At 48.6% G+C, this 108,666-nt stretch overlaps 6 protein-coding genes and 1 pseudogene across 18 annotated transcripts; 3 read left to right on the forward strand and 4 right to left on the reverse strand.

The window, feature by feature from the left end:
* Positions 1–3,732: 3,732 nt before the first annotated feature.
* On the reverse strand, positions 3,733–14,653 carry Sumo2 (small ubiquitin like modifier 2). Its single transcript, NM_001244144.1, has 4 exons — positions 14,600–14,653; positions 13,013–13,144; positions 8,043–8,114; positions 3,733–4,389 (listed from the first exon to the last, which is right to left on the reverse strand). The coding sequence occupies exons 1-4, from the start codon at positions 14,618–14,620 to the stop codon at positions 4,327–4,329; spliced, it is 288 nt and encodes a 95-aa protein (NP_001231073.1). The 5' UTR covers positions 14,621–14,653; the 3' UTR covers positions 3,733–4,326.
* Positions 14,654–26,534: 11,881 nt separating this feature from the next.
* Positions 26,535–48,604, forward strand: Nup85 (nucleoporin 85). Of its 2 annotated transcripts, XM_027425686.2 has the most exons (19): positions 26,535–26,679; positions 28,469–28,562; positions 30,249–30,414; positions 30,994–31,064; positions 31,297–31,340; positions 33,514–33,583; positions 37,895–38,016; positions 39,836–39,970; positions 40,075–40,197; positions 40,405–40,536; positions 40,710–40,816; positions 44,507–44,590; positions 44,739–44,804; positions 44,970–45,121; positions 46,003–46,120; positions 46,208–46,308; positions 47,573–47,724; positions 48,015–48,116; positions 48,411–48,604. In XM_027425686.2, the coding sequence occupies exons 1-19, from the start codon at positions 26,647–26,649 to the stop codon at positions 48,510–48,512; spliced, it is 1,974 nt and encodes a 657-aa protein (XP_027281487.1). In that variant the 5' UTR covers positions 26,535–26,646; the 3' UTR covers positions 48,513–48,604. The 2 variants fall into 2 exon arrangements, with proteins under 2 accessions (XP_027281487.1, XP_027281488.1); XM_027425687.2 differs by lacking the exons at positions 47,573–47,724; positions 48,015–48,116; positions 48,411–48,604 and adding an exon at positions 47,383–47,553.
* Positions 48,605–48,979: 375 nt separating this feature from the next.
* Gga3 (golgi associated, gamma adaptin ear containing, ARF binding protein 3) lies at positions 48,980–67,420 on the reverse strand. 3 transcript variants are annotated; one of them, XM_035447384.1, is made up of 18 exons: positions 67,228–67,381; positions 59,815–59,899; positions 59,647–59,722; positions 57,163–57,261; positions 56,045–56,168; positions 55,681–55,784; positions 55,291–55,371; positions 54,775–54,912; positions 54,205–54,286; positions 53,980–54,096; positions 53,415–53,660; positions 53,016–53,083; positions 52,639–52,741; positions 52,419–52,530; positions 51,979–52,199; positions 51,002–51,171; positions 50,775–50,885; positions 48,980–50,622 (listed from the first exon to the last, which is right to left on the reverse strand). In XM_035447384.1, the coding sequence occupies exons 1-18, from the start codon at positions 67,265–67,267 to the stop codon at positions 50,512–50,514; spliced, it is 2,088 nt and encodes a 695-aa protein (XP_035303275.1). In that variant the 5' UTR covers positions 67,268–67,381; the 3' UTR covers positions 48,980–50,511. The 3 variants fall into 3 exon arrangements, with proteins under 3 accessions (XP_035303275.1, XP_027281485.1, XP_027281486.1); XM_027425684.2 differs by having other exon boundaries at positions 52,419–52,741; positions 67,228–67,420; XM_027425685.2 differs by lacking the exons at positions 59,647–59,722; positions 59,815–59,899; positions 67,228–67,381 and having other exon boundaries at positions 52,419–52,741; positions 56,045–56,109.
* Positions 67,421–67,538: 118 nt separating this feature from the next.
* Mrps7 (mitochondrial ribosomal protein S7) lies at positions 67,539–70,260 on the forward strand. The gene is made up of 5 exons (XM_027425694.2): positions 67,539–67,675; positions 68,055–68,246; positions 68,339–68,402; positions 68,947–69,114; positions 69,769–70,260. The coding sequence occupies exons 1-5, from the start codon at positions 67,593–67,595 to the stop codon at positions 69,988–69,990; spliced, it is 729 nt and encodes a 242-aa protein (XP_027281495.1). The 5' UTR covers positions 67,539–67,592; the 3' UTR covers positions 69,991–70,260.
* A 325-nt stretch (positions 70,261–70,585) lies between these two features.
* Positions 70,586–76,120, reverse strand: Mif4gd (MIF4G domain containing). 7 transcript variants are annotated; one of them, XM_027425701.2, is made up of 6 exons: positions 75,934–76,120; positions 75,024–75,155; positions 72,158–72,267; positions 71,850–72,005; positions 71,639–71,674; positions 70,586–71,180 (listed from the first exon to the last, which is right to left on the reverse strand). In XM_027425701.2, the coding sequence occupies exons 2-6, from the start codon at positions 75,103–75,105 to the stop codon at positions 70,953–70,955; spliced, it is 612 nt and encodes a 203-aa protein (XP_027281502.1). In that variant the 5' UTR covers positions 75,106–75,155; positions 75,934–76,120; the 3' UTR covers positions 70,586–70,952. The 7 variants fall into 7 exon arrangements, with proteins under 7 accessions (XP_027281502.1, XP_027281498.1, XP_027281496.1 ...); XM_027425697.2 differs by having other exon boundaries at positions 71,639–71,731; positions 75,925–76,120; XM_027425695.2 differs by having other exon boundaries at positions 71,639–71,731; positions 75,934–76,119.
* A 2,226-nt stretch (positions 76,121–78,346) lies between these two features.
* Positions 78,347–93,659, reverse strand: Slc25a19 (solute carrier family 25 member 19). Of its 4 annotated transcripts, none has more exons than XM_027425690.2 (8): positions 93,512–93,632; positions 93,106–93,325; positions 89,434–89,603; positions 89,102–89,257; positions 86,913–87,083; positions 82,464–82,647; positions 80,768–80,898; positions 78,347–78,971 (listed from the first exon to the last, which is right to left on the reverse strand). In XM_027425690.2, the coding sequence occupies exons 3-8, from the start codon at positions 89,563–89,565 to the stop codon at positions 78,789–78,791; spliced, it is 957 nt and encodes a 318-aa protein (XP_027281491.1). In that variant the 5' UTR covers positions 89,566–89,603; positions 93,106–93,325; positions 93,512–93,632; the 3' UTR covers positions 78,347–78,788. The 4 variants fall into 4 exon arrangements, with proteins under 4 accessions (XP_027281491.1, XP_027281490.1, XP_027281489.1 ...); XM_027425689.2 differs by having other exon boundaries at positions 89,434–89,607; XM_027425688.2 differs by lacking the exon at positions 93,106–93,325 and having other exon boundaries at positions 89,434–89,607; positions 93,512–93,659.
* On the forward strand, positions 79,690–80,772 carry LOC103163965 (annotated as a pseudogene).
* Positions 93,660–108,666: the final 15,007 nt, after the last annotated feature.

A 108,666-nucleotide genomic window follows, 5' to 3' on the forward strand; every position in this document is an offset into this window, starting at 1 on the left:
TTTCTTTTGTCAACTTATTTTTTTCATTTTATGTGCATTACTGTTTTCCTCATGTTCAGTTCCCCTGGAACTGAAATCACAGACAGTTGTGAGCTGCCATGTGGGTGCTGGGAATTGAACCAGGGTCCTTTGGAAGACAGTCAGTGATCTTAACCACTGAGCCATCTCTCCAGCCCTGTTTGTTTTTCAAGACAGGGTTTCTTTGAGGACCAGGTTGGCTTTTACCTCACAGAGATCCACCTGTCTCTGCCTCCAGAGCACTGGGATTAAAGGCGTGCACCACCGCCTCCCTGCAAACCTTCGACTCTTGAGCCTCCTATTTTCACCCCTTGTCCAAAAGCTAGGACATACATATTTATGTATTTATATTTGATGTGTGAGTGTTTTTGTATACATGTATGTCTACGTAATGCATGCATGCCTGGTACCCAAGGAGATCAGAAGAAGGTATCGATACCCTGAAACAAGAACAGTAATGAGAACCACATGGTAGTTCACAATCTGTAACTACAATTCCAGCGGATCCAGCCAATGTCTCTTCTGACTTCCACAGGTGTGGCTCCCGCACCTCAACTAAGTCCGAGTATTGGGTGAAATCCTGGAGATTTACTTAAAGCAGAGCCGTCCGGCCGCTTGTGCTATGTGTGTCCATCTTGTTGCAGGGAGGGAGCAGCCTTTTATACAGACTTACAGCACACTGCAAAAACCCCAGGTATAAGAGCTGGTGTTTTTGATGCCAGTGAGGCGAGGCTGGGGCGGTAAGCCAGGACTAGAAAACAGGGTGCACCTGTGGTTATTGGCTGACAAGCAAATCACGGAGACCCAGTGGGGGCTGGGGCCCAACATCTCTCCCAACACACAGGCTCCTGAACCCATATGGTGCACATACCCGCACTCAGGCACACTCATACACACAAAATATAATAAATAAAAAAAATATAGCCAGGTATGGTTGTGCAAGCCTTTGATTCCAGCACTTGGGAAGCAGAGGCAGGAAGATCTCTGTGAATTTGAGGCCAGCCTGGTTTACAGAGTCAGTTCAACGCCAGCTAGGGCTATATGGTGAGAACCTATCTAAAGAACATAGATTTAAGGAACACACACACACACACACACACACACACACACAAATAAATCAAACAAAAATATAGAAAGGTTAGTGGATGCTGTGTGACAGTTTTTCCCCCGGGAGACACCACAACCATCTACTCCATCCAGAGAGAGAACCCCCAACAGACCAAAGTATGGAAGCCACCAAAGTCCAACTTGGTGAACCAGTCAATGAGTTTTATTGGAGTAAGTTATGGGAATATGGGTGAAGGATTACTCATAGGAGCAGACATGACTCAAAGACAGCTGTATCACCAAAGCCCACCCCAGCCTAAGTGGCAGCTCACAAACCCAGGAGCCATGGGCACAAAGCACAGCATGCAGGCAGATCAAGTTAGAGAAGAGCGTCCTTTCCAGGTGCCTCAGCTGATCTAAACCTCTTCCCGACGCTCGGCTCATTTCTGCTTGTTGCAGGCAGCTGTTCTGGATTCAGAGGTCTACACTGACAGGGACTGGCTGGTGAATCTATATGGTCAGTTTCAGGGACTTCCTGGGGTTATTTTATTTACCTTCCTGTTTAAAGAGCTTCGCTGCTGAATGGGATGTTTCCATCTCAGAGGAAACTTACACAACTGACCCAGGAAGATGTTGCAGAAATCCTTCCCTTGGTAGTCACAAGTTTTACACCATATGGAGAAGTTAATGATAAAATATACCTTCCAAACATTAATTACAAAGAAAAAATAAAAGTTTTAGACTTGGAAGTTTTGTAAAAGCCCCAAGGGTATATATACTAAATCCTAAAATGACTGCATAGTCACATGTCACTGCTTACAGGAAAATAACACTCCACATTCCAAACAACAGATTAAATTCCAACCTGTTTTGCTGTGTTCTAATTATGTCCCATCCTAAGGAGCAAGCACTGAAGGCCTGGCTACAACACGTTACAATTCTTGCTGTGTAGAGCACTAATGCCACCTCAAGTCAGAAAGTTCAAATAGCAGCTCTGGCTGAAAAACCCTGTGAATACATCATCCTTGGCTTCTCTGTTTCAGGAATCAGCAAGATGCCCACAACAGAGGAAATGGTATAAAACCTAGGAAAGCAGGGCTGGTGTCACATGCCTTTAAGACTAGTACTTGGAAGGCAGTGGTTGGTAGGTCTGAATTCAAGGCTATCCAGGTCTTCAGAGTGAAACCTTGTTTCTAAAACAAAATGACATCCTAAGACTGTTGTTTTAGTTACATTATTGGTGTTTGAGAGGGTTTCTCTGTGTAGCCCTGGCTGTAGAGGAACTAACTCTATAGACCAGACGGCCTCAAACGCAGACTTGTCTGCCTCTGCCTCTGGAGTGCTGGGATTAAAGGTGTGTGCGCAGCCGCCAGCTTCCTGGCCTATTCTGAGTTCTCGTATGTATGTATGTATGTATGTATGTATATATGTGCACCATATGCAATGCATGCAGGGCCTGTGGATGTCAGAAGGGGAACTCCATCTTCTGAAATCCACCATCCAAGTGTAGGGAGAACCCAGGTCTTCTGCAGATTGTGTTCTTAACTGCTGATCTGTCTCTCTATTTTTCAATTTTTGTTTTTGAGACAGGGTTTCTTGGTGTGGCCTTGGCTGTCTCCCCTGCAATTCACTCTGTAGACCAGGCTGGCCTCAAACTCAAGAAATCCATCTGCTTCTGCCTCCCAAGTGCTGAGATGAAAGGTGTGTGCCACCACCACCAGGCTCACTTTTTTTGTAATGGATTTTTTATGTGTATGGATTTTCATAGGTATTTGTCTGTATACCACATGTATGCCAGGGTGCATGTGTGGACCAAAGAGGACAATTTGTGGGAATTAATTTTCCTTCTACTATGTGGGCTCCAGGAATCAAACCCAGATCATCAGGTTCAGTGATAAGTGCCTTTATATGCTAAGTTGCCTTGCCAGACTTCCTTCTACCTTTGCTTGTATGTCATTTTGCCTATTCCCCTCAGTCTCCACCTCCCCCAATGCTGGGGTTACAGGTATGTATGGGACACCCATATTGTTATGTGAATTCTGGAATCTAAACTCCAGTTCCCATGGTTATCCAGCAAGTATTCTTCCAATGTGCCAGAAACCTTTTTTGAGACAGGGTTTCCCTGTGTAGCTTTGGAGCCCGTCCTAAAACTAAGTCTTGTAGACCAGGCTGGCCTCGATCTCAGAAATCCATCTGCCTCCCAAGTACTGGGATTAAAGGCACGCGCCTGGCACAGTCTGCAGATTCTTGTGCTCACTTCTTTGGTACTTAGGACTGGAGGGTGGGTATCAGATCGGCCTAACTAGAATTAGTTGTAAACCACCACATGGAGGCTGGGAACCAAACCAGTCCTCTAAAGTCTTCTCTTGATCCTTTTTAAAGATCAAGATAAGGTCTCACTATATTCCCCTTGTCGGCCTGAAACACAGCTTGCTTCTGAGTTGCCTGCCTGCCCCCTGCTTCAAGTGGACTAAAGGTCATGTGCCACATCTGACTGCCTTAAGCTGTTTTTTTTTTTCCCTTCTTTTTTTTTTAGACAGGGTCTCTCTGTGTAACTGTGACTATTATAAGACTCCTATGTGCTGGGATTAAAGGGGCAGTATTAAACATTGGTATTAAACATTTTCCTATTTAATATTCCTCAGAATAAAGAGAACAGCTGATTTTAAACAAGAAGTTTATTTAAACAACAAGACGCTTGACTTGAAGGGAAAACTATCTAGGATCATTTTCTTCAAGAGTAATTTACCCCTACTTAAAGACAGATTGCCCTACATGTAACAGCTACGTACAAAAAAGTTATAAAATTGTCCTTGGTTTTACAATGATAAATGAAAAACATTAAAATTCTCCAATCGAACAAGGTATGCAAGGATTTTGTTGTTGGATTCTTTTGTTAAAACATTGAGAGCAAAATAACTTACTGGAAAATAAAGATAAGAGCTGAATGAGCATGCCACTAATGGAGAAAGGGGGATATTTTCACAGAACCAGTACTCCCCACAGACCATCTCCATCTGATGTCAATCAAAACAGAACATTGGCCATTTAGTTTAAAAAAGAAAAAAAAAAGCGCAATATGCTTGTGCACATACACCAGTTACTTTATGTACAATAAAGAAATGGGGACAGGGAAATGAAAGAATAGAGAAAACTATACTGTAGTAGTCAGGATGTGGTGGAACCAAATTGCGGCTTTCTAATTGCGAATGTATTCTTGGTCTATAACAAAATTCTGGAGTAAAGTAGCAGGTTCCCTTTTTAGTAGACACCTCCTGTCTGCTGCTGGAACACATCAATCGTATCTTCATCCTCCATTTCCAACTAGCACAGAAAAGAAAACAAATTTAAGATCAGTGAGGAAGAATTTAAAATGTCTAGTTTTCATATTAAATTTACAGAAAAGTCCCATTCTACGCCAGGCTTCACTATTAGAGATGTCAGCTTCATAAACACTGGGAATGATGACACACACCTGTCTACAACCCCAGCATTATAGAGCTCAAGAAAGGGAAATGAATGTGGTACCAGCCACAGGCTGGTCTCAAACACTTAGCAAACCTACCTCAGTCTGTCAAGTGTTGGATTTAAACAGTTTTAATTAACCTAATCAAATACATGGCTGCACACACTATACACCTATAATCTCAGCACCCCAAAGACTGAGACAGTGCTCTAGATTCTGACACCAGCCTAGATTACAACATGTGATACCCAGTCTTCATAAAAGCCAGGATTTATCATAAGTTAAACATCAAGTTTTAAAACAAGGCTCAATACTCTTAGGAAATAACATATTTATTAAATATCCCCAAAAGAAAGCATTAGGGCAAAATCAAATTTTAAATTATTATGTTAGTAGCCAGGCACAGTGATGCACTTCTGTAACTGAAACTGGCCTGGTCAACATAGTTACTTGCCAGCATTTCTCTGTTTAACAGCCAACTCTCCTGGAACTCTCTCTGTAGACCAGGCTGGCCTCAAACTCAGAGATCCACCTGCCTCTGCCTCCCAAGTGCTGGGATTTAAGTGGTACGCTACCATAGACTAGAGCTTTACTAGTTTAGTAAACCTGTTTAATAAATCTAACTTCAAAATTTGGAATTTTAAGGCTCACTAACCACATTAAGTATAAAACAACCACAATGGTAGTAAGATCCTAACACATATGTCAACACTGTAGAAAGTGAATCAACTCTTTACCTTTAAAAGTTCTTTTTATGGCTCACTGGGTAGTTTGCCCTGACAACCTGAGTCTGAGATTACAGAAAAGTGTAAGAGGAGAATTGAACCTTGAAATTGTTCTGACACCACCTGGCACACACAAACTATTAAAAGGAAAAACAAAAAACAAACAAAAAAACTTTCTAATCTAGCTTAATACCAGCATTTGGGAGGTGCAGACAGGAAAACCAGGAACTAATATCCCCAACAAGGCATGTTTGAGGCCAGTCTGAGCTATAAGAGCTGGTGTGTGTGTGTGTGTGTGTGTGTGTGTGTGTGTGTTGTGTGTGTGAACGGGATGGCCGACACGGACTGGACATGGAACATTTCCTAAAACTTATAAAAGATAAAAATCACAAGCCAGGCCTGGTGGCGCATGCATTTTGATCCCAATATTCTGGAAGCAGAGGCAGGAAGATCTTTGTGAGTTCTAGGCCAGCCTGGTCTACAAGAGCTAGTTCCAGGACAGCCTCCAAAGCCACAGAGAAACCCTGCCTCGAAAAATCAATCATTTTATTGTGAAAATTTAAATGCCTCAAAACACACATACCACATTTACAAAGGAAATGGTAGCACCCTCTTGTGGTTACAAGACATAACTGAAGACTGCCACTGGTGACTTTCTTTAGCACATGTCCCCTTGAAGTCTATCAGGAAAATCACACCTGATGCTTGTGTTCCTGACTACTTAGCCCTCTCCACTATATCATTAAAAAATTATTTTATGTATATAGTTTTCAGGGATATTCAAAACAGGGTTTCTGTGTAGCTATGGGTATCTTGCAATCACAGGTCTCCTGTACAAGAGCAACGAATGCCCTTAAACCACTGAACCACAGCTCCAGACCACTCCCCTCCACTTTGGGGAGTGGGGGTGGGGGGCAGAGATGGGTTAAACAGTTTCACTGTATAGATCAGGCTAACCCAGAAATCACTATAGACCAGGCTGGTCTCCAACTCAGAGATCCACCTGCTGCACCTCCTGAGTGCTGTGATTAAATTAAGGTGTCAGCCACCATACCCTGGTTTTCCAATTTTTATTGGAGAATTAAAGCTGAAATTCAAATCAGGCAGTGGTTCACTTTGAAATTCCAGGAGGCCTTCTCAACGCACTTCAAGGCCAACTTGAGAAACAGCATAGGTTGTCTCAAAAAAAAAAAAAAAAAAAAAAAAAAAAAAAAAAAAGCCAAGCTTGATACTTCTGTAAATTCTATGAGGAAGAGGTATAATCATTACGAACCCCCAAAAACAAAAAATTAAAATCGAAATGCTCAAAGGATCCAATTTAAATTTCTACTCTCACAAGATTTAGGTGATTTAGGCCAGGCAATGGTGGTGCTCTCCTTTAGTCTTAGCACTAGGGAAGCAGAGGCAGGAGGATCTTTCTGAGTTTGAGGCCAGCCTGGTTTACAAGAGCTAGTTCTAGAACAGGCTCCAAAGCTACCCAGGTAAACCCTGTCTCGAAAACCCAAAACCAAACCAAACCAAACCAACAAAAAAACCTGTCTCAAAAAACAAAAACAGTCAAGTGGTGGCACACTCCTTTAATCCCAGCACTTTGGAGGCAGAGGCAGGCAGATCTCGGTGAGTTGAGGCCAGTCTGGGCTGAGAGTTCTAGGACAGGCTCCAAAGCAAAGCTATAGAGAAACCCTGTCTCAAAAAACCAAAAACAAGCAAACAAACAAAAACATTCAGGAATTTAAAGTCTTAACTTTTAAGGAAGTTTTAGAGGAAAAGGATACAATGCTTTCAGACAGAGAAAACTATATATTGCACAAATACAGGAAAACAAAACAAAACAAACCTGAAGTGCTATGTTAGAAAATTAAGGGAGATAACAGCATTCATTAACTTTTGTGACATTTTGAGTTTTGACAAATAGTATGTCTGGAGATCAGAGGGTAGAGCTAGCCACTAGTTAACCATAGAGGTCCAGAGGTCTGTACAGACAGAAGCCAGGAAGTGATATGGCTGGGCAGAGAAGAGTCAGAAATTGGGGTAAAAGCTGAAAGAACAGAGAACTAAAGGATCAGTCAGCCAGTCACCTCTCTGACTCCTCAGACCTAAAAAGGACTGAGATTCTGTCTATATCCCACCTTACTCCTCTCTCTGTCCCGCCTTTACTGATTTAAGTTTATAGAGTCACCCATATGTACACAGTCAAACTTAGCAAACAAGAATGGGAAGACTGAGCTAAGAATAGTTAAAAACGAAAAAATATCCCCCCAAAAAATCCACTTTAGCAGGGCATGGTGGCCCCAGCACTTGGGAGGCAGAGGTAGGTGAATCTGGGTTTCAAGGACAGCATGATCTACAGAGTGAGTCTCAGGGCTACACAGAGGAAACCCTGTCTCAAAAAAATAAAAAGAAACACCACAGGAGGTGGTGGCACAAGCAAGCCAGCAAATAAACAAGACAAAGCACAAGGCTAGAGAGAACAGTGAAATGAGAGTGTTTGCTTACAGGACTTGAGTTTGGTTCCCTGCACCTACATAAAAGCGGACCATTTAGATTCTCAGCATCCATGCTGTTAAGACAGCGGTAACCCCCCAGCACCATGGATGGCAGGGACTGGAGGATCAGTAGCATCCAACCTCCAGGTTCAAGAAAAACCCAGTCTCAAAAGAATAAACTTAGAGCAAAGAGCAGGCACCATGATGTCCTCACTGGCTTTTGTACGCATACACACCCATATATGCAATCATACACATAAGACATAATTCTCTTAAATAGTGCAGATTTTTTTTTTTTACCTGTGCAGGTGTGTCTGTTTCATTGATTGGCTGTCCATCAAACCGGAATCTGATCTGCCTCATTGACAATCCCTAACAAGAGATTAAAAGAAAACAGCATATAATCATTAAAAACTTTTTTTGTAACAGGGACTCACTATGTAGACAAAGCTGGATAAAAACTCCATTTTGATAAAACTACAAATATATGTAGCCATAAAAATTTGAGACATGTATACAATCAGCAATCATTAACATTTTCTATACAACGTTTGGTGTTTCTCATACTTAGAGACCCTGTTTCAAAATGAAGATGGTACACATAACCCTGCAGAAGTACCAGCACTAGGAAGGATCAGAAGTGTGAGCTCAGCATGGGCTACATGAGAGCCAGCACAAAATAAAACACGGAGCTGAAGAGATGGCTCAGAGGTTAAGAGCACTGGCTGCTCTTCCAGAGGTCCTGAGTTTAATTCCCAGCAACATGGTGACTCAAAACACAAAATACAACAAATAAGAGAAAAGGGGGTGATTAAGGCATTTAATTTTTAAACTAAATTTTGAAAACATGGGTATTCACATTTTACACTACCTCTCAATATTGGTCACAATCCAAGTGGTCAGTGTGTTATATGGCTTCTGGCTATTGTTACCAACATAGCAGGGATGCACAGATCAGTGTGCATCCCTGCTGGGATGCTGGTAGTTCTGACAACAGACCAAGGACTCCAATGTTTTGACTTTGACAGTGTTACTGAATGAGGATGCCATAGACATTTCTAGAGGTAAAAAAATGCCAAGTCTGGGCAGACAGTATGGCTCACCAGGTAAAGGTCTTGCCATGAAAGCCTGGCAACCCAAGCCTATGTAAAGCTGGATGGAAAGAACTGACTCCAAGCTGGGGTGTGCTGGCACTTTTAGTTCCAGCACCCAGGAGGCACAGAAAGGTAAAATCTCTGAATTTGAGGCCACCCTCAACAAGTCCACAACAGCCAGGGAAACCCTGTCTCAAACAAAAAAAAGTATTCCCTAAAGTTTTCCTTCAACCACCAAACATAACACACAAAAACAGAGTTGTGAGGTGGCTAAAGCTGTCCAGGCTTGATGCCCTAAGTCTATGAAGTAGGAGATGCAATTACATCAAGTTGTCCTGACGGCTATAGCAAATGGGTAGCTTCCCCCCACCCCTTTAGAAAGGTATTTCTGTTGTTGTGGAGGGTCTAGAAAACCACGGAATTTACCAGGTCTGGTTGCCCCCTCCTTTTTTCAATACAGTTTCACTATATAGTCCTGGTTTGCCTAGAACTTACTATGTAGACTGTGTGTGATGGTGTCAATCCCCTGCTACTGGAGTCAAGACAGTTGTGAGCTGCCTTATGGTGCTGGGAATTGACCCCAGGTCCCCCGGAAGAGCAGCCAGTGCTCTTAACCACTGAGCCACCGCTCCAGCCCTTCCTAATTCTTAAGGAACAAGTTATATGACTCATATAACTCCCTCTTAATTGAAAAGTCATGAGACATCCACCACTGTGGCTAACTGAACCAACCCACCCCAGTTTCTGCCACTGGAGCTTGTAGACAAGTATATAGGATCAAGAATAATTCATACTTTGGTTGGGCGGTGTTGGCCCACGCCTTTAATCCCAGCACTGGGGAAGCAGATCTTAGTCAGTTCAAAGCCAGCCTGGTCTACAGAGTGAGTTCCAGGACAGGCTCCAAAGCAACACAGAGAGAAACCAAACCAAACAAGAAGCTGTTGATGCACTTGTAGGGTTTGATGACTCACCAGTATGGTGTTGGAAGATGTCAAGGGTTACAAAAATTACATCAGGTTTTGCTAAATGAAAGTAAAACAATGCTGGTTCCTGGAGAAGTACCTCAAGTATGAATGGATTCCTTGACTTATGCTAGATTCGGGCCTTTTTTATGCCTTTAATGTTTAAAAGTGAGGTTTTCATTAAAGGGAAATACTTTCAATGAAATTATTCTAAACTTTCAGAAAATGGGAATCTTGTTTTTTCTGAACCAGGCATTCATATTTACATATTTAACAGACACTAACAAAAGCTGCCAGGTGGGTGCTAGAAATGGAATCTGGAACCTCTAGATAACTGCAGCCAGTTTCCTTTTTTAAAGTACAAGTAATTAAAGTTGGGTGTGGTGCACACGCTTTTACTCCCAGCACCCAGGAGGCAAAGGCAGGTGGATCTCTGTGAGTTCAAGGCCAGCCTGGTCTACAAAGTGAGTTATAGGACAGCTAGGGCTGTTATACAGAAACTGTCTAGAAAAAATAAAATGTAGAAAATTAAGATTTCCCCATGGGCTGGAGACATGTCTCAGATGTTAAGAGCACTGACTGCTCTTCTAGGGGTCCTGAGTTCAATTCCCAGCAACCACATGGTGGCTCACAAGCATCCATTATGAGATCTGGTGCCCTCTTCTGGTGTGCAGATATACATGGAATCGGAATGTTGTATACATAATAAGTAAAATCTTAAAAAAAAAAAAAAAAGCCGGGCGTTGGTGGTGCGCGCCTTTAGTCCCAGCACTCAGGAGGCAGAGGTAGGCAGATCTCTGTGAGTTCGAGGCCAGCCTGGTCTCCCAAGCGAGTGCCAGGACAGGCTCCAAAGCTACACAGAGAAACCCTGTCTCCAAAAACCATAAAATAAAAAAAGATGAAATGTCAGCTTCTTGGTGCCAGAGCTCCAGGCACAGAGGGTGAGAAAAGAAATCTGAGAGTGGTGAATGTTCAATGGAAGATACCAAATAAGCCCAACCGCCTCTTACTGGGGACTGAAACCTGGGCCTCCCCATGGCAGGCAAATGCTCTACTACCTATATTCCCAAGACTAATAATTTCACTAACACCCCCAACCCCCCACCCTGCTGGAGAGATGACACAGCAGTTAAGAGCACTGGATGCTCTTCAGAAGACCCAGGTTCAATTCCCAGCACCCACATGGCGGCTCACAACCGTCTGTAACTCCAGTTTCTGAGTACCTGACACCTCCATACAGATATACATGCAAGCGAAACACCAATACACATGAAAAGAGAAAAAACATTTAAAAAAAAATTTAAAAAATCTTTTACTTACTGAGTGTGTGTAGAAGCATGCTCTGAGTGCTGGAAACAGATCAGTGGCAGATGCCTGCCTAGCATGGAAGACTATGATTTTGTTACCTGTGAGGTCGCACATGCACCACAAAACAGGCATGGAGGTTTTGGGACAACTTCAATTTTTAGGAGCCAATGGTTCTCTCCCCCTACTGTGGGTTTCAAAGACTGAATACAATCAGGCTTGCACAGCCACCTAGAAAGGCCCCTTCCCAAATCCTTTATTTGACTTACTCTTTAGGGAGATTTCACCAAAAATTGAGAGTATATAAATTATGTGTAATGAGCCCAAGTGGTGACACACACCTTTAATTCTAGCACTTGGGAGGCAAAGACAAATTTCTGTGAGTTAAAGGGAAGACAAATTTAAGTGTAAGATGCTAACAAATTAAAAAACAAAAAAAAGAGCCTGCAAACAGCTTTCTATTATCACATTTTAAAGGAGGCATAAAACAGGAAGTATGAAGGCACATGCCTAAAAATCCAACCAATGGGGAAGCCGAAACTAGAGTACAGAGTTCAAAGCCAATCTATGCACAAAATAAGGTCACTGTCTTGAAAATCAAAATGATTTCCACTACTTAGACAATCAGTGTAGATCAAGAAAAAAAAATTCTACTTCTGCCATTATTACAACTGATGAACTAACTGGTATGGAAAACAGAGATGTCATCTTTACATTTGCCTTTGCTTGGCTGGGTGTTGGTAGCACAGGCCTTTAATCCCAGCACTTGGGAGGCAGTGGTAGGATGATCTCTGTGCATTCAGTTCTAGGACATCCAGAGCTACAGAGAAACCCAGTCTCAAAAAGCCAAATAAATGAACAAAAATCTCTGGTTTGCTATCCCAGAGATGAGGTGGAAAAGGAAGAGGACTGTCTGAGGCAGACTAGTCTAACACAGCACATTCTAGTCAGCCAGTGCTCCACAGGAAGACCCCGTATCAGAACAAGCCAAACAAACAAAGAACTTTATAGCTAGCTTTCTATTTAATACACAAATATCCCCATAATATAAAAGTAAAGTGTTCGAAGCTGGAGAGAGGGCACAGCAGTTAAGAGCACTGGCTCTTCTTCCAAAGGACCAAGGTTCAATTATCAACACCCACATGGCTGCTCAAAACTGCCTGTAACTCCAGTTCCAGGGGATCTGACACCCTCACAGACACACATGCAGGTGAAACACCAATGCTCCTGGAGTAAAAATAAAATTATACACACATAGTTCATGCTTTACTCAAAAGGATGAAAACTTCCTAAAATCTGGTGCTGGGTGGGTACCTTAATGGAACACTTAATGTTTAGCAGGAATGAATCTGGTTTCAACCCCAAACACACCGTGCACCACACACTATGGTCTCAAAATTCTTAAAAGGTTATAATTGACACACTTCAGAAAAACTGCAATACCCAAAACTTAAATTGGTTAAAACTCTCTTTCTCTTTTTGAGACAGAGTTTCTCTGCGGTGTAGCCCTGGCTGTCCTGGAAGTAGCTCTGTATAGCAGACTGAGGTTTTCCTGCCTCTGCTTTCTGAGTGCTGGGATTAAAGGCATGTACCACCACCACCACCAAGACCCACAGATTTTTCAGGTGTTTTGACAGTGAGTAATGCCTAAATGATAAAAGAAAAAAAAAGTTTACAAAATCCATTTTCTTCCTCATGGAAGTGCAAGTGTATCTCCTTTGTAACTTGTAAAGGAGCCTTATGGACTAATGAGGTGTTAATGGGTTAGCACCGTTATCATAACACTAAACCCGCCAACTATACTATACAATCACAGTCCCCTTACCAAAACTAATCAAGGCAATATGCTAGTCTATTTTCTACACATAATTTGGTTGTGTAAGTGGAAGCACACTCATCAGTTCCTCACCTGTCGTTCACAATAGGCTTTCATTAGTTTACTAAGTGGTGTATGCCTCTTAATCTTAAACTGCACCACAGAACCATCCTGCCCCGCCACCTTCAAATTAATATGATCGTTGTTCTCAGTCTTGACTCCTTCCTGTTGAAAGAAAAATAAGAGTGTAATTTGGAAACTGTGAAACACAAACACCTTTAGAGCAGCAGTCCAAAGGCTTCCGAATCAACAGGTTTCCCTCATTCTCTATCCAACAGCATACAGCTGTTCCCAGCAGCCGATCTGAAAGAGGAGACAGCAGCCTGCAGCAAGTGTTACAAGGCTGTTACAGAAACACTGATACTAGCAACCGCAACAATGCACTTACAACAAACAGCCTCATTCCATTTACTGTAATGCTGTTGAGGATGAATTTTTTAAAATGTCATTATCTCCAAATTTTTTGCTACCCATAAGGCCGGTTGTCCTTTCTCTTTCCAAAGGGTTTTAAGTACAGCTACTGAAGCGGGGAGGAGGGCGGGGGGGGGGATAGGGGGACACCCATACCTTGCATTTCAAAACTCATTGCTACCTTGTTAAAGTAAGCAAACTCCGCTCAATGACCATATCAAACACATTTTTAAAAATCAAAACAAAACAAAAACCTCAACTGAGGGATGTTCCGATTCTCCCTTTAGCATCGGCAAATTAGCAATCGACCCTATTAGCTGCTTCATTTTTGGCGCACGGCTTCTCTCCCCCCCCTTGGCTGTCACGGATCGAACACTCGGCCTCCGTGCAAGCCTTCCCGCGGACTGCGACCCAAACCGAACTCCAGCAAAATCAAACGTCAATGTCCAAGGATTCTTTCGGCCTGCGTCCCCCTCAAAGTAGAGTCAAGGCGGGAGGGGGTGCCCTAGACACGGCCGCGCGTCCCCTCGCCCGCCCGCCCGCCAGCCCGCGGCCAAGTCTCCCGGTGGTGCCTCAGAAGGCGCGTTTTCAAGTTGAGCCTTGCGCTCGCACCTCAGACTCCAGCTACCTCGAGCCACAGCACATGGTCCCCGCCGGGATCCGGGTTTCTGGGCGCTGCCCCTCCCCCGCGGGCCTCGCGGGGACCCACTCCGGAATCCCCCGCGCGGGGCGGCCGTGCCGGGCCATTGATTCGCGCGCGGCCCCCGCCCGCGAGGGGAACCCCGGCCTGCAGCCGCCCTCCTCCTCCTCCTCCTCCTCCGCCGCCGCCTCCTCCACCGCCGCCGCCGCGGCCGCCCCGGGCTCCGCGCGCCCAACGCTCTCCTCACGCACGCCGGCCGCCGCCGAGGAGCCAGCGCGGGGCCGCTGGGCCCGCGGGCTCCCGCGATGCGCCGCCCGCCTCGCGCGCCGCGCGCGCTCCGAGGCCTGGGGGGGGAGGGAGGGAGGGAGGGCGGCGGGCCTCCTCGGGCGCGGGCGGGAGGAAGGGAGCGAGAGGCAGGAAAATGGCGCGGAGCGCCGGGCCTGAGCCGCGGCCGGCCCGTGGGGGGCCCGGGGCAGGAGTGGGAAGCCCGCGGCGGGCTTCGGCCGGACCCCGGGCCGCGCCACCCACCGGCCCGCGCGGCGAGGCGGAGACGGCGGCGCCGCGCTCACCTTGGGTTTCTCGTCGGCCATGGCGAGCGCCGGAGTCTCCTCAGCTGCCGCTTCACAAAAGAGGCGCCGGGTCCGCACGGAAGGAGCACACAGGCAGCACCAGGAGCGGCAGAAGAAGGAGGCGGCAGCGGTGGACGAGGCGGAGGGCGCGCGCACGTCGTGCGCCCCCTCCCCCCACCCTGCGTGCGCGAGCACGAGCGCCCGGGGGCTCCCATTGGTCGGCGCCTCGCGGGAGCGCGCAACGCTTACATAACCACCCCGGCCGCCCCCCCACGGCCGCGCCTCCGCCGCCTGGGCCGGGCGCCCGCCAGGCCGGCGGGAAGAGGCGCGGACACGCGCACCGGCCCCGCCGCGGGGGCGCGCCTGGCTCTGGGCGGGGCTGTATTGTCCTCCTTCTGTGGTGGAGCGGAATCAAAATGGCTTCCAGCTGGCCCTCGGCGAGCACAGGCAGGCTCGTGGCCTTAGACTTGAGTCCAGGCCGAGGCAGGCAGAGCGGCTCCACGTGGAAGGGGAACCGCGGTCAGAAAGGCCGCCGCATCGGGTTCTGGGGGAAACTCTTGTTCGGGAGCACAGATGCAGCCTTCCGCACATCCAACTTCCCAGTCCCCTCATCCTTCGCCCTCAACCGGCCGCCCTCCCGGCAGCCTCAGATGCAACCACCTCCTCCAGCCTGCGGGCAGCCCTACGCTAGCTGAGGGAAAGTGTGCCTGTGTCCACTCAAGAAGCTCCGTGCTTGTGGCCTGTCTCCCAACAAACAGCCCCTCACTGAAAACGACCCTCCTTTTCCCTCAAGTGGCTTCCTCCCGCTTGAGGGACACCCTGACACCTGCACTGTAGAGCCCATCCCGCGAGAGAGTCTCGCTGGCTTTGCATTTCTTGCATCCTTGTATTCTCTTCTACTTCTTAAGTACCACTGGGAAAAATAAATTCTCAACTATTAGATTACCACCATAATGCTCCTCGGCCAAACAGCTTGAAAAAGTGCCCATGCCAGCTGTCTCCACCCCCTCAACTCCCACTCACTCCTCAATCCACTGCAATCTGTTGCCACCGTCCCCATAGCTCCACTAAAACTCTCCACAAGGTCACCTTGCTGAATCCAGTAATGTGTTACGTTTCCTTACTCTACTGAACTCCCTGTGACTTTGCAGAAAACGGCCTTTTTTTTTTTTTTCCGTCACCTCAGGCCTGTCCTTTGCCACACCGGAATCTTTTTCTTTATCAAACGTTCTCTTAATAGTTTGTTGGAGTTTAGATTTTTGTGGGTTTTTTGTTTTGTTTTATTCGGAGGCAGGGTTTCTCTGTAGCTTTGGAGGGTGTCCTGGAACTAGCTCTTGTAGACCAGACTGGTCTGGAACTCACAGAGATCTGCCTGCTTCTGCCTCCCGAATGCTGGGATTAAAGGCCACAACCGCCCAGCTAGGTCTCCAGCTTGCTGTGTGTTGACCCAAACTCTGCACTACATGTTTGCACAGCAAATTCTCTGAACTACACAGCAATGTCTCCAGCCCTACTGTTGCTTTTGAGACAGGGTCTCATTCTGTAGTCCATGCTGGCCATAGACTTATATTGATCTTTCTGTTGTAGACTCCTGAATGATGGGTTTACAGTATGAGCTACCTTACTTGGCCCTGAACTTTACTTTTTTTTTTCCAAGGTAGATTTCTCTGTGTAATAGCCTTGGCTAACTGGAGCACACTCTGTAGATCAGGCTGGCCTCAAACTCACAGAGATCTGCCTGCCTCTCTGCCTCTCCAGTGCTGGGATTGATGGCATGAGCCACCACCGCTCTGCTCCATTTTATTAAAAATTATGTGTGTGGATATTTTGCTTTGAGTAAAGGTGTGCACCAACATCATCTACTTTGTTTTCTTTTCTTTTTGTGTTTGTTTTTCGAGACAGGGTTTCTCTGTGGCTTTGGAGGCTGTCCTGGAACTAGCTCTTGTAGACCAGGCTGGTCTCGAACTCACAGAGATCCACCTGCCTCTGTCTCCTGAGTGCTTAAAAGTGTGAGCCACCACTGCCCAGCTACATTCTACTTTCTAATGACTCATAAATCTGTCTTTTGAGTCCAGATCTTCTACATTTAAAAACCAAAAAACTCTTCTTACCAGTGCATTGGTGAGGCAAAAGCAGGGGCTCTAAGCTAAGACCAGCCTGGCAGGACAGAGTAACCCTGTCTCCAACAACCAACCCTTCTTTTAGGCAGGGCCTAACTAGGGAGGCAAGAGTGAGACCCTGTCTTTTTTTTTTTTTAGTTTTTTGAGACAGGGTTTCTCTGTATTGTTTTGGAGCCTGTCCTGGAACTCACAACAGAGATCTGCCTGCCTCTGCCTCCCAAGTTCTGGGATTAAAGGCGTGTACCACCACCACTGGGCCAGACCCTGTCTTTAAAAAAATAAAATTAAGTAGGGAGGGCCAACGTGCACACATGCCATGGAAGGGTGCCCATGTGTAGTATGGAGGACAACTTCTCAAAGTTGGTTCTCTCCTTCTGTCTTTTGGTTCTAGGGACAGAACTCAGCTCATCAGGCTTTCTGGCAAGCTCCTTCAGTCAAGGAACCCTCTTACCAGCCCCAAAGTTGTGACTTTGAAACATCTCTCTGGTCCTGTGTCCCAGAAGAACTCCCAATGAATGCAAATGCTTCATTTTAGCTGAGCCTAGGTGTGCTTGTCTTTAATCCCAGCATTCAGAGAGCAGGAGGAGGAGACACTGAGTTAGAGGCCAGAGTCGTCTATGTACCATGTTCCAGATCAGCTAGAGTTACAAAAAGAGCCTGGTTTGGGGGAGATGGGGATGGGGGTTGCAGGGGATGGGGGGGGTGGGGTGGGGGTGGCATTAGGGAGATAGAGGCAGGAGGATGTCTGTGGTCTCCAGAGTGAGATACAGGATAGCCAGGGCTACACACAGAAACCCTGACTTGAAAAAGCAAATAAACAAAAGTAAAACAAACAAACAAACAAAAGAGTTACAAGACTGTATCTCAAAGCCATTAATTAGTTAATGAATTAAAAATTATTTTTTGAGCCGGGCGTTGGTGGCGCACGCCTTTAATCCCAGCACTCGGGAGGCAGAGGCAGCCAGATCTCTGTGAGTTCGAGGCCAGCCTGGTCTACAGAGCGAGTGCCAGGATAGGCTCCAAAGCTACACAGAGGAACCCTGTCTCGAAAAACCAAAAAAAAAAAAAAAAAAAAAAAAAAAAAAATATTTTTTGAGAGCCGAGCAGTGGTGGCACGGGCCTTTAATACCAGCACGTGGGAAGCAAAGACAGGCGGATCTCTGTGAGTTCAAGGCCAGCCTGGTCTACTGATCAAGTTCCAGGACTGGCTCCAAAGCTACAGGGAAACCCTGTCTCCAAAAGCAAAACAAAGAAAAAATTACTTTCTTTTTTTTTGGTTTTTCGAGACAGGGTTTCCCTGTGTAGCTTTGGAGCCTATCCTGGCACTCGCTCTGGAGACCAGCCTGGCCTGGAACTCACAGAAATCTGCCTGCCTCTGCCTCTTTTTTTTTTTTTTTAAAGATTTTATTTATTTATTATGTATACAACATTCTGCGTCCATGTATATCTGCACACCAGAAGAGGGCACCAGATCTCATTACAGATGGTTGTGAGCCACCATGTGGTTGCTGGGAATTGAACTCAGGACCTCTGGAATAGCAGCTGGCTCTTAACCTCTGAGCCATCTCTCCAGCCCCCCTGCCTCTGCCTCTTGAGTGCTGGGATTAAAGGTGTGCGCCACCAATGCCCGGCTCAAAATATTATTTTCTAAAATTTGCTCTTTTGCCAGTACATGGGAGGTACAGTCAGGAAGATCAGGAGTTCAAGGTCATCCTTGGGCACTGACTATAGAACTGTTATGGTAGAAGTTCCACCCAAGCCCCCTCCTCTATCTCTCTCCAAACCCAGCTGCATCTCAAAAAGCCTGCCAAATGAAAATCCCTCCCCCAGAGATGCTCAAGACCACTTCCACAGGGTATTTAAACTGCCTCCCAGAAAACAGATTGGTGGTCTTTCCTGGCTCCCTTTCCTGGCTCCTCTCTGGGTGGCTGCTTCTGCTTCCCAAGTGCTGGGATCAAAGATGCAGCCCAAGGGGAGCTGGAGAGATGGCTCAGAGGTTAAGAGCACCGGTTGCTCTTCCAGAGGTCCTGAGTTCAATTCCCAGCAACCACATGGTGGCTCACAACCATGAGATCTGGTGCCCTCTTCTGGCTTGTAAGCAGATATGGAAGCAGAACACTATACACATACTAAACAAATAATTTAAAAAACTTGAATATTCTCTTCAGGAAAAAAAAGATACTCTCCACCACATGGCATCCTTTCCTGAAACATACAAGTGGGTGGGGCAGATACTTTGAGTATCTTGTTCACTATCACACAGCTTGCAGGGAGGGAACACGGTAGATGCCTGACAGGTAAGAGAGACAGGAAAAAAGGTTCCTCCTACTCTGTGAGGCTGTGCCGGCACCCCAGCTTTTTGTTGCCACAGCATGCCTCTCCATCTTGTAGAAATGCAGAGACAACTATGCTGTCAAACTCAACCTCATCAGCATGTGGGGCTTTCAATAACACAAAGGCTGTTTAAGTACTAGCATCTGGGAGACAGGAATCCTCATTATTATTTGGGTTTTTCGAGACAGGGTATCTCTGTGGCTTTTGAGGCTGTCCTGGAACTCTTGTTAGACCAGGCTGGTCTCGAACTCACAGAGATCCACCTGCCTCTGTCTCCCGAGTGCTGGGATTAAAGGCATGGGCCACAACACCGGCAGGAATCTCTTTATAATGTAATGTACCCACCCCCCACAAAGTTATGCTAAATTACAAAATCACCTTCAGGTAAAGAAGGAGTTTACATAAAATGCTGATTAAAATGTGTGAGCAGCAAGTATTCCAAAGGCACACAAGAATTCTGCAAAGTGGATTTAGGGAGCTACTGAATCACATACAGATCGGCTGGGGACATGGCCCACTGGTTATGGGTGCCCAGCAATCTCTTCTGGCCTCTGAGGGCATTGTACGCACCTGGTGCACAGCATACATGAAGGTAACACACATAAAAGGAATATTTAAAACAAAACACACACAGACACACAGATACACAAACAGACACACACACACACACACACACACACAGACACACACACACACACACACACACACACACACACACACACACACACACACACACACACGGTGACTGCATGGGCAGACAGTGAAGTCTTGTATCCCATCTCTTTGGAAGAATGCCAGAGGATCACATGGTTGAGGCCTGCCTGGGCTGCAGTAAGATGTTAAGGCCAGTCTAGGCAACTCAGGGAGAATCTGTCTCAGAAAAGAAAAAGAGTGGAAAACAAAAGAAGGAACCAGGGTGGGGGAGGAGTGTCTCTGGTAGACACTTGCCTAGCATACTCTTTTTGTTGTTGTTTTTGGAGACAGGGTTTCTCTTTGTAGCTTTGGAGCCCCTCCTGGCACTCGGTCTGGAACTCTCCAAGATCCGATTGCCTCTGCCTCCCCAGTATTGGGATTAAAGGTATGTGCCACCACTGCCTGGAGCCTGGCATACTCTTGGCCCAGGAAAGAGTCCCCAGTACCATAATAACACACTGAAAAACTTCTGTTTTAATATCCACGGAAGGCCAGAGAGATGGCTCAGCGGGTAAAAGCACTTTCCCTCATGCCTGGTGGCCCAGTTTCTGTAGAACCTGGTGGAAAGAGAGAACCAATTTCCACAGTTGTCATTTGGCGCATGAACAAACTGCTTGCCCAAATAAATAAATATAAACAAACAAACAAACAAGGAAAAACACTACAGTTAGGGGTACAGATATGGATTAGTGGCTAAGAGTTTGTGGTGCTCTTGTAGCGTGTAAGGGTTCAGGCATTATCCTGGCCTGCCCTTCACATGCAGTCAGCTGGCCCCAGTCAGCCCAGGGGTCCATGACTACCTGTGTGCACACAGGGACAAAGAACCCCTTAAAAGAAAGACCCCACCCACTTAATGCTCTCCCCCACTCTTTTCCACTGTCCCCTGGGCACACAGCACTTTTCCTGTCTCCTCTTCTCTGTGTCTGTGTCTCTTTACCTCTTTTCTCCCCACCCCCCTTTCCCTTTCTAATAAAACTTCTCATCTAAGCTCTGTCTGCCTGGCATGTTTGTCCCTCAGCCTTGGTCACCTTCGACTTCCATGGAATTCGCCAAGGTCCCCATGCACTTTATTGATCACACAGAAGACTGGAGTTCAGTTCCTGACTCACAAGCACCTGTAACTCCAGCTCCAAGGAATCCAGCAAATATTAAAGAAAAAGGAAGGGCAGTAAGTTTACACAGGAAAGAATAGCAGTAGCAGACATTAACGGAGTGATTAGCAATCAAAGAGTTCTTAACCCTCAGGAAGCCTCTATAAGAATCTTCACAAAGAGATTTCACAACTTGTCAACCACCCTGAAGTGGCAGAGACCTTTGGAATGCAGGCCTTGTGATCAGACCCCAGACCTTAATTTCCATAGGGCACACAAAATAAAATGAGTGAATGAATCATTATTTTTTAAGAATCAAAGACATGGCTGGGCTGTGGTGGCGCACGCCTTTAATCCCAGCACACCGGAGGCAGAGGCAGGTGGATCTCTGTGAGTTCAAGACCAGCCTGGTTTACAGAGAAACCCTGCCTCAAAAAAAAAAAAAAAAAAAAAAAAAATCCACAGGGCTGCAAATCCCTTCAATGTCATAGAAAATCATGGAGTTAAAAGAAAAGAAAAAGAAGGAAAAGACTGGGAATGTAGCTCAGTTGGTAGAGTATTGGTCTAGCATCCATTAAACTCTAGATTTGATTCTGTGGGTGAATAACTCATCAAGTCATATACCTTTAATGCCAGAACATGGAAGACAGGACCAGGCAGATCTGTGAGTTCCAGACCAGCCTGAGCTACATAGTGAGACCCTGTCTCAAAAGAAAATAAAATTTAAGGTTAGCCTTGGTCATATAGCAAGTTTGAGGCCAGCCAGGGTTATATGAGACCACTACCATAAGGGCCAGCCATTCTCCAGCACCTAATATAATTTATGGAGCAAATGAAGGAGCCAGATGTGGTGCAACACTCAGCCCATCACTCAGAAAGCTGAGGCTTGGTTAGGGACTGCAAGGCTGAGGGCAGCCAAGGCAACAAACATAGCAAGACCCTATAAACCAGATGCAGACCAAACAAACACAAAGGAGGATGTGGAGTGATTACTCACAAGTTTAGAGGCAGGCAGATCTTAGTAAGGTTCAAAGCCAGCCTGGTCTACAGAGCAAGTTCCAGGACAGTCAGAGCTACACAGAAAGATCCTATCTCAAACAAACAAACAAAAGCAACAACAACAAAAGTAAAACGAAAAAGAAAAAAAAAAAAAAAGAATACATGCTGCTCTTTACAGAGGACCAGAGTTTAGCTCCCAGCACCGACATTAGGCAGTTCACAACCTACCTGTAACAGCTGGTCTGATGCCCTTTGCTGGTCTCCGTGGGTACCTTCACATTCATGGAGTACATGCATACATGCAGGCAGATGCAAAGATATAAAACAAAATAAATGATCGCCAGGCAGGGTGATGCATATTTTTAATCACAGCACTTGGGAGACAGAGAGAGGCAGATCTCTCAATTCTAGGCCAGCCTGGTCTACAGAATGAATTCTGGGACAACCAGGGCTACACAGTGAAACCTTGTCTCAGGGGAAACAATACAAAACAAGGTGGATGACTGCCGAGGAATGACACCTGGGTTTGCCCTCTAGTCCCTATAGGCATGAGCACATCTGCTTTGCACTTGTATGCCAGTTGCCGAAGCACTGTTGTAGGTTACATTTGTCTAATGTGTATATGGATACTCTTGGGCTACAAATGCACTGCACAATAAGCATATTAATATTCCGTGAGTGGGGACTCAGACTGAGGTACAGCTCAGTGATAGATTACTTCCTAGCTTGTGTCTCAGAGTTTCACCCCCAGAAGCATGCACTTTTAAGAAAGGGTCTCTCATTGGGACCTAGGGCTCATCCACTTGTGTCTGCCTCTCACTGTTGGGCTAAAAAGCACAAATCACCAGATATTAAAATTTTCAATTATTTGTTTATGTATTTTTGAGACAGGGCGCCACTGTGTAGCTCTGGCCTGAAATTCATTATGTAAAGCAGGATGGCGTTGAATTCATAGAGATCTGTCCACCTCTGCTTCCCTAGTGCCAGAACTAAAACCCTGTGACACCATGGCCAGCTACACACCCAGAGTTTTCATTTGGGTGCTGGGGACTAAACTCATGTCCTCATGTTTGCAAGGCAAACGCTGTACCAACTGGTCTATCTTTTTTTGTTTGTTTGTTTTAAAGATTTTATTTATTATGTATACAACATTCTGCTTCCATGTATATCTGCACACCAGAAGATGGCACCAGATTTCATAACAGATGGTTGTGAGCCACCATGTGGTTGCTGGGAATTGAACTCAGGACCTCTGGAAGAGCAGTCAGTGCTCTTAACCTCTGAGTCATCTCTCCAGCCCCCAACTGGTCTATTTTACTCTTTGTCTTTGAGGTTTTTTTTGTGAGATATTTGGTGTGTATTCATGTAAAACCGATGTACAAATGAAACAGTCACTGGTTAAAAAAAAAACCCAAAAATTAATTTTAAAAACCTCTTTGGTTTACACATAATTTTACCATTTTTAAAAGAGGAAAGCAGAGGCTGGAGAGATGGCTCAGAGGTTAAGAGCACTGGCTGCTCTTCCAGAGGTCTTGAGTTCAATTCCCAGCAACCACTTGGTGGCTCACAACCATCCGTTATGAGATCTGGTGCCCTCTTCTGGTGTGCAGATATACATGGAAGCAGAATGTTGTATACATAATAAATAAATAAAATCTTAAAAAAAAATAAAAAAAATAAAAGAGGAAAGCAGCCGGGCGATGGTGGCGCACAACTTTAATCTCAGCACTCGGAAGGCAGAGGCAGGCAGATTTCTGTGAGTTCGAGACCAGCCTGGTCTACAAGAGCAAGTTCCAGGACAGCTTCCAAAGCCACAGGGAAACCCTGTCTCAACCCCCCCCCCCAAAAAAAAAAAGAGGAAAGCAAACTTGTATATTAATTAAATGGGTGAGCTTGTTTATCTTTAACAGAAAGAATGAAATCTTCAGTGAGTATTTGATGCTACAGGATGAAGAGCATCTTCAGTGTTGTCTAGGGTTGGTGGATGTTTTGATTTGTGTATGTGTTCATGTTTGTGAGGATGGGTATCCATGTGTGGATGGGTGTGTGTGGGTACTAGAGCACAATTTGGGTGTCATTCCATAGAATCCATCCACTTAGGGTTTTCTGTTTCCGTTCAAGATGTCTTTTTTTTTTTTTTTTTTTTTTTTTTGTGATATAGCATTGGCAATGACCTATCTCCTTAATGTCTACAGCTTTTGCTTTTTTTTTTTTTTTTGGCTTCTATGTAGTCCTGGCTGTTCTGGAACTCACCATGTAGACCAGGCTGGCCTTGAACACATAGACATCTGCCTACCTCTGTCTCCCAGGGCTTCTCCCAGGGGTCAGATTAAAGGTAGGTATGGGCCACCATTCTTGAAACATTGTTTTGTAAATATGTATTACAAAATGTCAGAAAAGGGCTTTGATTAGCTGGTGCTGAGTGTTAATCTTAGTACCAGGAAATGATACAGGCAGATTGTCTGGTCTAAAGAGAGTTTGATGTCAGGGCTACCTAGTTATACGTTGTTTCTAGTTATACCTTGGAGACTTGAAGACCAGCCTCTGGGAATAACTATGGGGAATAATATTGGTTAAGTTAATTAAGATGGAAGAAGAGCCATCCCCTGTGGGTGGAACCATTCCCTGGGCTAGAATATTGGACTGTATAAAAAGGAGAAAGAAAGTTGAGTATAGTAGTTTATCACTGTTTCCTTTTTTTCTTTAAATGAGACCATGTCTCACAGTGTAGCCCTGGTTGGCTTGAGCTCACAGATGTCCTCCTGCCTCTGCTTTCTCAAGTGTTGGGATTAAAGGGTGTGTGCCATCATACCCAACATCACTCTTTTCTTTTTTTGGGGGGGTGGATGTAACCTCAAGTTCCTGCTGCTGTGATTTCTCTATCATGTTGGACTGTAACCTTTAAAATGTGAGCTGAAGCTGACTGGTGCCTTTCATTATATTGTAATATGAAATCTGATTCATGCCTTTAATCCTAGCAATCAGGAGGCAGAAGTAGGCAGATCTCAGTGAGTTCAAGGCTACCCTGGTCTACAAAGCAAGTTCCAGGACAGCCAGGACTGTTACACAGGGAAACCCTGTCTCAAAAAAACAAAAACAGTAACAACAAAAAAATTGTGAGCTGAAATAAACCCTTTCTCCTTTAAGTTACTCTTTATTTTACTCATTCTTTTTTTTTGTTGTTGTTGTTATCGTTGAATGAGACAGGGTTTCTCTGGGTAACAGCCCTTGCTATCTTGGAACTCATTTTACAGACCAGACTAGCCTTCAACTCACAGAGATCTGCCTGCTTCTACCTCCCACCCCCCACCCCCCCACCCCCAACAAGTGCTAGGACTAGTGTGTGCCACCACTGGGCTCCCTTTATTTTAAATTTATTTTTATTATTTTTGCGTGTAACTGGCTGGGCTGTGGTGACAAACGCCTTTAATCCCAGCACTCAGGAGGCAGAGGCAGGAGGATCTTTGTGAGTTCAAGGCCAGCCTGGTCTACAGAGCAAGTTCTAATACAGGCTCCAAAGCTACATAGAAAACCGGTCTTGAACCCCCTTTTCTCCCACCCCAAATGTATATACTGTTGGAGTCAGTGATTATAATGACACTGTGAAACTTTTGGAAAAGGTAGCAAAATACATGTGGTAAATCGTTATGTTTTTCGTAACGATTAATTTATATTTTTTAAATTAAATATAAATGCTGGGCGTTGGTGGCGCATGCCTTCAATCCCAGCACTCAGGAGGCAGAGGCAGGTGGATCTCTGTGAGTTCGAAACCAGCCTGGTCTCCAGAGCCAGTTCCAGGACAGCCTCCAAAGCCACAGAGAAACCCTGTCTCGAAAAACAAAATGAGTTATTCATTTAAAATACAAATTACAGTAAATTTAATATTTTAAACAATTATTTCATTGTGTGTATACCAGTGTTTTCCCTGCGTGTCTGTGTCCCGCGTCTGTCTGTCTGTCTGGCGAAGCGGGCATGGGATCTGTTGTTTTACATGAACCGGGATCCTCGGAGGAGCAGCCAGGGCGCTTTACCCAGGGACCCAACACTCCAGCCCCGTAAATGTTAACAACATTAGGGCTGATTTCCGCGACAAGGATTTGGGCGAAATTTTGACGGCCAAGGGATTTTCCTTTATTTCCTGGACACCTTGTGGGGCTGCTGGTCTTCTGAGACGGTCTCACTGAGCCGTGGTGTGAGCTCACCCTCCGGCCGGGCCCGGACCCCGGGGTTCCCGTCTCCACTTCCCCGGCGCCGGGACTGCCGCTTGGCCCCCTTCCCGTTCCGTGCCCTGTTGCAGGTGTTAGTCGGCCGTTCTGAGCGAGCGCAGAAGAACGGCGGTCGGCGCGGGGCCGGGAAGCCCTGACAGCGCAGATGAGCAGGGAGCGCCCGCCGCCCCGCGGGAAGAGCGCGCGTTTCCCAAGAAGCCAACCGGAGACGCGTTCCGGAGGACCGCGCATGCGCGCCCCCTCCCGGCCGCCGTCTCTCCCGCCATCTCCGGGGGCCTTCTCCCTGCCAGGTGTGGGAGTGCCCTCGGCGCCGCCTGATTCGGTGGGAGCCTTCCGTGAGGACGGGTGGCCCCTTGCGCGGTTTTTCCTGAGGCGTTGTCCCCGGCAGGGTGGTGGTGTATGAATGGGCGGCTGCAGAGGGCTGGGTGGCGGCTGAGAAGCAGGGCTCTGCTGCGTTGGGTTGCGCAGGCGCTGCGGAAGCCGCCCTGGTGGGGTCCTCTTTGGCAGCTGGCTGTGAGCGGGAGGCCTGAGCGGAGAGCGGCGGCGGCGGCGCGGCGAGGTCCGGTCCGCTGTGCCCCAGCGCAATGGAGGAGCTCGATTGCGAGCCCGCAATAACTGTAAGGGCGCCCGCGAGAGCCAGGCTTGCTTGTCGCATTGTGAGGCTGCGCTTCTTGGGTCACTACAGGCTTGCCTTCCCTCCGAGCCGCGGGACGCACGCACGCTTCTGCCCGGGACGCGGCGGCACCGTCCCGGGTGTCAGATGAACGGGGAGCTGGGTGGGGGCGGTGATGGTCCCCAGGCTTCAGCTCAGCTCCCGGGACTTCTCCGCGGGCCCCGGAGGCCCCACTGCATCCCCTGCCGTTCTGATCTTTCTGTTTGTCTAGTTCTCCTCCGCGGGCGTTGGAGCGAGCTCGGTGTAAGTCCCACATCGCCGCTCTGAGAGCTCAGTTAGCGTCGCCCTCTCCTGTGGTGCTGGCCCGAGGCTTAATAGATACCTCATTTGTTCTCTCTGGAGACTGTGGGGCTGCCAGTTTCCGTCGATTTGGATTCTATTCGCTTGGACTTGTAAAAATATTTTTAAGAACGTGTGTGCGTCGGATACCACCTGAGCTAGAGTTACAGGTGTTTTTTAGCCGGGAACCGAACTCTAGTCCTTTGCAAGAACCCTAAACACAGTTAGCCTCGGGAGCCCCCTCTCCAGCACCGTTTTGTCAAATGTGGATAATCTGTGATAAGTTCTTAGCCAGGTATTATGATGCCCCTGCCTAAGCCCAGGACTTTGGACCCTGAGGCTGGGGACTCATCACTTGAGGCTAGCTTGGTAATTAGGTTGCAAGACCATTCTCCAAAAGCAAGGGCATAACCCCAGCACTTGGGAAGTGGATGGGAGAAACTGGGCCCTTGTTTACAAAAACAAAAACAAAAAAAAAACCCGGTGGGAGCAAGTGGTACTTGTATCTCCTGTTTTTTTGTCTGTCTTGTGAATAAATTATCCTTTTAATTTTTTTTTAATCGGTGTTTTGCCAGTGTGTATGTTTGTGTGAGGGTGTGGAATCCTGTAGTTACTGACTGTTGTGAGCTGCCATGTGGGTGCTGGGAATTGAACCCTGGTCCTCTGGAAAGAACAGTTAGTCCTCTTAACCGATGAGTCATCTCGTAGGCACGTGAATAAATTATCTTTTAGGGGAGAAGTTTTTCTTCTTGGTTCTTGTTTGTGGGTTTAAGTGATTGAATAGCCCATATCTGTATGGCTTGGATAGTTAGATCTGATCCAAGGTTCAAAGGGATTGGTATAAACTGGAGAGAAACATTTAGACTCATGGTTTGCAGAGGTGGCACAGGCTGATGGGAGTTTGTTTTAACATAGTTAAGTATTTTTGTTGTTTTCCCCTTTCGGTAGCCTAGGCTTGCCTTGAATTTAGTGATGCTCCTGCCTCAGGCTCCTAAGTACTGGGATACAGGTGTGTTCTGCCACTCTGGGCTTTGCTTCTTGAGAGAGAAGTGACAAACTGGATTGGGGTACCCAGTCAGACTGCCTTGCTTATGTAGGGACTGTCTTAATGTGCGTTGGCATTTTGCCTATATGTATATCTGTATGAGGGTGTTGGGTCCCCTGAAACTGGAGTTACAGATAGTTGTGAGCTGCCAAGTGGGTGCTGGGATTGAACCTGGGTCTTCTGGAAGATCAGTCAGGGCTGACTTTCCTTTCCTCCTTTTTGGTCTTTTGAGACAGGGTTTCTCTTTGTAGCCCTGGCTATCCTGCTGTGTAGACCAGGCTGACCTGGTACTCAGAGACCCACCTGCCGCTGCTCCCCGAGTGCTCACAGTGCCCAGCCTGATGATTACACATGGATGGAGAAGAAAACCCCTTCTAGGATAACAGTTCTGTGCTTTATGTTTTACTAGTGGATTCCAGGCGTGAATTCCAAAAAGAAGCAAATGTGTTTTGACTGGGGTCCCGGGGAGATGCTCCTGTGTGAAACTTCCTTCAGCAAAAAAGGTAGTTTGTTCTTGTTCATTTTGTCTTTGCACATTTGTTGACTACCTGGGGGCAGAAACAGTAGTTATTTGGCAACATTTTTATTTTTGAAACTTTTTGTTTTGTAATTTTGAGATAGGGTCCCCTAATATAGTTATAGTGCGGCTTGAATTTGTATAGTCTTGCTATGTAGCCCAAGTTTGTTTTGAATTCTACATCTTCCCCCCTCAGCTTCCAGTGTGCTGGGATTTGAGGTGTGAACTGCTACACTTGATGTGAAAATGTTTTAAATTTATTTTCTGTGTATGAGTATTTTGCTACATGCATATTAATTCACTACTTGTGTGTTTGGTGCCTGCAGAGGCCAAAGAAGGGCATTGGATCCCAGGAATTAGAGTTACATATGTGAGCTGCCATGTGAGGTGTTGGGAGTTGAACCTAGATCCTCTGGAAGAGCAGCCTATACTCTGTAACTAGAAGTTTCTCTTCTGCCTGCTGGTTCCCCAATAACCCACCTGCAGGCTTAATTTTTATTAATTATAAACTGTATGGCCTAATTCCTTAGGCTTTTATTAACTAGCTCTTACAACTAAATTAACCCATTTCTCTTTTTTTTTTTTTTTTTTTTTCTTTCGAGACAGGGTTTCTCTGTGTAGCTTTGGAGCCTATCCTGGCACTCACTCTGGAGACCAGGCTGGCCTCGAACTCACAGAGATCCACCTGCCTCTGCCTCCTGAGTGCTGGGATTAAAGGCGTGCGCCACCAACGCCCAGCAAATTAACCTATTTCTATTAGTCTATATTTTACCACAAGGCTCCTGGCTTGTTAGCTCACATCTTGCTTCCCCTGTGGCTGCTGGCCTCTCCCTGACTCTGCCTTCCTGTATCTGCTTGGATTTCCCACCTGACTCTGCTCTGCCTGGCTATTGGCCAGTTCAGCTTCTTTATTAACCAATAGTTAATGCCATGCTTGCAGTCCGGGAATCTCTGCCATGCAGTGTAGTAGCAGGAGGGTGGAGAGTTCGAGGCCAGCCTGGGATACATTGCCAAACCCTTTCTCAAAAACCAAGGATAACGCCAGGCGGTGGTGGTGGTGGCGCACGCCTTTAATCCCAGCACTCAGGAGGCAGAGGCAGGTGGATCTCTGTGAGTTCGAGACCAGCCTGGTCTCCAGAGCGAGTGCCAGTTCAGGCTCCAAAGCTACACAGAGAAACCCTGTCTCGAAAAAAACATTAAAAAAAAAAGCCAAAAACCAAAGCAAAACCAAGGATACTTAATATATCACTGAGTGGCTTGGGGGATAAACTTGTATAGTGTGTGAAACACCCTTAATTAGATCATCAGTATCACCAGAAAGAGGAAACTGCTGTGTTGCCCGTTTGTAATCCTAGCACTGAGGCAGGATTGCCAAGACTTTGACACCATTCTTGGCTATGGAGTGAGACCCCATCTCAACATTCCCCAATTCCCCATCCTCTGAAAAGAAAACGTTGGTTTTTTTTAAAGGTAGGCCTAACTTGCATGGAATTGTATGTGACTATTATTTTGTAATTTCTAATCGTCCCACTTTAGTCTTACAAGGGCTGAGTGTATAGATGTGTGCCCCCTGCTCAGCCAGTTTTTGTAATTAAAGAACTAGAAATACTAGAATGGTTTCTCTTTTGTGGAAATGGTAGATGTTGAATTAATTTTTTTCCCTGTTCTGTAGTAGACACATCCGAGAAGGTGCCGAGCTGCCCCTTTATCTACATCGTACGGAAAGATGTAGATGTTTACTCTCAGATTTTGAGAAAACTCTTCAATGAATCCCATGGAATCTTCATTGGCCTGCAAAGAATTGAGGAGGAATTGACCGGAAAATCCAGGAAAGCTCAGTAAGTAGGGTGCTGGTGGATGCTGAAGTCCTTATCCTTGTGAGTGATGGGGGGCCACGGGTCTCCTGTGTATTTTCCCAGAAGGGGACTTCTAAATTGTATAAATACTGTTGTAATACTTACTTACTGGTTTGATAAGCTCTTCTTTTTCTTGTTTTGGTTTTTCGAGACACTGTTTCTCTGGGACTTTGGAGCCTGTCCTGGAACTCACTCTGGAGACCAGGCAGGCTTAGAACTCTCAGAGATCCGGCTGCCTCTGCCTCCCAAGTGCTGGGTTTAAAGGCTGCGCCACCAACGCCCGGCTTGATAAGCTTTACAGTTCCTACTTCATTTTTTTGTATGTGTCCCTTGTATGTAATAAATAAATAAAAGGAAAGCCTTGAATTAGATTTCATTTTTGTGAGATTTGAAAATGAGGCAGCCAACCTGGTCTGCATAGTGAGTTCCAGGCCAGCCAGAGCTGCAAGCTGCCTCTGCCTCCAAAGTTCTGTGAGTAAAGGTGTGAGACAATAACACCTGTCCTTTTCCTATTTTTTTTTTTTTTAATATTCTCTTGTATGCCATTTCATTTCTTTGTAGATTGGTTCGAGTGAGTAAGAATTACCGATCAGTCATACGGGCCTGTATGGAAGAAATGCACCAGGTTGCAAGTAAGGACTTTGGTATATTTGAAGAATGTGTCTGGTGCTGTTTTCTCCAGAGGCCTTTAAGGAGACTACTTTGCAGTTCAAAGTGGGGCCTTGTATATAAAAGTTTTCAATGAAAATGGGTGGGTGTTAAAACAAAGACAGGAGCCATACTGAGCTTAGAAGGAGAGCTTAGTAGATTGAATATAATCAATTCTGATTGAGTGTTCACTTATGATGTTTTGTATTCTGCTAGTTGCTGCTAAAGATCCAGCCAGTGGTCGGCAGTTCAGCAGCCAGGTAAGGGGTAGCTGTTTTCATTGTATTGGCGACATTATGTCTGTCCGTGTCCTTAGTGTCTAGGGTGGCTTTATAGTCACTGTTGCAGGAGGTTTCTTCTTTCCAGGTAGACCAGCAGCTCGTTGGGCTGGCAGGTGTGGCTTTGAAAGCGCTGGTGTTTCCTTCAAAGGCCTCACCCATTGGAACACAGGGTCTGCTTGAGAAATACTGAGTTTTTATTTCCTGTGGACGCGATGAGTCTTAAGCACATGGTATTGGTAAACTGTCATTTGAGATGGAGAGTTGAGCTTTTGGGACCACCATTTAGTCTCACATACTCAACACTTCACTTTTGCTGAGCAGCAAGTGGGAGTCATTCATTAGGACCAGAAGGTGACATACAGGATTTTTTTCTTAGTGGGACGCCAGTGCTTTTGTAATGGATGAACCGGGACAATACCCTGCCTTGGCCTGGCACGGTGTGTGTTTTCCTGAGAACCAAGGTTCAAGGAGTTAAGATGTCTGAACTGAAGCGTAGTGATGATTTGGGGGAGGGGTGGCGCCACTTCACTTCATCTTGGTAAGGACAGGGTCCAGGTCTCCTTATCTTTTGTGGGGGGCCTTATGTCAGGCTTTGCTCTTTCAGGTTCTACAGTGTTGGGTCTTAGTCCCAGTACCCTCGGTGTGCTAAGCGCCTTCACTGTCACTGAGCTATATATACACACCCTCAGTCTACATGTCCCCTTTATTTTTACTTATTTTTATTGTGTGTGTTCTTTGAGTGTCTGCACATGCAGGTCACCTGTGCGTGCATGTGGGGGACGGAAGAGGGTGTTGGATGTGCTCTATCATTCTCTGCTTATTCTGTTTCTCCTTGGACATAGGTGTTGTGATTTCTTGGCTAGACTAGAAGTCTGCAAACTCCAGTGATCCTCCTCTCTCTGTTCTCCCGTAGCTCAGGTCTCCAGCTTGTGTGTGCTATGACCCAAACTCTGCACCTCATGTTTGCACAACAAATTCTCTTACCTACACATCAATGTCTCCAGCCCTTCTGTTGCTTTTTGAGACAGGGACTCACTCACAAGCTGGCAGTGGACTTGTATTATTGATCTTTCTGTTGTAGACTCCTGAATGCTGGGTTTACAACATGAGCTACCTTACCTGCTCTGGACTTTGCTGGGTTTTTTTTTCTTTTTAGATATTTTTTTTGTTTTGTTTTTTGGTTTTTTTTTTTTGTTTTTCAAGACAGGGTTTCCCTGTGGCTTTGGAGACTGTCCTGGAACTAGCTCTTGTAGACCAGGCTGGTCTCGAACTCACAGAACCGCCTGCCTCTGCCTCCCGAGTGTTGGGATTAATTTTTTTAGATGTATTTATTTTATTTTATGTGGATGGGTATTTTGCCTGCATGTGTTTCTGTGTACCGTGTGTACCATCCTTACAGAGGTCAGAGCAGATGTCAGATCCCCTGGAACTGGAGTTTCCGATGGTTGTAGCTGCCAACCATATGGTCGCTGGGAATCAAACCCAGGCTTTTTGCAAGAACAGCCAGTGTTCTCCATGGCTGAGATCTTCTTCAGCGCCTGGACTCAGCCTTTAATAGCCTGTTTCCTAAGCTTCAGTCCATGGCATATGCACCTTTCTTTCTCCTTCTCCTTTCTCTTTTACTTTTTCTTTTTTTAAGTAGGATTTCATAAGTTCAGGCTGGCCTGGAAGTCTTCATCCCCTACCCTCACATTCCAAGTGCTAGGATTACAGGCCAGGCCAGCATAGAGCCCTTGACACTTGGCCTCCGAAGTGGCAGGTTCACAGGTGTCCACCACTGCCCTGGCTCCAACTTCAAAAATTTGTTCTGCTTATTAATTAGTTAATTGTTGATTGATTGATTAAATTTATTGACAAAGCTTCTCAAAATTATCTCTTTCTTTTACTCAAATACAGCTCTTTTAAACACAATTCATCAAGAGCCGCCCGTGTGTTATGCTAGTTTACTTCCTAATTCATTGGAAAATAAACTCACCAGTGTTGAGCCAGGCCAGCCTTGAACTAGAAGAGATCCTGCTATCTTGTGGGAAATCTTGCCTTGGGGTTATCAGTGACTGTTTGTGACTCCGGCTCTACTGTGCTCTACTCTCTTTGCTTTGCATTCAGATTTCAGCAATATTTTCTGTTAAAATTGTCTCCATTTCCTCTTTAGGTTTCCATTTTGTCAGCCATGGAGCTCATTTGGAACCTGTGTGAGATCCTTTTTATTGAAGTAGCCCCAGGTAAGTCCAGTTTGTTTGTTCCTTTCCTGCAGTTATGATGTCCCCGGGTCCCTGTCGTCCTCTGTACATTGTCCCCTGCCTGTGCTTCCTGACAGCACATTGCTGGGGCTACACTGCTCTCCAGTGTCTCCACCAGAGAGGAGTCCAGAGCAGCCACAGAAATGGGGCATTTCATCAGACACCACGGAGTGCCTCTAGGAACCTAAGACATTAGGTAGAGGGCACTTCAAAAGTACTGTGTGGGGCTGAAGAGATGGCTCAGCAGTTAAGAGCACTGACCTCCGTTCAGCTCCCAGAATGGTGGCTCACAAACATCTGTATCTGTAGTTGCAGGGGAGCCAGAGCTCACTCACACCTCTGCTACCATCAGGCCTGAGAGTGGTGCACAGACACAGGCAGGCAACACACACACACTCACACACACACACACACACTCAACACACAACACACATACACGTACACACACACTCACACACACTTTTAAAAAAAGGTACTGAGAAACAAAGAGTCAACTAACATTAAAAAGGGTGCTCAGTGTATGGACTGTCTGAGCATAAAATGTAATGGGTTTTGGAGGGCCTGGGTGATGGGAGTCCAGGCGGGGTTAAGAATGCTGTGACTGGTGATCAGGACTGGGTTACACTCTGCCTGTCTATCTAATTGGCGTTATTCCTTTGATCTTGAATGAAGCTGTGGCTCATCCTGGGTCTTGTTCTCTGTGTTTAGGTGCTGTGGTTGTTGGTTTGTTTATGTTAATTTATTGACAGTGTAATGACTTGTGCTGGCTGTTTCTCATAACTGCATAGAACTTTAACCTCTGCAGTGAAATGCTAGCATTTCACTCAGGGGCCTTCCTATTAGATTGACTGGGAAGCTGAAGGCAGAGGTCATTAGGTTACACAGCAAGATCCTGCCTGAAAAGGATGACAAACAGCCACATGTGGTGATGCAAGCAGTTAATCCCAGCAGAGACCAACATGCTTTACTGAGGGAGCAGCCAGGGATACAAAGTTATCCGTCCACCTTGAAAAAAATCAAAACATGGGCTGGAGAGATGGTTCAGAGATTAAGAACACTGGCTGTTCTTCCAGAGGACCTGAGTTCAATTCCCAGCAACCACATGGTGGCTCATAACCATCTCTAAGTAGAGTTGGTGCCCTCTTCTGAAGTGCAGGCAGAACACTATACACATAATAAATGAATCTAAAAAGAAAAAAAATCATAACATATGCCAGAGCTGGGTAGTGGTGGTGACTCCTTTAATCCCTGCACTCAGGAGGCAGAGGCAGAGGCAGGGAGATCTCTATGAAATCCAGGAAGACTCTAAGGCTACAGAGAAACCCTGTCTGGAAAAACAAAGAAACAAACAAAAACAATAACAACAACAACAACAAAACATAGGCCAGGTGTGGTGTCATACCCTTAAATCCCAACAGCAGGAGAGCCTCTGAGTTTCAGGCCAGGCAGGTATACATAGTGAGAGCATGTTTCCAAAAAGAAGGGGGAAAAGGAAAGAAAACAAAACAGGGACTGGAGAGAGAGCCCATAGTTTGAGAGCTCTCGAAGAATACAGGTTTGCTTCCCAGCACCAATGTGGCCCACAACCTTATGTGACCCCAGTCCCAGGGGTGGCCTTTTGCTCTCTTCTAGCTTTCTGGGTACTGCATGTATGCATCAAAATATTCATAAAATGAAGGTAAATATAAGTTTTTTTAAAAAGGCACAAAACAAAAAAAATCTCCAACAAAACCTCCAAAACAGAACCAAAAACAACCCAATAACACAAACGTAATTCAGATGCGTGCGCTGTCCAGTGGATTTTGAGACATCCATTTATCACCATTGATATGTACCATCTAATTAATGCCAGTAATCAAATAGACATTTCAAAGACACTGCACATAGCCTTCGGTGTTTGTGAGGAATCCACCTGTGGCAAGGTATGGTCGCACTCACAGCGCTGGTCTTCCTACATACTCAGTGCTTGGGAGGCAGAAGTTAGAGTTCTAGGTAAGGTTGGGCTTTAGAACACAACCGTGTTTCAACAACAACAAAAATCAATGTTGGAGAGTGGTAAGGCTGGGGCAGGTTCTGTCCTTTCTAGGATCCAGTGAAAGATGTGTTAGTACTCAGGCATCTGTGCTGGCTGCCCTTGGGGGTTCTGACAGGACACGCCCTCAGCTGCAGCCACTAAGAGCACCACCAGAGCACATTCACTATGTTCCCTTTAAAAGAGCCCTGCTCGCCTCCCATCTTTCTCTCTCTTACTCTCCTTCCCTCTCTACTTGTCTCCCTCCCTCTTCCATCTTTCCTTCCTACTGTTCCTGTCCCCTGTGGCTGGTCTACCTCCTCCCCTTTACCCCTTTCCCTAATTAAAAAAAACAAACAAACTTCTAAGCTGGGCAGTGGCGGCGCATGCATTTAATTCCCAGTACTTGGGAGGCAGAGACAGGTGGATCTCTGTCAGTTCTGTGTCAGCCTGGACTGCAGATCAAGTTCTAGGACAGGCTCCAAAGCAATACAGAGAAACCCTGCCTCAAAAACAAACAAAAAACAAAAATCCACCCCTCTGTTTGAACCCTGTTGTATGGCATCTATCTCTCACCAGCTGCTTTTCTTAAATTACAACATTGGTTCCCTGACTGAGATGGCTCTCCTGGCGGCTTCTCCTGCCCATAGGCAGTTTGAGGTATGCCAGGACCTTCAAACCTGCTTCACATCCAACAGCCTCTCTTCTCCGGATCTCTCGGTCTTTCCATCCAAACTCGGCATGATTGGTGAGACTCTCCACCTTTCCCACCATAGCTGTTCTTATGAGTGAGGAATCCTCTCCTCTCTCGAGTGTAATTTCTCCCCTTTTGGCCTCCTTAAGTCCTGGTATCAGAAACCACAGCTCGCTCTGGCTTTGAGCTCTTAGCCCCCAACCTTTGTGTGATGACCCACTGGGTGGCCTGTGCCTGTCTGGTTTCTCAGAACCTCAGGCCATTCAGACCCTGCCCCTTGATTGACGATTCACCCAAGCAGCTTGTGCCTTTCTTGCTAGATCCTTGCTTGACAAAAGCCACTGGGTCTTGCTCTGCTCCACTCACTGGGAATAAGCCGACCAAAAATGCTCTTCCCGGCACTTTGTAATCACTGCGTGCTTGAACCTCACCCTCCTGCTCCACCTTCAATAGACCCGCTCTTCCACCTGCCGCAAAGCTGCTTTTTCATTCACTGATGGCTCTGCCTTCCATTCAATACCAACCATTGGTCTCTGGTGGGGTTATCCACTTCTGACCATTGCCCTGCACGTGAGGCTTCCTTTCTGGAGCATGGTCCTTTCCTCCCCTCTGGCTTTTCTCGAAGTCCTGGTAGCTGGGGACTGTGTGTCTCTTGAGCTCAGAGCCCTTGGTCCCCACATTTCAGTGACGCCTCACTGGGAGGCCTGTGCCTGTCTCAAAATCAACCCTGTCTGAATTCCTGGGATGCTAGGAATTGCAGACCCTTGGGTCTTACTTCTCTGCCTCACTCATGGGAGCTGTGTCATCGTCTATACCTCCTTGCTCCCACTGGAATGTTTTTTGGAGAGTCACTGACCATTATTTATTATATATACAATGTTCTGCCTGCATGTATCCCTGCAGGCCAGAAGAGAGTGTCAGATCTCATTACAGATGGTTGTGAGCCACCATGTGGGTCCTGGGAATTGAACTCAGGACCTCTGGAAGTGCAGCCAGTGCTCTTAACCTCTGAACCATCTCTCCAGCTCCCACTGACCATTCTTAATCAGCCATTGTGGCAGCACTACCAGCTGTTGGCCATAGAACTGGAGGCACAAGATTATCAAACATGACCAGGTGATGGTGTGGTGATGGGAAAGGCACCTGATGGTCCCTTTCCAAAGGGCCCTGCCTACATCCATCCTTCTCTCTTTCTTTCTCTCCCCTCCCCCTCATCCCCCTCTTTCCCCTTCCCCCTCTGTCACACTTTCTTCTCTCCTGCTGCTCCTGTCCCTGGAGCCAGTCTCCCCCCTCCTCTTTCCCCTTTTTATGATCCCTTTCCCTAATAAAAACCCTCTGCTTGAACCCTGTAGCGTGGCGTCTTTCTCTCCCACACTGCTTTTCTTAAGTTAAAACAAGATGGTCCTGCCTTGCAGAGACAGAGGACTGACTTGTAAGCTCCTTGCTTTTTCCTTCCCAGTTGCAGGAGATTAAACCCCTCTGCAGTCAGGTTTTCTGCTTTAACATCAGTGTCTGTACTTTGAGTAAAGTGGAACTTGCTGCAGATGAAGCCGGGGTCTTTGTGTGTGACATGAGTCTCTCCCCTCAGCTGGTCCTCTCCTCCTCCATCTTCTTGACTGGGTCCGACTGCACGTGTGTGAGGTAGACAGTTTATCGGCAGATGTTCTGGGCAGTGAGAACCCAAGCAAACATGAGAGCTTCTGGAACTTGGTGAGTATAACGTGGGCAGCCCCCTCCTTCCTTCTGCCTTGCATTCTGCATCCTGGTGCTGTCAGGTGGCTATAGAATGACGACTGCTCCAGGCCTTGGCTCGGCTCTTTTGAGTTTCTGATCCTAGCAGCGGTTTTACATCTTTCTTTGTCTGCTGCAGAGTAGTTTCAAACTAATTTAGCATGAAGGGTAACACTTGCTGTTGGAAAGGAAGTTTGATTTGTTTATAGAGCTGAGGAAGAGAAGGTAAGATGGTCAAAGTGGTTGATGGGGACTAAGGTGGGGATGGAGTGCAGATGAGCACAGTGGCTGTTCTGAGGTAGACTGCTTAGGGCCGTAATGTAAATAGCAGATACTTACATTAGGATTTATAACTGTAGCTCGGGGTGGTGGTGGCAGCGCACGCCTTTAATCCCGGCACTCGAGAGGCAGGGGCAGGCAGATCTCTGTGAGTTCAAGACCAGTCTGGTCTACAAGAGCTAGTTCCAGGACAGCCTCCAAAGCCACAGAGAAACCCTGCCTCAAAAACAAACAAACAAACAAACAAGGATTCATAACAGTAGCAAAATACAGTTATGAAGTAGCAATGAAGTAATTTTATGGCTGGGGTTCCAGCATTAGTAAGATTGAGAACCACCGATCAGGGGCTTGTGGCATCCTAGAATACCTGCCGGCATCTTCGAGATCACAATCTCTAGCATCACCAAAAGAAAAAGAATATCCTTGGTTGTTTTATTTTTGGTTGTTGTTGCTGTTGGTTTTTTGTTGTTTTTTGTTTTCCTTTGAGACAGGGTTTCTTTGCTGTGTGTGTTTGTCTGTCCTGGAACTCTCTGTAGACCAGGCTGGCCTTGACACCTTGACTCACAGAGATCCCTACCTCCTGAGTACTGGGATTAAAGGCTGTGACACCACTGCCTGTCTGCTTTGGGTTTTGAGACAAGGTCTCCTTATGTAGCCCTACTGGTCTGGAATTTTTGTTGTTGTTGTTTTTGACAGGTTTGGGTGGCGTGGTTGCCTATGTTCCCAGTGATGTGGTGCTGGGGATGGCCACCAGCCTAACTCTTAAGTTCAGTGAGAGATCCTGTCTCTAGGGACTAAGTCATAAGTGCTGATCACCTGATAGTCCTCTGGCCTCCTCATGGTACACAACTGTACACACACACACACACACACACACACACACACACACACACACACACACACACACACACACGGGTGTTAAAACATTTAAAGTTGGTTGCCAGCTATCTTTAAACTGACAGTTTGCTAAAGGAGTCATATCTTAGGGTTGTTATTCTTGTGATGAAATACAATGGCCAAAAGCAACTTGGGGAGGTAAGGGCTTAATTTACATAGCCCAGAGTAATAGTGCATTGAGAGAAGCCAAGGCAGGAACTTAGACTGAGTAAGATCCTGGAGACAGGAGCTGAGGCAGAGGCCATAGAGGGGTGCTGCTTGCTGGCTTGCTCCTTATGGCTTGCTCTGCCTGCTGTCATACAGAACTCAGGACCACCATCCCAGGGATGGCCCCACCTACCATGGGCTGGGCCCTCCCAAATAAATGACTAATTGAGAAAATGCTTTCCACCTACCTACAGCCTGATGCTATGGAGGCATTTTCTTGGTTGAGGTTCTAGCCTCTCTGATGACTGTAGCCCATGTCAAGCTACTTTAAAATCAGCCAGCACAGGGTATGACTGGGAGTCACTGCTGGAAGGGAGGAGTTCTTGCTGACTCGGGTCAAGGGCAGCCTGGAGGCATCAGCACTTTGGAGTAGCGAGCCTTCTGCTGGGGGCTCTTGGCTCCCATCTCTTTGCAGGTGACTGTCTTGGTGCTTCAGGGCCGGTTGGATGAGGCACGACAAATGCTGTCCAAAGAAGCTGATGCCAACCCCTCCTGTGCAAGCATGTGCCGCATCCTTGGGGACCTGATGAGGACAATGCCCATTCTCAGTGTATGTGGGAGCCTCCTTGCCTGCCCGGCCTTGGGAGATAGGGATCAGGGAACGTGTAGGTCTGGGGTCTCAGTGTCTCACAGCAGGCCTGTCCCGTCCCGCAGCCTGGCAACACTCAGACGCTGACTGAACTGGAGCTGAAGTGGCAGCACTGGCGTGAGGAATGTGAGCGGCACTTGCAAGACAGCACGTTCGCAGCCAGCCCCCGCCTGGAGGCTCTCTGCAAGGTGTGGGCGGGGGCAGGCCAGGGCTGGGCACTTCTTTGGGAACCTGGCATCCAGGCAGCAAGCAGCTGGATTTTCTTTGGAGAGGGCTGTCCGGTCACTCGGCTGCAAAGGAGGGAGAGCTTTCAGCTTCTAGTTGAGGCCCCCGATGAGATCGGCAGAGTCCTAAGTCTTCTGTGAGGACAGAGCTCAGAGAATGTCTCTCCTCAGATCATGCTGGGGGATGAGGCCACCTTGTTGGAGCACAAGGAGCTTCTGAGCAACTGGTACCATTTCCTAGTGACTAGGCTGCTGTATTCTAACCCCACAGTGAAACCCATTGACCTGCACTTCTATGCCCAGGTGAGTGAGTGACAGTGTAGGGGGATTCCTTGGGACCCTAATTCTTTCCTTCAGTCCTCTGTGAAGGAACTCCTCTCCAGACGGCCCACCCCCACTCCCACCCGCACCCCCACCCCCACCCCCAGTCTCTGCTTCCATCTTGGGAGATTGAGTTGGGCTATCACCTTCCACAGTCTAGCCTGGACATGTTTCTGGGGGGTGAGAGCAGTCCAGAGCCACTGGACAACATCTTGATGGCAGCCTTTGAGTTTGACATTCACCAAGTGATCAAGGAGTGCAGGTAAGGCACCCTCACTTTAACTGGGCTTTTTTGTTTTATTTTATTTTTTGAGACAGGGCTTCTCTCTCTCTCTCTCTCTCTCTCTCTCTCTCTCTCTCTCTCTCTCTCTCTCTTTCTATTTATTTATTATGTATACAACATTCTGCTTCCATATATATCTGCACATCAGAAAAGGGCACCAGATCTCATAACCGATGGTTGTGAGCCACCATGTGGTTGCTGGGAATTGAACTCAGGACCTCTGGAAGAGCAGTCAGTGCTCTTAACCTCTGATTCATCTCTCCACCCTGATAGGGATTCTCTTTTAAGGGGTATAATTCGTCAGTATTCAATATACATCAGTCATCACCTCCATTTACTTCTAGATTGTCCCTGTTCCTTTTGCTTTTTTACTTTCTTTCCTAGTTTTTATTTTCTTTGAGACAGGGTTTTCCTGTGTAGTCTTGGCTGTCCTGGAACTGGCTCTGTAGACCAGGCTGGCTTCAGTCTCACAGAGATCCATCTACTTTTGCCTCCTGAGTGCTGGGATTAAAGGTGTGTGCCAGCACAGCCCTGGAGCGTTTGCTCTTTTTCTGTGTGTGGTGGTTTATTTATATTGGCTTGTTTTATATTTGTATGTACTCTGTGTATGGTGGTTAATGTGCCTTGTTAAAACCTCAGTTTTATTTCCTTGAGACATGGACTCTCAGTGCTCTGGTTGTAAGCACCCACAGGTACATCTGGCTTATTACCTGGTGTGTACTGGAGTCCCTCATGCTTGTAGAGCAAGTGTTTTTTTTTGTTTGTTTGTTTTGTTTTGTTTTTTTCCCCCTGAGACAGGGTTTCTATGTAGCTTCGGAGCCTATCTATCCTGGCACTTACTCTGTAGACCATGGTGGCCTCAAACTCCCAGAGATCCACCTGCCTCTGCCTTCGGAGTCCTGGGATCAAAGGTGTGAGCCACCCACTCCTGGCTTTGTTTTTTTAAGATTTGCTTGTTTATTGTGTACACTGTGTTCTGCTCGCCTGTAGGCCAGAAGAGCACACCAGATCTCATTACAGAGGGTTGTGACTCACCATGTGGTTCCTGAGATTTGATTGCAGGACCTCTGAAAGAGTAGCCAGTACTCTTAACCTCTGGGCTGTCTCACCAGCACCCAGAGCAAGTGTTCTTATGCACCAAGCCATCAATCTGTTTTTTGTTTTGGGGTTGCCCTGGAACTGACTATGTAGCACAGGTTGGCCTTAAAATTTTTTTTAAAAAAAATCTGAGATTATATGTAAGGGCCACCATACCACCTTTTTACATTTATTTCTGTAGTTCTGCTGTTTTGTACTTGCTGTGATGGAGTACCTGAGCCTGGGTAATTTATGTAGAACAGAAATTTATTTCCTTCATTCTTGAGGCTGGAAGTGTGGGGTGAAGGCACCGGTAGGTGCATTCTCCTGTGAGGGTTGGGTCCTGCTTTAGTGATGGCACCTGTTGTTTTGAGAGACAGAGTGTCTCTCACGGTAGCTTAGATTGTTCTGGAGTTCACTGTGTAGCCAGGCAGCCCAGGAATGCTGCCTCATCCTTCCAGGTGCTGGGGAACCGGTTTGAGCCACCACACCCACCTCCTGGTAGTGCTGTGTCCTCCAGAGCCTCCTCCAAGTGGTGGAAGGTGGGAGGCAGGGGTTGTAGCCTGTTAAGTTTCTTTGTAAGTCACTGCATTCCATATATGAGAGAGAGTCCTTATCACTCACTGAAGGCCCGTCTCAGTGTCCTCATGCCACTTAAGACTGCTCACATCTCCTGCATGACCATGTGCTCACAGACAGTGGCTTCTTGTGATGAGTTGTGGATTTCACTGCTTGAGAGCTACCTTGTTTATAGTTCTTTCCATTTCAGGGGTATTCAAAACAGCATTGCAGGAAATGCCATTGAAGGAAGTAGACAGGCTTTGTACCTCAATTATAATATTCCTACCACCTGGAAGACTGAGGAATGGAGGGTCAGGAGTTCAAAGGCCAGCCTGTACTACATCACAAGTTCAAGGATAACCTGGGCTACATGAGACCCTATCTCAAAAAAGAAAGACAAGAGAAAATCTAGAAAGGGACTGAGAGATGGTTTAGCAGGTAAAGGGTGCTTGTCACTAAGCCCGAAAAGTCTGAATCCTGGGATCTACGTTGTAGAAAGACAATTGACTTCAGAAAATTGTCCTCTAGCCTCCACATGCATACTGTGGCTTTTGATGTATACTGGCATACACTTGCAGACAGAAACACACATAAATAAATGTTAGTTAAAACAATCTAGGCAAGAATTAACAATAGTGAAGTTAGTGGTAGACACACTGGCCATGCACCCGCTTTGGAGGAGAGTGCGTCCCAAGCGTTTAATTTCAATGGGTTGGGCTATTAAACCTTCATGGCTCTGGCTCTTTTTTCCCAAGTACTAGGAAGGGGTAAAGGCATGAGCCACTGCACCTAGCAAAGTTTTGGTTTTCTGAGATTGGGTTTCATGTAACTCCGGGATCAAAATCACTGTGTAGCCAAGATTAGATTTGAACTCCTAATCTCCTTGTCCCTACTTTGAAAGTACATGATCACAACTTCAGGCATGAAGGCTTACCTTTGATTTATGTTGAACACTCCTTCCTTCAGTTAAGGCTCATCATTGCAGTAAGGGAGGCACTCAGCCTGAGGGCTGTGAACCTGAGAGTCCCAGGCCAGGCCAGGACTACATAGTCTCAAACAGGAAAACTTTCATAGAGACTCTGTGTGTAGTCTTGTTGGGTGTTTTTGTTTTGTTTTGTTTCTCTAGGCAGGGTTTCTCTGTAGGTTTTGGAGATTGTCCTGGGATTCTCTTTGAAGACCAGGCTGGCTTTGAACTCAGAGATCCACCTGCCTCTGCCTCCCAAGTGCTGGGATCAAAGGCGTGTGCCGCCACACTGTGTTTAGTCTTTGGGCATCTGTCTGGCTGTTTGTATTGGACTGAGAATTGATTTGCAGCCTGCTGGGAAGGGAGGAAGTTGGGAGTGGCAGTAGACAGCCTTGCTTTGAAGCACTGGCCTGGATTTGTTACTGTAGATCTGGGCAATGGGAAGGATTTACCTTCTGCTACCATGTTAATTTTGAGGGGAGCCTATTTCATGTAGTTCAGGTAGAAGTTAAACTTGATACATAGTTAAGGCTAACCTTGAACTCTTGACCCTTCTGTCTCTACTTAGTAGGTATGAGGATTACAGACACACATTTTGTTTTGTGTTTGTTTTTGAGACCGGGTTTCTCTGTGTGGAGCCCTGGCTGTCCTGGAACTTGCTATGTAGATCAGGCTGGTCTCTAACTGAGAGAGATCTGCTTGCTTTGCTTCCCAAGCATTGGGATTAAAGGTGTGTGCCACCAGCAGGAGGCTCTATTTATTTATTTATTTATTTATTTATTTATTTATTTAAATTATGAGCTTGATGCACATACATGAATACCCATGCCATGTTCCCAGTCGAGGTCCAGGGACAACTTTTGAGAGTTGGTTCTCTTCATTGTGTGGGTCCCCGGAATTAAAGTCTGGTTGTTATGCTTGGCATAGGGCCCTTTCCCTCTGCCATTCCTCTGTCCAGTCCTGTGCTCTTTTTAAAGCGTTAAGATGTGTGGGTTTCTTGCTCATCTCGGTCATGGGATTCAGTCCTTTCCCTGACTTCCTTTTCCCTTTTGTGTCTGCATTTGTAGCATTGCCTTGAGCAACTGGTGGTTTGTAGCTCACCTCACCGACCTTTTGGATCACTGCAGACTCCTCCAGTCACACAACCTCTAGTAAGTTGGCCAAATGCACTGTCCCTCTTTCTTACGTCACCAGGCCTTTGAGGGAGGGCCAGTGGAATGCACAGGAGGAGGTTAGGTTACAGGAGCCTGAGGGGCAGTCTTGCAATTCTGTGTTGTTTTTTTGTTTTTTGTTTCCCAGTTTTGGTTCTAATATGAGAGAATTCCTTCTGCTGGAATATGCCTCAGGACTGTTTGCTCATCACAGGTAGGAAGTCCCACAAATGGTACTGACCTTGTGGAAGCCAGTGGTGCTTCACTGTCCTCTCTTGGCTGGTTTTGAGGGTTTGGGACAATGAACCTCAGGTGGCAATGCCCAGAGCCATAGGGCAGTCCCTCTAGCCTTTCAACATCTGCCTTCCTTGGACCTTAGCCTGTGGCAGCTGGGGGTGGATTACTTTGACTACTGCCCGGAGCTGGGCCGAGTTTCCTTGGAGCTGCACATTGAGCGGATTCCTCTCAACACAGAGCAGAAAGCCCTGAAGGTGCTGAGGATTTGTGAGCAACGGCAGATGACCGAACAAGGTGATTGTGAGCTTCTCCCAGCTTGCCCTCTGGTTTGTCAGTGCATCCCTGGGCTGAGCACGGCACCCCAACATGGTGACAGCTAACCTTTCCCTGCCACACTAGAGAGCTGGTGTGTGGTACATGCCCACCGTCAGGGAGGGACAGGTGGGCTGGGAGTGCCCTTTCAAACCTAGAACAATCAGCCCTTCTCCTTTTAGCAGACCCAGCTTGTTCTCACATACGATGAGATCTGTGTTCAGAGCTGAGAGTCCTAGGTGGGTGGTTGCTACAGGGAAGCCTAGAGCAGCGGGGCAGCCCGGCAGGAGCACAGCGAGTGCAACTGGGACAGGTGTCCGTTGCTTTGTCGTCATCCTCCTACTGCTGCTGGCTGGGAAGCAAGTGAACCCTGAAACCATATCGTGAGCTCATGGGGTTCAAGACCCGAAAGGAGGAAGGTAGATTTTGTGGTCTCTAGACAGATAATGGTGGGATTGTTTTGTGGGGGGAACCAAGACTTTTTGCTAAGCACAAACACTCAGAAAGCCAGGCTAGTAGGTGGGTCGTCTGTGGTACTGGGTAGAGAGAAGACAGCAAGAATAAACTATGAGCTGGGCGGTGGTGGTGTACACCTTAAGTCCCAGCATGGAGGAGGCAGGGGCAGGTGGATCTCTGTTAGTTTGAGGCTAGCTTGGGCTACGGAGTGAGTCTCAGGACAGCCAAGGCTACACAGGGAAACCCTGTCTTCAAAAGCAAAAAAAACAAAAGAATATACTATTAAGTTTCTGGTTCTTCTGACTTAGCTGTATATTGAGTTCATAGTACTTTTGATTGTAATGATGCTCTTCACAGGAGGGATTATAAGATGTAAGACTTTGCCTTTTGTCTTCTCTCCTGCAAAGTTCGAAGCATCTGTAAGATCTTGGCCATGAAGGCTGTCCGCAATAATCGTCTGGGCTCAGCCCTCTCTTGGAGCATCCGAGCCAAAGATGCTGCTTTTGCCACACTCGTATCTGACAGGTGGGTACAGTTTTCTAGTTGGCTGGGAGGTTGGAGTTTGAGGAGGGCCTAGTACTGCTGCTCTAACCTTTGGGTTGGGTCCTGCAGATTCCTCAGGGATTACTGTGAGAGAGGCTGCTTTTCTGATCTGGATCTCATTGACAACCTGGGGCCAGCCATGATGCTCAGTGATCGACTGACATTCTTGGGTGAGTCTCTGCATTCTTTTACCTGAGTATGAGGGGACCATCCTTTTAGATTTCTCCAATCTACCTAGAATCCTATGTGCTAGCTTTTATAGGGTTTTGGTAACATTTTATTTTCCAGTAATTCCAAACTTAGGGAAATGTAGATATGGCACAAGGAATGACACTCCTTACTTTTCAGACTGATTTTTAAGACAGGGTCTCACTGTGTAGCCCTGGCTGTCCTGGGAATCCCTGTGTGGACCAGGCTACCCTCTAATTATGGGAACTGGAGAGATGGCTCAGTGGTTAGGAGCATTGACTGCTTTTCTAGAGGACCTGGGTTCAATTCCCAGCACCAACATGGCAGCTCACAACTGTCTATTACAGGGGGATCTGACATCTTCACAGAGACATACATACATACATACAGGCAAAACACCAAAGCACATAAAAAGAAATAAATCCTTAACACACACACACTTCGTGCACACATGAAAATTTGTCTCATTTCCTTTTAGTGCATTGGTGTTTTGTCTGTACTGTGTCAGTGTGAGGGTGTCAGATCTTTGAGTTAAAGATGGTTGTGAGCTGCCGTGTGGGCGATGGAAATTGAACCTGGGTCCTCTGGAATAAGAGTCCGTGCTCTTAACTGCTGAGCCCTCTCCAGCTCCCTTACATTTATTTTTTATGTGCATTGATGTTTTGCCTGCATATATATCTGTGTGAGGGTGTCATATCCTCTGGAACTGGAGTCACAATTATGAGCGCCCATGTAAGTGATGGGAATTGAACCCAGGTCCTCTGGAACAGCAGCCAATGCTTTTAACTTCTGAGCCATCTCTCCAACCCTTTAATCCTTTTTAAAACCTGTTTCCTGTATGGGTGTTCTCTGCTTGCATGTATGTCTGCAATATGCACATATATGCATGGTGCTTGCAGGAGCCAGAAGAGGTTGTAGGGTCCCATGGGACTGCAGTTAGATGATTGTGAGCTGCCATGTGATACTGGGCACCGAATCCAAGTCTTTTGTAAGAAAAGTTAGTGTCATCAACCATGGAATGACTGTCTTTCCAGCTCTTGTCTGATCTCTTACAGTCTATCACAGTGCTGGTATTTCCCCAGATTTGCTGTTCCTAAAGGTGTGTCTTTAAATCCTACATTTCATTTATCTATGAACTCGAGACTGCTCTACAAACATGCCAGTGGTGTATGGGGTTCTAGTTTTAAGGCCCGTATCGGGTAAGTGGAGAGGAATTTTCAGGTGGATCCCTGCCCTTCCCAACAGGGAAGTACCGGGAGTTCCACAGACTGTATGGGGAGAAGCGCTTTGCCGATGCCGCTTCTCTCCTGCTGTCCCTCATGACATCTCAGATCGCACCCCGCTCTTTCTGGATGACTCTGCTCACAGACGCCCTGCCTCTTTTGGAACAGAAACAGGTAAGGCTTCATCAGCCCCAGCAGGGTGTATTCTGTGCTTTGCCTGGTTCTGTAGCCATGCAGATGCTCGTCTGTGCCTCTTCCCAAGGAGTTCTGTGCATGCAAGTGCATCATAAGGCTCATGAAAGAAAACCCAAAGTGATGCTGTCTGCTAATGGAGCCAGCCCAGAATGGATGGGTGGACAGGAGACGAGGAACCACGGCAGCATTCTTCCCAATGGGAATTCCCAAGAATTTGGACACTGGCTCTTCCTGGGGAACAGCTAAATGACTCCGCTTCTTTCCCCTAGGTGATTTTTTCATCAGAACAGACATATGAGCTGATGCGCTGCCTGGAAGACTTGGCCTCAGGGAGGCCAGGGTGTGGTGAGCTGGATGCCCAGAGACTCCAGGTCATTTTAACTTTGGGGAGGTGGCTCCATGTTGAAGTGGGAAAAGGTTTATCTGATAATTTCCCTCTACGATTGTGTGGTCCTCAAACATTAGCCCCTTATGAACTACCAGCATGTACTACCAGTGCCCAGTCACATAGCAATTTTTAGGAGCAAGTGGGATGCCTCTTGTCATCCACTGAAGAGCTAACCACAGTATACTGGTTTTAGGCTGAGTATGTGATTGCTGTATGCTCTCTTGGAAGTGTTTGAGAATGCTGCCTGTTGTGCCTTACATTGCCTTTCTGCTCTTAGGATGACGACATAGAGACCACGAAGGTGGAAATGCTGAGACTGGCTCTTGCTCGGAATCTTGCTCGGGCAATTATAAGAGAAGGCTCATTGGAAGGTTCCTGAGATAAGCTGAGGACAGTTGCATTATAGTAGCTTTGTATGTCGATGTAAATAGATTTTAAAAGAATAAATTCTCTTTTGCAAATATAAAAGGCCAGTTAATTAGTCTGACCAAGTGCTGGGATTAAAAGTGTGCACCACTACTGCCCGGTGACCAAGCAGTTATCGTCTGTCTATTAAAATGAACAAATGTTTTGTTGTTTTTGAGATGGACATTGCCACACACAGGCTGGCTGTCACACCTCTGGCTCGGCCCATTGCTAGTCTTTAGGGCACCAAAGGACTAATGCATACAGTGTTGTCTTACCCAAATGGAATGCTTGGCGATTTGTTTTCTGAGGTCTTGTCCCACTCAGCCAATGACCCGGAACACACTCCATCTAACGTCTTTGGTTATTTTCTTTCAACAAAAGGCTTCAGAAACCTGTTTGGAATTCACACACATTGTCTTCCAATGACTATGTTCTGTATTGAAGGATTCCAAACCGGGCAAAAATGGTTTTATTTCACATGCAGCAGAACAAGGGCAGTACAGCTAACCATGAAGCAGTGCCCTCAGCAGTAGTGAGCAGCACTCATAATTTAAACACTGTATCCTTAAAGTCATCCCACAGATACTCCAGGGCTGAAGTAAAGCAGTCTCTGGAAAGCTCTTGGATTTGCTCTATTACCAGGGAAAATGAGTCTTTTGACCCATCCTAAGGAAACTGTAAAACCTGCTAGCTAAGGACAGTAGTGGGGAGGTCGGTCAGGTGACCTAGACAGAGCAAGGATGTTCCCGAGGTGTAGGGGGACCAAGGGATAGATACGGTTGTGCCACCTTCCTTTTCCCTGACAGTTGAGCCCATCAGACTCTGCCATTTGCCCTTCCCCAGCTTCTATGGCAGCTGAATTCCCTGCTGTCTTGAAGCTTCAAAGTCTCTGGCCTGGAGGAGCTGGGTCATGCTAGCTGAGGGAAGGCAGAACACCGTTGAAGCAATAGGGTCTGGGAATTCAGTTCAAACATAGCCCCTCATCTCATCACTTCCAGACCCGACATATCGCTGACAGTGCCCTTTAGCTGGGGAAAAGCAGGTGTTTTGGTGCAGCACAAAAGGACAAAGTCTAGTGCAATGTGTGTGACCCTGAGACTTCCTGGGTCCAATCATGTGGCAGGGAAAGGGAGTGACCAAAGCAGGAGGGTGCAGAGTGGCAAGAGGTTGTCTTCCCTTAAAAGGTTAAGGGGAGCACAGCAGTTTATTTCATGCCAAGCAAGAGGTAGTGAGTAGGATGTCCCCATTCCCACTGCTGCAGGTATGCTTTCCAGGAGAGCCACGGTGCCCGCTTCTGAAGGGGAACCCCGGCACGCTTCCATTACCCTTCCTGTCCCCAGGTGAGGCTATAAGGCAGTATTCCCTGTCCCGTTGAGATGTCCATAGGACACAACCTGCCACTGCCAGGACAAGCACCTCACTCACTCACTCGGCAGCCACTTTGTGGTGCTGCTGCCTGCAGAAAACACGAGTAAAGACTACAGTACTCCAGATCCTCTGTGCCACTGCTGCTCACTTTGGTTCAGGTACCAGCAGTGGCTATCAGCCAAGCAGCATGGAACACCAACGGGAGGCAGTCCCATGCCATGCCTCTTCAGGGTGCAGAGATGCAGTTCTTGAAGGGTTAGAAAGGCGCTCTTCAGAGCCCTCTCCCTGGTACCAAGGGATGCCAGTAAAAAAGGGAAAACCTACTCTAGGCCCAGAGTCCACCATCCCAGGGCAGCCAGTGAAGCCACAGGCCACTCCCCACCCACACAGTACGGCCACTTCAAGTCACACAGGCAGATAAAACAGGTCCTTTTAGGGGCCCAAGAGGAGATGATCACAGCAGCGGCTTGGCTCTTGACAAATGTCCAGGGCCCTGGTCTACGCCAAGCTATAAGCACTGTCCAGGGTGTGCACTGCTGGACTAGCCAGAGCCTGTCTCAGGTTGCCTGCCTTCTAAGTAGAGATGGCAGCACTTGCTGGGGTCATAGGTTCCCCCACTGCTCCACCGGAGGAAACTGGTCTACCTCACCCAGTTCTGTGCTCAGCTGCTCCCCGAGAGCAAAGGTCAGCTTATACCGAAGCCGCACCTTCTCCTGTAAGAGAGGGCTGCAGGTAAGTATCCAGGACCCCCTGCAGGACACTCAGCTCTGCCGGAGGGGTGCACCTTGTTCACCCATGCTCAGTCCCTCAACCTGGGACAGAGGGACCAACCCCAGGTGGGTGCTGTGGACTCTCCCTTGCTTACCTTCATTGGGTTAGCCAGCAGCATGACCTGGGTAATGGCTGCAGGTGGCTGGATAGGACTAAATGGCGAGAGTTCTGTCCCAGAGGGTGGCTGCAACTTCACTTTCATTGACTGAAGATAAAAAGAAATTCCTTTGAAACAACGGTCCAAGTGTCTGAGAGAGACCAACTGCTGGCCACTGAGAGGTGGTCAACATAGTAGGTTCGAGATAAGGGAGGCAAGGGTACCTTGGGCACTGCAGCCTGCAGCACTATGCTCCTGACTGGCAAAGGAGCCGTGTTCAGCATGGACACGACCACCACCAGCACGTCGGGCCGTCCTGGGGGACACTCCTTAGCAAAGTGGAAAAGGATGCGAAAGCCATTCTTATCATAGGCTGTCACGGGAAGGGCGCTGCCTGCAAGGAGGGTTACATTAGTGAGCATGATGGGAGAAAGCCAAAGGCACTCCAGAGCCCAGCGGTGCTTCAGTGAAATGGACAGAGGAATGGAGAAAAGCCAGTGTGGCTGAACAGTGCTGCCCTGCGGAGTACTGGAGAGTTGCACACCTTTAATCCCAGCAGTCGGGAGGCAGAGGCAGGCAGTTCTGAGTTCAAGGCCATCCTGGTCCTAGAGTCCCAGGACTGCCAGGGCTACACAGAGAAACCCTGTCTCGAAGGGGAAAAAAAAAAAAGGACTGCGAAAGTTCAGAGAGATGGCTTAGTGGTTAAGAGCATTTGATGTCTGCAGAGGGTCTAGTTTCCCAGCACCCATACTGGACAGCTCACAACTGCCTGTCACTCCAGTTTCAGGAGGTCTGACATCATCTCTGACCCCTGTGGGAACTTGCACATCCATATACTGAGGCACACACACATAATAAAAACACTACCTTTAAAAAAAATCTTTGAGATGGGGGCTGGAGAAATGGCTCAGAGGTTAAGAGCACTGACTGCTCTTCCAGAGGTCCTGAGTTCAATTCCCAGCAACCACATGGTGGCTCACAACCACCTTGAATGAGATCTGGTGCCCTCTGATGGCATGCAGGGCACATGCAGACAGAAGACTGTATACATAATAAATAAAATCTTAAAAAAACAAAACAAAAACTTTGAGACAGCAGGCAAGTAGACCCTTAACCACAAGTGACCCCCGCATAGAAAGAACCACTGAGCACAAACCTACCAACACACGAGACCTGCCGCCGGTCTCCAAGACTTACTTACTAGGCTTGATCGATTCCAGGGGCACATGGACACTGGCCAGGGAGAGCTCTGGGGCCCTCAGCGGACTGCCTTGGGATTGGAAGGCTGGTGACTGGAAGAGAGGGCTTCCAGGCCCCTTGGAGAAGGGCAGGAGAGGCCTGGCTGGGGTAGAGGCAGGAAGCAGTGGGGAGGCGGTGGCCCCAGTGGAGAAGCAAGAAACAGGTTTCACCAAGCCTGAGGTCCTAGGGGGAAAGAAGGACAATAGAAGACAAGTCAGAGGGCAGGCTAGAACTGCTGGGCAACCCCTCAACCAAGGCCAGTCCCTAGCTAACCCAGGCCACCAGCTTCCAGCCTGTTAATGGGACCAAAAGAGATCCATCCCCATGCCCATCCTCTGGAGCCTCCCTTTCGACCTGCATGTGACACTCCACCCTCAGCCCCCCTCTTCTCCCATCCATTACACTTTGGCCTCTTCCAGAAGCTGATCAAGGGCATCTAGGCGGTTCGAGGTGCTGTCACCCAGTGCTGAGCTGTGGTACTTTGGGGCTGCAGGCTCAGCCTTTGGAATCGAGGCTGGAGCAGGTCCAGAAGAGAACATGAAGGAACCAGTGCTGGGGGCTGGTACACTAGCTGGGACCACAGGAGCTGGGAAGGGAGCAGGCAGCGGAGCTTGGGACGTACTTGAGGTAGAAACTGGGGGAGGGAGCAGGGATCCATCTGAGGGGCCGCAGGCCGCAGACACTGGCCTGGGGTTGAAGAAGTCCAGATCTGACGAGGGTTCACTCTGTACAACAGAAACAGCAAGTGAGCAAAGGCCTAGGAGGGGCTGCACCAACCCAACTGTTCAGAGCCCACCTTCTGAGGTGCCCCATCCAGACCCACAGAAGTAAATGCTGGGGAACAACTCTCAGAGGCAGCATGTCCCACCTACAATGGACAGAGCTCTAGAGAATACAAGAAGCTCTGGCTCTAGCAAAGTGCAGCCAGGCACAGACTAGGTAACAAGTGAGTTTTGGTCCTTGAGCACTTCAGTGATGTAGCCATTGAGGTGCCTCTACCTGGAACAGATGCCACTGACTATTTCCAGCTGACTCTTTAGAAGCAGTAGGGGCTGGGTCAGTAAGGCCTAAGAACACAAAAGAACTCAATGAGACCCTGGGTGAGGCAGCCGCCTCCCCACTCCCCCAAGAATGTCATTTGATAAGACAAGAGACATTACTTGATGAATGGGTAAGGAGAACGTATTCCCTTACAGTTAGATTGGCAAGTAAAATCCACTTCCACCCTTTACAGGAGACTGCAGGGCCTCCCAGGAAGAGAGGAGCTGGGATGCACCAGAGCGCACCATGTTCAACCTGCAATCCACAGTGGCCTCTGGAACTTGACTGATAAAGCATCCTAGAGGCCCCTCAGGCCTGGTGCACACGCCCTCCTGCCAATGCCACCCATGCACGTACCCAAGCAGAGCAGCTCCTCATCTAGCAAGGAGAGGCCACTGCTCGTGCTGTCAGGCCCTTGGGGAACCTCAGCCTGGCTGGATGAACGGCTTCGTGGAGGTGCAGAGGTCTGGGGGGGTGGAGGGAGAATAGGGATGCCTGAAGTGGGTGGGGCAGGTGCTGGGGCCAACACTGGGGATGAACTGCAGGGGGTGTCCAACTCAGCGAGGTCGATGAGGGTGCCTTGGCTACTGCAGTGGTCATTTCCTGGAGGGGTTGACACAAGAGGAAAAAGAAAATTCAGGGCGAATCTGGTGCCTGTGTAGTAGGAGGCGGGACCCGGGCACAGACACTAAGACTTTAGCTTCTGGCCCAAATCAGTAGCATTTCTTCTAGGGAAACTGAAAATGAGGTTCAAGAAGGCAGGCAGAGATATCTCCATGCATACTTCCTGCCTCAGGGAAGTAAAAGACCACTTGAAAAGGCTGGGAATTCCCTCAGGCCCTGAGAGTTGGCACTTGTGGCTCAGTGGTCAGGATTTGGGGCTGTTCTGGAGAGTTCTAGAATGGGGAACCATAATATGTACCTTCAGAGTCAGGCATGGTGGAGGTGGTCACCTCACCATTGATGGTCTGCCCTTCGACTATTGTCTTGTAAGAGTTAATGACCCTGGAGAGGTTGTCACTGGCCTGCAGGATGTCCCCTAGAGCAAAAGAGACTTCTCACTGTGTGGGTTGTGACAACTCTCACACATATCCAAACTCTTGACTCATTTTTGACTCATCCTTGCCAAGTACTCCTTTATACTCACCCAAACTGTTGTCATTGTCTTCTGTCTCACTGGCTAGTTTAAATAATGTCCGTCTCTTGTTCTCACAACGATCAAACAGCTCCTGAGAGAGACCCAGACATAATATTCAACTTCAGAGTCCTAAGAAGTCATGAGCTCCATGTGGGAAGCCCCTCCAGACCAGTCATTGGCAAGCTGGGACCAGAGCAGAGTGTTCTCCTTTGTGCTGTCAGTACCCACTAGGAAGGCTGCCCAAGTCATGTCTAACTACTCAAAGTCACTCAGGTGGTAATGAGACATGTGCCTCAGCCTAAGTGCAATAATGTCAACATTAGGATCTCAGGAAAGTCTCCCACACACGGGTTCCCAAGGCTTAAAGGCAGAGAGTACGAGTGAGCACCTAGGGCATTATCTCTGGAGTCACAGGAAAGTCCTTGCACCAGGAGTGTTAGCTGTGTCAACTAAAGACACTGTCCATCATCCCCCTGCTGCCATGAACAAGCTCAAACAGTAAGCATGTCCTCAGCAGGACAGGACCCCACTTGGGGCAGAGCAATGTGAGCCGCAAGCTCTCTGTGCACAGCAGCTCACCTTCATGAGCTCTTTGTCAGCCTCCGACGAGTACTCCTGGTTGTAGTGGAGAAGCATCTCATGGAGCAGCTTGACATTGTTGTTAACTTCCTCCAACGTGTGGAGGCGCTTGGTCACCTTCTGGATTCGAGCCTCATCCTGCCTCAGCCAAGAGGGTGCAGGAAAAGCAAGTTCACCTAGCATGTCTTTCAACCACCAGGCAGGGCTCATTCCTTACCCAATAGCACAAGGGCAGAGGCCAAGCCTCAAAGCTCTGCTTAGCGTGTTTCCTAGGACGACAGGCCTCAGACTAACCCTGAGCTGTTCTTTTACAGTGACACCCCCCACTTCCGCTATTCATACCCTCCACTCCTCTACTGCTTTCTCCCATAGAAAATACAAGGCTCCTCCTAAACTCACTCCAGTTCAGGGCTGGTGCAGGGTGAACAAGACAGGCCTAAGATCTTGGGGGAAGGACTTCTGCTCTGTGGTCACATGCTTCTGTGCCCCATGCCCAGAGGACCAGGGCCCACTCACTTCCTTCACCATGGACTTGATGAGTTTGTTGGCTTCTTGCAAATCATCCGGGTTCTTGCTTTTCAGCAGCTTCGCTAAAAGCTGGAAGAGAAGGCATCTGAAGTGAGGGAAAGGAAGCAGTGGGCAGCCCCACTGGGTAGACTGGGAGAAGCTGGGGCTCTCTGCAGTGCCAAGCCAGATCGCATTTTATGTTCAGTAGGGTGGCTTGAGGCAAAGAGTACTACCTCAGGAGAATGAGGCAGAAACATGTCACATTCAAGGTCAGCCTAGGCTACAGTGAGACACTGTCTCAAAACTTCAAATCCAAAAATGCCACCCACTGACACACACATTCGCGCTGCTACTGCCGCCAGCCATCTAAGAGAACCCCAGGTCCAAGATGTACTTTACCTTGGACTTCTCCTCATCATCAAACACAGGGTTTTTGGGACGAGGTGGGGGAGAGGGGATCAGTGTTCTGTCCATGGGGATGGGGGGATCCGAGTGCACTATGCCTGCAGAGACACAAATGGCAGAGCACATGCTCAGGCAATGGCTACCTTGTCCTTCACACACCATGGGCCAGATCTCTATGATAAGCAGAAAAAGAGCAGGCTACTCTCATCTCAACCTAAATGCCAGCTGAGCCCTCCTGACCAATCCCCTCTACAGGAAGAGAAGGGAAGGAACCTGGCACCCCCAACATTCCTCTGGCTTCTTTGTCTTGACCAGCACTCAGTGCCACCCTGAGGCTAATGGAGAAGTAAACACATACCTTGTCTCTTCAACATTTGGTAGGCATCTTTGATCTTTGCTTCTTCCGGCAAGGCCAGTGTCCAGCTAAAAAGCAACTCGATGACCTTAGTCTTCACCTTTTCAGACACCCTGTCTCCCAAGTACTAGGAGTAAAATGAAGTGAGAGTCTAATAATTGAGACGCCGAGGAGGAATCACTTTCCTTACATCGTGTTCCCGTCATTCTGGTTCACAAGCCTACTTAAACCCAGCAGACTCTACAGTGTGTGATGGAACCAGACACACAAGCAGCACAGCATGCAGCCAGAACGGGTCCAGACCTTATCCCAGTATTTCCATGCAGAAGCTGGAGAGATGGCTCAGAGGTTAAAAGAGCACTGACTGCTCTTCCAGAGGTCCTGAGTTCAATTCCCAGCAACCACACGGTGGCTCACAACCATCTAGGAAATCTGGTGCCCTCTTCTGGGGTGCAGGCAGAACACTGTATATATAATAAAAATACTTAAAAAAATGTGGATGCTGAGAACTGAACATGGGTCTTCTGGGACTGTAGCAAGTGCTTAACTTAACCACTGAGCTATGTCTGCAGCCCAGTAACAACACCTTCTTTTTTTTTTAAGATTTATTTATTTTATGTATACGAGTGCTATCTGCCATGTATTCCTGCACACTGGAAGAGGACATCCTATCTTACTACAGGACCTCTGGAAGAGCAGCCAGTGCTCTGAACCTCTTAGCCATCTCTCCAGTGCCCCCATAACCACATTTTCTTGAAGGACTTTCTGGGGTCGCCACCAACATGAGAAATGGTTCCCTCTGTTTAGAGCTGTCCAACAGACCCTGGTTGGTGGAGCTAAGAAGCAAAACTGTGTACTCGATGTGGGCTAGGAGCACAGAGTACTGTAACTATCTACCCTCTCCCTGGACACACACAGCCACATTTATGCTGGGAGTCCATCTGGAGGCTGCTCAGACCTCAGACTGATCAGTCACTGGTACCTATAGGAACCAGGCTTGCAAGTACAGAACACGGCATCATCTCTGTGGAGACATTAAGTGACCAGGAAAGCCAGTAAGATGGGAGATGGAAAAGGACATACAAGCAGCTCTCGAACAAAGGAAATTGCTACCAACTGACCTTTGGAGAGACGACTTTGATTAATTCATTCAAGAATCGGAACTTCCCCACTTCATTGTGAAATCTCCTCCCACAGTTCTTCATACATGCCTCCAGCACCTGCAGCCACACAGAGAGGCAGTCTGTGATGGGAGCTATGGCACCTGAGCCCCTTGGTCCCCATCCCAGGCGAAGGGATTCACTGTGTGAAATGGTGCACTCTCCCTTGGGAATGGAGGCTGAGCCACAGAACCACCCACCACAAACCCTTCCTTCCAGTGCCATGCTCTGCAGGGAATGTTACACAGGGCTAGAATAGGAAATGCTGAGACCCAGAGACCAAGACAGTTTGCTGTCAGACCTAGAAGGGGCCTTCCACAAAGATAGGGATTTGGAACCTCAGGAGGAAAACCAAGTTCCAAGGAGAAGTCCCTCTGGCTATTCAGGGTCCATAGTCCTTTCTACAAATTGACCGTTTTATGGGAGTAGGAGATGTTTAAATCCACCATCTGTTTAGATGGTGGGACAATGCTCTTGCCCCCTTTTGTTTTGCATGTTGTATTCTGCTTGGGGCCCCATCATTTATGCAGCTTGCACATGGCAGTGTCCAGTTATGGATGAATGTGTGTGAATGCCAAGTTAACCTTAGGCACCCTTCCTTGGATCAAGTCTCACTGGCCTGGGACTACCACTTAGTCTAGGCTGACTGGTCTTTACTACTCAGAATCACAGCTGGCTTTTCATGTAGGTCCTAGGGATTGAACTCAGGTCCTCATGCTTGCACAGTACTTTACCAACTGAGCTATCACCTTAGTTCCTTGGTTTTCTTCTCTGCTTTTCTGTTTTGAGGCAGGCTAGTCTGGAACTCACTGAGATCTGCTTGCCTCTGTCTATTGGGTGCTAGGATTAAGTGTTCTACAACAAATGCTGGGAATAAAAGCATTTGATAACATGCCCAACGGTTCTTTTTCTTTTTTTGTTTTTCAAGACAGGGTTTCTCTGTGTAGCTCTGGCTGTCCTGGAACTCACTCTATAGAGCAGGCTGGCCTCAAACTCACAGAGATCCACTTGCCTCTGCCTCCCGAGTGCTGGGAATAAGGTGTGTATCACCACCACCTGACACTTTATTAAATACATGGGAAAGAATTTCATTTTACGTGTCGGTCTGCCTATTTGTCTTCGCAGCACATGTGTACAGTGCTAGAGAAGCCTAGCAGAGAGCACTGGATGAAAGTTATAGATGTGTGGGCTGAGAATTGAACCCAGGTCCTCTGGGAGATCAGCCAGTGATCTTAACCACTGAGCCATCTTCCCTAGCTCACAGTGGTTTGTTTCTCTAAAGCAAGGTTTCTCAATTGTAGCATAGCTGACATTTTAGACTAACCACTCTGCTCTGGAGTTGTCCTATGCATTTCAGGGTATTTAGCTGCACCCCTGGCCCCCACTCTCTAGATGCCAGTAGTGCTACTACACTACCCCAACAATGAAAGCACCCCAGACACTGTCAAACGTCCTCTGCAGACTGAAACCGTCTCCCTGGAAAGCAGGCATGGTGGCACACGCCTGTAGTACTAATGCTCTAGAGTCAGAGACAGAGACAAAAGGATTGAGACATGCCAAAAAACAAAGCAAAATTAAATAAATAAAAATCAACCAAAGACCTTGATTGTCCTTGAAAATCACCATTATATATAGAGACAGGGCAGTGGTGGCGCGCGCCTTTAATCCCAGCGCTAAGGAGGCAGAGGCAGGCGGATCTCTGTGAGTTTGAGACCAGCCTGGTCTCCAAAGGGAGTTCCAGGTCAGCCTAGGCTGTTACACAAAGAAACCCTGTCTTAAAAACCAGCCCCACATCCCCCCCACCCCCAAAAAAATCACCACTGTAAAGGTCTTGGCTCCACAGGGAAAGAGTGTCTACACCGTTGGTCTTCTGCGTCTCCAGGACCCAAATGAAGTCAGGGTCAGAAAGGATCCCAGAGCCCTCTAAGCCTGGCTGTTGTCTAGGGAGCAAGGAAGCTTACGAAACAAACACTCAACTCCGCCCTTGCAGCTATGGCTGTCAACACTATCACAGGCAGCAGCATCTGTAGCTATGCCACAAACCCTGTCTACCAGGCTTATTTTTGGCTGGCTGACTTTTGTCATTGATACAGGCTTTCTTGATGCAGTGCTGGGTTGTCTGGAACCTGCTTTGTAGACCAGGCTGGTCTTGAACTCACAGAGATCTGCCTGACTACAGCTCTAAGAACTACAGATCTACTACTAAGTCCTCTCTGAGTGCTGGACTGGACTGCAGGTCCTGCCTCTGGGACCCCCCAGTCACCTGTGCAACCTCCATGCCAGGTCTAGAGGCATGAGTACTTGTAGACCAGCTGACTGACAGATTCTAGATATGCCCAACCTTTGGGCATGAGCCTGATTACCACCGATGCCCTAAGGGGTGTGTGAGGAAAGACCTGAGCAAGTGAACATCCACCGCTTTCATCTCCAATGGCAAAGACCTACCGTGAGGGCTTGCACCGCCTCCCATTCCTGTGGAGACTGGATCTTGTGGGCCAGAAGTCGGACAGCAATCTGGGGCCTGGCAGACAAACACACGACAGTCAGTCTGCAGATGGAGGGCCACCCATCCCTCCTTGGTCAGGTATGGGTCCTCTCTCTCACTGGACTCACCCTTCAAGCTCTTTGTTGATCTGATCACAGAAGCCAATGATATATTCCCAGTCTTCCTGGCGGTTAGAAGGATTGGTAGCTTTATCTTGGGATACAACACAGAGGAAAACAGTTAGAAGAGCAACTCACAACATAAGGTTGTCTTCACAATTTTTATACACAGTAAGTTTGCTTCCAAAATTGTGTCATAAGGATACCTCCACCGTTCAGCCAGACAACAAATGTAAATCCTGCTTTCTGCCTAATATTTTTGGAAGTTGAAATAAAAAAGTGAGAAAGCAGCCAAGCATGGTAGCGCATGCCTTTAACTTTAATCCCAGCACTGGGGAGGCAGAGGCAGGCAGATTTCTTTTTGTTTTTAAACATTTTTTCTTTTTTTAAAAGATTTTATTTATTTATTATATATACAACATTCTGCTTCCATGTATATCTGCACACCAGAAGAGGGCACCAGATCTCATCACAGATGGTTGTGAGCCACCATGTGGTTGCTGGGAATTGAACTCAGGACCTCTGGAAGAGCAGCCAGTGCTCTTAACCTCTGAGCCATCTTCCCAGCCCGGCAGGCAGATTTCTGAGTTGAGGCCAGCCTGGTCTACAAAGTGAGTTCCAGAACAGTCAGAGCTACGCACAGAGAAACCCTGCCCCGCAAACATAACAAAGAGAAGAAGAAGAAGAAGAAGAAGAAGAAGAAGAAGAAGAAGAAGAAGAAGAAGAAGAAGAAGAAGAAGAAGCAGCAGCAGCAGCAGCAGCAGCAGCAGCAGCAGCAGCAGCAGCAGCAGCAGCAGCAGCAGCAGCAGCAGCAGCAGCAGAAGAAGAACTGAGAAAGCATCATGGAGCTTAAGAGAAGATCAGAATCCAAAGGACAAACACAAACATGAACCATCGGAGTTCTCTCTGACACCCTCATGAAACATACATCTCACTACACACCTACTGCTAATAAACAGAGCCAAGTGCTCAGCAGGGGCAACAAGTGTCTCCTGAGAGGCTGAAGACAGGCTCAGCTAGGTCAAAACTAAATAACCTAACCTTTTCTAATGCTTTGAGGGTTTCTGAAGTTGCACAGGACCCTCTACAAATATATCTGGCGCTAATCAAACACCTACTGATCCTGTGCGGTCTTCCCCTGCACAGAGTTCAGCACCTGATTGAGGGTTACAAAACTTCTCCAGCACTGAATGCAAAGCCCACCAACACTTGCTTTGGCCTCCTTCCCTGCTCCTTTGGCACCCTGCTAAAGGAAGATGGCTCAGGCATCTGGTGAACAGGATCTGATGCACATCTGAATTCTGCTATTTATGTTCAGGGCTTCAGGCTCAGGCAAGAGAAAGCCAGAGCCACACATCTTCTCAAACAGCCTCAATCCTCTGCAGTGACAGACCTTCCACCGTACATGGGCTAACCTCACAAGTTTCTAGATGTGGTTCTAAATACGGCTGCTTTCTTTTTTACAATTATTTATTTGAAGGGTGGAGGTGGGGCTCAAATACTGTGAATGGAAATCAGTGGACAAGTACAGGAATTAGTACTCTCTTTTTATCATCTGAAAATCAAACTCAGGCTTAGCAGCAAGCACTTTTACTGAGTGAGTCATCACCACCATCCCTTTTAAGATTCTCATTCTGTAGTCCAGGCTGCTCTTGAACTCACAATGATCCTCCTACCTCAACATCTCAAATACTAAAATTGTAGGCACGCATCACCACACCAAGCTGTGGGTTTTTTGTTTTGTTTTGTTTTTTCATTTTTTGAGACAGGGTTTCTCTGTAGCTTTGGCGCTTGTCCTAGAACTCACTTTGTAGACCAGGCTGGCCTCGAACTCATAGAGATCCGCCTGCCTCTGCCTCCCAAGTGCTAGCATCAAAGGTGTGCACCACCACCCAGCTTGTTTCACATTTTCCTTTTTTATTAGATCACTACAAATTTTATTCAGTAACCCATATTTTTTGTTTTTAAACAATACCAGTATGATCTGGCTTTTATCAACCAAATGTTTCACAATTTTTAAAAAAAAATGCTGGGTGTGGTGGTGCATGGCTTTAATCCCAGCACTCAGGAGAAAGAGGCAGGTGGATCTTTGTGAGTTTGTGGCCAGCCTGGTCTACAGAGTGAGTTTCAGGGCAGCCAGGGCTACACAGAGAAGCCCTGTCATGAAAAAAGAAAGGGCTGGGGAAATAGCTCAGTAGTAGAGGTCTTGTCTAACAAGGCTCTTGGTTCAATGACCAACACCAACATGGTCATGGCAGTGGATGTCTACAATCTCAACAGAAGCAGGCATTCCTGGCAGCTTAGGTTACAAAGGGATTCTGTAGTCCCCCACCGACAGATCACCAGTAAGGTGGGGGACTGAATCCTAAGAACCCATCCTTCCTCCGACAACAGGGCATCTGAGCAGAGGTCTTCCTAGACTGGGGCTGGAGCTGCCTGACAGCGTTTCTGGTCTGGCTTCGGCAGGAAGACTCTCCTGGCTTAAGTTTGTATTTACAAAGAGAGGCCTTACGGCATAGGCCTGTGTGGCAGCCTTCTTGCAGGAGGTGTGTTACTGTGGGCAGGCTTTGAAGTTTGCCTCATAGTTAAATCTCAAGATACAAACTCCCAGCCACTGCTCCAGCACCACCCCTGCCCGCCTTCCTGTTGCCATGCTCCCACCATGACGGTCAGACTCACCCTCTGAAACTGGAAGTCTCAGTTAAACATTGTTTTCTACAAGTTGCCTTGGTCATGGTGTCTTAGCCAGGGCAATAGAAGTCACTAAAATAGCCTGCAATCTCAACATTGGATTTGGGAAGGTGAAGAATTCCAAGTACACTTATCTCAAAGTAAAAAGTAACAGTTGAGAGCAACCAAGTGGTAGAGGCCTGCCTAGCATATGGGAGGTCCTAGCTTCAACCCCTAGTTACATACCGTTTATAAGTTTATGAGAGGAAAACAACACATGGCTGGGACTTTTTATTTGTTGTGAGACAGAGTCTCATAGGCTCCAGCTCCCATGTAGTCAAGCATGATCTTGACCCCTGCCTCTGCTTTAAGTGCTGGGATTACAGATATGTGCCACCAACAAGGTAGCTGGTCCAAATATGAAAGATAATTGGCAAGACCTTCCAAACAGCAAGCACAAAGAAGGGTTATTTTATGCAGCAGTGTCCATTTGATAAGAAATGGTTGGTGGGAGCTGGAGAAATGGCTCAGAGATTAAGAGCACTTTCAGAGGACCCAAGTTCAATACCCAGCACCCACATGGCAGCTCACAACTGCCTGTAATCCAAGATCTGACACCCTCACACAGACATAAATGCAGGCAAAACACCAATGCACATAAAATAAAAATAAAACAAAAACAAATGGTTGGTGATCCTACACCAATCACCAGACAACACTAGTTATCACCAAAGTCTCCTGGCCCAGGCGTGACTCTTCTCAGGTGTCAGTGTGGCTTTGCTACGCTAATCCCTATCATTTGGGATACTTCCAAGTTTTCACATGAAACCAAGAAGCTACAGGACTCAAAATGAGACACCAAGAAGCCAGACCCATGCCCAATGCTTCTTCTGTAAGAGACACAAAACCTGCACTGTAGACAACGGGAAAACCACCCTGCAATCAGTAACATAAGGACTCTTCCTACAAAACAACAGTCTACAAAGGAAACTCTTCCCAAGCTTGTTCCGCTTCTAACAGCACCGCTGCCTCCTTTTCACAGAGGGTAGGAAACACTGCCTGCACATGGCACACAATGTTCTGAGCAGACACAGGACCACTTCCCAGTGTTGGCAGCTCAGTAGGCACACCTGGCGCCCTCAGCAACTGGAAAACTACTGAGGGTGGTACTAGGTGACCCCAGCTCTCCAAGTCCTCACCACTGTGTCCACTCGACGTTCCCCTCATCTAGCAGAGGCATCAATGGAGTTCTCCCTGGCAAACCTGGCCTGGAACCCTCCTCTGACTCACGGTTTGTCTATTTTAGGTGTCTGGTAAAAGCCTCATTCTCTGTTCCTTCCATCCCTCCAGATTTCCTGCTCTCCCTTCTCAGTTCAACCACCACTGACTAAATCCTACAGGACGTCAGATGACAAGACATGAAAACAAGCAGTCCTGACTATTCAAAATCCGTGAGGTTTGGCCTCTCCAAGGATGCCACGCTGCACACAATAATGACTAGAACTCAGCAGACCCAAGAGCAGAGGAAGGGAGCAAGGTCACCCTGTGCGACTGCATCTTGAATCAAAGGAGAAATGGGCACAGTTGCCCTGTCTCTCAGGCACCCATGCAAAACAAACTGCTACAACCATTGCAGTTGTCAGAGATGCTTCAAGCTCTTGGATGTCTCAAAAATAAGACACTGGAGGAGCTACAGGTGAAGTACTAAACACAGGCAGGCCCTTGAGGAAGCTGTGCTTGGTGTGAGCATGAGGAAGAAACCGGCACAAAAGCAAGTCTATAATTGTGTTACTTTGATACACAAATAAGCCTGAGAGCCCATCACTTCTCCTTACTGACTTCCTCCATTTCTATATATAGTGCCATTATTCAAAAGCACCTACGTCTCAAACCTTACTGTTGGTCCCTTCCCTTTCCTTACCCATTCCTGGCAATGTTGGAGTTGCTTTTTTTTTGGATATTTTTCTTTTTTAATTTAGAAACAATCATTTTACATATCAATCCCCCATTCCCTCTCCCTCCCATGCCCCCTACCAGCTCTACTCAAGGACAGTGAGGCCTTCCATGGGGGAATCATCAAAGTCTGTCACATCATTTGGGGGAGGGCCTAGTCCCTCCTCCGTGTATCTGGGCTGCAATAGTATCCCTCCATAGGGAATGGGCTCCCAAAGTTGATTTGTGCACTAGGGATAAATACTGGCTCCACTGTTAGAGGTCCCGTAGACTGCCCAGGCCTCCTAACTGGCACCCACATTCAGAGGGTTTGGTTCAGCCAATGCTGGCCAAAATAAACTTCTCATAATACTCCACATGGCAGTGGCATGCTAACCACTGGCTGCATGTGCCAAGCAGGATCTGAGACACAGGTGAAGTCATCAAGAGATAGTTTGTGAGGAAGAAGAGTCAGAGATGGGTTTGAAGCACTGGACTGAGCTGAGGGGAGCAGGACTTTGGGGTTAATGAGAACAATGCATGCTGGTGGGGAAAGCTCCAGGAGGCCTCGGAGAAAAGGCAGGGGATGGCCAGAGACAAGCTGGAAGTGTGGGGGGGCAACATGCAGAGTGGACCAAGGAGAGGCTGCTGCAGTAACTCAGGGAAGCCACAGGTGACAAGGGCCTTCACGAAGATGGTAGTGTCTGGTTCACTGGACTGGTACAAGTCACAACATGCAGTCATGAGAACAGTGGGGAATGTGCACATCTGAAATCCCAGCAGTTGGGAGGGAGACCAGGAAGATCAGCGTTTGAGGTCAGACTGGGCTTCCTGAAACCCTGTCTTATAAAAGCTCAGCTGAAGTCACTTAAATCATTCCACTTTCCCCATCCCATCTGCACAGCGAAGCAATTCCTCTGCTCAGCACCCAGTTGCATGGTTTTAGGAAAATGGTCTCTGCCGAGTCAGAGTATCCTCTCTGAATTGTGGCAACAGAACTTGTTTTGCTAGCTGGGATACATCTTTCCAGACTGGGATTGGACAGCCAGGCAGTGGTGATGCATACCTTTAATCCTTGAGCTTGGGATGCTGGTGTGAGTCTGAGGTCAGCCTGGTCTACACATTGGGTGTGCTGTACAACGAACCCTCTTAAGCCCAGTGTTTTCACTTTTGGAGACAGGGTGTCACTATTTGCCTCATTTAGTGTTGAACTCAGTTGTCGGCCAGGCAGGCCTGCCTCCTCACCCAGAATGGCTGGACTACAGGGATGACTGTACGCTGGGCTCCTGGGTAAGTGACTTTAACCAATGTAGTCCAACACTCTGCACTCCTTGGAGAACTGTTCCACATAGGGACAACTGTCCTGTGGCCTGCCTACAACACCTGAACTTTGCAAATACAATCTTACTTTTCTTCTGGTTGGGGATATGGGCCCCTTAATGCCTAATTTCCATCTCCTAAAGGGTATTTCATAAGGTAACTGGGAGGCAACAGTCTTCACACCCAAAAGGCCGGAGACAGTACTACGTAAAAGACACAAGGCTAGATGGAGGCATCCTAATTTCTGCCTCCATTAAAGAGGCTTCCCGGGGCCAGCCCTTAGAAAAGTTAATTTATTAACCCTTGTAAGGCATCATTAACCAGCCTTGTAAACCCTTGCTAAACACATTAACCGTCCGCTAACATTAAACCTCTGTCTTTGATAGCAACATCAAATACTAATGACTGCAACACATTGATACAAAAGCAGCTTCACACCGCTCAAGAGGGGTTATTTCGTTGTGTGTGTGAATGCGTGTATATATGTGTATGAGTGTGTTATGTGTGTATGTGTGTTGAGTATGCGTGTGTGTGTGTGTGTGTGTGTATATGTGACTGTGTGTATATATATGTATGAGTGTGTGTATATATGAGTATGTGTATATATGTGTGTATGAATGTATATATGTGTGTATGTGTGTGTAAATGAGTATATATGTGTGTATGTGTGTGTACATATGTGTTGAGTGTGTGTATGTGTGTATATGTGTGCATGCGTGTGTATGTGTGTATATATGTGTGTGAGTGTGTGTATGTGTGTGAATGTGTATGTGTGTGTATGTATATATGTGAGTGTGTATGCGTGTGTGTATGTGTGTATATTTTTGCATGTGTTGAGTGTATGAATGTGTACACGTGAGTGTGTGTATATATGTGTGACTGTGTGTATGTGTGTGTGTGTATGTATATATGTGTGATTGTGTATGTGTGTATGCCTGTGTATATGTGAGTGTATGTGTACATATTTGTGTGTATGTGAGAGTATATATGTGTTGAGTGTGTGCATATACGTGTGTGCATGTGTGTGTGAATGTGTATATATGTGTATGTGAGTGTGTGTATGTGTGTGCGCGCGCCTTCAATGCACACTTGGCCAGTCTGGTGGTTCCTGTGTCCCTGTCGTCTCTGGGGAAGAATCCCCTCCTCAGGCCTCGCACCTGAGGGAAGCGGGCGGAGTCCAGGGACACCAGCACCCTGGAGGCCGCAGCAGTGTGCGCGGGGCCGCCGCACTCACCACTCCCAGAGGGCTCCGCAACCTCCCCACGGGCCGGTGCCCGTCGGGCCGTCCCCGGGCCTGACAGACCTCGGGCTGCGGGTGTCGCCCGCCGCCGCCGCCGCGCGCGCCGGAGCTGGGGAGGCGCCGCGGCCGGGAGGCCCTGCTCGCCGAGGGGCGTGAGCGCGGGGCGCTGGCGGCGGGGCGAGGCCGGTGCGGACCGGCCGCGGCGGGGAGGCCGGGGTGACGGCGGCTGCAGGTCAGGCGCGAGCGCCCCGGATACTCACTCAGCCAGGACTCCAGGCTCTCCCCTTCCGCCTCCGCCATAGTGCAGTCGCCCGGTCCGGTCCTGCGGCCTCAAACCTCGCGAGAGTCTGCGCGCGCCGCTCCGGGGCGGGGCCTGCATGGGGGCCTGAGAGGGCGCGAAGCTGCCGCCGGCGGGCGCGCCAGACCGTGTCGGGTACCGGGGGAGGAGGAGGAGGAGGGGAGGGGGAGGGGGAGGGGGACGGGCGTGCTTTCCGGCTTCCTCCTCGCAGGGAAGCCCTGACGTGAAACCCAGTCTCGAGCGAACTGTGCGGTTTCTCATCCGTTTCCGGTCACTCGCTCAGGCGCGCTGCGGGCAACCCTCGGGAGGTCCTTGCAGCGAGCCAAGATGGCTGCGCCCGCGCTGCAGGCCGCTCGGCGGTGGTCGGGGCTGGGCCCGCGCGTGAGGCTCGCGGTCTGCAGCCTTCCAGGGTGAGAAGGCCACGGGTAGCCGGCTCCGCCGCTCAGGCCTTGGCGGGAGGGCCCGGGGACAGGGAAGGCGCCCCGGGGGCTTGCCCCGCGCCTGACGGGCTCCTGCCCCGAGTCCGAAGGGCGGCCGCGTAGAGACCCCGGGACGGGCGAGCTGCCCCTTAGTCGCGATTGCAGCGGACGACGCGCATTTCCGGAGACGGCTTCCTACCTGGGACGGGCGTCGGCGCCGGGGCTGTGGAGGGTTAGCTCGCGGCCCGGCCTGGCCGCCCCCGTCAGCGGGAGGGCAGGAGGGCTGATTGTTGAGTCAAGCTGGCTCATTTGTGGAGTCACAGCTTCTTCACTTGTGGTTCTCGTCCGCTTCCTCCTCTCCCGCCCCCAGGATAACGCAGGTGAGGTGGAGCCGCTACGCCCCCGAATTCAGGGATCCCCTGGTTGACAAGGAGCATCACCGCAAGCCTGTGGCGGAACTCACCGAAGAGGACAAATATGACCAGGAGCTCAGGAAAACGCAGCTCTTCAAAGCCGCCGCCGCGACCCAGACGAGCTCCGTGTTTGCCGACCCTGCCATCAGGTGAGGTGGCCACGCGCTTCTTCCGTGGGGCTGGAATTAGCCCGGGGAAGGGTTCTGCTGAAGGGAAGCTAAACATGTTTTTCTCCCCGAAGCAAGTTTACCAACATGATGATGAAAGGAGGCAACAAAATACTGGCCAGATCCCTCATGGCCCAGGTAAACCAGTTTCTTCCTCTTTGCTTTTGGTTCCCCTCGGCTTGTACTGCGTCTGGCCTCGTTTTCACCCTTCGCTTCAAAACTAGAGAACGGGTTTCTATACCTGTCATTAAAATGTATTTCTGAGAGCTGGGAGTGGTGGCACCCACCTTAAATCCCATCCCTGGAGAGGTGTTTGATTCCAGCACTCAAGAGTCAGACACAAGGCAAGGCAGGTGGATCTCTTGAGTTCAAGGTTCTGAGTTCGAGGCCAGCCTGGTTTACAGAGTGAGTTCCAGGACAGCCAGGGCTACACAGAGAAACCCTGGCTAGGGGTGGGGTGGGGGGCAGGGTTCTCACCTGTTCTTTGGGTCAGTCTAGCAAAGCAGTAGGACCTTAAACTTGAGGGTCTCCTGGAGCACCGTCTGGCCTGGAGCCAGCTACACACGAGGATAACCTTGAACTCTTGATCCTCCTGCCTGCACCTCCCAAGTGCAGTCAGTCACTGGCCTGCAGCGCCACTCCCAGCTGAACTGGCTGAGCAGCCGCTTCCTGCTCTCTGCAGACCCTGGAAGCCGTGAAGAGGAAGCAGTTTGAGAAGTACCGAGCTGCCTCTGCAGAGCAACAGGCCACCATTGAACGGAACCCCTACAGGATCTTCCACCAGGCCCTGAAAAACTGTGAGCCTGTCATCGGCTTGGTGCCTATCCTCAAAGGGGGCCATTTCTACCAGGTGAGTGCGGGGGTGTGTCTAAGAGCCCCCTAGAGCCTGGGCACTGTCATTGGGCACTGTCATTGTTGGGAGCCCACTCCCTCCCTCCCTCCCTCCCCTATGTTCAGGTGTGTAGCCCAAGCTATACACTCTGGGTAGAGGACTATGTTTATGCGCCAGTGTCTAGAATAAAACTTGTCCCGTGAGCATTTGTCATTATTGAACTGAACTAGCCATCCCTATCACAGCATTTAATCACGTTATACCATTAGGTTATTTTCCCCTTCGGTAGCAACTCTCTCACCGTCTGTGTCTTTAGTGTGTGGTACCATACTTGGCATGCAGTGGGAGCCAGGAAAATGGTTCTGGTATAGAAGGTCGTATTTTTAAGCACCCTTGGTCTGAGGTGGTCAGCTTGCTTCTGGTAGTGGGACTTTCCCAGTTGGTGCTTCTGTCAGCTTGGCCAAGCCTCTCTTTAGGAAGGAAAGTGCTTAATGAGTTTACTAAGTGAATGTTTCTTATTCTGTGATGTCACTCGAGATAAGTCTGAAAAGACTGGCTTCTGTCCTCAGGGCCCATCCCAGGGCTACTCTAGAGAACAGTACATGGGAGCTTGTAGGAGCCCGTGGCCCTCACACTGTCACCAGCTCAGCTTTACCTTATCTCCTCATCCAGGTCCCTGTGCCTCTCACTGACCGACGGCGCCGCTTCCTGGCTATGAAGTGGATGATCACAGAGTGCCGGGACAATAAGCCTCGGCGGACGCTGATGCCGGAGAAACTGTCAGACGAGCTGCTGGAGGCGTTTCATAACAGGGGTGCCGTCATCAAGAGGAAACACAACATGCACAAGATGGCAGAGGCCAACCGTGCCCTGGCCCACTACCGCTGGTGGTAGCAGAACAGAGAGATGGAGAAAGTCCACGTCACTGCCACAAGAAACCAGAGAGGCTGCAGAGATGGCTCAGTAGTTAAGAGCACTGGCTGCTCTTTCAGAGGACCTGGCTGGATTCCCAGCACCCACATGGAGGCTCACTGTAACTCTGGTTCCAGAGAATTTGGCACCATCTGACTGTTGCAGGCACCAGACATGCGCAGTACTCAGACATACATGCGGGGAAAATGTCTACACATATACTACTACTAATAAAGTGATTTTAAAAAGAAAGAAGCAAGTTGAGCTACTGCCCTGTTGGAAAGTTCTGGAAGGAACTTAAGGGTGGAGAGGGCCTTTTGTAATGCAGCTTCAGATCCTATGAAGCCCTTTCTTGATTCTCCCATGTTGATTGGCAGTTGGATGGGTACAGCTTGAGTGAGGCGGCCTCACACAGGAAGGGACATGTCTCACAAGGGGCATGTGTTGTTCAGTAATCCAAACTGGTTCCCCTGCCACATTCCCTCCTTAAGGCAGAGCATGTCTCCTTGGAGATCAACTCCAAGAAACTCGGGTCCCAGCAACTTGGGGCCCCTTTGGCTGTTAGGAAAGGAAGCAGTTTAGTTTCAGACAACATTTATTAGAAAACCTTCACCCAACCTGGTGAGACGTCGTCACTCATGGAAGCTGGCAGAAGGACACAGGCTATCTCCACAGTAGTCTCTGTACAAAACGTAGAAAACACTGTTTCCCTTGTAATTTGTGCTCTGTGCCCTTAACATCCCAAAGCTTCCCACCAATGGCTATGATGGCCCATTTTACAGATGGGGAAACTGAGGCACCAAGGTAGTGTTGCACCAGTGGTTACACAGTTCAGTGGTTGTTAGTTGCCTTTCCCTGCCTGGTGGGAAAAAGGAACCTGAAAGGACTTGGAGGAAGGGGAAGACCAGGAAGGTGTGTGCAGCCAGAGGCGCGTGGACCCTGGCTCAGTCGGAAACCTCACTATAATAATACTTATGGGCAGCAGGAGTGGTCTTCCAGCCGGCTGCCCGGAACTCGATCATTTCCAGCAGCAGCAGCCGCCCCAGGGAGCTGAGGCCTAACGGGAGCAGGAAGCCATCCCGGATCAGGACAAAGAGCTCATCCATGCGCTGCCCGTTCATCTTCTCCAGCTGCTCCCCAACGCGGTGCAGCTGTAGCACCAGGCAGTCCACCTGCAGGGGCAGTGGGAAGGAAGGCCTGGTCAGCCAGAGGGAGCACCTGCTAAGCACTGTGCTTTGCCCTTTATGGTGGCTCCGTGCTTCTGATACCAGGGAGTGTTGCCCACATCTGACCAGGCTGAACCTGGGCCTGCTCCAAACTGCTGCTTAACCCTGCTTTTGCTAACCCTTCACTGCCTGACTCAATGGTTGGTTTCTGGGCAGCTGTGCCCACAGCTGGCCACAGCTCTGGCCACTCCTACCTAGCATAGGTTGGCTCCCCTACTGGCGAGCCTGGAGCCTTGGCTGCTGTGCCTTCTGGATAAAGTCCAGACACTGTGGTTTGTCTCGTAATTGGTACAGGCCTTAAATGCCCCTACTAGGCACTAGCTGAGGAGCAGCAGCCTCCACGGACAGGACTGGGACTCTGAGCCAGCATGCCCTTCACAGCCTTTTGTGGAATGGCCACTCACCTCCTCTTCCCGGCTCAAACTCTCAGGCTGGGCCAGCTGGAAGAGACAGTCATAGACAGGGTTAACCAGGGCCAGCATGGGCATATTGTTCACCTGTGGGGAGGAGAGCAAGAGGTGCAGGAGGCAGCATTAGTGACCATGGGGAGCAGTCCGGTCTTGGCCTTGGGACACAGGCCATCAGTGCTACACAGGGTGACTGCCCTTGCCTCACCCTCAGGTAGTCAAAGATGTTGCAGATAAAGGTGACATAGCAGACCCAGCTCTGCAGTGAGCGGGCTCGCAGCTGCTCCCGGGCCTGATACTCCCGCTGCAGCCGGTCAAGGAGCCCGCGGCGGAAGACACTCTGGCCTGCTTGCTTACTCTCTGCCTGTGAGCCAGGAGAGGGTGGTAAGCAGGGCGCTGGCCACTCCACCCACCCTAGCCTCTGTCTATAAACTTGTGTGTCTTCTGCTGGCCAGCCTGTGCCTGATCCTGGGGTGCCATACTCAAGGCAGCTGCCTCTCTGCCAGCCCCCTCGACCTGGATGATGGCGTAGCACATCCGTCCTGCTTCCTTGCTGAACACACAGTCCTGCAGGGAATGGTCCACAATCACATTGGCCACTTTCTCCAAGTCCACGGTGCCTGGATCTGGGGTAGAGACAGGAGCAGAGTCTAGAGCTGCCTGCTTAAGCCTGTGTGCCTCCATCTGCTAAGGGCTGGAGGGGCTGGTTTTTCTGGGAGAGGTTCTCACCACGTAGCCGTGGCTGGCCTAGAACACTCTATGTAGACCAGGCCTCAAACCCACAGACATTTGTCGGCCTCTGCTTCCTGAGTACTGGATTAAAGTCGAGTACTCCAACACCCAAGATGAGATGTTTGTGAGAGAACATCCTATCCCATGCTTAAAAAGATGCGGGGGAAACCAGCCAGATGGCACTTGGGAGGTAGAAACAAGGAGGGTCAAGAGGTGAGGGCTACCCTTGGCTACATGCAGAGTTCTATGACAGCCTGGGCTACATGAGACCCTGTCTCAAAAAAAAAGAAGCTGGGTTGGGTGGTGCACACCTATAATCCTAGGGCTTGAGAGGCAGAGACAGGCCAGCCTGGTCTACATAGCAAGTTCCAGGTCAGCCAGAGCTACATAGTGAGATTCCCATCTAGAAAATAAAAACCAGAGTTGGGGGTGTAAAGAGTAGAATTTAGGGACCAAGCACTATGCCTAACTACGATGTGTGGAACCAAAGTCTGGACACAATGCAGCCAAACCAATAAATATGTAGTCTCCAAGCAGATGCTTGCAACCATGCCTACACCAGCCTCACTGTCAGGACCCTGGCTGTGCAATCAGGAAACAGGGGAGTTGAAGCATGTCTTAACGGTTAAGAGCACTTGCCTTTTTTGGGGGGAGGGGAATGAGAGGGGTGGTCCCAAGGCAGGAATTCTCTGTGGCTTTGGAGCCTGTCCTGGAACTCACTCTTGTAGACAACGCTGGTCTCAAACTCACAGAGATCCACCTGCCTCTGCCTCCCGAGTGCTAGGACTAAAGGCGTGTGCCACCACTGACCGGCCCAGAGCACTTGCCTTTGAAGAAGACCCAGGTTCAATTCCCAGCTCCCACACTAGTCACAGCTGCCTGTAACTAGTTCCAGAGGCTCTCACACCCTCTTTTGCCTCCACAGACACTGCTGTGCATGGTGGGTGCACATCCACACACGCAGGTAAACACATAGATAAACTAAATTGTTCTGTTTTTTTTTTTTTTTTTCCCCAGACAGGGTTTCTCTGTGAAACAGTCCTGGCTGTGCTTGAATTCACTCTGTAGACCAGGCTGGCCTCAAACTCACAGAGATCCACCTGCCTCTGCCTCCTCAGTGCTGGGGTTAAAAGTGTGTACCATCACTGCCCAACAAACTAAATTTTAAAAAATTTAATTATATACTGCCAGGAGTGGCACTCACATTTAATGGCAGCACTCGGGAGGCAGAGGCATGCCAACCTGAGTTTGAGGCCAGCTTGGTCTACAGAGTGAGCTGCATTGTAGGTCAGCCAGGGCTACACTGAGAGTCCTGTGCCAAATAAATAAATAAATTAATTAAATAAAGGATTATGAGGCTAGAAGAGACCAAAGTACAAATGTAGTTTCTTGGGAATCTATGTTTTATTTTCTTGGCAGTAGGTTGAAGAATGTAAACTGAATGTCAAGACTTCTACAACTTTTTTTGTTTGTTTTGGGGGTTTTTTGTTTTGTTTTGTTTTTCGAAACAGGGTTTCTCTGTGGCTTTGGAGGCTGTCCTGGAACTAGCTCTTGTAGACCAGAACTCACAGAGTTCTCGAACTCACTGCCTCCTGAGTGCTGGGATTAATTTTTTTGTCTTTTGAGACAGTCTAATTCTGTTATTTAATAGCACTGGCTGGCCTATACCTCACTGTGCAATTTTTTTAAGGTTCATTCATTTTATATGTATGAATATTTTGTCTGCATGCATGTATGAATACCATGTTTGACTGGATCCCAGGAACTCAGGTTACCAATGACTATGAGCCACTCCAGGTCCTCTGCAAGTCATCTTTATGGTTTTGTGTGTGTGTGTGTGTGTGTGTGTGTGTGTGTGTGTGTGTGTGTGTGTGAGAGAGAGAGAGAGAGAGAGAGAGAGAGAGAGAGAGAGAGAGAAACAGAGATAGAGACAGAGAGACTGGGTCACTATGTAGCCCTGGCTATCTTGGAATTCACTATGGAGCTGACCACACCAGCTTGGAACTCAGAGATCCACCTGCCTCTGCCTCCGCGTGCTGGGACTAAAGGAGCCCACCGTGCCTGGCTTGCAACCTGTGCTCTACACTGCTGGCCTGTTTCCCCTCCCCCAGGCTCTCTCTATGTAGAGCAGCTAATCCTCCTGCCTCTGTAATCTGCTTGGACTACAGTTGTGCTCCACCACATGGCTCCAAGTGTGCTCAAAACACAGAAGCCCCAGGCATGAGCCTGCAGAGACTTCCCTATTGGGGTTAGCTGGGCACAGGAGGGACAATGCTAACTGTTAGTCAAACTCCTGTCCTGTTACAATGGAAGGACATAGGGCCGGGCAATGACACCTCTCTTGCAGCAAGCTGCTTCCCCAGCCTCTGTCCTCAGCCAGACAGCTGTGGACACTCAAGGAGGCTGGCTGGCTGCATCGAATGTGGCTTTAAAGGGACGGCCGTCGTGTTCCCTCTCTCTTGGGCATTTAAAGGCTTTGTATGATCTCAAACAGGACTGTGATTCATTCTCAAAAATAATGGCCTAGATGGAGCTCGTCTTCCGGTCCAAGAGTGAGGTTGTGACTTACTCTCGGGTAGGCACAGGGAGGCTGGGCATTCAGCCAGCCCCTCTGCAGCTCTTGCCCAAGTAGAAGGGCCGGTAGGCTCACCTTTGAGTGCAGTCTTCAGCAGCTGCTGGGTCTCTGCATCAAACGACTGGATTTTATACTCATCTCTACTGGCCTCCCCCATGACGGTCCAGCCTCAGCAGTTTTTCACTGGCCTGAAACTAATGTCAGCACCTGAGAAGCAAAGACCGAAGAGGCTTCGCGTGAGAATCGCAGAGCTCGGTTTTCTAGTCCTGTAGGCACTGGGTGGGGCGGGCCGGGCCGGGCCTGGGAGGGACAGGAGTAACTGGACTTCTGTCGCTCTCAGCCCACCACACTTGGCTTCTGGTGGAGACTTGAGCATCAAGTAGGCACCTGCAGCTCAGCCTGAGGAAACCCGGGCTTCTGCGATTACATACGAGGAATGAAGCGGGAATTCACCTACGGCCGCGGCAGGATCTGGGTTATTATCAGCCAGTATCAGGGTGCATTTAGGGGAGCGCATACTGAACTGGGTTGTGGAGAGGGAGACGTCAGACTCGCCCAAGTTATCCGGCATGGAGAATTCTGGCTCGGCTCCTTTGCCGGCGTTGTCCAAGGCGCGGATCCTGATACCAGCAGGGCTTGGAGCCCTTCTCCCCCGCGTTAGCCAGTCCTTTTCCGCCCACAACACCCACCCCTGCAGCCGTTGGGCTCCGACTAGCCTGCGTGGGAGGGCGCTCGCGTCTCGGGGACTGCGCAGCGCTCGCCCGGCGCGCCACCGCGCGGAAGCTGAGCTCGGCTCGCACGGAGGCGCCTGAGAAGCTCGCCAGCGCCGCCTGCCGCCCCCCTCCCCGCTGCGCACGCCTGCGCACCCCGCCGCCGCCCGGGGCCGCTCCCAGGCTTGGCGCGGAGACCGATCCGCACCGACGTCTGCGACATCGCCACCGCCGCGCCGCGCTCGCCGCCCCCGGCCCCTCCTCACCGGGCGCACCTCAGCCTCGTTCCTGTCCGCAGAGGCCCTCGAGCGCTCGGCCGGACCCGCTCTCCGTCCCGCATGAAGCCCTTGCTCTTGCCGGGTCGCACCCCCGCCAGGGTCACCATGTCCCTTGCGGGGCTCAGGTGAACCGGGTGGGAGACTCCCGGGCCGCGCGGCGTGGGCGGAGCCTCGGGAGGGCGTGGCCTACCGGGAGGCGGGGCGAGTCAATCGCAGCAGCCTGGGCACTGTCCTCCGGGCTTGGGCTGGTTAAAGCAGAAGGTGTGTAAGGTCTGGGGCACACCCTGGCAAAATAAGTTTTAAATCCAAGGGGCGGTCCTGGAGAAAGGGCCCTGGGTCCTCCCCGGGGGGACTCGGGAGCATCGCTGTGGCCTCCCCACCTCACGGGCACACAGGCGACCAGCAGCCAGAGCTCGCGCTTATTTTAAGAGTTGTCGCGGCAGTCATGGTAATAGGTACAAAAGAGAACTCTCCTCTGCGGCAGCCAAGGAATCGCCTGCCAGAGGGCAAATGAGGAGCATGGGATTTACTTTATAAAAAAGCAAACTGAAAGATTCGGACAGCCGACTAAAGCCTCCAGGTTAAGATGGGACATCTAAGAGGAGAAACAAACTCTGCCTCGAAAAACGGAAAAGAAATAAAAGATACCGAATGTTCTAGGGGCGCGAACAACTCAAAGGCTCCTGGAAGCCCCTCCCTACTAAGGATGTGCAGGCAATGAGGACCACCGAGATGCATTCAGCACCCAAGCCAGGCTGCCTGAAAAGGGCTCGGGTCAGCAGCACAGCTGCCTGGAAGAAGCCGCCATGGGCTGGGCTGCCCAGCATAGTCAAGATCGGTCAACTTGACCTCAGAGGCCCGACCACTGAGCTGCCTGGTGGACCTGCAGGCTGTTCAGTGTGTTCCATGTTCCCAGCATTTTTTGGTGAGGGCGGGAGGAGTGGGTTCGAGAAAAGGTTTCTCGGTGGCTTTGGAGCTTGTCCTGGAACTAGCTCTTGTAGACCAGGCTGGTCTTGAACTCACAGAGATCCGCCTGCCTCTGCCTCCCGAGTGCTGGGGCCACCACCGCCCAGTGGTTCCCAGCTTTCGATAGCTGTCAACCTCATTGGTTCACCAAGTTGGACTTTGGTAGTGCTGAAGGTTTTGTTTTGCTTTAATGATTTATTTTTTACTTTATGTGTATGGGTGTTTTGACTGTATCTATGTCAGAATGAGGGCGTCAAATCACTTTGACCTGGATCAGACAGTTGTAGCTGCCATGAGGGTACTGGGAATTGAACCGGGGTCCTCTGAAAGAGTAGCCAGTACTCTTAACTACTGGGCCATCTCTCCAGCCTTGTGCGCTAAATAGTTTTACACCAAACTAATGTCATGTGAGAAGCAGGAACCTCAATTAAGAAAATGCTTCCGTAGGATCAGACTTGTGGGGAAGCCTGGAGAGCATTTTCTAAATTAGTGATTGATGGGGAGAGTCCAGTCCATCGTGGGTGCTGACACCCTGGGCTGGTGGTCCTGAGTTCTATAAGAAAGCAGGCTGAGCAAGCAGCACCCCTCCATGGCCTCTGCAGCAGCTCCAGCCTTCAGGTTCCTGCCCTGAATTCCTTCCATGATGAACAGCAATGTGGAAGTGTGAGCCGAATAAACCCTCTCCTCCCCAGTCGGCTTTTTGGTGGTGGTGTTTCAGGCAGCAACAGAAGCCCTCAGACCTTGCATTGGTCTGCCATCTGCTCCTTCTCTAGAGTAGACGTTTGCCCATGTGTCTGCAGACGAGCACCACACCACACTGCTGCAGCCCCAAGCCCAGGAAGCCAAGAGCCCAGCCACTTCAGAAGCTCTCCCAAGAGCAGCCTGGACCATCAGATCAGAGAAGGTTCAGCCTCTAGGGGAGGGGGTACAAAGGGACCACAGAGGAGGAAGGTGGGGCTCACGCGGGGCACAAGTTCCAGCTTCCATGAACAGGTCCATCCCGAGCAGGCATTACATTCCAAGTTATTGTAGGGCAGGGATCCCACAAAGTCAAGGTCTGTCCTCTCGCCCGCTGCCAGGCAGGAGCATGGAGAAGACGGCTGTCGAGGTGTGCTTCTTCTCTCGCGCCCCTGACAAGTTTTTCCTCTCCATCTAGATAGATGTGTCTGGGTCCCTGGTTCTGCTAACCGGTGCCAGCCATGTCCCCCCAGGCGGCTGGCCAGCCCCATCACTGGACTGCTTTGTGGCTGAGGCCCTCCTGGGATCAGAGGACACGTATGTGTGCAGCACCCACGCTAAGCTGAAGAGTGACACCTTGAAGGGTTCCCCTTGAAAAGAAGAACATGGCTGCCTCAGGGCGGCAACTGCAGGGACACCACAAAGGCCTCTCCCATCACCCTCCCTCCCTCATCTGGGAAGTGACTCATGACAGGAGCTGCAAGAGTGACGTGAGGAATGTGTCTTTCGCTTTAATGTCTATTAAATAAGTTAGTAGGAGAAACACCAAGTTGTGGGTTAGATTTTTCTACAAAGAGCCCAGTCCCTTCCCTCTGTACACAAGCCATGCTCTTCCCAGGACTGGGAGCGTTCTCCCCCAAAAACAGGACTACAAAGCAGAGGATGGCTGACTCCTTTGGGCTGGACAGAGGAGAAACAATGCCAGGCTCCTTCTCAGTGGCCTTGTTTCTACAGCCCAAGCTCTCCCTTCTCTGTTCTTTTCAGAAAAGGCCCTTGCCCTTCTGCCATCGGCTGTGGATAACTCTTCATGCCCAGGACAGCCGGCCTAGGTCAACCAGGCAGCAGCCATCGCCCAGTATGCGCGCAGAACAAGTCTGGTCAGGAGAGGCGCCTCCAGTGTGGACTGTAGGCCCCTCCCATGCTCACAGCTATCTGTCTTCACTCCTTATGCAGTGGAAGAGGTTACAGAAGAGCTCGTACCAGAAGAACATGAAGCCGGTGGAGAGGGCCGCCTTCAGCAGGCTGGGGGACAGGCCCTTGAAGAGGCCCTGGGTGCCTTCATCTTGTAGCACCTGCTTGGTGAGGTCCAGGAGGCCCCTGTAGCTACGCACCTGAGGAGAGGAAGGTGAAGGCTGATGAAATGAACAGTGATAAAAACAGGGATTCACTTGGCACAACCAAGTGAGGGATTCACTCACCTAGTAAGTGCCCTGGGTGAATGAGAGTGCTGGGTGAATGAGGGAGTGAAATTCTTCATTCTTGGGCATGAACTGAGCTGGAAGGGTCCCTTCCTGGTGAGGGGGAGCGCCTGTGGCTTTGGTGGGTGCAGTGACAGCCCTGGGCCATCTTGGGCATCGGGGCTGAATCTGGCCATCTTCCCTAGCCAGTGCCTGGCCTCCCTGCCTTCAGGTGACACCACAAACTGCTGTCAGTTTGTCCTATGTCCCCAAGACAGAGTCCTCACAGTGCTGTGCTCCCCTGCCAAAGCCCAAGAACATCTGATGAGGAGAAGGACCCCAAAAGTCCAAGTTCCAAGTCTGGTATTCAAGGCATCTCAGCGTTTGGCTCCCATTGGTCCTCTGCAAAAGCCCCTTCCTCCAGCCAGCCAGAAGTACACTAGTTTCCATTAGGAAGAGAGCCTTTGTCCTGGCTCTTACCCTCTCTCTCATCTAAATTCAAATGCTCTTCACAGGACACGCCGGTAGATGGAAAAGGAAGGTTACAAAACCGTGCATTGTATAAGCTTATTTTTGCTAAAATATGCACCTGTGCTTATGCAAAGAAATACAACTTCTTTTTCAGGAAACACCAAATGGTGGGTGATGCTGATGCGAGGACTTGGGGCCCAGGGTTAGGAGGCCAGAGCAGCTTCCTCAGAGATCTGGCAGTGGTCCTAGGGGGTCAAGACTGTGGCCATGGGGTTCGTGTAGGATCCCCATCACCAAGCTGGGCTGCCTTGTAGTCAAGGACAAGAAGATCAAGTCCCTGGAGGAGATCCACCTGTTCTCCCTGTCCATTAAGGAATCCGAGATTACTGACTTTTTCCTGGGTGCATCCCTAAAGGATGAGGTTTAAAGATCATGCCAGTGTAGACTCAGACATGGGCTGGCCAGTGCACCAGGTTCAAGGCTTTTGTCACTATTGGAGAACTACAGTGGTCATGTTGGTCTTGGTGTTAAGTGCTCCAAGGAGGTAGCCACTGCCATCTGAGGGGCTATCATCTTTGCTAAGCTTTCCATTGTCCCTGTTCAGAGAGGCTATTGGGGGAACAAGATTGGCAAACCCCACACAGTTCTATGCAAGGTGACAGGTCACTGTGGCTCTCTGTGTTGGTGTGTCTCATCCCTGTCCCCAGAGGTGCTGGCATAGTCTCTGTTCCTGTGCCCAAGAAGCTTCTGTTGATGGCTAGAATTGATGACTGCTACACATCAGCTGGGGGCTGCACTGACGCCCAGGGCAACTTTGCCAAGGCCACCTTTGATGCCATCTACAAGACCTACAGCTACCTGGCCCATGACCTCTGGAAACAGACTGTGTTCACCAAGTCTCCTTATCAGGAATTCACTGACTATCTTGTGAAAACTCACACCAGTGTCTGTTCAGAGGACCCAGGCTCCAGCTGTGGCCACCACATACGGTTTTTTGTTGCTCTTGTTATGAATTTTCAAGACAGGGTTTCTCTGTAGCTTTGGAGCCTGTTATGGAACTCACTCTATAGACCAAGCTAGTCTCAAACTCACCACCACCACCCAGCCCACCTAAGGGTTTTTATGCAAGAAAAATAAAAGTCAATTAAGTCTGCTAAAAAAAAAAAAAAAAAAAAAAAAAAAAACTACAAAAGACAAAGAGGGAACAGGGGTCACGGCTGCTGGTTCCCTCACTGTCCAGGGACTACAAGGAGGCTTACCTCGCCAAAGGCGGATCGGGCACGCTCAAACCCTCCCACCTGCAGACGCTTCTTGAAGAGGTCCAGGGGATATGTGAGGGTCTTGCTGATGACTCCAGACCCACATCCACAGAGCAGGTTTTTCAGGTTCCCTGGAGCAGGGTGAGAGAAATGCAATTGAAGGTAGATGATGTGAGTGGACTGGGGTGTGCAGGGCTTTAAAGCACCCGCTGCTCTTCCAGAAAAACAATCACTTGGAACTATAATTCTAGACCTCCTTGTGTACCCTACACGCACGCACGCACGCACGCACGCACGCACGCACGCACGCCCACATGCAGACACATAAGTAATAAAATAAACAGAACTGGAGAGATGGCTCAGCAGTAAAGGGCACTGGCTGCTCTTCCAGAGGACCTGGATTCCATTCCCAGCACCACACAGTGGCCCACAACTGCTGAGAACTCCAGTTCCAGGGGATCCAATGACGACTTCTCATCTCTAAGGGCACCAGGCACACACATGGATGGTATGCAGACATAAATAAATAAATCTTTTTTTAAAAAAATGAAATAAAAATAACAGAGCCAGGCAGTGGTGGTGCATGCCTTTAATCTCAGCACTCAGGAGGCAGAAGCAGGTGGATCTCTGTAGACCCGCCTTGTTTACAGAGCAAGTTCTAGGACAGCCAGGGTTGTCTGTTACACAGAGAAACCCTGTCGCAAAAAAACAAAACAAAGTCATCAGATTTAATACTCCATCACAAACCTGATGGGGGATGTCCTTCTGTATATATGTTTCTCTTATTGGTTGATGAATAAAACACTGTTTGGCCAATAGCCAATACAGGCAGGAAGATGAGTGGGACTAGGAGGAGGATTCTGGGAAAGGTAGTCAGACAAAGGCCACCAGAGGAACCTGGAGGATAGGACATGCAGGGGTTCTCCAGTAAGATAAAACCATGAACCCAAAAAAGAAAAAAAAAGGTAAAGCTGGGCGTTGGTGGCACACGCCTTTAATCCCAGCATTTGGGAAGCAGAGGCAGATCTCTGAGTTCGAGACCAGCCTGGTCTATAAGAGCTAGTTCCAGGACAGCCTCCAAAGCCACAGAGAAACCCTGTCTTGAAAAACCAAAAAAAAAAAAAAAAGTAGAAATACACAGATTAGTAGTTATGGGTTAATAATTAAGACAGACCTAGCCAACAAGAAGCCCTAGCCGTAAGTTTTTGTATGTTTATTTGGTGCTGAAAAGGGTGGCGGGACAAGAAAACTATAGCAACACAAACCTGAACCCCACAACCATTCCTGCTTCTCAAAATGGAGCCTGACCACCGCCAGAGGCAGACATAGCCACTGAGCTGGGTCTCAGGGTCCTCTGTGCAATCTTTCTCACCCAAAAGCACCGAAACTGTGAGTCCCAAAATGGGAATGGAAACAATGCACCCCCCAACAATGAAAACCAAAAAAATAATAATAAATAAATAAGTGCAATTTGTAAGGTGGGCTTCTGATTAAAAAAAAGGGGGGGGGGACTGGAAGGACTATTCCCTGGAAATACCCTTTCTCCCACAAGTGCAGGGGTGAGTCTGTAAGAGCCAAATGGATGTGCCGGCTAGATGCAGCACTAGCTTGACCACAGATCCAGGGCTCCAGAAGGGAAAACCACTGCCTTCGGCGCAGAGAAGCTGTGATCCAGGCTCGGCTGGGGGCGTCTCACCTGTTTGCTTTCCATCTGGAGGTATGACCCAGTCGTAGACTTGCTTCAAGGACCGGTAGCAGGAGAACTGCAGGCCCGCGTAGGGGAAGATGGCTATCACGGTGGGAGTCAAGCCTTTGTAGAAGACCAAGGGGCCCTCGGTCCTGTACATGGTCGACACGGCGTCTCGGAGGTTGCTATAGATCTGCAGATGCACATGGACAGGTGAGTGAGAGGCGTGAGGTGGCTTCAGTCCAAGAACAGCCCAAGCACATCTTTTTCTTCTCATCTAAATCCCAGCTTCCAGGAGAGTAGCTTTTCCTCTTCAGTCCAGGAAAACTAATGATGAAAATGAGTGGGGGCCGGGTGTGGTGGTGTGCATGCTGTAACCATAGCGCTTGATGGGTGGAGGCAGGAAGATCAGGAGTTCAAAGTCCACCTGACTACACATCCTGTTCAAGACCAGCCTGGGCTGAATGAGACCCTATCTCAAAACAAAACTGAAATTCAAAAGGACACCTAGGTGTGGTGGCACACACCAGTCTAAACACTTAGCAGATGGAGGCAGGAGGATCACGACTTTGAGGACAGGGGCTGGAGAGATAGTCAGTGGTTAAGATCACTGGCTGCTCTTCCAGAGGGCCCAGGTTCGGTTCCCAGAATCCCCACAGCAGCTCACAACTGTCTGTAACTCCTACTACAGGGGATCCCACAGCCTCTTCTGGCCTCCATGAACACGCATGTACACAGCACATAGGCACAAATGTAGGCAAAACATCCATATACATAAAAACAAATAAATCTTAAAAAAAAAGTCTGAGGCCAGCCTGAGCAACACAGGGAGACCCCATCTCCAAAACAAACAAACAAACAAACTAATTAAAAGGGTATGGCTTTCTGACAACTTCTTTCCTAGAAATTTCCATGATTGTTATTTCTTCAGTATATAAACAGGACTAGAGACCTGTGTCAGCAAATAAGAGCACTTTCTTATGGAGGACCCAGGTTCAGTTCCCAGCACTCACATGGCAGCGGTTCCAGAGGACCCCATGCCCTCTTCAGGGTGTGTGGGCACTGAACACACGTGAGGGCAAAACAGCCATCACATAAAATAAATCTTTAAAAGTGTCCCAAGATTCCCAGCAGTATCCTGTGGACTGCAAAACAGTCACCTGAACTCTGGAGGCCACTGGGCCACCCTCAAGGAAAAGCCACTTGCAGCAACAAAGACCCTGCCCAGTGAACACTTTCTTTCAGAGCTCCTTCCAGGGGGGAAGGATTAGGGTGAAGCAATAGAAAAGCTCCATGGGAGCAGGTTCCTGTGCACGCCAAACAAACAGGCCTTTTTGAGAATTCCACAGACACCACTTTTGGGAGGTGAGGCAAACAGCTTAGTTTCAGCCTGAGGGCTTCTGTGTGAGTGACTCTGTACTTCTCAGCTCTGCTGGGGCCCAGAGCAGGCTAGCCCAGAGCGATGCCCTCCTGCACCAGTCAGCAGAGGCAAAGCTGATCCCCTCATTAATTCTGTTGCTGCTTCTCCCTTCTCTCAGCAGAGGTTGGCAAGTAACAGGAGTGGTACAGAAAAAGTTGGGTTGTCACCGGCCAGCTTCCCTCTAGCCCAGGAGCCACAACAATGCCGAGACGGACTCAACCCTCATCCCATTTCTCCACCAGGGCAGTCACCCCGACCTCCAACTTTCCAATGAATTATCACACACAGCTCTTTGCCCGCCCCCCAATTCTTGTTTTCAGTCTATTCCCTTGGGACTCTGCTCTTTGCAACCAAAATATCATCAGAATGTTTTCCAACCAGGATCTCCACCCTGAGGAACACAAAGGCCAGGAAAAACCAAAACCTAAACAAAACCAATTCCTAAACAAAATGCCCTGTCCCAACCAATGTGGCTATAAGGATGGATAGAGACACACACATACTGGTGTTTCTAAATGAATTTTCCCATTTTTCATTTTATGTGTACAGATACTGTGCTGGCTAATCTTGTATCTATTTGGCACATAAACTAGAGCTATCTGAAAGGAGGGAACCTCAACTGAGAAAATGCTTCCATGAGATCCAGCTATAAGGCATTTTCTCAACAATTGATGGGGGCGGGTCCAGCCCACTGTGGGTGGGGCCATCCCTAGGCTGGAGGTCCTGGATTCTATAAGAAAGCTGGCTGACGGGGGACAAGCCAGTAAGCAACATCCTCCAGGGCCTCTGCAGCAGCTCCTGTCTCCAGGTTCCTGCCCTGCTTGAGTTCCCGTCCTGACTTCCTTCAGTGATGAACATGGATGTGGAAGTGTGAGCCAGATAAACCCTTTCCTCCCCAAGCTGCTTTTTGGTTATGGTGTTTCATTTCAGCAATAGAACCCCTGACAAAGACAAGCGTTTTGCCTGTAAGAATGTTTGCACATGTCTCACATGCAGTACCAGCAGAGGGCAGAACGCAGATTTGGATCCCCAGGGACTGGAGTTACCGATGGTTTTGAAATTCCTGTGGGTGCTGGGAATTGAACCTGGGCCACCTGGAAAAGCAGCCAAGTGCTCTTAACCATTGAGCAATCTCTCCACCCCCTTTGTTTATTTCTTGGGTGTGGACCTGGGCATGCTTTTCCCATTTGTGTGGTCAGAAGACAAAATTCAGGAGTTGGCTCTCTTAATATGTGGCTTCCAGAGATCAAACTCAAGCCATTAGGTTGGCAGCAAGTGTCTTTACCCACCAAGCTACCCTGCCAGCTCCAATCCTGTTTATTTTTGAGACACAGTCTCACTGCATTGCTGAGGTGGCCTCAAACCCCTGGACTCAGTACTAGGACTCTACAATGAGTGTGGCTGCTGCTGTGGGTGTGTGGCCCCTGACCCTATATGGCTGCTGCTCATGTGTGGCTGAGGCTATCTCTTTTTCCTTTTGTGATGGTGTTTTGGGATTGCTAAAATGTGTATGTGTTTGGGGTGTGTGTGGCTCTCACTCTGTAGTCCAGGCTGTCTCCACCTCCTCTAAACTAGGATTACAGGCCTGGGCCTCAAGCCTGCCAACTAATGATGCCCCACTTTTTTGTTGTTGTTGTTGTTTTGTTTTGTTTTTCGAGAGACAGGGTTTCTCTGTGTAGCTTTGGAGCCTATCCTGACACTTGTTCTGTAGACCAGGCTGGCCTTGAACTCAGAGATCCACCTGCCTCTGACTTCCGAGTGCTGGGATTAAAGGTGTGTACCACCAACGCCCGGCTTTTTTTTTTTTAAACCAGGATTTTTCTTCTCTTGCTTAAAAAAGAAAGTTATTTTATTTTATGTGTGTGTGAGGGTCTGCCTGTATGTATGTATGGGTGTGGACCACATGCCTGCTAGGTGCCTAGAGGCCAGGAGAGGGTGCTGGATTCCCTAGAACCGGAGTTTAAGATGGTTGTAGAGTTAGAAGATGTGGGGGCTAGCCGGGCGTTGGTGGCTCACGCCTTTAATCCCAGCACTCAGGAGGCAGAGGCAGGTGGATCTCTGTGAGTTCGAGACCAGCCTGGTCTACAAGAGCTAGTTCCAGGACAGCCTCCAAAGCTACACAGAGAAACCCTGTCTCGAAAAACAAAAAAAAAAAAAAAAAAGGGTGCTGGGAACCAAACCTGGGTCCTCTTCAAGAGCTCTGAACCTCTGAGTCATCTCTCCAGCCCCTAATGATGTGGCCCTTCCATTCATTCAGGGAGCAGACCAGATCGCCAATTTGATGGGATCTAGTATCACCTAGGAAATACGCCTGGGCGTACCCTTGAGGCATGGCCATCAGGTTAGCCGAGGTGGGAAGATTCACGCTAAACATAGGTGGCACCATCCATGTGCTTGGGCCTGGACTGTATGAAAAGGAGGAAGCCAGCTGAGTTCGGGCAGTCACTCTCGGCTTCCTGACTACAGGCGCCATGTGACCAGCCACAGGCTTGGGTCTGGACTGTATGAACAGGGGGAAGCCAGCACAAGCAATCACTTTCAAGCAATCACTCTCTGCTTCCTGACTATCTGCCTCAAGCTGCTGTCAGCAAGACTCTCCACCATGATGGACAGCACCCTTGAACTGTAAGCCAAAAGAAGCCCTTTCTCCCTTGAGTTGCTTTGGTCAGAGTATTTTATCACTGCAAGAAGGGAAGTCACCAAGATGTAGTCTCGGACCATTGCTTTCATTAAGTACATTATGGCCAGAAGTTCCCGGGTCCCAAGTCCTCAGACGCTTACCTTCATTCAGCCCACTGCCGGATACTTATTTGTTCTGTTTTGCCCCTGTGGGCTCAGTCTCCCTAGGAAGTCTATGATCTACTGGGAGAAATGGACACAAAACACCTCGCAGAGTGCAGATTACTTATGAGCCTTACAAACTGGCTGTTGGGCTGGTAATGAAAGGTGCCCCAGCTTTTCTTCCGGAGAAGATAAGAGCCCCAACTCCTGTGCTCCCACCTCTCCCAGGCCGCCCTTGTCTGGCCCTGACTGCTCACCTTGGGCTCCCCCTGAGCCGCGAGGCGGGTGCGCAGGACATCCACAGGGTGCACAGCAAGGGTGGCTGCACCAGCAGACAGGCCGCCACATACGAAGTGTGCTGAGAACTGGCGGGTTTCATACAAGTTGATTCTATGGAGCAGTTCAGTCAGCTCTTCAAACGTCAGAAACTGCAAAAGCAGGTGGAGAGCCACTGAGGACAAGCTGAGGAAATGGTCCCCTCAAACAGGAAACACAACTGCCTTACCCGAGTGGGCACAGCAGAAAGACAGAGTAACCTAACGCCATTTCCTATCCACTTGAGTGCCGGGAAGGGAAGAGCAGGTGTGCACTGCTCCTGCAGAATTCGGTTCCCGGTTCCCGCATCAGGCAGCTCACCACTGCCTGGAACTCCAGCTCCAGGGGCTCTGATGCCTCTGGATGCACTAGCACTCATGTGCACATATACATAACTTAAAACATCTTTTAAAAAAGAAAGGACATGACCAGGCAGTAGTGGCGCACGCCTTTAATCCCAGCACTCAGGAAGCAGAGACAGGAGGATCTCTGTGAGTTCGAGACCAGCCTGGTTTACAGAGCTACACAGAGAGACCCTGTCTCAAAAAAACAGAAAGAAAGAAAGAAAGAAAGAAAGAAAGAAAGAAAGAAAGAAATGAAAAGAAAAGAAAGAAAATAGAGCAGCCTAAGGAGATCACTTGCCTAGCACAAGGCCCTGCCTTCTATTTAAAAAAAAAAAAAAGAGGTACTAGGGAAACAGCTTAGTTGGTAAAGTGTTTCTGTGCAAGCACAAAACCTGAGTTTGAGCTCCAGCACTCACATAAAAAGCAGGGTGCAACAGTGCATGCCTGTTATCCCGAGCTGGGGGTTTGCAGGGATGCAGACAGACAGAAGGATCCTATGGCTTGCTGGTCTGCCGGTCTAACCAAGTTAGTGAGCTCCAGGGTTAGGAAGAGACCCTGTGGAGAGTGACTGAGGAAGACACATGTCTGGCCTACATGTGTACATATGCATACAGATGGATATGTGTACACACACACACACACAGAGGCAGGGGGAGAAAACAGAGAGAACTATTTTGTTTTGTTATTAGTGTTATTACTTTCTGTTTAGCCTGGAACTTGCTATAGAGACCACGATGGCCTTGAATTCATGATACTCCTGCCTCAGTCCCTAAGTGCTATGGTGGCAGGTATGTGTCATGCCAGGCTTGGAAGACACAGGAAACTCCATTCCTCTACCTCGGCCACCTCCCCACCAACGACCTCAGCTGTTCTCAGCCACAGCTACATCCCCTGTAGAATCAGAAAGACAATACCATCCAAGAGAGGCCACAGCTTACATTCTACAGGGATGAGACCCTGTCACTCCTGCCAAACATGGGGTTCAGCTAAAGCAAGGAATGATGAGCTGTGAGAAGCCTGTGTGTTGGTCTTCACCCCATCATGGACAGTCATGAGGTCCTAGCTGCTGCCCTCAATCCTGGGGGCACCTGCTGGTTTCCCTCATACGCACCACTGAGATACAGTGAAGCACCTTGGTGAAGGTGCTATTTCAGTGGGTAAAGGTGCTTGCAGCCAAGACTGAGGACCTGAATTTGAATACCTAGACCCTAGTCAAGCATAGTACTGCATGCCTTTAATAACTTGGGAGGCAGAAGCAGGTAGATCTCTGTTGAGTTCTAGGTGAGCCTGTTCTACATAGAGTTCCAGAACAGAGAGGGCTACATAGAATCTGCCCCGAAAACAAAACAAAAACAAGCAAACAAAAAACAAACCCCCAGTGAACCCAGGACCCACATGGCAGGAGAGAGCTGACTCTGACTCAAGCAAACTGTCCTCTGGCCTTGACGCCCTGGCAGGAATTGTATAGCAAGCACATTTCCTCCTTTTGTTTATTTCTTTGAATAAATAAACATAATGTAGTTTGAAATTTAAAAAAGAAAAATGGAGGTTATGTGGAGAGTATTCCTCAGTATTACCTGTGCCAGGGTCAGGAGAAGAGAAGGAGAACAGGAAGTGAGGAGAGAAGGCCTAAGGTGTGGCTAACAAATGATGTCTTCAAATGGTCAGAGCAAGTTTCCCATGAGTGCAACTGGGCAGATTGGGGACTGCCACCAAGGCAATGTCCTTACTTTCCTCACCCTTTCTAGGCTCCACGGAGCAATGTGACCAGGTTCCCCAGTACCTACTTGGACAGCTCCATAGCCTACGGACAGGATCTGGGCTGGAACGTGCCCTTTCCAGAAAGCCGCTGGTCCCTCCTCCTGCAGAATCTGCTTGATTGCCTGCAAGATCCCGTGGTATTTGGCTTTGGGGTCACTTGGACACAGCCGTTCAATCTGAAGCTAGGGATTAAAGTGTAAAAGGTCAGGATGGCGGGGGAGGGGTGAGTGACAAGGGGGGAGCTGAAGGAAATGAAACCCTTCACCTTGACAAAATTCCAAGTTTTAGGAGCCGCCTTTGTAAGAAGGACTAAACCTGTTTATTCCCTAGCCGGTTACACGGAAAAGAGAAGGGGTACCTGGAAACGGATCTTGATGACGTCCAAAGGGCTGATCAGGGCACGAGTGACAAATCCAGACACTGATCCTGCCACCGCCACCTCCAACTTGGAGTTACTCCTGATATCTGCTTTGGCGTCATAGCCGACCATCCCTGCCTCCGGTCCATCCAATGTCCATGAGTATCAAGCTAACTGGAAGAGTCACAGAGTAAAGCAAGTCCTGCAGCATTTGCTCAGACACCACCGCCTTGCAGCAGCTGGGGCACCAGCCTTGCAAGCCTCATTCCTAGTCCTCCCCTAACTAGGATACAAGTCCACAGGGCCGGGCACAGCGGTGCACACTTTAGTCCCCGTACTCAGGAGGCAGAGGCCAGTGTGGTCTACAAAGGGAGGTTCCATGACAGCCAGGGCTACATAGAGAAACCCTGTCTCAAACAACAACAACAACAAAAAAAAACCCAAACAACATGACCTTGATCTCATCAACTCTTTACCTTACACATCCAGTGACAGAAAAAGATCAATTTATTTTATTTTATTTTTATTTTGGTTTTTTGAGATGGGTTTCTCTGTGTAGCTTTGGAGCCTATCCTGGCACTCGCTCTGGAGACCAGGCTGGCCTCGAACTCACAGAGATCCGCCTGCCTCTGCCTCCTGAGTGCTGGGATTAAAGGCATGCGCCACTAACGCCGGCTCAGAAAAAGATCAATTTAAACCAAGGATGGTGGCTCAGCGGTTAGAAGCACTTGCTGCTTAATCTCGGATACAGGAATTCAGATCTCAGTGCCCAGCAGGGCATTGGTTGTGCCCACTGGTTTAGCCCCAACACTTGAGAGGCAGAGGCAGGCGGATCTCTGTTAGTTCAAGACCAGCCTGGTCTACAAGAGCCAGTTCCAGATATCAGTACCCACATGTGATGGTTCAGATAGCTGTAATTCCAGCTTCAAGAGAGCCAATGCCCTCTTCGTTCCTCTGAGTGTTTCTGTGCTCATGTACACATATCCACCCCCTACTCATATTTAAAAATAAAATTAGGGCTGGAGAGATGTCTTAGAGATTAAGAACACTTGTTACTCTTGCAGAGGACTTGGGTTTGATTCCTAGTGCCCACATTGTAGGTCACAACTATCCATAACTAAAATTCTGGGTCATCCTACACCCTCTTCTGACCTCCACAGGCACCAGGCATGCAGGTGGTAAACATATATACATGCATGTGAGCAAAACCTTCAAACACATGAAATAAATAAATCTAAAGATTTTAATTAGAACCAGGTGTTGGTGGGCACGCCTTAAATTCCAGCACTCCAGAGGCAGAGGCAGACGGATCTCTGTGAGTTTGAGACCACCCCGGTATACAAGAGCTAGTTCCAGGACACACAGAAATCCTGTCTCGAAAAAACAAAAACAAAAACAAACAAACAAACAAAAAACCAAGATTGGGCTGGAGAGCTGGCTCAGAGGTTAAGAGCACTCACTGGCTGCTCTTCCAGCAATCACATGGTGGCTCACAACCATGTAAGATAAAATCTGGTGCCCTCTTCCGGCCTGCAGGCAAACTTGTGGGTAGAACACTATATACATAATAAATAAAATCTTAAAAAATAAATACAATGATTTTAGAAAGGCCATCAGAATTACCCCACAGCTTAAACATGCACCACAGGTCACTGGCCACCTAAAGCCAACTCCCATCTCTCCATTCTGACTTTGATTTTCCCTCTTATCCATCCACCCTGGCACTCTCCCAGAAGCCTGGGAGAACCGGGTTAAACAAGGGCAGAGGACTAAGCCACTGAACCCTCTCATGGGTGACAGGGCCTGCTCAGTCCAGAACAGTTTCAAGTTTCCTGAAGTCTAGGAGGGAAAGAAAAGAAAGGCGAGTGCCAGTTGTCCTGGCTCAGTGTCCCCAGAAGCTGAGAGACAGTGAGTCTATCTGGAAGCCCAACCTGTAACTGCACCATTGAAACCAAGCAGAAGGTGGGAGAGGCTACTATGCCTGGATTTCAAGAAATAAGCAGTTCTATATTGCTAGAACCCAAGAAGCCTGGGTTTTAGCTCACTAGGGAGACTGACACAGAAGGACCACACTGTGAGCCCCAGCCAGGACTGCATAGTGTGACCCTGTCTTAACGTAAAAAGTAAGAAAAAAAGTCAGGCAGTGGTGGTGCACGCCTTTAATCCCAGCATTCGGGAGGCAGAGGCAGGTGGATCTCTGAGTCTGAGGCCAGCCTGGTCTACAGAACTACACAGAGAAACCCCGTCTTGAAAAACCAAAAAAAAAGAAAAAAAAAAAAAAGAAAAGAAAAAAGAAAGCTGTGGTTCACACCTGCAATCCCAGCATGTGGGAGGCAAAGGCAAGAGGATCAGGAGCTAGCCTGGGCTACATAAGACCCAAGAAACCAAGACGAAAAGCAGAGTGCTAATCAAGCATGTACAAGACCCTGAGCTCCACTCCCTGGCACATCGAGGGTGAGGGTATCTGCGTTTGATATATAGCTCAGGGCTAGAGTATTTACCTCATATGCTCAAAGCCCCAAGTTTACAATCCCACTGCCACCAAAAATAAAAGTCTGGAGCCATAGAGATGGCTTAGTGGGAAAGGACACCTGCTGCCCAGCCTGAAGCCTCGAGTTCCATCCCTGGACCTTCCATGGTGGAAGGAAAGAATTGACCCCAGAAAGTTGTCTGACCTTTGCAGTCTCTTTGTGGTGTGTGAGACTGTATGTGTACACACACACACACACCAAAAAAGTAAATGCAAATAAAATAAAATAAAATAAAACAAAACCTGTGTTTAAAGCTGGGCGTTGGTGGCGCATGCCTTTAATCCCTTTGAGACCAGCCTGGTCTACAAGACCTAGTTCCAGGACAGCCTCCAAAAGCCACAGAGAAACCCGGTCTCGAAAACAAACAAAACCCCAATTGGAGTCATGGCTCAGTTAAGAGCACTGGCTGATGCTCTTACTGAGGACCTAGGTTTGATTCCTAGTACCACATAAAGGCTCATAGCTGTAATTCCAGTCTCTGGGGATCTGAAACTCTCTTCTGGCCCCCTCCTGCACCGGCAAATGCTCATCTATAGAAAAGTAAAAAAAAGTCTTTTTTTTTTTTTCCTGGAACTGGCTCTGTAGACCAGGCTGGCCTTGAACTCAGAGATCCACCTGCCTCTGCCTCCCCAGTGCTGGGATTAAAGGCATGAGCCACCTCCGCCCGGCTCCACCAAAAATCTTTTAAATGAAATAGAAATACCAACTAAGTTTTTACTAGTGGGAAGTGGGGGACGATATTTGACCTGAAAACCAGTAAGACATACACACCTAAAAAGCTTTTGAAATGCTTGTTTTCTAGAAAAGAAGACCACAAAAACACAAACATTGTTAAAAATCAATGTAAAATGTCTTGGGTTCGGTTCCCACAAGAAGCACAGGTCAGTACGGTGGAGCCTGTAATACTTGGAGGCAAGAGACCCAAGAGTTCAAGGTCATCCTGGATGACACTGCAAGTTCAAGTCTGGCCTGGGTTACAGAAGACCCTGTCTGAAACCAACAACAAAAATAAACACAGGGAAAAAAATTAATGTCCCGCTTATTTAAAATCTCCTTGCACCAATAATCTTGATATCTAGGCAGATTAAAAAATGACTGTATAATGCAACTAATGCATGGCGGAGACAGGGCAGCGGCTGACCTGAGTGGCGGTGCAAGCAGTGCAAGCGGATTTCTTCAGTCCGCATTCTTTCCGTGTCAGACCCCGCTGCGGGGAGGACAGGTGTCATTCGGGAGTAACCGAGAGCTCACGTGTTCGGCTGAGGAGCTCTGCAGATGGCCCGGCGTGGGTACACTGTGCAGGCGTACCGGGAGTAGGGCTTCCCCGAGTCCTGAGCAGCGGGCACCCCACGTGCAAACGCCTGCGGTGGTGGAGATGGTGGGGATTCGCCTTTCGTGTCCCTGAAGATGCTCCTGGGGCCAGGTGTGCCACGCGAGCATCCGTCCCCGCCCCGCGTGGATACCTGCCATTCTGTGCTCCGACTCGGGGAGCGGGGGTACCAGTTCCCGAGAGTACCAGGAGGAGAGCAAAGCCAGAGGTCACTCACCTGGCGCGGCAGGTTGCGCGGGGCTCCACAAGCTCGTTTCTCCTTCCTTCTCAGTGTAGCCCAACAGCAAAACTTAACTGCGCTTGCCAGTAACTGATGAGCTGCTGGGCCAATCACCGTGCAGCTTCTGGCCGCCGCTGGCCCAATCGTTTTACGTCGGAGGGATCATTTAGTGTACCCCCCGAGGTATCGCTGGGTAATGTAGTCTTCCGCTACCAAGCCCCTCCCCCGTGAGAAGCAGCGAAGGGCCTCCTGGGAGATGTAGTCCCGCTGCGCGGGCGCATTACCGACGTCCGAAGGAAGCGGATGGGGAAGAAGGCGTCTACTTCTCCTTGAGGGGCGCGGCGCTCTGAAGTCGGCGGAGGCTGTGGAAGGGTTAGGGCTCGCTGCACTCGAACCACTGTTCTTCAAATCAGCGTAGTCTCAGAGTCCGTACAGTCTAAAACTGGAAAAGATGACGGGGAGCCTGGTGTCGTTAGCCTGGAGGACGGGTTGGGTCGAGGTTCTAGATGGTTCTGGGGATGAGAACCTTTATCCCTGTGTCCCCGACGTTTGTCACAGCCAGGCGAGGTGGCCTGGTCACCGGAAGGAAGATCGGGAGCTCAACGGTATCCCCCGCTACAAAGTTCAAGCCAGGACTGAGACCCAAGTCATTTGTTGTAACAAGTTAATGTATCCTTACGTGCTTGTCGTTTGTTTGGTTTTCGAGACAGGGTTTCTCTGTGGCTTTGGAGGGTGTCCTGGAACTCTATACCAGGCTGGCCTCGAACTCAGAGATCCGCCTGCCTCTGCCTCCCGGGTGCCGGGATTAAAGGTATGCACCACCACCGCCCGGCTTGGCGTACATTTTTAAAAACTAATGTATTGTGTGGGTGGCCATGTGTCCTTCTCCAAGGACAACTTGGAGAAGCCAGGTCTCTCCCCGCACGGTGTCCGAGGGATTGAATTTAGACGTCAATCCTGGTAGCAAGCGCCTTTATCCTCTGAGTCAGCTCCAGAGCCAGCCTTCAAGGATCAGAAATTTAATTTTTTTTTATAGGTTCTCATGTAGCCCAAGCTGGCCTCAAACTTTTTATGTGGCTGTGGATGACCCATAAGTCCTGATCTTCCTTTCTCCTCCATTAAAAATGGGCTAGACATTTTTAATTTTCATGAAGTCTAGTTGTATTCCTTGGGTGGGAGGAGTGGATCATGCCTAGCTCACGGAACCCACCTGTCTCTGTGTCTCTCCCACCCCACCCCGGTGCTGGGGTTATAGCCAGACACAGCTTTTTACCTGGGTGCCATGGATTTGAACTCAAGTCCTCATGTTTGTAAGTGCTCTTACCCACTGGCCAGTTTCCTAGCCTCAGTGCGAGTTAATTTTTGTGTTTATAAGACATGGATTGAAGTTCTGCCCCTACCCCTGGATTTAGATGTTGTTTTTTTAGTTGTTACTGGGTTTTGTTTTGTTTGTTTGTTTTGTTTTTTTGCTTTTTGAGACAGGATTTCTCTGTGGCTTTGGAGGGTGTCCTGGAACTAGCTCTTGTAGACCAGGCTGGTCTCGATCTCACAGAGATCCGCCTGCCTCTGACTCTTAAGTGCTGGGATTAAAAGCGTGCACCACCACCACCCAGCTAGATGTTAATTATTACAGCATATGGAATATTGCTACTGTTGAAGAGTCCATTTTTCTCCACTGTATCTTCTCCACCTTTGTTGAAACAGTCGTTTGCATGTGTGTTCATGTGTGTTCGACTCTGGTCTCCTCATTCTGTAAGTGTTGATTGGTACTGTCCACACGCACACACCTCAACAGGTGCCTGTTTTCTTGGGCTTGTAACCCTGTCCTAATTTTTGCATATTTGCAATCTGGTCATTCAAGTTCAATATATTTAGTAAATCCAGTCATGTGAAAAGATAAACCAGAAAAATAACAGTTCCCGTCAGCTTGGGGAAGTGAAGCCTTGTGTGACCTCATCATGCCCCAAACAGACCTATTAAGAGTCCTTCTGGACTTCCCCTGCCTCCTTGGAGGGAATAAATGTCTCCATGGTCTTGAACAAATAGGGTTGGTGTCTCACAGCTGGGCTGCTTTGGTGGGGGAATCGGCCTCCAGCAACCTGCTGTCAGCAAGAGTTCAAGCTTGGTGGACGGGGACTTTCTGTGTGTCTTTGGCTTCAGTTTCTCCCTCCATCCAGATGAAGAAGGTAGACTTCAGATGGCCAAGCCCTGTAGAACCCTGAGTCAAAAAACAAAACAAAACAAAAAACCATGTCAGTCTAAGTTGATACAGAATCACTTGGAAACCTTTTTTTTTCTTTCTTTCTTTTTAAGATTTACAATGTATAGTGTTCTGTCACCTGCACGCCAGAAGAGGGCACCAGATCTCATTACAGATGGTTGTGAACCGTCATGTGGTTGTTGGGAATTGAACTCAGAACCTCTGGAAGACCAGCCAGTGTTCTTAATCACTGAGCCATCTCTCCAACCCCTAGAATTGTTTTATTTGTAATTCTGTGAAGGGTGGTTGGGGTGGGACCAGGGACTGTATGTGCTCATATGAATGCAGTTCCCATAAAGTCCAGAAGAGGGCACTGCTTGCCTCAGAACTGGAATTAGAGGCCAGTGTACGTGCAAGAACTGAATGTGGACCCTATGCAGAAGTATAAACGGCCTTTTTAAAATGACTTCACTGTTTTTATCTTATGTGCATTGATGTTTTGCCTGCGTGTATGTCTGTGTGAGGGTGTCAAGTCCTCTGGAATTGGAGTTACAGACAGTTGGGAGCCACCATGTGAGTGCTAGATTGAACCCAGATCCTCTGGAAGAACAGCCAGTGCCCTTAACTGCTGAGCCATCTCGCCAGCCTCTGCCTTGTTTTTGTTTGGGGACTGGTTCTCACTCTGTAGTCCTGGCTAGTCTGGACTGGCTGTGTAGACCAGGTTGGCCCCCAGCTTATGGTAATTCTGCCCCTGCTTTCTGAGTGCAGGGATGGTAGGCTCACCCGCCACAGTCATCCTTCTTTTGGGAGCCAGAGATGAGCAGCCTGGTTTTTCATGTTTATTGTTCTCATTTTTAAATTCACCATGGAACTGTGTGGGGTCTGTTTTCACCCACAGTCACTGCTGTCTCAGGCCCCAGAGCATAGCAGGTCCCTGTTGGAGCTTTCTGTCACTTAGCAAGGAACTCCTAAGTACCATAGCTTCTTGTGGGGAATGAATAGTGTCTACCTGTGTGGCTGGGGTGTGGCTCAGGAGCTGAGCAAGCAACATCCAGCACTGATCTCCAACCAAGGCAAACAAGCAAAAATCTTGTGTGGATGCCCCACTCAGTTTGTGTAGCCAGTAACCTGTTGAACGTTAGGATATCTTGGTTGTTTTCAGGTCTCAACACTTATGAATAACATTTCTGGGTGGAAGAGATGGCTCAGAGGGTAAAGGCACTTGCTATCGAGTCTGATGACCTGACTTGGATCCCAGGGACCCACAGGGTGGAAGGGGAGAATGGTTTCTGTAAGTTGTCCTAGGTTCCACCTGTACACTGTGGCACATGTACACAAATGAATGTAAAAGTCTTAATTGTTAATAAAAATAAATAATAATAGTAAAAAATCTTAATTGTTAGTAAACCTTCACTTGGCTGGGCCCTGTTATCCCCGACTCCGGAGACAGAGGCAGGTCCATCTCTGTGAGTTCAAGGGCATCCTGGTCTACAGAGTGAGTTCCAGGACAGCCAGGCTACACAGAGAAACCCTGTCTCGAGAAATAAAATAACCTTCACTTGCAGGCACTTAAATGGTTGTATATCCTCGTTTTAGTTTAGTTTCAGACTCTGACTTTTTTCTTTCTTTCTTTTTTTTTTTTTTTACTGAGAAACCCATGAAAAAAACCAACACTGTTGGAATGTTCTAGAGGAAGTTCTCATGGGCACCAGAGGTGCTTCTCACAGTTCCTTTTTTTTTATTTTCAGATTCACTCAGCACATGGCTCGAAACCCAGACAACTTATAAAGAAATAAAGAGACTCCACTGTCCAGTAACATTCAAGAGCAGACCTGCAGTGGCCTCCTCAGCAGAGAATCAGGAGGTGTGGGAGAGGGGCCGGTGCTAAGGAGCCCTGCAGAAGGTTCCCAACTTCCTGGAGGGTGTCCCAGCTCCCAGAGTTCTGCTTTTTGGCATCTGGTTCTCAGCTAGATCTACCTTTGTGGGTAACAGCACCTCACCCATCACTATTTCTGAATCGCTGAGTTGTTTTCTGCTGCCTTTGGGATGCCAGTTTCCACTCTGCTGGCACCGAGGAAGAACAGAAGGGCAGCCCCATCCATTAGACTGTTGAGGGGAGTGGGGGTGTTGACAACTTCCCCCACATCTCAAGACCCGCTTAACTGCTTTGGGGTGTATTCACTGAGGACACAGAGGAAACAGCCGCGGACAAGAGGGTCTGGGCACGCAGCTCAGTTGGTAGAGGTCTTGCCTGGCATGCAGAAGGCCCTGGGTTTGAGCCCCAGATCTCATCAACCAGGGATGATGGCACAAGACTAATCCTAGCACTCAGGAGGTGGTAGAGACAGGAAGCTCAGAAGTTGGAGGTCATCTTTGGGCACATAGCAAGCAACAAATTCAGGTCTAGCCTGAGACTGAGGAAGGGCAGGTGTGGAAATGGTAGGACGGCTCAGCTGGGAAGGGTACTTTCTGCCCATGCCTGAGACCTGACTCATTGACCTCCATACAAGGTCCATGGTGTGTGCGTGTGTGTGTGTGTGTGTGTGTGTGTGTGTGTGTGTCTGTCCACACACACGAGTGTGCACACACACACACACACAGGAGCAAAGGGAATGGCCTGGAAGCTCCTGCAACCTTGGTAGATGAGGATATCATGTTCTTCCTAAAGCAAGGGATTTTCTCCTGGAGCATCTGTCTTCTCTCTCTGGGCCCTCCATCAGTCTCTCATGTCAGCCCCTCCCCCATTTCCCTTTGGCTGGGTCATCTGGCTTCTTCTTAGCTTTCAAGCTGTGTGTACACATCTGGAGAGCACCCCTGGTTACTACTCCCCAGCAACACACTGTGCCTTCTTGCAGGGTCTGGCAAGAAAAGCTCCAGAAGGGCTGCTTGATTGGCAGCATGCTGTCTTTGCTCAGCTCCAATGGAGGAGTTGGGCTCAGTCTACTTGGATTTGAAAAAAACTTTGTCTATGCTGGACCAGTGGTGGCCAGTGATGGTGCACACCTTTAATCCCAGCACTCAGGAGGCAGAGGCAGGCGGATCTCTGTGAGTTCGAGGCCAGTCTGGACTACAGAGCAAATTCCAGGACAGCCATGGCTGTTACACAGAGAAACCCCATCTGGAAAACCAAAAAGTTTTGTCTATTTATTGATTCAGACATGGCTTCACTCTGTAGCCCTGTCTGACCCCTAATTTCTGTTGTCCCCCTGCCTCTGTCTTTCCAGGATCACAAGCCACCGCACCCAGCTTGCAATTGACTGACTGAATGATTCATTTACTTATTTCTAGTGTGGAGGTGAGAGCACTGAGCCATCTCTTCAACACCAGATTTTTTTTTTTTGACATAGTAACTCACTATATAACCAGGCTATCCTTGAACTTGGGATTCTCCTGCCTCAGTCTCTTGAACTGGACATAGTGGACAGGCATCTCTACCCACTGAGCCGTCTTGTTATCTTCCAAAGACATGAATTCAATTCCTGGAACCTGGGCTGGAGAGATGGCTCAGAGGTTAAGAGCAGTGACTGCTCTTCCACAGGTCCTGAGTTCAATTCCCAGCAACCACATGGCAGCTAACAACTGTCTGTACTCAGTTCCAGAGAACCTGACACCTATGGCAAAACACCAATCAATAAACATAAAATAAGTAAATTTTAAAAATCTGAATAAATGGTTGAGCTATCTTAATATTTATTTTACACAAGTGACATCAAAATAAGTAAATCTTTGGGCTGAAGTTACATGCAGTTGTGAGCTGCCATGGGGTTGCTGTGAACTGAAGCTGGGTCCTTTGCAAGAGTAGTCAGTGCTTTTAAATCCTGACCATGTCTACAACCCCCAGATTTTACTTTTTAGTTATGTGTGGTGGTGTATATGCACGTGGATGCAGTGCTCTTAGCGGCCAGAAGAGGGCAGTAAGTACCCCAGAGCCACAGCAGTAGTGAGCCACTGTGGATGCCAGGAAACAAATTTGGATCCTCTGCAAGAGCATCACAAGCTCTTCACTGTTGAGCCAGCTCTTCATCCCCTCATTTAATTTTTACTTATGTGTATGTGTTTGTATGTTCTTATGTAAGCTGCTACCCATGAAGGCCAAAGAGGGTGTTGGAGCCCCTGAAACTGCAGGTGTGGTAAGCTACCTGCTATGAGTGCTGTTAATTGAACTGGGGTCTTCTGTAAAAAGAGCGAGTGTCCTTGTCTGCTGCGCTCTGCGCCCTCTCTCCACCCCCAGCTGCTGCCTTCTTCTTCTTCTTCTTCTTCTTCTTCTTCTTCTTCTTCTTCTTCTTCTTCTTTCTTCTTTTCTCTCCTCCTCCTCCTCCTCCTCTTCCTTTTTTGGAACCGCCTCTATACGTAGTCCAAACCAGTCTGGAACTTTCTATGTAGCCCAGGCTGACCTTGAATTTACAATCTTCCTGTGTCAGTATCTCCATTGCTGTTGGGAGTACAGGCATGTATCACCACACTGCCTCACCCAACAGAAAATTTAATTCATCTGTCTGTCTGTCTATTTATTTTTTAGTGGTCTTGGCTGGCCTAGAATTCGGTATGTAAGCTATGCTGCCCTGGAACTCACAGAGTTCCAGAGTGCTGGGATTAAAGGTGTGCGCTAATGTGGTCAGCTCAACAGAAACTTCAAAGGTTACTTATTGTTCTTGTTGTGGGTGTTAGAAACATGTTTTTGTGGCACTAGCAATTGAACCTGGGGTCTCATGCATGCCAGGCAAGCACCCTCCTATTACCGCTGAATTCAAGCCCCACCCCAGCTTCAACCATTGGGAAGAATACAATCTGGAGCCAGTTTCGGGGTTTATACACCTGTTACAGATCCACTGGCATTTGGGAGGCAGAGGCAGGAGGACCACTGAGAGCTCAAGGTTAACCAGGAAGTCTCAGCAAGACTGTCTCAAACCAAACAAACAAAACCAAACCGAGACCACCATCCACCACCATTTCCCAACCCCCTCCAGGGGCTGTTGGCAGTTAGAGGTGGCCAGGGGAGGGTGGTATAATTTCCCTAGTTGGAAGAGCCACTGAAGAGTAAGCCCTATTCCAGTGATCAAACTCGGGGCATACACTCAGTCCTGAAAGTAAGAAAGGGCTTCCTAGGAAAAACACGAGTTTTGGCAGAAGGGGAGATGGATGTTACTAAAACTCACTGTGTACATGTGAGAAACTGTCAGAGAATAAATAAGTTCAACACCGTTGGCATTAATTCCACTTGCCATGGTGCAGTCATAGAAGCATTTCAGACCGCAGGAGCTGTGCTCCCGGCAGCAGTTAAGTCCCCACTCCTCCCCCTGTAATTTCAAAGCTGCTTCAGCCACATTGTGGAAGGACCTGCTTGCTCCAGACAGTTACGGAAGTGGAGCCATCCAGTGTTTGTCCTTTTGCGATTGGCTTATTTAGCATCCCATGTTGTCTTCAAGGTTCATGCCTGTTGTAGGATATAACAACCTCATTTGAGGGAGCGGGGCTGGAGAGATGACTCACTCCACAGTTAAGAGCACTGGCTGTTCTTGCACAGGACCTGGGTTCCATTCCCAGCACCCACATAGTGGCTCACAGACCTATAACTCCAGCTACAGGGGATCGGACACCCTCTTCTGGCTTTCGTGGACACTAAACATGGCACACAGACACACGTGAAGTCAGAACATCCACATGCATAAAAATAATCTTTAAAACAAAACCTCATTTTGGAATGGTAAAGTGGCTGAGTGGGGGCCTGCCACCAAGCCCAAATCCCAGGGACACGCAGGGTGGGAAGGGAGAACTGACTCCTGAGCATTGTCATCTGAACTCACTGTGCTCTGCAGCATACGCTCTGACGTCATCCTCCACCCACATAAATGAATTCCCTTAAAAGAGGATTCCTATCTCTTCTAGAGGAAAAAAAAAAAAAAGTATTTTGTCAGAGATTTTGATGCGATTTACAGTTTCCTCATAGGACTGTGGGGCTCACTTAGCACAATTCTGTCCATGGTTTCAGTGAAGGGTAAGGCTAAGGCAGTGGTGGTGCCTCCGGGGGCTCACCTGACTTCATTCAGGATGCTTGACAGGGAACGGGGAGACATCAAAGCTGGGTGTGATGGCTCACACCTGTAACCCCATAGTCTGGGAGGTGAAGGCAGGAGGATCAGGAGTTCAAAGGTAGCCTGGACTACATGCTTCCTATTCCAAAAAATAGAAGAGGAAGAAAAAAAAAGTCCAAGAAAGCAATTAGACATCTGGGAGCAGAAGAACCATGGGAGTCCTCCAGGAGAGTGACTTTGAGACAGTCCCTGAGGCCACGTCCCAGAGGCTCTGCTGAGCTTCCCAACAGGGAGATCCTGCTTCATGAAGTTGCCCACACTTCTGAAGATAGTTTATAAATCTCACAAGATCCAAATAGCAGCACTGAGAGGCTTTTTTTTTTTTTTCCTGGAACAAGACAAAAATTTATATTGACAACATAAGCACACGGAGCCAGGGGAATTGTAGAGAGGGAGGGTTCCCGCTTTGCCACCCAACTTGCAGAGAAGCCTCAAGAATTCAGGCTGCACAGAGCCCCCAGCATAAAGGCAGCTTCAGGCTATGTAGCCCAGGCTCGCTTCAAGCTGTGGACCCTCTCTCCAGCTTTCCAAGTGCTAGCATTAGAGGAGTGGCTGCTAAATTTTGTTTACTGAAACAGTATCACACTTAGCCTAGACTGGCCTAAGATTCACCATGTAGCATAGGCTGGCCTGGAACATCAGTCTTCTCCTCAGCTCCTGGAGGGCTGGGATTGTAGCCCTGAGCCACCAAACCTGGGTAAGGCTGGATTTGTGAATTTGTTTATTTGAAGCAGGGTGTAACAATAAATCTTTCCACTAGCCGCCTGAGTTCCACCCGAGTTCTGCCCGCTGTGTTAGGGCCCCAAATAATCCACAGAGACTTATATTAGGTACAATGCTGTTAGCCAATTGAGTAGGATTTCTTAAATGCTAGCTCAGCCTTAATTATCATAAATCTATATATTTTATAAGACTTATTGAGAATGCCTTCTGCTGATGTCCTCTTCCAGGGACCACATGGCGGCTTCGTAGAGAAGAGAGCAGGAGGAAGAGGAAGAGCAAGAGAATGATTTCCTTCTTGTCCCTGCTTATTATCTGAGTCTGCCTGCTATGTCACTTCCTGCCTGGATCTCTACTACATTTCCCAGAATCCTCCTTGACTCCTAGTCCCACCCATCTTGCTTTCCTACTGGCCAACAGTACTTTATTTATCAAAAAATAAGACAAACATAGACAGAGAAGGGCCTCCTCCATCAGCAGGGTCTTGCTTTGTAGCCCCGGCTGTCCTGGAATTCTCTAGGTAGACGAGGCTGGCCTCAAGATCACAGAGACCCGCCTGCCTGCCTCTGCCTCTGCCTCCTGAGTACTGGAATTAAAGTTGTGTATCACTAAGCCTGGCTTTCACGCTGATTGTGGCTTTGATTTTGAGACAGAGTCTGAGTAGCCCTGGAGCTTGCCATGTACAACAGGCTAGCCCAGACCCCTCCTGTTCAGCCTTCTGAGTGCTAGAATTACACACACACACACACACACACACACACACACACACACACACACACACGCACACACACACACACACACACACACACCCCTGGGTGTGGTGGTACATACCGTTAAATCCAGTACTCAGGAGGCAGACACAGGTGGATGTCTTGAGTTCAAGGATAGCCTGGCGTACAAAGGGAGTTCCAGGACAGCGAGGGCTACACAGAGAGAAAACTTGTCAAGATAAAACAAACAACAGCAACAACAAAAAAGGTGTTAGGGGCATGGCTCAGTGGTGGGTAGAGAATGTGCTTAGCATATTGGAGCTCTGGCTTTGATCCCCAGCTTCGCTTCGACAAGTCCATATACACAAATGAACTTTTGGTGACACCATCAGCTTAGGCACAAGCTGAGCACAGGGTGACTTACCCGTCCCCTAAAGCAGCACAGGTGAGTGAGCCTCCTGCCTGGCCCGTTACATCACAGGATGTACCTACCCTGTGTGACCCTGTCAACCACAGTCAGGCCTTTGCCAACCTCAGGTCCTTCCCCTGAGCCTTAGAAAAGTCACTCTTTCCTACACTAAGGCAGGAAAAACTTGCCCGTGGGTGTGGCAGAGCCTGGGGGCCCTGACCCCTTTCCTGCTGTCCTGGCTGCAGGTGAAGACAGCAGCTGCTGATACAGGACCTTGCTTCAGGAGCAAGAGGGCAGAGGACACAGGTCAGGCAGGGCTGCAGCCCTGGAGTTGACAGAGACAAACAGCTGGGGTGGGGGTGGGGCATCCTGGTGTTGGAGGGCTTCAGGGAAGCCATGAGATGGAGGCTCTCAGATAAGCTTTGCAATCAGGCCTCCTGACAGGTTCCAGACCTGTAGGTGAGCAAGAGGGGCCTGGGGCAGAGGCAGAGGAGGAAGGGTCTGAGAGAAAGGGAGAGGTTCCTGAAGCCTAGACTTCAGAAGGCCTTGGCAGTAGGGGTGGAAGGGGAATTGGTCCAGGTGCCGACTGAATGACAAACTGGTGTCATTCCATGGCGTGCATGCCACAGCTGCAAATCGTCGCACACAGAACTAACACGGCATTAGTGATTTCTTTTCTTTTTTCTTTTTGGTTTTTTGAGACAGGGTTTCTCTGTAGCTTTGGAGGTTGTCCTGGCACTCGCTCTGGAGACCAGGCTGGCCTCGAACTCACAGAGATCCACCTGCCTCTGCCCCTGGAGTGCTGGGATTAAAGGCGTGCACCACCAACGCCTGGCCATTGTTTTCTTTTCTTTTTTCTTTTCTTTTCTTTTTTTCTTTTTTTCAGAGGCAGGGTTTCTCTGTGGCTTTGGAGGCTGTCCTGGAACTAGCTCTTGTAGTCCAGGCTGGTCTTTAACTCACAGAGATCCGCCTGCCTCTGCTTCCGGAGTGCTGGGATCAAAGGCGTGTGCCACCACTGCCTGGCTTGTTTTATTTTCTTGAGACAAGATCTCACACTGCAACCATCTTACTATGTCACTTGGGCTAGCTTCAAATTAGCAGCAATCCTCCTGCCTCCTTTTCTCAGATTGTAGGGAGAAGCCAGCATGCTTTTTGAGTTTGATTTTGATTATTTTTAAACTTATGACCTTAAATATTAAACATGTTATTAGCTAAGTGCAGGTCAGAAGGAAACATCCACTGTCAGAAGAAGGTCAGTCATTGCTGGCTGACTGGATCAGAGTCCCACTGGCCCAGCCAGACTGCACCACACAGGGCTGCTAAGGACATTTCTGAGCTGGCCCAAGGTACTCAGCCATTTCAGCCCCGCTAATTTCAGCCCTGCTCAGGGCTTTGCCTATCCGAAGCATGTGTGTCATCACTGAGTTACACCTCCAGCCCACCGATTAATAACTGTCCAGATCACTACACCAACAGATCAAGCGATGGTATCTTCCATCATCCCCAATTTGCATGCCACCCCCACTTCCTCTCTGAATTCACCCCGCCCTGCAGTTTAAGAATTGGGCTAACACCTCCCTAGCAGTACAGTAGAAGACCAAAAATGGGGTAATTTCCAGTCTCAGGATGACTCAGTGATGTCTGCCGGGCAGGAGTGGAGGAGGCTGCTGCTCTGTGGGGGATGGATGAGGCTCTCCTCAGCCTGTTCCTCATGGGGGAAGTCCCCATCCCCATCTCCCCACTCCACCCCCACCCCAGTTCCAGAGCAGAAGAGGCCGTGTGCCCAGAACACTGTCACCAGGGGGGCTGACAATGCCTCAAGGAGTTAGAGGAGGCTGATCTCAATTGCGTCCTCATAGCCAGGGGCGCTGGGAAGGTATGTGCAGGCAGCCAGGTCCAGGTGCTGAGTCACAATGAGAGGCTGTGCTTTCTAACCCCCAAGCAAGAGTGCTGAAATGGCTAGAGTCCAGTGGGCTAGAGTCCAGTGGGCTAGAGTCCAGTCCCAACCTCCTGCCTCAGTGGTCTCCGGAGACCTGGTCCTATCATGGGCCCAGGCAGAAGTCTCCATCCTCCTCAGTGCCAAGATTATAAGTAAGTGCCATCTCTCCCAGCCCCTCCAGGCCTTATTTATTTATAGCCAAGTCTCACTATGTAGCTCTGGCTGGCCTCTAGGGACCAGACTGGACTTGAACTCAGAGATCTGAACTACTGCCTCCAAAGTGCTGTGCTTCAAGGTGGGTGCCACCATGCCTGGCAATCTGATATATATTTTTTTTCTTTAAATTTTTCTTTGAGACAGACAGAGTTTCTCTGAAACTCTTTGTAGATCAGGCTGGCCTCAAACTAACAGACATCCGCCTGCCTCTGTCTCTCGAGTGCTGGGATTAAAGGCGTGTGCCACCACACATGGCCTTTTTTTTTTATACAGTATTTTTGCATGTGGGGCACATGAATGCCAACTTGTGACAGTCAGTTCCCACCTTCTGTTATGTGACTCTGAGGGTTGTCAGGTTTGGTGGCAAATACCTTCACCAACTGAGCCACCTGAATTGGCCTCCAGCCCATTTTAAAAGTAATATTTAATGGTAATTGTGAGTTAGTAAGTGGCTGGCCAGCATCAGTACCAGTATCCTTACAGAGCCATTGGCACACAGAATTGTACTTTTCCATTTCTTTCTTTCTTTTATTTTAGTTTTTGGAGACAGGGTTTCTCTGTGCAGCAGCTCTGGCTGTCCTGGAACTTGCTTTTTACACCAGGCTGGCCTCAAACTCAGAGATCCACCTGCCTCCAACTCCAGAGTGCTGGGATTAAAGGCGTGCACCACTAGTGCCTGGTTACTTTTCCATTCCCAACAATCAACAACCCTAAGTACAATAGTCCCTTCATTTTTTTTTTTTTTTTAAAGTGAGTGTCTCAGTTCTGTAGCTCAAAGTGACCTGGAATGCAACCTCATCCTCCAGCCAAGGTCTCTGGAGTGTTGTTGGAGGTTTGAGCCACCATTCCCTGCTTTCCTGGTTGCTGAGGGGACCTGAGACTCTAAGGTGTCCCAGGACCCACAGTGGGCCTGATGTTGCATACCTGTAGTCCAGGCACTTGGGAGGTGGAGGCAGGTGGATTAGGAGTTCAAGGCCAGCTTTGGTAACTTAGTGAGTTTGAGGCCAGCCTGGGCTAGGATATATGAGCCAATGTCTCATATACCTCCTTTGCTATAAAAAGAAAAAAGTGCATGAGAATTGAGGGGCTCTTAAATGATCTGGGCATAGTGTCCATGCATGTAATCCCAGCATTTGGGACAGGGGGCAATAGGAACAGGAATCCAAGGCAGACCTCGGCTATGCTACATAGCAACTACATAGCCAGCCTATGCTTCATGTCACCTTCCCTTAAAAACAAAAGTCAGGGGGCTAAAGAGATGGCTCAGTGGTTAAGACCACTGGCTGCCTATTCTATTCCCAGGACCCACAACTGTCTGTAAGTCCAATTTTTAAGTCTGGCCTTCTCATGCACTGTACATGTAAGCATTGGAGTTCAGATGGAAAGGAATCCGGGCAGTTGGGAGCCGAGGAGTACCTCAAAGTCACTGTGAGCAAAGCAGCTTACAGACCCACTCCAGGGAAAGGTTTCTGCAGTGTAACAGTTCTGCTCCAGCAGGGGAGGGCTTCCCCGGGAGAAAGTGACTAAAGTGCTACAGTTCTGCTCTGCTCTGCCCGGCTCCATTCCAGTGAAAGGTCTCACCCAAACTTCCTAAGATTTAACAGGAGGGAGGAATCCAGGAGAGTGGCTGCCTAAACCAGGGTGGAAAAAGGCTGCAGCAAACTTAACAGGCAGGTAGGGCTTATATAGGACTTCTTCAGGGTGGAGGTTTTCCAGGGAGATTTCCAGGGTGGGAATTGGTCAGATTGCAATCCCTGATCTTAGACAGCTCAGAGATTTGGCTGGATTTCCTGCTCAGGGATTGGTTTTTTTTGTTTGTTTTTTGTTTTGTTTTTGTTTTTTTTTTACTTAGTTGGTCAGGGTCAGTGGTTCTTGCACTGGCTCTGGTTTCAGGGCCAAAGCATGCTTCTTTCCTTTTTCTTCCTTTGTTTAAATGTAATTTATTTTTATGTGAATTGGTGTTTTGCCTGTGTGAGGGCGCCAGATCCCATGGAACTGGAGTTACAGACAGCTATGAGCTGCCATGTGGGTTCTGGGAATTGAACCCAGGTCTGCTAGAAGAGCAGCCAGTGTTCTTAACCATTAAGCCATCTCTCCAGCCCCCAGGGTGTATTCGGCTGGTCCTTTAACCCTACAGTACTCACATGGTACATCAACATATCCAAATATTCATACACATAAAATAAATAAAATCTCCAAAAAATAATGAAGAAAAAAAGTAAACAGAACCAGCACTCTGGAGGGAGTGAATCTCTGAATGAAGTTAAGCCAGGGCTACCCTGAGAGACCCTATTTCAAAAGTTAAAATATATACAAAATAATAAAAGACAGAAAAATGAAAACTCCCCTCCACCAAATGCTCCTAGATGGAAATATGTAAGCCCTCCAAAATCCTTGAGGGCAAACTGGGGGTCAGCCTTGGGAAACCCAAGTGGGTGAATGCAGTGTATTTTCAGTATTTTGGAGACACACCGATAGAAACCCACCTTCACTTCCTCTAGCTATCTAGGAATTTTCCTAAATAAAATGTTTGGGCCTGAAGGTCACCTAGCTTCAAGCAGGCCCAGGGGACGAGTATCAAGAGGAAGGCAGCTCTGGCTGGTATGACAAGCCATGCTGGAAACACTTGGCTGTCCATCACAGTCCCAATCTTACTTCATGCCCAGCTCCTGGGTGTACGATCCAGTCTTGGGACCAGGAGGGCCAGGCCCAGGAGGGCCCCTGTGATAAGTCAGGTTGGCTGGTGGCACCCTCAAGGCTTTGCCCTGTCTAGCTTTTACCACAAGGCACAGCCGAGCTGGTCCTGGTAGGTATCTGTCCAGGGAGCACTGAGCACACAGACCCTTTGCCAGGAACGGGAGAATAG

The sequence above is a fragment of the Cricetulus griseus genome, chromosome 7 (assembly GCF_003668045.3).
Source record: "Cricetulus griseus strain 17A/GY chromosome 7, alternate assembly CriGri-PICRH-1.0, whole genome shotgun sequence".
NCBI lineage: Eukaryota > Metazoa > Chordata > Mammalia > Rodentia > Cricetidae > Cricetulus > Cricetulus griseus.

Excerpts from the sequence above, each read along its gene's own strand:
- Gga3 (XM_027425684.2), bottom strand. The coding sequence starts at position 67,267 with ATGGCGGAGGCGGAAGGGGAGAGCCTGGAGTCCTGGCTGA. Across the intron at positions 59,723-59,814 it reads ATCAACAAAGAGCTTGAAGG|GCCCCAGATTGCTGTCCGAC; the intron begins GTGAGTCCAGTG and ends TTTGTCTGCCAG. Across the intron at positions 54,287-54,774 it reads CTGACAAAGAGCTCATGAAG|GAGCTGTTTGATCGTTGTGA; the intron begins GTGAGCTGCTGT and ends GGTCTCTCTCAG.
- Nup85 (XM_027425686.2), top strand. The coding sequence starts at position 26,647 with ATGGAGGAGCTCGATTGCGAGCCCGCAATAACT. Across the intron at positions 44,805-44,969 it reads GGACTGTTTGCTCATCACAG|CCTGTGGCAGCTGGGGGTGG; the intron begins GTAGGAAGTCCC and ends CTTGGACCTTAG. Across the intron at positions 45,122-46,002 it reads ACGGCAGATGACCGAACAAG|TTCGAAGCATCTGTAAGATC; the intron begins GTGATTGTGAGC and ends TCTCCTGCAAAG.
- Mrps7 (XM_027425694.2), top strand. The coding sequence starts at position 67,593 with ATGGCTGCGCCCGCGCTGCAGGCCGCTCGGCGGTGGTCGGGGCTGGGC. Across the intron at positions 67,676-68,054 it reads GCGGTCTGCAGCCTTCCAGG|GATAACGCAGGTGAGGTGGA; the intron begins GTGAGAAGGCCA and ends TCCCGCCCCCAG. Across the intron at positions 68,247-68,338 it reads TTTGCCGACCCTGCCATCAG|CAAGTTTACCAACATGATGA; the intron begins GTGAGGTGGCCA and ends TTCTCCCCGAAG.
- Slc25a19 (XM_027425688.2), bottom strand. The coding sequence starts at position 89,565 with ATGGTCGGCTATGACGCCAAAGCAGATATCAGGAGTAACTCCAAGTTG. Across the intron at positions 80,899-82,463 it reads TCCAGATGGAAAGCAAACAG|GGAACCTGAAAAACCTGCTC; the intron begins GTGAGACGCCCC and ends ACCCTGCTCCAG. Across the intron at positions 78,972-80,767 it reads CCCGATCCGCCTTTGGCGAG|GTGCGTAGCTACAGGGGCCT; the intron begins GTAAGCCTCCTT and ends TCCTCTCCTCAG.
- Sumo2 (NM_001244144.1), bottom strand. The coding sequence starts at position 14,620 with ATGGCCGACGAGAAACCCAAG. Across the intron at positions 13,145-14,599 it reads TGGCCGACGAGAAACCCAAG|GAAGGAGTCAAGACTGAGAA; the intron begins GTGAGCGCGGCG and ends TTCTTTCAACAG. Across the intron at positions 4,390-8,042 it reads AAACAGACACACCTGCACAG|TTGGAAATGGAGGATGAAGA; the intron begins GTAAAAAAAAAA and ends TTTCTGTGCTAG.
- Mif4gd (XM_027425697.2), bottom strand. The coding sequence starts at position 75,105 with ATGGGGGAGGCCAGTAGAGATGAGTATAAAATCCAGTCGTTTGATGCA. Across the intron at positions 72,006-72,157 it reads TGTGCTACGCCATCATCCAG|GCAGAGAGTAAGCAAGCAGG; the intron begins GTCGAGGGGGCT and ends CCTGGCTCACAG. Across the intron at positions 71,732-71,849 it reads ACATCTTTGACTACCTGAGG|GTGAACAATATGCCCATGCT; the intron begins GTGAGGCAAGGG and ends TCCTCCCCACAG.